Source organism: Onychostruthus taczanowskii, unplaced genomic scaffold, assembly GCF_017590055.1.
Source record: "Onychostruthus taczanowskii isolate IOZ18803 unplaced genomic scaffold, ASM1759005v1 scaffold8, whole genome shotgun sequence".
Lineage (NCBI taxonomy): Eukaryota > Metazoa > Chordata > Aves > Passeriformes > Passeridae > Onychostruthus > Onychostruthus taczanowskii.
This window is the reverse complement of record NW_024505892.1, coordinates 16,436,589-16,557,314: the sequence shown is the minus strand read 5'-3', so window position 1 is coordinate 16,557,314 and position 120,726 is coordinate 16,436,589. Positions and strand designations below refer to the sequence as shown.

The window sequence follows — 120,726 nt, the reverse complement described above, 5'->3', positions numbered from 1 at the left end:
GGGGGGCGCGGGGCCGGGGCTGAGGCGGGACGGGGAGGCTGCGTCCAGTTCCCGCTGCTCCCGGACCGCAGCCCGCGTCCCGAGCCTCCGCGGCAATGAAGCGGCGGTACGCGGCTGCGGCTGCCCGGGCTGCGCGCAGGGGTCTCCTCATCCCGGGAGGTAGCGGCGGGTCCGCGATGGCGCCCGGGGGTCACGTCGCCGTGCCCTCGGCGCCCTCTGCCCCTTCCGAGGTGTAACCGGTGTCCAAGGCGTTTCCCCGACGAGGAGGTGGCGAGGAGCGCCCGGTAACCGCACACGGTGGGCTGTGCGTGCGGGGCTGGGCAGGGCCCGTCGGCAGTGCCGGAGTAATAACAATAGCATAACCAGTAATAGCAATAAAATAAGCAGCAATAATACAATAAGCAATAATAATACAATATGCGAGTCATGGCAGTAACAGCGAGAGCTGTAGCAGTAATAGCAGGTGTAGAACAGCAGTAACAAGAGCTGCGTCACAGCAAGAGCAGCCCGGCATCGGCTGGGCTTCCCCTCAGCGGGGGAGGAGGTTCTGTGGCACGGATGGGTGGCAGCATCCCCGTGCCACAGCACTTGGCGGTGTTGTTCCTGCTGTGGGCCTGAGCAGTCGTGGTGTTTCCGAGGCGTCATCCACGGGACACAATGCTTGAGATCATTTGGAGGTTGGTTGATGGGGGTTTCAAGTCCTGCCCTTTCTGCTCATCAAGCAGGCCGGGCAGGTTCTCCTGAAAACTGGGTTCTCTTGTTCTCAGAAATGAGTGATGCTCATCTCTGAATGAACTACAGGTTTCCTTTCCACAAGCTGTCTTTCCACTTGCTTTTATTGTGAATGGCGGTTTTAATGGATTTTCCCCTCACTTTCTTTTCTTCCCTATGAAGACATTAGTCTAGATGCAGTAAGTTGGAAGAAATGGAAGAAAGGAAGATCAAGAGGAGGAGCCCCAAATCATCTTCCAGTCACTCTGCTCAGGTTGCTAACTCCAAGAAAAGCTCAGTGCCAGTCAGTAAAAGTACAGCCTTTTCCAACCCTGCCCCACAGCCTGCTGTACAAAAACCAAAGTTAAAACGGTAAGCTCGGGGCGTCTACAGACTTAGAGGGAGTGAGAGCTAGAAACTAAGACAGTCTAAGGGATGTTTAGACTGGCTGTGACAGAAGAGTTTCAGACTTGTGAAAAGTTTTGATGATGTGTCTTTTTTAGCAGCATGATTTGTTTAATGCAATATGATGGTTATTTTACAGCAAAGGAAGGTGTTTTACGCTTTTCTTGTAAGCTTAATGAAATGTTACACAGTGCTGTAAACCCATACCAACAATTTAGCTGAATATAACCTGATGTGACTGGTGGAAGACGCAAGTTGGGTGGTCAGATTTGGGCATCATACGGGAGATAGTAGAGCCCCAGATGTACAGCTGTGAGCGACAAATGAATATTGCACGACTGCAAGGTTGGAACTGACAAGTACGGCAGGAAATGAAGGTCATAAATTGAACAGGATGAGCTAGAACTGGAATTTCCAGGTGTTTTGTGACTGGGGACATCTCAGCTGGGGCAGAGTCTTGAGTAAAGAGAGACATTCAGTTCTTCAGAAAGTACCACATCAGAATAGTTTGTGTTTTGTTGATGATATGTTGGTTTCAGTTTGAGAACATTAATTTACCTGCATGTTAGAAAATGTGTTTCTTGGCTGTGGCAGACACAGGAGATAAATAAATGAAGAGGAATTTTAAAGTGAAATGTTAGCTGGAGAGAGGCAGCAGAATTGACTGACCTCTGAGTTTTAGTAGGAGATTAAATCAGAACTGTCAGCATCAGCACAGAGAGTCTGTTTGAAGGATGCAGTATTTGCCTGATGAGTAATGAATTTCTGCAGTGTAAAATCTGTACATTATTTTTCAGGAAAACCGTGTTACTACTTAGAGGGCAATATTAGTAAATACTAATGTGCTGTAAATTGGTGGCTTCTGCAGTTGACTGAGCAGTCTGCTCAACATTCTCCTGGGATTTACTAGAAATTAATTACTTGCAGTCCACAAGATTGTCTAGAGAAGAAAATGTCCTTTTTGCTGTAAGTTCTGGCCATTCTGGCACAATTGTTAAACTTGCCAAGCAAGTTGCTGATACAGACAGTTGTCTGAACTTTCCAAGCAGGAGAGCTAATTGACATGATAATGTGAGGATGAACAGCTCTTGTGATAATGGAGTAAGAGTATTTAATTAATTTTCACTTTATCTGCAAGAATGCAATGAAGTAAGTTTTCCAAGACCAGTAGTATATTTTATTAAACATTAGAATTGAAATGGATGACCTGTCTGCTGTACAAACCATTAAGTCTGAAATTGAAGCAGAACCTAAATTGAGATGCTCTGAGTTGAACTGGGTATGGTGGTTGTTGGACTGCTGGTTGTTTCTATAGCATATAGTCTACATGATGTTTTATAGACTACAGAAGCTCTTGGGCTGGACAAAGAATTACTATTTCCCGTAAGAGAGAATTTGCAGAGCATGGGAAGGGTAGGGCTTACTGTGCTTTAAACCCCATTATCTTCACTAATTAAATCCTCTTTTTTAAGTCTGTGATTTTTTTAAAATATCCCATAGTATTCTAAATTAAAATTTTTAGGCTCAGTTTTTTTCACTGGATCAGGTTCTGAACAATTCGTCATAAGGCTGCAGGACAGCCTCTTACCTAAACTGTATTAGGATGCAGCCTGTCTGTCTGTCTGTCTCTGGGTCAGAGATGGAACATGCTGCTTCTCACTGGTAGCTGTGTGTTTAAATTCCATATTGGTTGTGTGTTTACAGGGATTTAACATGGTTATTATTTTTCATCCATGTAGTTTTTATGGGCACATGGTGCTCTGAATAAGTGCTATGTCTAGAGAGAAGTGCATGGGAGATCCAGGAATTTTCATTATTTTCTTGCAGGAAGGGTTGTAGAGTATTTTTAGCAATTTCATGTTTGGGCATGGACTAGTTTCATTTGGTATATTGGAGTAGCGGGAGAGTGGTTTTGATGGTGAGATTTACAAAATTGGGATGTTATTTGTGGGTTGAAAGAAAGAGCTCTAAGAAAATTTATGTGGAAGCAAGGTCACCTTCCAAAGCTTATAACCAGCTGTTTTCCACATGGGTTGGAGTCTATAGGTGTTTGTGGCAAGAGGAGAGTGTGATTTTTGAGGGGGTTTCTCTCTGGCTTGCAGATGCTTTTTGGGTGATTTTATGTAGATAGTGTCTGCCTGAGGAAGTAGTGGAGTCACCATCCCTGGAAATGTTAAAAAATCGTGAGTGTGGCGCTTGGGGACATGGGTTAGTGGTGAACATGGCTGTGCTGGGTTAATGGTTGGACTCGATGATCTTCTCTGTGCTAATGCCCTGCATGTCACTGCTGGGTAATGGTGGCCCGCTTTAGATTACTAAGATGGCCATCACAGGTGTGGTCCATTGATGGTTCCTGCTATGAGCAGGAAAGCAGATTGTTGGAACCCTTCATTTTGCATTATCAAAATGTTGAGATACTCATGTTCTTTGTTTGTAAGACAAGATGGTGGTCCAGTGTTTATCTTAAAAGCAGTGACTGAATTATGCAGTGTGTATTTCCCATTTAATTTTCAAAGCTCAGATGTACACTTCCTTACATTTCAAATTTACAGTGAAATTGAAAGCAGGAAATAATATTTGTTTTGTGCAATTATTTTTTTTTTTTAGCGTAATCAAAGAGAAAGCCAAACCTCCAGGAGGTGAAGCAAAAGGGGCACAGGCAGCACCAATCCAGCATTCTTTTCTCACAGATGTATCAGATGTCCAGGAAATGGAAAGGGGACTTCTGAGTCTCTTGAATGACTTCCACTCTGGCAAACTTCAGGCATTTGGTAAGTGCATGAATTGTGTGTGTACAATAGTTGTTTTTTGTAGCTGTACAGTGGTAACATTTGCAAACAAGTGTGCTGCTTGGACAGACTGCCAGCTGTTAGTTGGACTATGCCACATGAAATCAAGATAATTAATACATCTTACTGAATTTTTAAATTACAGTCCCACTGTAAAGTTATCTGTGTTGTGAGGTTATTCATATGCCATTTAATTATTCCTTCCACTGGGGAAGCACCTTTCCTTAAGATACCAAGTTTAAAATCAGTTATTTATGTAGGAAGAAGTAACTGTATTTAGTGCCCAGTTTTGTTGCATATGAACATTTAAAACTGTTGGTAACAACTTTTATGAAATTCAGTGCAAGCTGCATTTTACCCAGGTTACTCTTCTGTCTTAGTGTCTTAGTATTTTTACAGCCTCAGAGTTGACCGAGGTTTTAGAAGAAACATTGCACATTTTTGCTTCTTTTCTCCTTTGTACTAAGTAGAAAAATACATGCATACTTTTGCAAGTTTAGTGTTAGGTCAGTGTGTCAATTTCACACTGATTTTACAAAAGAACCTGAGAAGTTTGTATTTTATAAACCATCTGTTCCAAAAAAGCAACCTTTAGATAAATCAGAATTGGAAAGCAGGTTTTTTTGACTAAATTTTAAGTTAAAAACCAGGGCCTTTCTGAATCAGAGAAAAGTTCAAGAGTATAGAAAAACCACATGCATTCTAAAAAACTCAGAGAACATTGGGATAGCCACTGTAAATTAGACACAACACAACATCAAATAGGATGACAGAAACTTCAATAGTGAAACAGTGAGAAATCATCACGAAAGCAAATGTACTTATAAAATTGATGTTTAAATTCTCTGATGTAAAAAGCTGCATCTCTCTTCTCTGATCTAAAAAGCTGCATCTCCACACCTTCATTTTCTCTTTTGGGTTTCTTTATATAAAAAGTTTTTGCCTGTTGTTTTAGGAAATGAATGTTCCATAGAGCAGATGGAGCACGTGCGGAGCATGCAGGAGAAACTTGCTCGCCTCAATCTGGAGCTCTACGGGGAGATGGAAGAACTCCCTGAAGATAAAAGAAAACTAGCCAGTGATTCCAACCTGGATAGACTGCTGTCAGATGTAAGTACTGGGAAGGCAGAAATCACGGAACTTAGCCCACAGCAAAGCTTGGTTCAGGAAAACCCCGCTCCTGTGTGCGCAGTGATTTGCAGTTGAGGAGTACGTAGCTCTTCAATGAACCAAGATGTGGCCTGCCCTCCTTTTGGTTCTGAGAAAACACAGGAGTTGTTTTCATTTGTCACAGCTGCTGGTTGCTTTGGGGCGGGGAGCAGGCTGGCTGCAAGCTGCCCGAGCATGTCAGCCTGCTTAGGGACAGCCCATGTACTAGGGAACTACAACCAGTTTCCCTGCAGTCCATCCTCCTGCATCTGGGGAAGGTGACACATAACAAGGAATATAGATCTGTATATTCTGCACTTTGTCTAATGTATTTCCATAACAAACAGAACTGTTAAAATGTCTTTAAATTTCTTGAGATCAGTAGATTTAAACTTAATTTGGAACTTAGCTCATTGTATAGAATTTAGTGTAGGTTTGATTTGATTTTTGTACGAAATCATACATTTCAGCCCAAACTCTTAGTTATTTCCTTCATTGCTTTAATGTATTTATTTCAGCATAGCAGCATAATTGTTGCATATCTTTGACTAACAAAAGTGCTATTTCTCCTAATATCTACATTTACATTGCAGCTAGAAGAACTAAATTCATCTATGTATCCTTTTTCTAAAATGTTTATTTTGCATTATAATTACTAACTGTAGTCAAATTGCAGTGTGTTTCCCTAGTAACTGACGTCTTTACAATAGTCAGATTCCTTCGATAATGCCTTTGTGTTGTTTTTTAATTTTACACAGAATCAAAGTGCAAATCCAGGTGTTTATTTTGCACATTCCTCTGAGCATTGCACAGCTCAGTACCTAGAGTTGTAGTTAATTGTGATGCTGTGCTTCTAAATTAGTACTATAATACAGCATCAATTTTTAGGTTCTTCCAAATACATAAGTGACTGTATCTTAACACATCTAATTATAGGTTGTTTTTTTTCACCTGGTGATTTATTTAGCTACCATGTACCACTTGTGTACTACAATGTGTTGTCAGTGGCAAAACCCATCAGCAGCAGGGTCTTTCTGCATGCATGTTATTGAGACATTCTGGAAAAAACATCCATAGTAATATTGCTTCAGCAATATTCAGAGGCATCTGTCCCACTGATAAGTAAATTCTATTACCTTTTAGGTTTTTTCTAGAAATGTGTGTGATTGTTTATCACTGCTTGACTGTGGAGAGTGAGCTGACCTAATTTTTTATTTCTAGAGTCAGGTACTTCAGCAGAGCTTAGGTAACTGAACAAATGTGTGCTCTTAGGCCACAGGAAAGATAAAGCTGAATGTCTCAGCTTGTCTTTCACACTGTGCTTTTGATAAGCCAGGATGGCAGTGGAGGAGTGTAGCACTCAGTTTACTCGGCAATCTGGTTATTTCTGTTATTACACACTTTGTATGCACTGTGGAGGCAAGGCTCTAATTTTTGGGGCTTAATATCCTGCACTGGTATCTACATTCCCTGCATATCAGTGGAAAGCTCTTTAAGGCAGACTTCATAAAGAGGACAAGTGGAATGTGATAATAATATGTAATAGTGATAAAAATAATCTGCCATCACCCTTGATCCCCAGGCTAATGCTGGAGATATGTAATGCTCAAGTGTCATTGAGAAATATTAATCTGCTGGTGGAGAACTAGCACAGGACTCACCAGAACAGAGTTTGTCTGGGCTGGTGCATACCCAGAGTAAGCAGAGTTTCATGTAACACTGCTGTCTTGTTTATGCCTTATCTGTATGTGAAAGTGTTATTCCTTAATGATTTGCTTCAGCCAAAAGCTACATTTAGCCGACGCTCAAGATATTCCAAATGGTACTACAGGCTGAGAGAGAACATCTTTGTCAATCTGGATTCTCCAGCTTTGCTTTGTTTTTCTGGACAGTGGAATCAAGAAGAGTTGTGACTTTGTGTTGTTTTTTAATTTTACACAAAAAAGAATCAAAGTGCAAATCCAGGTGTTTATTTTGCACATTCCTCTGAGCACTGCATTATGTCAGGGCTCAATACCTAGAGTTGTAGTTAATTGTGATGCTGTGCTTATTATTGCCTTACTTAACAGAAAAATTGGAGAAACTTGGAAATATATTTCTTCTGCTCAGTGTTCATATGGTTGCAAGTGGTACATGTATATAAGTTCATTGGCATTTCTCCAGTTTTTATGAAGGTAGTGATAATGTTGCCTTTCTGATCGTTATACAGACAATCTGCTCACTATCTCTTTAGTGTTTTGTTGATTGGTGATGCCACAGATTAATTTATTGTTAATAAAGTGAAAAGCTTTAAATATAGGATGTTTCATTTGCAGAAGCTGCTATTGGAAGATGAGTTTTAGCATTGTCCGAATGTCTGCAGAGTTTACATTTTTCCGTACTATGAATAATTATAAAATCTCACCAAATTAAAATTAGCATGCATGCTAGCAGTCTACATAAATTAAGTATTGTGAAATTCCAAAACTGGGTAAATAGTTACTGTTCAATAAATCCAGGATAATCAATTTTGTAGTTACTCTGATGTTGTAAATAGGCTACTGTTGTTACAATCTTTCTGTGCACAACCAGAAGGGGAAAAAAATCTGTATTAGTGTAAAATCAGACTGATTTTAGATCCAAAATTTCTATCTTGGTCCATCAAACCATGCCTTTGGTTCTAGATTGATTTTATATTCAGTTTTTAGGTAATACATTCAGATTCCACACTGATTTTGCAGTTACTGAACAAGGAATGGAATCTTTATCCTTCTACCTGAATGCAAAGCTTTCATCAGCCCAGAGTGGGCACATGGCCAGGGAATAGAAGATTTCTTGTGTTCGGCATCTTTGGAGAAGAGGCTCCTTCAGCCACAAGACGTAGTTTTGGACTGTGCAGCACACTGGGGACAGAAGGATCCTTTAACCACCACTGAGGGCTCTGGCTACAGATTCAGCTGCAAATTCCCTGCCTCACCTATCACGCAAATCTCCATGATTTAGAAACCAGTAGGGATCCCAGTGGTTATCCCCTCAGGTTGTTCTTGTTCTTTCCGCAATTGATCTCCTTCATTGCCAAGATTCTCTAGGAGTTTGCGTGCTGGTAAATGTACCTGGGAGTCCCTGCCTGCAGCTGGGTATGTACCTGTGATGTTGTGAAATCCGAAGTCAGCTTAAGAGAACTAGAATACAACAAGCTTCTCACAGAGTGATGCCAAGGTTGATATTTGTTCTCTGCGTGCACACCTCTGACCAGTAATTGGGCAATTACCATTTCTGCGCAGCACCTTCTCACATCAGCGCTATGCTCTTGTTTCTGGGCAGACTTCTGAACAACGAGCAAAAAAGTAGTATCTTTTAGCCTCGTGCCTCATACCAGGTGTGGCAAATGTCACCAGCAGAGCTGCAGTTATACAAACAAAATTGTATTCTTGCAGCTCACTTGGATGCAGGAGCAGAGCACGTGCTCACTAGCAGCCTCTTGCCAGCAAGTGCAGTGTATTGCAGCATTGTAACGCACTCGTCCCAAACCACACTTTTAATCTCAGAATTTAGATATTGTATATTAGAGGCAGCTCTTTTCCATTTTTGGGCTCTGACATCAAACTGCTTAGGCTTACTATTTCAAACACATTTCAAATCACTTACAAACATGCTGAATGTCCTGATCTTGTTTGTGTAGCAATTTATGCAAGGATAGAGGGTATAATTTGAGATACAGATATAAACAAATGTTTAGAATTATACAAGAATTAGCCCCTTCAATCATTTTAAGCCTGTGGGCAATTACTAGTCACAAAGAATGCATTAACTGCAAATAATGGAGAAATTAAGAAATTCTTTTCCCCTTACCTCCTCCTGGATACAACTTTGTGTCTTTGACACAGTCCTTTAATGGTTGGTGCTTATTAACTTCTGGATTCATACAAGAAAAATTTGTAGCAAGACTTGAGATACTGAACTCTTTTATGTGGTAATGAGCTAATCACATTTTTGGGCTCCTGCAGGAAAAGGAAAAAAATCTACTGTAACATATTTCTGGAAGATCTTTTGTAATTAGAGAAGTATGTAAGTGGCTGCAGAAAATGAGCTCATTTTCTATTATATTGTTTCCTGAAGAGCTGTTTATGGAGATGAAAGTGTATTAACATTAAATGTTTAATATAGTGTGAGTTTAGGTCAGTGCTGTGGTGTAAAAACTCACACTGATAAATGGGTTTGGTGTTTGGAAGAAGGTGGTCTTTGCTGCATCATTGTGGGGAATCTGGGGCACAAGTCTCCTCTGTACTTCCAGTTGAAGGCAACAACACTGGAAGAAACAGATGGGCTGAGTCTCTTAGTGTGTGGCATCACATGGCCTCTTTATGGTGCCACTGCCAAAATTTTGCCATTTTTGACAATGCCATTGCCTGTGCAGCACCAGGCCTGCTGCATCCCCTGATGTGAGGAGAGTGATCATCCTTCTCGGTGACGGAGGAGAGTGTTTGCTCAGGAAGCAGCAGGGCTCACTGGCAGAGCTCTACAATACATGTGGAGGGGGATTGGGACAGTTACCAGGCTTGTTGCTGGCAAGACGTGGGATGAGATGCAGAGGTCAGAGGGACAGGGTGGTGGCAAAGGTCCTCTGCTGCTCTCAGCTGTGCTGGCCCCACGGGAGCACACCTGCAATCCCAGGGACTCATCTGGTAGCAGAAGCCCAGGAAAACACCAAGGAGGAAACATGTCAAAGAAATTAAGGTTCAATCCTTTGGGAAATATTGATTCTGCAATGAGACCAGACATTGCAGATTTCTAAATCAGCGCTGAACTTTGTTGAAATAAAGCTTTACAAAGAGACTTGTGGCACACATCCACAAGAGCTGCACATCTCTCTCTCCTAAGTAAAAACAAAAGAAAAACCTTATATTTTTAGTAGTTGATGTTAGATATAAATTTTGAATCTTAAAAATTAGTCATTGTAATAGATCATAATTTTCCCACTGTTTAGAAATAGTGAGATTAATATGAGACCTCAAATTTACAGCTCTTTAATCATATTAAACCAACAAAAACCAGAACATGAAATAACAACAATTCCCAACAAACTGAGAGGCTGGGACCAGACTGAATGAATGAGTAGTTTGCAAATTATCTGATCACCCTGATCAATGCAATACTGCAGAATCTAGTCAAAATACTAAAACAGACACAGTCTAACAGTGCTAATTCTTGTATTACAAGAAATATTACACAGAACTCTAAAAATTGCAATGCATGTGTGAAGGAAAATAGGTGTATTTTAGAACAAAAATCTATGCCATCTTCATGAAAATTTCAAACCCAAAATCCTACCTTACAATCCAAATTACATCTACTTTCAGTTTTAGACAGTACTCACTTTGGATTAATTTAGATCAAGACAGTTTTGAGCTGTGACAGTTGAAATGCAACCCCCCTTAAACCAATATGTAATAATCTTTTCCACAAGAGAAAAGAAAATCTACATGAAGAGGTATTTGCAAAAAGGAAGTTTTAAAACCTTAAAAAAAAAAAATCAATGTTCTAAAAAGCTGGAGGAAAAAAGGATAAACACTGACAAAATTGGTACTTTTGACATGAAAAGTTCTGATACGTTATAAATTTTAGCACATTTTTTGGTTAGCAAATTCACTGTGGAGGTAATGTCATAAAAACCATAGCATCTGTCAAAATTACCAGCCTCTTAATTTTGAAAAAAATGACATGTGAATAATTACTGTTTTTCCTCAGAACATCTTGCTTTAATGCTACTTTATCCCAAAAGGCTAAATGCAAAGTAAACCAGGGAATATGTGCTTTTTAGGTACCCTTCTACAGCAAAAAGACCTCCTGACTGGTCTATGATCTCTTGGTTCCTCTGGATGAGAAGGCAGGTGACCAAATTCCTTCACAAGGGCAGTGAAAGACAATGGATTGAAGCTCTAGAAGAAAGGCTTGTTATAAACTGAACCACTCTTCTTCCAAAGGCAGGATATGTAACAGAAAAAACGAGTAACATGCTCGAGGCATAGCACTTCTGCATTTTCTGACAGAATATAATGAATTACAACTTCCTACAAAATTCCTTTCATCTGTTTCTTGAAATACACTCTGTATTTCCATACCTTGATTAACTTAAGCTTTCTATCAGCTCAAGCTATGCAAAATAAGGCACAGAAGCACTTACTAGTGCTGAATTTCATAGCATTTTAATGAAATACACACCTAAGTTAACACAGGAATTCCCAAAGTATTTCCTTTGCCTTCTGCAGAGAAATCATATATTGCTGAAGCTCCTTACTACACATAAATTTCTTGCTAAGTCTGACACAGCCAGTCAGGATGCTAGGCCTTCAGAAGCCCTTAGGTGAGTGTTCTCAGCAGCTGTTGTAATGTTTATTCCACTTCCTGCTCCCCCAGCTCTCAGGAAAATAACTGATTCTCAATATGAAATGAATTTATTTTCTCAATATGCAACCAGTCTTTCAAATGCGAGTGTTCCTTACTTGTCTTTGTTTGGACACTAAAAACCACAGGCTCTTTGTAGAAGACAGTCCTGATCCAGAGTGCAGCTTTTTACAGTGAACATGTTCTACCCCATGGACCATCCCCTCTTCTGTCAGTTTAAATGCAGCCTTACTTGAGCTGAAGAAAGAAAAGCAGTCAGACCTCTGAGGTTAAGTGACAGAAAGCAAGAGGCACCACTGCAGATCTAAGGGATACACCAAAGAGCATATGTGCACTGCAGAGCATGATGCATCTCCCACCTCCCACAGACTGGGAAACAATACAGCCACACGTGGTTCAACAGCAGTACTGCCAAAATTTGGGTTTCCATCAACATACTTGAAAGTCAGCTTAAATTACTTTTATTATTTTTGATGTTTTGGTAATTTCATAGGCCACTCAGAAATGAGACCAGTCAAAAGAACAAGAGTAATTTCAGCAGCTTCCAGATTAAACAAATCAATATCTCTGAGAGTGAAAGTGTCAAGAATATATTTTACCAGAGATGAAATAGAATTAATCTAGCTTTCTGTAGCCCAGAATGCTGGTGAAGTGTGATAAACAGTACTAAGAGTCTTCTTAAAGCTTTGCATTTAAGCTGTGAGATCACAAACTTCTTATTTCATAGAGTCACAGTACCCAATTTTTTAGTATTATAATTAAAAAAAGACTGTTTTGGACAAGAATTTAAATGCAAGGCATTGAATACCTATATACCAGTAGGTTAGAAAAAGGTACTGTGAAATCACGTTGAAACACACAGTGTACAACCAGGTACAACTAGTGTACAATCATAATATGATTTAGGTACAAATAATGTACAATCTACCTTTAAAGCAGAAACTGCATCTTTAAAACCCATTTTGCCAATTTAAAGAAATATTACTGAAAGGAAATTACACAGTATTCAACTTCCCCCCTCCATATCCCCAAACAAAGGCAATTAATTCGAAGACTCCTGTGACGTCTATATTTTGCTTGTGTACTATCAGGACAACCCTACCTTGTCTCATTTGGTTATTGGTATGTAGACATTATTAACATCTTTCCTGGACAATACCTAGTTCATTGTTAAGACTATTAAGAGAACATAGCATTTAATTTTTTTTTGTTATTAGATAATGAAGTCCTTGGTTTTCTTCTAGACAGCTGTATGGTAAAAGATTGGTACATCAATATACATGGCAAGACAAGCATGCTGCATAAGCATGCAAATATATTCAAAATAAACAAGTTATTTTTTCATCTTCCTCACAGAGTAAGAACTGCATTGTTATTACTCACTTAGAAGGAATGTGCTTTTGCAACACATTACAATTTCATGAAACTACGTTCCACTAGAAACTAAGATTAGAATGAGCTGGGAGTCAGGACACAATGATTTGCTATTTTTTACCATTTTAGGAAAAAGTGATTAAGGCTAGGCCACCCATAAAGTGACATTTAGAGACAAACTGCACAGCTGAAACCAGAAGAGTAATTCTCAACTCTGCTCTAAATGTAGAGAAAACACAGCACACCCCATCCATAAGGGACAGAGACATGTCACACAAGAAACAATGCTGCAAATTTATTTTCTTTAGTTTTAAGTTTTTATAACCTCAACTTTGTTTATCCCACATAAGACATTTCCAGTAATATGAGATCATCTAGTTCATCACAATTGCAAGAAAAATGAGGTGCATGGGAAGTACAAAAAAATTGAAAATACTCGCTTACATTGGATAGACTTAGAATACTGCTCAAAACAAAGCGGCTTTTCAGCTTTTTACCTTTGCATTTTGGAAATCTTCTCTGCAGTCCAAAGATAGGCAATGAATGGAGAAAAAAGCAACTCCAAAGCAGGTGGAATGAAGAAAGAGGCACATTATTAGGAGACACAAAAGAAACGCAAATCAAACGAGGAGAGACACTCTTCCAATGACAAAGTCCAGAGAAAACCATTCCCCAGGTGTTTCAGAAAGGCCTGCTGCTGTCCATCCATCCCAGCTGGGTGCATGAATCACACTCCATACTATTTAGTAGTCTACATTTATACTTGCAATAGAGAGAGCACCTCTTTTGTACTGTACATAATTCCTTGCCCCAAAGAGCTCACAATCTAAGTTCATACAAAAGAATGCATCAAGTAGCTGGATCGAGATCAAAGAAATGGAAAAGACAGGGAAATAATTCTATAAGGGATTAAAGTTGGGTTACATTACTAAATGAGGTAACTTTTGAACACCATTGGCAGTGATGTTCTTAAGACATTAAGTAGTTTTTCAGTTAGAAGGTCTTCTGATCATGAAAAACTGGTTTAAAATGTACAGAATGATGCATCAAAAGTAATCCACAAAAGTTTCTAAAAACAGACTTGTTGGCAAGACACAAAAAGGTTCAGATTTTCTTCACCTGAGACACTAACTTGTCATTAGGAAGATATGGATGTTAGAGAAATTCATATGTACATGTAACATTTGAATGTAAAAGGCTTTTCACATTTAAGCTTAAAATGTTAAATTCTGATTTAAGAATCCTGTTGCTATAAACACAGGCTTAACACTTAAATATTAATATGAAAATAGTGCTATTTTTAAAATGTATTTTAAACTTTAAAATAAACTATGGACAAGATACAGTTGGTTCAAAAGATCAACATTCTTAAACTGCAGTGACTCACTTTTCCCACTTTTTAAAAAAGGGAAAAACTTCTTCCCACTCTGTCCCTGCTACTTGTCAGTTATAAGAGAAGTGATCGGATCAACGTTAAGGTTTTACTTTACTTCGGGGGGGAGGTGGTCATTTGTTTTGCTGGGTTTTTCTTCACATTTCCCTATTCATATATAGTTTTCTGAAGTCAAAGCCTTGCACTTTAAATAATATTTATATGTCACCTTTGTGACCATTTAGCTATCATTTCTTAATCCCTTTACATGCAAACAGAAACCACCATCTTTCATGCAATTATGACATCCTTTCATATCAGAGAATTTTGCTTTAGATTATATACATAAACCATCTGCAACACTTCCATGATATTTGAAAAAGTTACAGTAGTAAAAATTCACCACAATTATCCAGTCTGTTTATGATAACCAAAACCAGAAATATTTTTCACCGTAACAGCATAACCAGTGGTAAATCTGATTTGACCTATCCTTTTGGAAGGGAAGCAGATGTTAAGAGAATTTCATTTATGCACAAAAGTGAGACAATGATGTTAAGGACCGCTAACAGAGGATGATTTATCTTTAATTTTTAAAGAAATTTTTGAGGAAATCAAACCAGATACTAAGCCTAAAGAACTATAAATATATTTGACCCAAGTCAATACTAACATTTACTTTTTTAGAAATTACATTTGTATTAAATTTGCTTACAGGAGGATACAAAAGGAGTATAGCCACAGATTACCAAGAGAATCACTTCCGATCAACAGCTAAAAATGAGGGAAGGAAATGGTCACAAAATTAAGATCAATCACTTCTTGTACATGCCACAAAATTACAAAAAATCACCTGCAAACCTGTAATAAAGCCCTCCCCCTTATTTGAATGAGTTTCAATTCCCAGGTAAAGATGAATCAACAAAATTAAAATATTGTGCTGTTTTATTGGTGTAAAAATCACACAATTGCTAGTTCTGATTCTGCAGAGATACATCCATGCAGTTAAACATCTATGATCCCACAGCCAGAAGAAGCCATTAAATAGAATATCTGCTGTTAGTCAGCAATTAATGCAAATTTACATATGAGATCAAAATGTGTGTATCGTACAATATACAACAAATCCTAATACAGTACATCAACCTGAAGAGCAAGATACACTCAAGGAACTCTGTTAATAGTGAAACCTGTCTATATGCCAGAGAAGTAAGGCCTGGAAACAAGATGACAGAAGGTACCCCAGAATTCCTAAAAAGAAAAACTGTTCATTTTTTGTTCTATATATTTTTTTTTTGCCAGGAATTCAAAGTTTATAGAGGTATTGACACATTACTTGACAATACAATTTGTTATAGTAAAGACTGGTGGATGTGATCTGCTATTAAAAGGTAACGTGTGAGACATGCAATTACAGGTGGTGCTTAGATAATGTGCAATTAATGTTTGGGACCTACACCCAACTCTTTTCACAAAGGGGAGAACTAAAGAAGACCTGTTTGATAGACTACCAATTGTGCCATAAATGCTTCTACACATGCGGCTGAATCAGGAAGATGAATGGATAAAATGTTAACACCTGGCAATCTGTGGTTACATAGTCTGTAATGTATGCAACAAAAATCACAAAATCCAATCCAGTTGATATGGCAAACAGCCTGCAAGAACTCTCCCAACCTGAGTAAACTGGGGAATTGCAAAGAGGCAGGCTTTCTAGAATCGTGAACAATATTCCAATTGTGAAAGGCAGCTTGGGAAGTAACATTGGCTGATGACAGATTAGTAGTTTGCCTCTTTTCTGGCACAGTAAAATAAATGCCATAGTGAATTAAGAGTTTACGTGCTTAAAATCAACTGATTAGCAACCCTCTTCTGCAAAGATGTTTCAACAGGAAAAAAAAAAAAATCCATGAAAAAATTCCAGTTGGAAATTTTGGCGACAAACTCCGCAAACTCAAGTCCAACAAAGATCATGGATGCCCACAGAGAAAGATGTGAGAGGCAGTGTCACATTCAAGAAAAAAGTAGTTCTTTTTTTTTTTCTCTCTGTACTGAAATTAAAATACTTAAAATACAAAAGTGGACAAATTGACAAAACAGAACCACAACATTTAATGTAGAATAGAGTGCATTGAGCTAGATGCATGGATATTTAAATAGGCCTTGAAACCACTACCCCTTTCAAAATTAGTAAATTCACAGTTAACGGCAGTAGGCTTAGAGGTGAGAGAAGGGTCGAAGTTGTTCCAGTTGGACTTCCAGGGAGATTCTCTCTTCAAGAACATCCTACAAAAGAAAGATTTTCTACTGACAGTCCACAGAGAATAAGCACTGAAAATTTCCTCATGCAATCAAAATCTGCTTCAGTTTGAAAACTAACTTATATTCTGGACTCTCGGTAACTCCTCTCAGAAACTGAATAGAAGACTGTCTGGCTGATGATGACTTATCATTGGAAATCAGTAGTTTGCTCCAAGGTGATGCCAAGTATTTTTTCCTTTCTTTCAAATCACCCAAACCCAGATGTGTAACCAGATGCAAATCCAACTATAATATTTTCAAATGATATCTAAATGTTAAGGGGATAAGCTCTCACCTGAATTAAGTGTATTAGAAAACTCACAGTTTTTGTCCCCAGTTTTTCCTCCTATGTGAATTTTATGCACCTTGACTCTCATGAACAGTAACAAGTGAAATTCAGGCTTGAGTTTTTCAAATGACCTAACTTCCATTCTAGACAGTATCATATTAATTCATATTTTCATTTAAGATATTTTAAAAAATTATCTTCACAGTTAAAATCATATATCTTAGGTAAGAAAGATGGCAGGCAAAAGACACTAAGCTGATGCCTACAGATAGCTCCAAAATAATGATAGCTGACCTAGACAAAAAAATGACTATTGTTGCACTAATTATTAAACTGCAAGTAGTTTTGTATTTCAGATTATTGTATTTGTTTAAAAACATTTATAATTTATAATTTTATTTAAACTTTAAGGCTTTTTTTTTCCTTCAGAAGAACACAAACCACTTCAGCTGCTCTTATCAGTACTGTTTTTAAAGTATGTGTTGAAGACAACAGGTAACCTAGTATTGATAATGTGAGGTAAAATTTTTTTGTAGCTACAAGCAAATCAATACATTGAAAAATAAGCATTGTAGCAGCAAAAGTGTGATTTGTAGTTTCACAAAGCTTGTAACAAATATGTATATTCTATGAGCTACAAAAATAGCTAAATATTTCATATCAATATCCTCAATTACATTTATCAGTGGATTGCAGAGATGCCTGTTACTGTGCATCACTAACATCTTGCTCTCTGAAGCTCTTCTCTTACACAGATAAAGACAAGGAATTACCTTTAGTTGCTGCTGTAGTTCACTGTTCAATCTGGCCAAAACAGTGTTGGTTTCCTTGTTACGTCTGATTGATGCCTGAATTGCCTTCTTGTCTTTTCCCACTGATCTGAGAAGATATTAGAAGTACTGTAATAAGTAATTTTGCCACTTAGCTGAACATCTCACTTATAGTCCCCATTCTTTAAGTGAGCAGAATCCTCTTTTCAAAATTTTTTTACTTGTTATACTGTTAAATTTTCCCACTTCTGTATGGCTTGATTAACCATGTTTGTTTGCATGGAAACACAGATATCTAAGTTTTATATATGCACACATAGTTGGTTTCAAAGATCACACAGCGCATTTTAAAAACTTGTCATTATCAACTTTCTGAAGGCCCATCACAGCGAACCACATTCATTTTCCTCCAAGTGACTACTGCAATAGACTAGTTTCATGTTAGGACACACAGACGGCACATTTTGGACTGTCCATAGCAAGCATTTAAAATTATATGCTACATCTTAATACTTCCACCACTTATTTCCAACATACTTGTGGAAGTTAAAGAGTTCACACTCCAAAATTCAAAATATCTTAAAAGTCTCCCAGCAGTAGCAGCTTTGGGATGACCATATTTAAAAACCAAAAACTTCTAAAATTGTTGAATTAATCTAAATTAAACACACTGAAATTGTTTGTAATTCCTGGAACAGAAAGTGTGTATGTTTAAATGTAAACTTTCCAGTAACAGATGTATTTATATACTTCTTGGGTTACCTAGGAATAGATGGCTGTGAAGCAAGAACAGCAGCTATGACACCTGTTTTCTGTGTATGTTCCTCAGCTTCAGGTCTTAGCTCATCTTCTGATTTTAATCTTCTACGAATAGGCTTCGGTGGTGGAGCAAGTGGGGTAGTGCCTTTACCCTGAAGAGGAAAACACAGCCCATTAATTCTCTGAAACTACATTTTATTTGGATTATAACCTGGTAGCTTGTGTTTCATATTTAGTTACTGAGGCAACTGAATTCACAGCCCATCAGGTATTTTCTGATGGAGATCTAGCTGCATTCTCATTTGGTCTGGAAAAAACCTCAACTACTAAATCCAGCCACATGGTGAAAGGCTAGGAATTTGCTTCACACTGACAAAGAACTGTTTCTGCAAGCAGAAAAACCACAGTACAAGTGAGTACTGTAAACACACAGCAACGCAGAACACGCTTTCCCCCCAGTAATTATATGTCTGTAATCAAATAAAAAGCTACTGTTAATCAAGTTCTGCACTAAACATTTTGATCTGTTTCAAAAATTTGAAAACTTACAAGTATCTTTTCTGCTGTCTCAAGAATAAATCTAATCATCATCATCTGCTGCAAAAATTCACCATACACATGCCTATTTGAAGCACCTACTAGGCTTAGAAAACTGGGTTCAAGTGGACACATATAAAGCTGCTGTTGCAAATCAAAACAAACATTTAATTTCATATACATCAGACAACTGCGCTTTGTTCCAAGGGTACTTTGCCTACCGCACTACTGGGGACATTTGCAGGTGCTTTGTCTTCAACTCTTCCATCTGCTTTGGCAACTCTAAGAGAACTTGCAGAATCAGAGGGCTTTTCAACCTAAAGGAATGTAAACTGTATTTAGAAATCTACTTCTTAACATATACTTCATTTGGCAACAACTGGAATGGAAACAAGTATGCTGTGTTCTGATACATGAATACAGTTAACACCTAAAATTCTAGTTCAATTCTCATTTAGAAACACATGTCATGAGGCACTGTATAGCACAAAAGAGTCTGTGGCCTGACCACAAACTGCTACAGCTGTTTCTGCTACTACAGTACCACCATTATCTATTTGTCAATGCCAAAGGTTAATCCCTCCAATGGAACACAATGTGACTGTTCCACATTGTCCTCAATGCAAAACAATCAGCAAGCTTAACTTAAGCAGTTTGCAGTGACATGTTGAGCTACCATAGCTGGTTTTGCAATGAGGTACATGGAGAGTGCTCAAATGGGGCTACTGACCTTCCTGAACAAGTGAAGCAAGACCATGCTGCTGACAGCTGGGACAACTTTAAAGCACAACAGGGACTTTTGCGAGTGAGGATGCAGAAGTGTCCCAGAGAACTTACAATCTGGATAAAAGCTACAAATTATCAAAGGAGAACATGAAGCAATTTCTGCAATAACTGCTAGCAATGACATTAATACTAATGCTTCCAAACTTTCAATTCCTATGTCTGTAGTAGGAAACAAGTTTTTTTAAAACATCTTTAATGACAGAAGAATGCCAGAGCTCTATTCAGTTTAGTTGTTTGTCCAATGACTTTGAAGAAAAGCAAATTAATGGAATTTTAGCAGATGTTTACAATACATGACAGTCATCTCCTTTATTAAGGCATGTCTTTTTTAAGACATTATTTTAAAATTACCAGCAAGTCATTTGGAAGACTGGCAAGGATTAGCAGAAGAAAGGTTTTTCCCTGTGCTGAGTCTCAAATTATGTGTATTACCAACACAATTATGTTTGTGCCCACGTATGCTAATAAGCATAAAAATCTTTTACATTACAATCAAGACCTGAGACGAAAAGAATTCCTCCTGCCTAGGCGTTTGGCAATTACTAAATAAGTGCAGCAGTGTGCAATGTAATTGCTTTCTAGAAATGGATTGAGACATCATAAAAGCCCAAAACAGAACAAAAAACCCAACAAACAACACACCACTGACAGAGAACAGCAGAAATATGTTTTAACAGTCTCATAACTGTTGGTGGTATTAAAGCAATTGACAAGATATTCCTTTCTACTCACCTGCAAGACTTCTGAGTGTGTTTCAATTTCATCTTCTTCCTCTTTGTTTACACCTGAAACAGCAAATGCCTCAAACTGGCTGAAGTCTGCAAAATTTGGCTGTTCTGGTATTTGCTGAGGTGAGGTACTGGTATGAGCTATTAGGCCATCAGCATCCACTGAGCGATGCACATGAGGACCTGTGCCCTGCAATAAAATAAAATATTAAGGGACAGAATGTTAAGGATTATTTGCCTTTTTAGTGGACAAAAATTGATGTACTATCAGTAGGACAACATGCATCTCATGCAAGACATACATGCAGAAATATTTAAGAGAAAGGAAGTTCAGATATGCTATTATCCAGGAAATAAGACCAAAGAGGGATGTAACGTAGCACTAGCTAGACTCATTCAACAATAAATATTTCTGCTGTGAGAGAGCCATTTGGCCTCTGGGGGCTTGATACAGACTTTTAGTCTAGTTTCACAGGGAAATGTGCTCATGTAATCACTGTGTGGAATATGTATGTCCTTGTACACTTCCTTCATCCCTTTAGAAAATTTCTGAATGCTTGTAGATGATTTCTGCATCAATGACTGACTCCAGTTGCTGGTAACTCAAGATTCTAACAAGTAGCTGCTGGTGAGAAACAACTAAAAAGCAATTTTATCTGTCCCATGTTGGAACTGTACAGCAGGTGAAGGGTTCAGCTGGCTAAGACAAAGAAAAAACCTTTTCAAGATGTGCTTTCTACCAAATCAGCTAACTGATATCACTCAGACTGCAACTGCAAAGATCACCAAGTCTGTGACAAGTGAAGAAGTGGAATCACTCCTTTTGGGGGCAGGTATATTATGTAAAGCTCTACCCTATGCCAGACAAATGGAAGACAAAGCCTTATTTTGCAAAACTTTGGAAAATGGCTCTCGCAGTCTTTGTTACAGCATATGCACTATACAGGAATAGACAATGAAATGTGAAAGGATAATTTTTCTCTCTTTCCCACAATTCAGAGCTCCAGAGCCACTCATTCCTCCTCAATACCTACCTTAATCCCTACCCATAGTTCCACTAGAAGCACTTATTTTATTTAGGAAATACTAACACTTGGCTGTAGTCTAGGTTTTGCCATCATTCACATCCTGGTGCTTTCAAAAATATGTCAAGCAATGATAATCACTTTAGAGATATATTAAAACTCAGTTACACAAAAACAATGCACCAAGTTAGAATATGATTTTTTTCGAAGTGACATCACCTGTGAAGGCTGTGGTCTTGGAGGCACTGCAGGCGGATAGGCAACAACTCCAGCCTGTTGCTGTCCTGTAAAAGACACATCACATTTGGCCACGATTGTTACTTTGTACATTACAGCGCTACTAAATTTTCTTAACTGTCAACACGAAGAAACATTGCATTTTGCCACATATTAACCTGTCATATTCGGGCCCATAATTGTAATTTCACCTCCTTTCAAACTGGCAAACAGACAAAACCAGGATTAATCAGAACAGGGATCTTGTACACACACGGTCATACTCTTCTGGTTTTAGTATCTTAGTCTTTAGGATTTTTTTACCCTCATTACAAGTTCTTAGTTATTTTCTCATAGTTTGTGATCCTGAATTTAAAAGTACTGACAAGTCAGAAGTCCAATAAAACTCCTTAAACAGAGCAGCAGAAGTGACTTTAATAATTTCCTTTTAAGTCAAATACTGAATACCCATCTTTAATACATGTGATTCCAAAGACTCCCCTTGAAAATTTACTGGCACATGCAATTCACTGGATGTGAGTGTACAACCAGAATACTATTTTCTGACTTTGCTTCCCACATTCATCCAAAAAACTACAATACCAGAATTCAGAATTGACTTTTAAATTAGCTACTTAAGTAAAGGGCAGTATAAATTTTAATACAAACAATATAGTAAGGATGACAACATTTGCAATTTTTTTAATTCAGAAGTGGTGCTTTAAAAATCAATATTCTAAATCATTCCTCAGAGAAAAAAGCACTGTCTGCTTCAGGAATACATGTGCTGAAAAATACTGTACATTCAGAACACAGCATATCTACCTGGGGTAACTGAAAAGGATCTGTTCATATCTAAAGATGACGACCGAGAATGAGAAGCGTGAGGCCTTGGAGGGGGTGGTGGTGGTGCAGTGTTATCTGGAGATGTTCCTGAATGTGATCTGCAAAACACATAAGCATCTGTAGTGATTTTAGGTGGCTACAGCAGAACTAAAAATCAAAAGTTCTTCAAAGAATACAATTAACAAAGTTTGACAGAGGTAAAACCCCCTGACTGCCAAATTAGTTTTAAACTTCCACTATTCTTTGATTTTACAACTGCTTTTATATTTCCATTTACTTAAATACCATTTATTCAAATTATTCTTGTATTATTACATGTAATTTATCGTTGGGAAACCAACGGCTTGATGCATATCTGAAACAATGACAGCTCAAGAACAGAGAATGTTAAATATTGTATTTCCATCCAAAAGATCGTCACTATAATTTTAAAGATGTAGTCAACATCCTGTTTAGGTTAAATGGGGTAAGTTTAATTTCATTAAAGTTTCTCTTGGATCTGCCTCCATGTATATTGAGCTCAAGAAGTATCACAATGTATGAGATTGCAATTTAATTCTCTGCCTGAAATTTTCCAAATCTATACACTTGGCACAATCTTCAGAAATTTGGACTCATTCTTAGGTAGGATCACCATCTAGTGGATATCTGTTGCAAATTCATGGAGAACACAAGCACAAAGGATAGAAGGATAAATTACTGCACTAAGTGCCATTTAAGTGTGATTTATTGTATACAGAACTTTTGTACAACTTCCTTTTAAAACCAGTTTGCAGAAGCTTCCTAACTAGTCTAATTTGAACAAGACACATTTATTGAATCACTGACCTGAATATAGCTGCTTCTTTATTCAACTCATGATAAAATCTTTTCTATGACTGACCTCTGCAACATTTTTCTACAACCATTGTAAAAAGTATACTAGGAGAGGTAAAGGGTACCCAAGTTTCACACAAAACCTGGAATTCCTGAATATTTAAGTCCAGGCACAAAGCTGAGTTATCACAATAGAAAAGTTTATTTTTTTAATATATTCTCTACGGCAATGCCTCTGTAATACTGTATAACTCTCCAGCTGATGAAATTAAATCTAATTATACTGACTCCTTGGGTCATCCCTCTAGCTAGTACAGTAAAAAAAAAATCCAAACACAAGCGGAATTAAAAATGGGAGAAAGTGGTTTAAGGAGAATTCCAAAGTATCATTATCTGACACAGCCATGTCAGTTTTTGCTATGTGAATTACAAAAAAAGTAGTCTTGACTAATGGTAAGATTAAGTACAATGTTATTCAGTGGAAGGAAGTAACAGAGTAAGTAGGACAACAAATTTCCTGTGTGCATACTGCCACAACTACCAGGTCAGGACAGAAGCTCCCTGTGCCTTAATGTGGGAACTCATCAGAAAGCTTCACTCATCTACACAAGTTCAGCAAGAGAACCTAACCCAAAGTCAAAGAGTTGAAACCATCATGTTGACAGTACAAAAACACACGTAAAAGCATGACAGAATCACATTTTCCATTAAGTAACAATGCAGGAAAGAATCTTTCAAGTTGCTGTACTGACAGGCAAATGGAAATCTTTCTTTGCTATTGAAGTCACCCTAATTATTTTTGTTTTGAAACTTACCCCTGAAACTGATTGTAAGATGGTTAATGATGTAGCTGGTTTTAATCCTATTCAGGCAGATTTAGTGGGAACAATTAGCATCAGCTAGTACAATACATTCTCTCATGTGAAATGATGCAGTTGTTGGTTTTGTGCTTGCATAGCTTTCTCCAATCCCTTAATTTACACTGGGCCTATGACTGCCCTTTGTAAGTCCATTATTAAAAGAGATGGAGTTACTGCCATGGTATTCCTAATTTGTGCTTAATTCTTCTTTTAGGCTATAGTGTCATAAGCTTCTTCTCCAATAATCCTAAATGGGTATTTTTAAAAATACAAAAAATTGGTTTCAAGTAACAGCATGGTCTCATGTGCTTACATTCCCGTGTGTTTAAGGGGAAAGTATTAAGATTCGGACTGAATGTGGAGCTTCACATGGAGCACTTGACTGGCCAATCTCAAATTTTTAGATAACTTTCCTTTTTTAATTTTCACTTTGCACACTAACAAAAGCAACATACATTGTTAATGCATTAGAAAACAGACTGTTTCCAGATTCCTGAGTGTTAAAGTTAGGAATCTGTTTTGCCACCATTTTATAAGCTAGTTGTCAAATAACCAGGAGCTGAGAACAGGCTTTTTTAAACACCTTTTACTTGGTTTTTTTCAGTTGCTACTCTACTGACCGTTGCCGTGTTACAGCATTTCCAATTTGCTCCGGATCTGAAGTGTAAGAGTCCGAACTGCTGTAACCATCTGCTGGGAAAAGAAACTACAGTTTCATATTTGCTTCGCATCATTAGCATACCCTAACAGACAGAAGTAACAGATAATTTCAAATATCCAATTCCTTTTGTTACAAAAATGTGTATGTCCTTGTATTGCTTCCCTGTAAGGTATCATCTAGTCAGGATTCAAAATCCTCAAGTCTGAATAATTGAAGGACGCAATACAAACCAACTCCACCCACCCAACACTATCAGTTGTTGGTTACTACTGGCATGTACTGAAGAATAAAGAACAATGGTAATGATGTATTTAAAATACAAAACCTAATTTTTAAACACTTGATATTCCATCACTTCAACAATGTAGTGAACAAGAGTAAGGGACATACAAGGAAAAAAAAGCAAGGGGCAGAACATGCCTGATTTTAGAAGTGCTGAAGGACTGTCACCAACCTCAGAAATCAGAAAAAGGAAAGGGTATGTACAGAACACAGATTAATGCAGTTGCTTTGCTACTACTGTAACTTCTGTACCTCCAAGTCTGGTGGTCAACCTTGTTTTGGACTGAATCTTTTTTAAAACATTCAGCTTTTGATTAAGGAAACCTACAGAAATGAAAGATGCTATTAAAGCATCATAGTCAGATTCTCAAGGACACCCTTACCCTTAGAAGCTCTGCAAAGCTTGAGGGTATTTTCCCCAGAAATGAGGAGCCTCACAAAAATCACAAGATGTATATGGAATGAAGGTAGATAGAAAAATTCACCTCGGGATAATTTATCACAAGGGCACCAGGTAAATCAAAGTTCAAGGTGGAAGTCACTGGAGCAAAGGGACTCAGTTGATTTGTTACCAGTGAAGAGGAAAATTCTACTCAAAAACATTAAGACTTTTCTGAATTACCCACTTTGAAAGGATTACTTTAACCTCCTAGGACACACAAGTTTTCAAAAGTGGTAAGACACGTTGAAGAATGTGTCCAGGCCACAGAAATGAGAATCCTGCAGAGAAGACTCTCCTGATCAGCAAGGCACATTCTTACCTGTCACATTTTTGATACCTTTTCTCCATAACACTGCAGGTACATAGTGCTTATATCTTACACTGCAATGTGGTTTGTTTTATTTCACTATGTTCTTCCTCTGAAGGAAAAACACTCTATTAAAGATTAAAAGATTAGACTACACTCAGATAAGGAAAAGGGAGCACCAAAAGGCTCTTGAACTTCGATCCTGCATACAGCACTAGTTCCACATTCAAAGATGTTTGCTCATTCTTTTGCATCAGAAAACTTTTTAGTAAAAATAAAACTGCTTGAAAAGTAAAACTCAGACATGGTCAGGACACTGGTTAGAACAAAGTGTGCCACTGAAACAGAGTTCAAGAGAAAAGCAAAACGTATTGCAAGATGGTATTTTCTGAATTCCTCCTGTATTATAAACGGATGAAAATACTTCTGGTCTTAATAAGGCAAATTATTTAAAAGAACGACTTCTTGAAACTTTATTTTTACTGAAGAAAAGTTCCCAACTTGAAGAAAACAAAAAAAAGAATCTCAGAAAGACTCCAGAGATTCATTCAGGCAACATATAATCCTGGACCTCTCTTAATATTAGACAAGTGGACTAATCAAATCAACATAATGCAACAGGCTTTGGGCACAGAAGATACTGGAAATTGAAAAGGCTATTAGAAGGAAATAAACATTTGAAAAGCTGTACTAAAAATGGAATGTCTGTAGCATTTGCTTAGTAGCTAAACCAGATGAGAATTTCCTGGAAATTGTGGTCAACACATTTTCACTCTTTAGAAAACATGTTACATGGCTCTGAGAAAGAACAATCAAATGCTTCTTAGAGAACTCCACTTTATCTACATTGAATTTTTCATTCTAGGATTGAAAGAGAGAATAGGAAGATGGAAAAGAACTGACAAAAATAATTTTCTTGAGCACATAGGGTAGGAAAACAACTCCAGTGACATCAGTAGAACTTTCATAATTAATACCTCTAATACATACTCTATATCAGAAATTCTTAGGATAAGTTTATCTCATTTTAGAGCTGCTACCACTTTCCTTCACTGAGGGATATATCAGATCTACATTTTGTGTAATGTAAGAAATGAGACCAGAAAGCACTTTGATACTTACTAACTGTATTTCCAGACGTAAATTTTACAGATGAACTAATTTTATTTTCTTCTGGGAGATCTGATGGTTTCACAAGTAGTGGACTAGTAGGGTTAGCATGATCTAGAGGGAAAAAAGAAATCTAGATAAATGAACTTATTCAAACTAGCCTTTATTTCTGGCACGAAAAATTTACACTGGTTTTCTGCCCTTATCTAAAGTGCTGCACTCAAGACTAAAATTGTATTTTAACTCAGAAATAACACTATTACAACGTAAAACACCAATTTCTCAGCATTAAGAGCTGTGAAATTTCAGCTATTTACAAGGCCAAAGAAATTTTAAAAGAAGCGTGTCGTCAATACTATTTATTCACCTATGCTGAAGACTCTGCATGAGTTCATGACTTTGGAAATACTGGCACACAATTGAAAACTAAGACACCCCCCTCTATTCCTTTAAGAAAATTTATCAAACCACCTTGCTTATTATTGACCAGAGTAAAAAAAGGCCTGCCAATATTCCCAAATGCTTTCAAGTTTCAAAATAATAAATGCAGTATTTCTGACCACAGAAGAACAAGCTTTATGAATGCAGGTTATGATCTCCATCTCCAGTTTCCTTCAGTATTTAACAAGGAAACCCAGACATTCACCTGTAGGTCTTATAATGATGCTGAACCACTCTCCAAGAAACATTCTGCTAGAGATGGTAAAATCTCACTGTAGCAAATGGCCAATTCAAGCTCTGCACTTATCTGAACAGCAATTCTTAACTCAGTAATGATGCTCGTTACAACTCCAGATTTATTCATCCTTGGTGAAGGAGAAAAGTAAGTACATTCAAGGAAGTAAGGCCAACTCTAACTGTATGGAACTTTCCAAATTAGCAACAGAAAATGTCCTACCACTTCCAGTTCTTTTAAGCTCCATTTCCTGCATGTGGATTTTGCTTGGAGTCATTCTTATAGGAACTGGGTGCACAATTGCAGTGTCCTGTGGAAGAGATCACAGTTAGGTCAACCTAGCTTAAATCACTCATAAAAGAGTCTCTGACAGCGAGTCTTTGACATGTGCAATGTCAATTCTTAACAAAATTTCACAGATTTAGTTTATTTGCACAGTTCCAGGAAATTGAATATACCCAGGAAATCAAAGCTCTCTAAGCTGTAGACTCTGTAATGTTAACTTAGCTACTTATAAGGGCGCTACAATATGTTTCTACTAACAAGGTAACTGCAAGTAGGACCTGAATTTTACCAGCTTTCCACCATTTCTAGCATATCAGTACTCTAGTATTCTGAGCACTTGTTAAAAAAAAACAAAAACCAAACCCAACAATTTAAATCTTGACTTCTCAGCTTTACTCAGAAAATAATGGCCTCTCTAAATAGTATGAGTAATGCTCAATGAAATAGGTACTTTGTAGTAATTTCAGACATCTTCTGGTGTCTTTAAAATAGCAAAAATCTAAACATCAGTATAATAAGCTCTAAGCTTCTAGAAAAGCATTGGCCTTACACTTAGTCATTCAGACAAGGATTTGTGTTTAAATGAAAAGGATTGTCTATAAAGTGCTTTAGTTTGAACACTGACAGCAGACAGCTTAAAAAAATAACCTCAAAACTCAGAAGCAGACTAAAAATAGGGCCATGGCTGTCTGAGGTTTTTTACTATAATGCATATTCAAAATATATGAATGGGTGGGCCAATGACAGCACAAGAACACCCCCAGATTATATTATATTCTATCCTAGAAATAAGAAGTTTCAAAACTACCTTTGTATCAGAAATTTAATTTGTTCTGACTATTAAAGTAGCTCAATTTCACTAGGTGTAATACATCTACATTGGTATTTTCTGAAATTATTTCAATTCACTACCCTTGCTGCAAGCAAAACCACTTTCTAGTCACATCTCAAACATTTTTGTTGTAGGAAGCTTTTAGGAGTAGTTACTTCTTTAAAATATACTGCTTTTTCTTCCCTCTCTAATGAGATTATCATGCAAAGATCACTTTTACTGTGGCTGCTTCAGACCTCCACTGTACTCTAATGTGCAGCTGTACAGAAGTCACGCCTCAAATAGTTAAATGGATTTTATATAATTTACATCATTAACCTAATTTTACATAAACAACATGTTACCAACTTTGACTTACAAAAGGCATACTGTGCTGCAATACTAAGGGACAGATGCACTGTTTTACTCTTTCCATTTATGTTTTACCTCCAAAGCTAAAACATACCTCCAAAGCAGCTACTTTTCCAACTAAAAAAGACCTGGTCTGTGAATTTACTCTTTAGACAGTTATTAACAACTGCTCAAGAAAGCTGTTTTTCTCTTCTCTGTGGAACCAGTTGTTCCATAAATCATTCCTATGCATCACTGCTGAAACTGCTAAAACAAAGTCTGCCATCAGCTAACTGAAAATTTGTCATCATTTGTTCTTATTTTAGTATTGAAAACAGAGACTTTAACCCCAAAGTCTGTTACCCTAGCAAGTATCAAAGATGCTCACCAGTCTTTTCTAAACTATATAAGCATTTCAAGAAAAGAACTCAAGGATGTGATCAGCCATAAAAAAATTTTGCATTCCCAGTGGATTTATCTATATACATACACACAAACACATATACTCTATATAAGAGTTTTTCATACACCATCACTGCTCTACTTTTTAGATTACCAACATAATGAAAAAATTCAAACCTCAGGTTTCTGCCATCTGCTAATTATGTGTGAAAATAAATTACTGTCTTATTGCAGAAACAAGACAGTGATAGTCAAGCAATTATACATAGCAAGTAACAACTATGAACTAATTTACATCATGTTTATCTCATTAAAACATAAAAATCCAGTATATTTGAAACAAAAACCATCTCAGATGAAAGAGGGCTGGTTTTTGCTTTAAGTAGGACATTTTCACTTGTTTTAAATGTTTATTAAAGGTTAATTCTGAGCATGAGGAACAGTGCAGTTTGAATTCTAGCTTACAGCATCTAGAAACGCTATTTCTAAATGAACATCAGTGTTAACTTTGGGACTGGAGCACTGATGTATTGAAAATTATGTATATTCATGTATTCTATCTATTCAGAAGTGACAGGTTTAATACTAAGAGCAGTTAAATGTGTATTATCTGCACCTATTATATTTTGTTACACAATCAAATGGACACCAACACTGTAATTAATTAAATTAAAATGGACGCTTGGTGCTAATTAAGTCATAAAAAAGCAGGATGAAAGCAGCAGCTAAATACTGCATTTCTAATACATTTCAGAACTGCTTTAATGTCACATGCTGTAAAGCTTAAAACCAGCAGAACTTGAAACACTGTAGTGTATTTCTGGCTCCCAAACTTGGCAAGATATTTAAATACATAATCCTTCAGAGCACTCCTCACTGAGTAAAGCCTTAGAACACCACAGGTTTAGCTGGAGAGATACTGAAAGCCTTATTAATAAGTAACTTGGTAAAAACATTTGGAATATGAAACACCACACCCATAAAAGCCCAGTAGCTTTTTTTTTCACAGCAGTTGGCACTGGTTTTGTGCAAATCAGGCTCTGCAACTCAGAAAACCCCAAAACAACACTGAAGACAAAATCTACAACAGAACTTGTTTATCATAGGGAGTGGCCCTTGCATCAACTTGCACTTTTTTAAAAAAAAACCCATTATGTTTAAATTCTTCGTGTATGACATATTTTGACAGAAGTGTTGCATTAGGTCAAAATCAACAGGAAAAGCATTCTTTGCAATCACAGATTAAACAAGAGCAGTACTAGAAAATTTATATTCCGAAAATAAGCAAACAAGCTATTTGCCACCATTCCCCAAAAGCAGTCCATGGAATCATGCATAACAGGTAAATACAATGAATGGAAATTCAGTGTTAATAAAATTAATTTCAAACAAGCAAGCTAAGTGATTGACTTACAGGATCAGCTGGTGCAATGTTAGAATCAAATTGGGTCAGAGTTTGTGAGCTTGAAGAGCGTTCGCTAAATGTCTCCCACTGCTGAACAGACAGAGGAGAGAAGTCAGCATGATGAGGAAGATGAGAGTAAAAGATCACTGAGGAGATTTAGCATAGTAGTTCAGAGGTTGCACTGGAAAGAACCATATTTGCACAAGAGAATACTCCACTTGGGAAGCACACTAATATATATACATGTATAAAGTAATCCTATTTCTGAGATTGTTGTGGAACCAAGTTTGTTATCAGTCTAATATCAATCTTTATATTCACATTTTGTAATGAAGATACAGGTGCAAAGGCAACCCAGAAGTACCTTCAGAGTTCATGCTTGCCAACGAACATCATACAAGTAAAAGAACTGGCTAAGCAGTTCATATAATTTAGAGATAAAAATCAGAGACACGTTGTGTGCATTTGTACCCATCAAATCCACAGAAAGGTTCCTCAGCTCTGTAGCTGCTAAGTTTCAAACTTATTTAATAAATGCTGATTTTCTTACAAAATCCCAGATAAATGAGCACTCAGGAGAGTACTCCAATCACACCACTTTAGCTTGCCAGTGCAACCCCTGAGGAGTGATTCTACGCCATAAAAGAGCATTTCCACAAGACTAAATCACTGACAAGGCAAAGAATTAAATCCAAACACACTGTTGATTGCTAAAAGCAATTCAATCTCTGAACAATTTTATAAGATATGGGCAATGCTGTATCAATACATGACTGTCAAGAATCCTCATGTAAACCGAGTAAGTTATAGCCACAACTGGATCAACAAAACATTGAAGTACATAAAATTAATCTGTGATCTGGAAACCAGATTAAAAAAGTCACAAAGAGAATGCTAAACCTCTTATATTTTGGTAAAATAACAAGTAAATATTAAGCAAGTTTTAAACACTACAAATACAAGTTTCAAAAATTAAAAATACAAAATTTTTAGCACTCAGAAAATTTGACAAAAAATTATGTTTGTTATAGTTGTGGACATAACTTGGGTGTTGGACTCTATGACCCTTGGGGGTCCTTTCCAACTCAGAATATTCTCTGTGTCATATTCTTGTCCCATGTCTATAGGTAAATCAATCTAAATGATCCCAGAAGACACAAAACAAACTATATGGTGCTAGCCAACCTAATCTCATGTTCTCCTCTGCACCAAACTACATTCAGTGAACAGACTGTATTGGAAGCAAGTCTAAAACAGTTATTTCAGAAATAATTTCTTAAGGAAATTCCTAAATAACTGTTTACAATCAGATTAAATGACATTCAGAAAAATATTAACTAAATTTGTAATTGCTGTCACGTGTGGTAAAGCTTCTTGTAGAGAAAGAGCTTTGTCTCCTCACTTAAAACTTATAAATGAGGGCAAACATTATGGAATTCTATTCATATGAGGGTGGGTTTCTTTTCTGGTTATTTTTTGTTGTGGTTTTCTGTTGGTTTGAGGGTTTTGTTTGTATTTGTTTTTAACACAAAACTACCCTCTTCATGGACAGAACCTAACAAAACCTTTTGAGTAAGGATTCCCAACTGTTCTGTCCCTGTTTAACACTCCCTGTATTAAACAGTTCATCTCTGTGTCACTCCACCCCTTCATGAAGAGGCAGCATTCAAATTGTTTGGAGCTCTACAAACCTGTTAGTGAGCCAGTTTTTACTAAGTCAGAAATTTAACTGCCAAGTTCTGCCAGCCTTTCTCCTGATTTGGCCTCTTGCATTTGCACAGCTCCTCATTTTCATGAAACATATTAATATTTATCTTAGGTCTACCACTACCCTTCTAAACTTGATTTGGCCAGTGGCTTCCCAGTTACTAGTGAGACTGGCAAACATACCATTTCATTGAAGAAATATTGTTAATTGTTCCAAAAATTCCATAGGGCACACAGCACTTATCTTACAGTTAAGATAAATGGTAAAATATTATTTGTTACAGATGGATGCTTAATCTCTTTTACCACCCTGCTCTGAAGCCAAACTACAGGTACCTTTATTACTTGTCCTTGGGCTCCCTAGCTTTGGAGGATCTGAAGTAGCTCTTAAAACATTGGTTTATTCTAAGCATTGGTTTATTCTAAGACACAGACAGATAAATACCAACACCTGCTCTAGGAAATATGCTGTTGTGTTCTGCCCTGAAATTCTACCAGAAGCCAGCTACTGCTAATTCCCCTGTTAACAGAAAGGTAAATATATTGAGAAACTACTGGACTGCATCTCAAACACTGCAACATTTAAAAGCATTGACAGGGTAAAACTCATGCTAGCTAAAGCTGAAGTATTTGTTCTGTCAAACTGCAAAAATGTTTTTAAATTAGTTTCAAAAGGTTAATTACTAGAAACTAAAACTCACAGCAACCTGAACCACTATGAATAGGACACCAAGGCATTTGAAACAAGGTCTAACAGTTGTGAACTTAAAAGCAAATCACCATATCTGTGTTAAAGCTAGTATGAGAGCTGCATGACACTTGACAGTTGTCAACAAAAAAATTGTAGTAGGCTTTTCTGTTATTTTAAGCTTTGAAAACTAAGTGCTCAGCCTTGAGACTTAGATGGAAAAGAAATCTTAAGTAAGAAAGAAGAGATGAGTGAATAGATGAGAATGTGAAGCATGTAGTATATCCAAAGTTAGGCAGATGTTCATGTTGCTCTTTATTCTGAAGTTTTAAACTGATGCCTTGGTCTATACTTGGGAGCCTCCAGTAACTGGGCCTGGCAACTGCATTCTATAAATCAACAGTGAGCTAGAAAGAAGAGAGTAACCAACAGCTTTGAGACTAACAGAACGAGACTGCCTGGAATGACAGCTAATACAAGGATGCAGAGCTTTTACAAGCAATTCATTTGTTGATGATCCTTATAAGAGGTTGAAAGAGGAAACAATTAGACTGGTGCCTGCAGCAATATAGGAAATTTTTTCATGGAATTAAAACCTTGAGGACTTTGACCTGACTCATGCTGAAAAGAAAATGCCAAGAAGAAAGAAACATGCACAACACCACATCTGAAAAATCAGGAATTCCTTTGGGTTAGAACAAAAAACTAAACATTTAGTTCAACTCTTATTTTAGTATAGTTAGTATCCAGTAGTATAGCTACTGTGAGAATTTTCCAAACCTCTTAAGCTATAGTAGACTTTCAAAAAGAAAATGCCACCTTATTTCATGTGAATGGATAGTCAGTTTCATAAGTCAAGATTCTGGCTGACAAAATGGTAATTCACTTTGTTGCACTAATGCAATTACCCTATTCAATGGGTTTGAGTTGCATTAGATACTGAAGGAATCTGTTCAATTATGATGCAGGTACGAAATGATTAGCTTATTAAATCTTTATTGAAAACAGCAGGGAATGTGTCTGGGCAAATTTTAATACAGATGCAGACATTTGCAGTTTTTTAGCAACAACTGAATGAATCTGCTCCACCTCCCTCTTAAAACACAGCTTCCTACTAGCAGTCTGAGTCACTCTGTCAAACAGAACAACTAAGAATCACTAAATATTGTCCAACGCTTTTTAGTTTGGTAAGGATGTGACTATGAGACTAGCTTTGCCTTTACAAGGAACAGCAGACTTTATAAAGTCCTTCCCTGTTGAGAAATCATGGAAGTTTCCTCTGCTCCTAACTTTAATCCTAAAAATGTGCTTATTTTCTGCTTCATGCTAATTTTCCATTGGTTTGTCTAAATCTTTTACTATAAATTTTCTATTCACTTGAAGTCTAATGAAGAAAGAAAAAGAACCACAAAAAACTCTTTTAATAGAAGGCAATACGCAGCTACTGACAGAACTATCTTACACGTTAAAACAAGTTTTCAATTGTTATTGAGTCACAGATAATAAAAGTTTTCAAAAAATAATTTCATTCTTTTTTCCCTTTTTTCCTTTCTCATAAGGAAAAGTAAGCCTACATCATCTTTGTACATGGCTGCAGTCAGAACGGGATCTGAAGTAGCTCTTAAAACACTGGTTTATTCTAAGTCAGAGGCAAAAATGTTAAAAGAGTAACAAGAAAAATCTAGGAATCAATCCTTTACAGGCCTTTTAAGCAAAGGACATTTGTGGGGAAAAAAATAATATAAAAAATACTGCTTGCTAACTTTACTTTCAAATTCTGACAAAATACAGCTCTACTGCAGAAGACTGCTTATATAACATATATGCTCAAGTATGATGAAGCAGAAGTATGTAACAGTAGCAATTAAAGATTTAAATAAATTTAGCCCATGGCTGGCTTCAGATCCTACTAAGTCTCTGCTTCTGAAAGAGGGTCATGACTTCTCTATGTTACTGGTGATATTTCAGCCTCAAATCACCCCCAGAAGTAAGTCTCAATGTCCAGATCTGTCAGAAACTTATGCTGTAGTTTAGCCAAAGTGTCTGCTAAAAGAAGTTCTTCAGAGGTAACAAAAAACTCCAACCAAAAACATGCCCTAAATGCAAAAAATTAGGAATTGATTCAAATTTTCCAAAACATGTTATGAGATACATTTTGTGATTAATATAAAGCTTAACTACCATTAATAACATTTTAAATAGTATTGCACAATGAGATAGTAAAACCAGAATGAAAACTTTTTTTTTTTTTTTTGCATTTTAACACAGAACCTTCTTGTATCTATTGTCATGCTAACTGTTTCATGATTTGTGATCAGCAATTCACTTATGACAAATTATGGACACACACACACAATTTACTTATTGACTGGCAGTGAAACAACTCTTAGATAAAAGTGCTGACCTCACTGCTCTGATTCAATTCTGGCCAGGTCTGGTTTAGGGATGGCATTGATGGAGACTTGCTTGGAGGTGCTTCTGCTGGAGAGCCAGAGTAACCTACCTCACCAGTCTGTTCCCCAACTTCTGAAACGATAGGAATCACTATGAACAAAAATCAAAAATTGCATTCACTTTATTTTTAGAAGAGTTGTTCACACCTCATGGAAAGTACAAAGTACCCTTTAATTTAATATTTTTCAAGTAAATACTTAGCAGCAGACAAAACCCAAAAACTCTCATTAAGTTAAATACTGTAAAAAACTTTTTATCAGGTACTACTCTTATTTTAAGAATGTTTCTTAAAAACAGACTTTGAAGATAACTCTGTACCATCCTATCCTCCCAGTACTCAGCCTTTAAGCAGCTTTTTCAGATTTTGTTTATATATATAATTAAACAGTTTTTCTTACAGCATGAGAAAATAACTTCACACTAGTGTTTATTACATCATATCCTGCACTGAGCATTTCATCTTACAGAATCAAATACTTCCTTATATGAAAGGTCAGAGCAAAACCAGTATCTCAATGCAAATACAAAAAAGTATGACAACAGATTAAGAAAATCATTCCCCCTTAGACTAGTCCCCAAACAAAATTAGTTTCAAGCCTCCTTACTAAAACAGTGGTGTTTCCATTCACATTTTGCAAATTGAGTAAATCTAGTAGCTGTCACATTGCTACTGTCCTTTGGCACTGTTCAGTTTTCTCTTGAAGTAAATCTGAACAGCAGATCAAACATTCTGTCTAACACAGTATAAAATCCTGCTTACAATGTCTCCTATTCTAGATATCACAATGCAAGCTAAAGCATTAAGACCCTCACAAAACCTGAAAGTTCAAATTACAACTGCACAGTGTACAAGCAACAGAAACAATTGAAAAAGTGACTGATAAGTAGTGAGACATATTAGCATGATGTCAGCAGTCACACAGAATTAAACTCCAAACAAGACAAAATACTAAACAAAAAGTTTAATTAAACTACCATTAGAAAAGACTGCTTCATGGGTATGTGATTGAAGATGATTGTCACAAGAGTATGTTGTATCAAAACCTCTTTGAAATGTACAAAATTTACTGGTTTTAGGTTCCTAAAGAGCTGAACTCTGCAGCCTTCTCTTCTGCTAAGACACGACAATTTTCTGCCTGCTAATTTTCATTTAGAATAAGCTAATAACAAATCCAATGTCAAACTGAACTGAAAACACTTGAATAGCCAGTGGTGACCACCTGTACCTCTGAAAAGTAACAACCGATTATTGCCTCCAGAGATCTGCCAGGGACAGCAAAATACACAGCCAAAAACTGAAGATCAAAAAGAAATTAATTGTGCTGAGGTCAGATGTAACTGCCGTGCTACTACCATGCAAAAAACCACACACTGAAACCAGCAACTCTTCAGTTTCAAAGGTTACGTAAACATCCTTTAAATAGCCAGATGTGAGGCTGTTTCCATAACATTTACAAAATGTTTCCAAAATTGTGCCGCACCTAGCATCTTGAATTGTTTCCATTTAGGTAAAGCAATATAAATAGGTTACATTGAGGTGTCAATGTTACCAACTAGTCAAGCTGACATGCAGTGGTCATTGCAAACAAAGTAATAAACTAAGTCCAAAATATAACAGTGGCAATATTTTGGAAATACATATCACATGTTAATTGCTCTGAAGTGTAATAAGAGTAAAAAGTTTCTATTAAGTTAAAAACCTCAAAATTCTTGTTTTTCTTACAGTATTCTATATAACTGAACTAATTTCCAGTGTTAAACACAAAGTCAAAAGATAAGGCTGAAAATTATTATGGACAGACTATGTAGCTACCTGTAAGTCAAAGAGTTCTGCAGATATCTACACGAAACACACCTACAACACTCTATGGAAAAATTTAAAGGTTAAAGTCATTGTGTAAGACATAAGGCATGACAGATTCTTTTTATTTACAAAGAAATGGCATTGTGGCACCAACCCAAACAAAAATTCAGAGAGAAGTAAAACTTGTTTTTCAGCTTTTGTAAAGGTTGATAGCTTTTAATAACTGAGATAAAATTGAGTTTGAAGGAATTACAATTCTGTAGAGATGTACTGCTCTACTAGAAAAAATGACCAACTACACAAATGCTTAATTATACAGTAAGTCTGTGCCATGTGAGAGAAACACATATCTCTAGTTATGAAACCAGATGTAAAGCAAGATCATATCTCAAACAGGTTTGGAACACCTGCAGCTGGTCACATACTGGATTCACAGGGCTGATGAGGGAGAGGCTGTCAGAGGAGCTCAGGAGATGTCTTCCTTTGCTGGCTGAACACAGCCCAGAGGGTGCAAGGAGCCCTCTGCTACTCCTTCTTCTGCTGGCCACTAGCTCAGAAGTCAAAATGGAAAAACGCAGTACTATTCAAGTGCAGAGGATAAGTGAAGAAGAATAATGGGAAACTTTCTAACAAAAGAACAGGATTAATAATGGCACTGTCAATGCTTTTGAAATAAAGTTTGCGATCTTGCACATGGGTTTAAAAGACATTCAAGGAATTAATCTTCAACAGTTTGATAACACATTATTCATACTGAGGCATGCCAGCAGAAGATCATCAGCCATTTCTTTCTTTGAGAAAGAGTTATACCCATGCAAAAAGTGTACTGAAAAAGACACTCTGGTGTCATACTTTAGTTTCTATTTCTAAGACGATTTTGGAAGAAAGCTTTAATGAAACACAACTTTTACAGGAACTGAAATGAAAAATTATTACCAAAATTTAACTGCTTCATCTTTCTAGGCTGATTTACAGTTCTTAAGATGAATTCCTGTAATTCATCATGCCCAGTAGGCAAAGCTATCACTAACTTTTAAATCAGTAAATGTACGCTGTTGTAACTAAACACAAAACTATAGCCACATCAATAACTTCATCTGAAGTACTTTATTCAACATAGACGTTTTGGCAATAAATCATGTTACATGCTAGATAAGATCAGCTATTTCCAATGCTGCTGACCCAAATAAATAAAATAAAATAAAATAAAATAAAATAAAATAAAATAAAATAAAATAAAATAAAATAAAATAAAATAAAGCTAATTGGATAAAAACCCACAAGTTTGCAAGAACTTCAATTTTTCATTGTAGCTTTTAATAACCACAGATTAAAGTATCAGATTTTCCTATTTTTTAAGCTTACATAGCAAGGTAAACTTTTAACATTCACTAGAACAGGCTAACTTCCCTTTAATACCAAAGGGAAAAACTTCTAAAAGCAAGTTGCCTGTAAAATGAGAACAAAAAACATATACACAATATTTCTGGTTTAGTGTCTGATGTATAAAGTTTCCAGACAACTTTAAGTGAAATCTTATACCAATAACAGATCAAGACAAATATAGCTGTTTGGTGTGGAGTTTTGGGGGGTTTTTTAGTGTGTTTTTGGGGTTTTTTTAGAAACAATAGTTTATACAAATAAGTGTTATTTCACTTCCTACCAAGATTTTTTGCTTGATCACCACTTTAACACAAAAATGGAGAGAATGGAATGGTTTTTGACATTTGCTAGGTTTTAGCCCAATTAACTGCAGCTATTTCTCACAAATGTCTTCATCATAGCAAAATGCTTACTCATACTGAAAAGATTTCAGCAGCAGCTCTTTTTAGAGACAACCTACTCCCACAGAAAATAGGTTCATTATTAAGGCAGAGATAGTAAGAAACACAGTATCTAGTTTAAGAACTCATCCACAATTTTGAGATTAAAGTCTCAGCCTACAAACACAGTATGAAAAGAGTTCCCTTGAAGTATTTAGTGAAAATAAATTTCTAGCAAATCATAGTACCCGTGCACTCAGAATATAACCTGACTTTCCAAGCAAAGACTGCTTGTTAAAAAGTAATCCAAAGCAATTTTAGAATACTCAGTTTCCTTTATCTATTTTAAAATAGAAAAAATGAGATGGTCACAGACATCCTCTTTTTAAAATGCCACTTTAACATGGAACGGTAGTTTGTTTTTCAGTTACGGGACTAAGTTTTTGGCACATATTAACAAGGAGATCTCATACATTCAGTGTTTTTTCTGGGAGTACCAAAAGGTAAAAGGCAATGCACAGAACAACTAGGTGCCCAGACAATGAAGGATAAATCTGCTTACAAGTCAGGAGGTGAATTTCAAAAAAAAGGGCCTGTGGTACTGATCCTGCATTTTTAAACACTTATCCGGCCCTTAGCATTGAATCTGGGAATATTTTTAAAGTACCTTTGATACTTAGAAACTCATATCATATTTTCATAAATGAGGGTGAGTAGAAAGCATACTCATTTGAAAATGAGTCTAAAGTATAGGTGGCTTGGGAAATTGAAATACAACAGCTGGTCATGAATAAAAGCCATACTGTGACAATTTTGTTTTCCTTAACCTTTAAAGGACACAGTCAGTATTTCTAAATGGAATAATGTATGTGTACTTCTCCTAAATAACTGCCCTCTACAGAATTATGTATATGGTCAAATTAGCTTTGAGCAGTAAAACTTCTAAAACTTGTACAATGCTTTAGTTCATATTGACAAGTGCTTTCTGTTCATGCAAACATGTGTCTGCTGTAACAATTAGACCATAATTTTAAAATACTGACATTTGTGTTGAACCCGTATCTTACCCGTTGAGTCTTCCAAATCAATCAGTTTGGGCATTAAACTTTCAGGTAACTTTTCTGGCAAATCATACCCATTCTTCCTAGCAACTACCAGATGAAATGCAGCACAGAACTCGTCCAATGTCAGTGCACCATCTTTATCAAAATCTGACAGTTCCCTAAGAAGGAAAACTTCATGTAAATAAAATTTCTACAACTTATTTTATTTCCAAAAGACAGGCTTCCATTTTGCTACTTGGATGAGCAAAGTTTATTGTTCCCTTTATCCTACTAAACACTTCATATTATGGCTACATACTTTACTCCTCAAGATGATGAGCCTTCATTAATAACAGCTTACAGCTCATTTAAAGTCACTTTTATCTCTCCTAGTTTTTAACGCATTTAAGACAGTACTACACAATATTATTGGCCTCAGATTTTTGGCACAGTATACTACTGATATTATAGTGCTGAGGCAACATGATTAAATGGGAAATTACCTGAAATAGAAATCATTACACTGAAAGAAAGATAGCACCTGCCAAGGTAAGTCGTCATTTCATGACAGTATGCAGTGATGCAGTACAAATTCCAGAATACAATGAAACAGATTTGCCCAAACTCAAAGCTGAATTTGTCACCATGTAACACAAATTTACTTAAAAATGTGTATGTGTACATTTCATTTAAATTTACTTACACAAAAATGAATAAATAAATATAGATAAGGAAATAATTATTTAAACACATTTTTAACAATAAAAACCTTGTATAAATTGTTTCTGTCTCTGAAGAGTTTGAAATTTTCTCAAAGTGCCTTGTAAATAGTACCAGCCCAGGCCCATTAAAACCCACTAAAGTAATCCTGACATAAATATGACCAGGACTGAACATACTAGCGTAATTTTACTTAACAGTTTCTAGTAATTAATTATTAGATGTCCATCAGATAGCTGTCAACTTTCTAACAATTTATCATTAATTTATTATTACTATTATTTTAAATAATCACACTTACCAAATATGAGAAAGTTCAAGAATAGGTAGTTTTGACTTAGTGAAAAATTCTTTAGCTGCAGATCCTAAAAAATGACAACAATGATTTTTAATACTTAAGGTAAGTGAAATCATTAGAAGACTCAGACCTACTGTAAAGGTGATGAGTTATTTAGTAAGGGTTCTGGGGAAAATGGCACTAATTACTAGGGTTAAATGAGGGAAAGAGACAAATTAGTTTCTAGTCTTTCTTGACTTACACTGAACTGCAGTAGAATATTATCAGCAAAATGCACAACTTCCTTCAAAATAGTATGCAAGCCTAAGTACAAAACAAAGTATTCGTAACAGAACTGATGCACCCACAATTATATTATGTAAAGAATAACTCACCTGGTATAAATCCATTTAGATCAGGTTGAATGGTTTTAAACTGATTAACATAATACTGCCTTTGTTCATCAGTTATTTTCCAGGGGTCATCATAACTACTTGATTGCCTACGAATTTCATTTGCTGTTGTAGCTGATGCTACAGTTCGTACTGTTGTCTGGTCCTGAAATGAAATATTTTTCCTCAGTATTATCTACCTAAAATGCTTCTACGAATTCTCAACTTCTTGCCTTCAAAATATAAAGCATAGTTAAAACTCACAGTAGTTTAAAAACTGCAGGAAACCATCAGCAGATGGCATCTCCAGGATAATGGCAGGGTATTTTTGCACACTGATACAATATGGAATGACCGCAGGTATGTAAGCAGAAAAAAAAAAGTATGGCACATATGCATAAAAAGCTAAATATAAATGTTTAAAAGTCATAATTGCTGACATTTTAAAAATTAGTAGCTTTCATTTAATCATTCCAAATTAAAGCAAATCAACAGAACAAGTATCTGTTGGGCAAATAGCACTGAACTGACTACAGCACAGATACACAGTAAACAGCTGCAATGGAAATTATGAAGAAAAAAAAAAAAACAAGGATTGCAACATCAATCTGAATGAGGCAAATCAAATACCAATAAGTGTCACACCTGGACAGAAGCAGGATGTATGGCTAAAAGAGCACTGGTTGGTGGGGTATCAGCAAAACTGACCCAATTTTCTTGATGGGGTGGCGGTGAATGGCCAGACCATACGGGATCACTAGAAGTAGATGAGCCTGAAATTAGAAGAAACATTTCCTTTTCAAAAGACAACCTTGAAAACTGTGAAAGAACTGTGGATATGGAAATATCTCCTGTCAGGGAGATATACTATATAATGATGAGAAAAAATGAAAACCAAAGTGCACCAAGGTGACAAAGTTCACTTCCTAACATCTCACTTCTGTAAATTTTTACATTATGTTAGCTTCAATTTGCACTAAAAAGACAGAACTGTGGAATGAGCTTATTGCAACACATGTAAAATGTAAATTGGATTTTATCCATTTTATGGGTTTTGAATGAGTTAATAAAAACTCCACATTTTCATTTAACTGAAATAAGCAACACTTGTATGAACAAATACTATTTAAAAATGGCATATTATATTAGCATTTGACGTCATTATCAATATTAAACTTTTTTCTTTTTTACATTTTAGTTTGCCAATCAAAGAACAAAGTCTTGGAAATTCTTTTTAAGAATCAGGGGTTTTGGCACAGACAATCCTTTTCCTCTACATCATTTCTAGGCTAACTTAACTCAGTTGCTTAAAAGCAGGCCACGAATAACAAAAAGCATCCATATAGAATGCTGATATCTGCTGCTCTCTATTAACTATCTGGAACACAACAGCTGAAATTTACCCAATGTCCTGCTATAATCTACTTCTGAAGAATGTTAATGTTGAATATCTTAATATTAAAATAACAATGAAGCAACTACAGAAAGATAAGGCCATCCACTGCTCTACATACAAAACCATTAAAATTCTTTAAAATTGCAGTTGCAAATTAAAAATTTAAGGAACTTAGATCAGAGAGAAAACAAAACATTTAGATCAAGTCTGGAAGAATCCCAGGACTCCATTCTACTCTTCAATTCCTGAAAGAAATGCTGAACTCCTAAAATCTAAGCAACACTTGCACAACTAACTGCCTTCTCTTGAAATATGCCAAATAAAAGTCATGCTGGGATAAGAATTTTTGCCATCTATGCAGAAACAGGCTTCCTTTTAAAAGACAGGTCAGCTTCTTGTGAGTTTCTGTAAACCCTCCACACAACAAGAAACAGGACACAGATGTCATAAATTTAGTCCTGCTAGTAAGATTTCATTTCAAGCAATAAACACCAAGAATTTCTTGTCATGATGCTGGCTAAAAAACCTGCTATGACAAGTGCATTCATATAGAGGTAATCAAGTTATGAAGCTGACAAACATCAACAGTTTCAGGTTCTTGAAGCCTTTATGACACTGTACTGCAGTAAAAAGAATGAAGGAAATCTGAGAATCTGTGAGGCATGTTGAGGACTAACATATTAAATGACAGTATAATTGTTAGTGTACAATACTACTATCTAATACCTGGCAACATGAAATTACTTTTTCATTCCATAAATGAAAAGTAATAAGAAAAATGCTTAGAACCAGTTTATCTTTGCTCTTTTCCTACATACAGTAGTCATAATTGTGCAGAACACATTTAAGTTTGCATTACATTGAGTAAAAAGTAGCAATTGCATGAGGAGAATTTAATAATTTTTTTTTTTTTTGTGTGGAGGATTTTTTCTTTCTAAGTTAGCTTTAATATGATGAAAGGCACTATTAACTACTTATTTTGTCTGAAATTCATCCTCGGCTTTTGGAAGCTCCTGATGTAGCCTGGATCTTCTGGTGACTTTATCCAAAAATGCTGAGAATAAAGGTAAGCTGTCTGACAATGCTTTACTTGCTTTGAGGTTCTTCTTCAGTAGTTCACCTAATTCTCACACACTAGAAAAAACTCAACAGAAAAGCTCAGTCTCTTTCCACCTTGTCTCTAACAGAGAGTCAAAGGCAGACAAGACCTTCCCATCAGTCCTTTTGATACGCAACACTCAAATTTTATTTTTGATACACTGACTCTCCCCTTCTCTACCTCTCAGACACCGACATTATTACCATTAACCTTTTATATGTTTACTCCTCCTTCACTTCTCTCAACAACTGATCTTGGTACAATTCAATTCACATCTCACTTAGCACAGGATCTGTTCCAAAGCAGAACTTTGACAGCAACGGAAATGCCAGTAGCACCAAACTGTGATACCTTCAGAGTACTTTAAAGGTATTGCAAGAACTGTTTCATTTCTTTCCTGTTCAAATAATACCAGCAAGAACATTCTTACATTACTGTTCTTGTTATTTACTCTCCAGTGCAATGTTTTAGGATACAGGATGGGATGGCTGGAGAACACTGGAGAAGGATTACTAGCAACTATGGAGACCTGGATCTACACCCATACTCGTGAACTGCCACCAGCCAGTAACTCAATTTGACAAAACCCAATTGGAAACAGAAAGGTGGAAGAGAAAATGGAAGAAAACTGGGTCACAGAGAAGACTCAAAGCCATTGGTCTATTTTTATTTTACGATTTGTAACCCAATGTAGAAAACCTTCAGCGGTCTCTGTGCATCTTCATCAGTGGAAACACCTGCAACACCACTTTAAATGCAGAACAGGCCCAAGACCAATTATCAGATTCGAACAAGCTGGTGAAGTCTAATGCTCTATGTTTAGTATGAAGACCTAACAAATTCCTGTAGCTGCTCTCTTCCTCTAGCTTGAATATCTTACCAACATATTGATAACTTATGGAAAGTTATCTCATTTACGGTGGAATAAAAGGTACCCCCTTTACTTTGAGATATAAATGGAAATATTCTATCTAGTAATAAATATTCTATCTAGTTAACATGTACTTTTCAATAACTTTACTAGAACTAAATTTTCAACTAACTCTAAACTAAGAACAGCTTTCCTTATAATCAATCTGTGGTGAAAGAAAACCAGAAGCTGAATACAATTCAGACAATAAGAGAAAATGCTGGAGAGCTCTTATGCCCAGGTAAGAGTATTCTAAAGCTCGAAACAAGGCCAATGATCATCAGTTACTGAAGCATTAACTAGGGGACAAAGGACTATTCAGTCCCCTGCAAGCCCAGTAAATATCTTAGGGCTCTGAAAATGCAAGGGAACTGTTAGCACAGCAGACATATTGGCATTCAACTTCATTATCAATATTGAACTTTTTTCCACTTGTAGACGAGTTCCACTTCTGTCCCTGAAGTGTTCACAAATGGCTATAAAATTCCTCCCAAAGAGGAAAGAAAGAAGTATGGCTTAGGGCTGCAATTTCTCATGCATACTGAGATATCAACACACAGCTCTGATGTCATGCCAAAGAAAGCTAACACATATCCTAGGACAGAACAGAAGATCTCAGATTTTTTTAACTTGTTTTAGATCATTATTTGGATACTACCAACATAAATAGTCTGCTTTCTTCCAGTCCCAAGAGACAACAAGGTAATAAAAAAATATTTTAGCATTCTGACATGCCACTCAACTATCACTTAAAGTAGGGAAGGGTTCTTTCTCCCAAGTTTGTCAACAGCGTGATCTTATCTTAAACTGCTAAATCAAAGGCACCTGAAACACTTGAGAGACTCAGGCTTTAACAGATTTGGCTCTGACATTGCAGGATGAGACCTGAGCTAACTATAAATATTCTACACAGGTAGTCAATGTCTGTCACTGAATTTTAATTCCTGATACTAAAGTAAAATAAATGCATCCTTTGGGGCCCTCTTTACAAAAATTCTTGAAAAGAGACGGTAACAAGCCTTGGCCTCTGATTTCATGTTTGTAAGCACACTGAGCTAGTGTGACAGTGCCTCAGAAACCAGTAATATACATACAAAGCATTAGCACAATCCTAACTGAATTACAGTGACAGGGCAACACAAGTGACAAAAAACTGTGAAATCCAAATTTTTTTTCTCTGTTGAGACAAGAACAGGTTTTTGTCCAGGAAATTGATAACTACTGCTATGAGTTAGATTTCTAACGCAAGACAACGTGTAAGATTTTTTAAACCAACAATTGACTTATTATCTAATAATTATTCTACAGTCCAATTCAATAGAGGAAACACTGTTTAACTTTGTTCATAGTGGGAGTATGAGGACGCAATGGAACATTTACTATGCATAAGTCAGAATCTTCCTGTTTAAATGTATCTTTCTTCAACAAAAAGATTTGATTTTTGCCCTTCTGGTTTAAGCAACTTGCTGTTTATTATCTGACCCATCAGAAACACTTTCACACTTGAGATTCCATTATTACAGTTGACAATCTCATAATGTGAAATGATGTTTGAGAATAAAGTAAAATACAAGCAGAGAGGCCTGGGTTCTCACTTTGCTTGGATCACAAATGAACTGGCACAGCCCTACTGAAACTGCAACACTTCACCTGGTTTCTCAAAAATATCTTGCACTGGAATCAAGATGAGCTTGTAGTACTGATCTAAAGAAAACTAACCAACAGTCTATCTGGTTCTATCTAAATGTCATGAGAACATAATTTTTCTCTAAACACTGTCCTTAAAATGTAGGATCAAGAGAGGGAGGGAAAAGCTGAACTGTCTACAACAGCTGAAATTTAAAGCAATAATTAATTATCTGCAGTGCAATAGGATCATCCACAGTAAATTACACTGACAATTTTTCTTAAAGTAATACATGAAAAATCACTTTATCATTAGCATTGCCAGAAGATACAATCCTTCTATAAAACCATCTTTGAATTACTTTAAATCAACTATGAATGTGTTCCAGTATGGAACATAAAATCAGGGAATACTGAGCTGCTTAAGAAATAAGCTCAGATCACTTCTGAAAAATTTACCCATTAAACATCACAGGGAAACCATTGCCAAATGGAAATATTAACATAGTATCACAACTTTATTTTTAAGATAACAATACTGAACTCTTCAACACTAGGAAGAGTTTGCATACCGTCCTGGAGTCTGTGACTTTTTAAGTTAGAAAAACTTCACAAGTTAGAAATGCAACACACTTGTATTTCAGCTTTAGAGAAACAAAAGTCAACCAAACTACAGGAGAAAAAAGATTGAGAAGTTGAGTGCTGACAGTGCTCAGACTAAACCCTTAGAAGGGATTATATAAGCAATGAGCAGACTAATTTTTTATTTTAAATTGTAAATTGACTGGGACTTAATAGCAAACAACATTCAGGACACTGACATAAACCTCTGCATACAACCCACTTCACTTCTGAAGTTTTATTTTCTTATACAACCAATTTTAATAGAATCCCTGCTCCTCCATGGATGCTTAGAATTACAGAATGACAATAATTGAAAGGTGACAGACCAATTTTGGAATATCATAACTGAAATAAACCAAGCAATCAGAGTTCAGTCTTGAACTACAACCTACAAAATGCAACATTATTTAGCAGTGCCATCAAAATCAAAACCTGAATTACAATTGGTCCCGAATTTATTAAGACTACCAGGTATGAGAAAAGGAAACAGAACTTTTTAAAGTAAGATATTAAGGGGGAAAGCTTTTAAACCTGAATACAGTCATACAGTAACAGGGATGGTTTTCATGTTAAATGAAGAACATTAAAGGATGAAAAGTTTCACTGAAACAAGTGGTTCTACCTTGAGAGACTGGAAATGCAGACGCTTCAGTTGTTTATGTAAACTTTAAAGAAATAAAATTAATTGTTCTGGCAATTCAGCTAATGTACCAGAAATATAATTCAAGCAAACAATATATTATCTGCTGCTTTCCTTTGAGGTCCCCACATTTTCACATATACTGACACCTTCTGCACAATTTCACCAGGATTATCAGGGTTTTTTTAAAAACTTTCCACTGTAAAACTTAAGCACTCTTTCCCTCCCTCCAAACCCTTAGCATTTCCCACGTGAAACTAATAAATGGATCCGCGATATGCAAGACCACAGATTCTACAGTGCTATCAACACAGACACTTGAATCTGCAAGAAAATTTCCAGGACTGGAAAACACAAAGATAAGCTGTCCTAGGCTCATTTATTTAAGAATTCCACAACATTGGGTTACTACCGAAGCATAACAAGACATTTATACCTGGTTGTACTTCGCTAAATGGAGCCCAAAAAGGCCCAGGTCCAGCAAGAGGTCGCTCATTATTCCCTCCGCTGGGATGGCGGTTGTGCTTCCTCCAGGTATGTGGAGAGGTTGGTGGGGATTGCTGTGGTGAAACAACTGGAGAAGTGGACTCCTAATAAAACAGAGGAATCTTTTAAGATTTTTACTACATAACTAAATATATAAAAGCCTATCTAAAACCATTATTTCTAGAAACAACCATCACTACAGTTAAACTCTCATTTTAGAGAGTGAAAATTTTAGTACTTATTAAAATGAGGGAGCAGGACAAGTCAGGTACAGTATAACTAGGACTGAACACATTTACATCAAACAATGTAATTAATATATTTTTAACTTGACATTCTTAAAACAACAGCAATGCTGAGTTAAATTACTTAGCTACAAGGGAAACTAGATTATAAGACTCACTTTCACTTGTGATAGAAGTTACATTTGAAACCAGCTCTCAAAAGAAATACTTACTGTGCAATTTGTTATCCTACCAAATGTTAATCAAATGATTCAGTTATTTACTTTCATTTAAAATAAATGAGAATTATAGATTGGTGAAAAAAAATCACCAAATATGACACTTGATTTTTTAACATGCAAAAACATAGATGCTAACTTTAAAAATTGCTGTACAAGGTAATGTTGCCATGACACTAAGGCTCACACTTCTCTTTAATCCCATCCTGTATTATATTCTTCCTGAACAGGTGGGAAAAAAGAGAATCACATGCAATTTCTACATGGAATCAGTTCTCACAAGACATTCAGATTACCACTTTATTTCATTTCAAATAAAATATAAAGGAAGAATAATTTCTATTGTATGAAGTATTCTGTAGTAGAAAGTACTTTCTTCCCTATATCTTTTATCTTCTGAAATTCTTGTTTTCCAGTTCTCCCAATTTGAACTGAACTGTATTAGTGAAAACAAGTAAAACAAAGAAAATCTTGAGCCCCAAATATCCTGAAAAGTAATAACAAAGCCAAAAACCTCAAAATCTGTTTCATCAGTACATGGAAAGTTTCGTACTCTATGTAAACAGGTGTTAACATATTATCAAGTGCCAACAGACACACTGAACGTAGGCTTCCCTAAAATTACCCAAACTGATTTACTTTGCCTATAATCAAAGACCATTAAGCTTTTCAAACAATATTACACCTATGATAGTCTAAAAGTCTCTTAGAAAGCTAGAAAGTGCCATTAATAAGCTTTTCTCCAAGCAAGTTATATTCTAAAACTACATGCATCCTAACAAAAAAGTTCTAGAGCCACAATGACTGTAAATTTACAACATGTTGATGCAAACTTTTGCCTTTTTTTTGCCCTCTGATTTTCCTATTCCTTGTGAAGTGAAGCCACTTTGGCTGATACTACAGATGAGGTATTTTCTGGAAGTTCTGACTATTGAGTCGGATTTCCTCAACTAAGTTTCTAGGCTACAAGATTTCCAACTTTCTATTCCAAGTATTTAAATCATTCTCCTACATACTGGCAAAGAGTTTTACAAAATGGCTGGGAGCAACACTAATTCACTTCAGCTTTTAACTGAGGGATCAGCTGACTGCACAGTCTCTGTTACTGTTCCTCCACAGTACCTCCATGAACTCAATATAGGTGTTTTTTTGGTGCAGCTACATGCCTTTCTGAAATTTGCCTGAAGATTTCTCCTTGTTGCCAGATTTAGTTACCAGATTTATTTTCAATGGCAGGATGTTCCTATCCTCACTGGTGCATGGGGACAAGAGGGGAAGGAGTCAGGGTTTCCAAAGTGCCACTTGCAGACTGGAAAATGGAACTGAGGTTGAATGGCTACTGTGCCTAGCATTGTGCAACCAGTGATGGGAAAACCATGACACTGGATCACTTAAATCAATGAACAGCTCCCTCTTCCATTAGCTTTTATACAAGCCGTCTTTTATCAAACAAGATTTGAGGGATGCTTGAATTTTTCAGACAAAACATCATGGAGTAAATGTAGAGAAAGCTATGCTTGGACACAGATGTTATTCATTTAATCCAGTATCCTTACAAATCAGATAGTCCAGAAAGAAACAGAAGAAAACCTGAGGCAGACAAATGTATGATAGTCTACCTAGAGGAAACTACTCACTAGTTCTAGTAACTGCATGTGAACACTCAAACTTGATGCACAGTCATCATGAAGCAGCCCTGCCCTAGGCTGAGAACTGTGACTCTTCAGTAAGCCTCTGCCTAACAGCTGGTCTTATGCTGCTGGCACAGGAAAGAATTGTAAATATGATCCTCAATTTTAATTCTTCTAAATCTTTACTATACATGTGGTTTGTGCGATTCTGTAATTCTGGAATTACAAAACTGAGTCCTGAAGTACTCGTAACTTGGATATTTTTGAACTGACAAGAAGTTACTAAAAATAGCAAGTTAATTAAAGAAGGTGATATAATACATGGTTAAAGGAAGAGCCTTAGTGAAGACAAATCAAATAAAGTGGCTTAAGGCAGCACAATAATGTGCTAAAGGGACAATACTGTCCAGAGGGATCTCAGCCTCACAAGGGCACTATAAGCATACATGAGACAAATGAGATTATAAACCTTTTCCTGGGTGGCACACATCAGGCCAGAAAAAAATTGCCTAATGAGAATGCCAGAGGCAATGAAGCCAGACATGATATCTCAAAAATAGTTTTAAAGGTGTTGTGATCCAGGTCCTGATACCACCCAGCCTGCTTATGAGTTAGTCACCAGATCCATCATGACAAAAGATTTATTTGGAGATGGCAATTGCATTGTAAAACCCAGGTATTTTAATCAACTGGCCTTCATACCAAAGAACAAAACACCCCAAGGTTCAATGAGAACTTCTCCACTTGCAGCACTACACATTATTCAAGGCAGGATGTGTAGTTCAGCCAATTGAGGAAAATAATAATTAAACCAGAGCCAAATGAAAAAGGGATCAGTCACAGCATGAGAAATTATACTGGTATTTTTGCTATTTCCTCAGCAAAGGAACTGCACTACATTTAACCTGAAGCTGAACATTACCTCAGCAGGGTGTCATACAAGATAGTTCCAACAATGTGGAGATTATACAAGGATCTAAGGTGTAGAAGAACTGGCTATAGAAGGGGGCAAAGCTGGATTGTATCAGAATGGGAATTACAAGATTGAAGGAAAGTTTCTAATAATACTCTTGAATGACTGATTTGGACAATTTGATACTTTAGGTAACCAATTATGCACACTACATAGCATGCTTACGAACTGTGACAACAAATATAGGGCAGCCGACAGATGGGTCTCTTTCAGGACATAAGGAACAGTCAGCTATCAAATTTTAGAATTTAAAATACAGTTTTTCTTGCATAATGAATGTTACTACCAAAGGCCATAAAGAGAAGACTGGATGCACAGGTCACGTATCAGACCCCTACAGTATGTCAAGTATGAGAGATTTGCTTTATTCACAGCTGCCAAGATATATGAGGCAAGACATATCAAGCAAAAACAGGAAAGAACCCTACAAAACAGTATTAATACTGGTGAAATACCACTTGGAACAAGAAATAGAAATGTAGTAAAATATTTTCAATAAACACGAATTCAAATTGGATCACAACCAGAGAAGGATTAAGGATTACTGGTAACGACTTTATGAAATGAAACTGAGACTATGGATTGTTTTATCAAGCAAAACAGAGCTAAAGTAAAATACAATATTTACCCACTAAATACTGGTAGTGCCCTGCAGTAAATACTAATGACAAAGCTGTTAAATGAACCGGCTGAGTTAAATGGGAATTCCCACCATATTCCCATGAATATGGTGGGAATACTAAGGCCTTGGAATAGTTTTCCTCAACAAAGCCAGTGTGGAATAAAAGGCTTCACAGTTTCATGAGAGAACCCTGATCTTTTTAAAAACCTCTTATAATAATAAAATGACATATGAGATCTTTTCCAGTTCTGTGCTTGTGAACCAGGTATATTTTATCTGAAATTACCTGTTCAATCTACAAAAGAGAAGTGCACAGAAATGAACTACCAGAACTCCTAGCAGAACCTTAAAATAAAATCACACTAGTTTTCATACAGGTGAAAGAATTAAAACGATCAAATTCTGTCTGCTACAGGTACCAAATTTGAGCTTCTCCTCCTAAGGCTGCACTGACATAGCACTAGATCAGTACGATCTGGAGGGCCAGTAATATGCTTAATGCACCCATAGGCAGAGGAGTACCTTCAGCTTTACCTTTTATTTTCACAAGGGCATAGCAAGTTTCAGCCTGTAAGTGTTAGTCAGATACTGAGACTTTAACATCTGAAAAACACGTATCTATTGAAACTACATATCCCCTTTCCTGGAAAAAGAGGAAAAAGTATCCTAAAGCAGTACCTGATCAACATTGGATCATACTTAAAAAAACCCGAAAAAAGTATTTGTTTTTTGGCTTTATCAGCGAAACACAAAATGTCTCCAACACAGAATGCTTAGTCACTCATGAGCTACTTTCAGAAGACAAAATTCTTCCTAATCTCAATATTGCTGCTTCTTCCAAGAAAGTTTTCAGTACACTAACATTTTTATTAACATAGCTGCTACTACCAAGGTATAGATATGTATATACTACCGTGGTAGCATACCCTTGTCACCAACGTGCTTGTATAGGTGTCACACTGTCAGCAGAAGTGCTCAAATCTACTTAGTCTCTATTTTACCGGAATAAGAAATTCTGTCAGAAGGAAAAAAAAATATTTTCCCCCCAGTGTTTTATCTCCATTAGGATGTGCAGTTAACATGTTATCCAGTGAGGGATGGCATCTTTCATTACTCAGCTAGACTTCTAAAATCAGTTCTGCAGCTTCCATGACAGCTGAGCATAACTCCATTCACCTTCTAACAATATTAAAAAGATATAAACTTCTGCCCAGTGCTATATTTATAAATAACAAAAGCTACCACAAAATCATTTATAGCTACTCTTTGGAAACACAACCTAACTGTTATTTCCCAATTCCCTGCCTCCAAGTAAAGTTCATTGAGGGAACTGCTGAAATAATGCATTGAAAAAGAAATAGTTTTACCTAGAACATTTCAGTAAACAACATACTGAGTAAAGTTCTTCTGCATAAACTATTTGTAATTATGAGATATTATACTATGCATGACAAATCTCACCAATAGGGAAAGCTGCATATAAATGAAACAGTTTTTAAAGATGAAGATTAAGATATCTTATGATGCCATACAAATAGTATTTCAGCCATAGTATTTTAAGAAATCAATGTGTTTTCAAGTGCTGGTCTGTCGCCCTGATTTTGTAAGACTTTGTTAAGCCTTCTGATGTTTACATTCTTTCAGCAAACTTTCTCACACCCAGTTCTGTAAATAACCTATGTTTTGCATTCTTTCATGGAGGTGGAGAGAATTGATGGACCCTTGGTCTGTCCAGTGGCATTGGAGAGGTGGCACTGTCACCCTCCAATCCACTGTCACCTTTGGAAAACTATAAATGTTGGAGTCAGAAAATAAAGGTTCTTCTTCTTCTTTTTTGTTCCCCTCGAGAGCAGCAGTGTCTGGGTCATCATTTCGTGCCTTATCACAACACTGGTCACATTCTCAAAGGCACAAACGGTTTAAGAAAAAACAACCCCCCAAATTTGCTAATGGAGAATCTAACAATGATAAGCTCCATGAGTGAAATATCCAAGCTTAACTGATATATTCCTCCAGAAAGAAGAGTGATCCCTAGGAAGATGACACACTGTGATTTACACACTGTGATGAGGGTTCTCTCATGAAACTGTGAAGCCTTTTATTCCACACTGTCAGACTCCATCTCTTCAAACACTTATCGGTCAAAAAGGTGGCACGAGAATTCAGAATCTGAAACTCTTTCTCGATTTTATAAACCTGAATGGTATCTCCAGGTCAAGATGACTAAATCAGCAATTTCCATGAAAACACAGATAAAAGCAGCACCCATCTTTTTTAAAGTAACCTGATTAGAGTATTTTTATGGTTATGTGAGAAACCTGGGCTCAAGCCCCTTTCTTTTTCCCAGTTTCTTTCTAACCTGGTAAGAAATCACTAAGTATTAGATTGGGACAATAAGGCTGCTTGAATGGGTTCATGGTACAGAAACGTAGCATTAGAATATTCCATAATGTAGCCATACAATGTTCAGTTTTGCAACAGAGTGCACAATTATATAACACTTACTCCATGTTCTAGAACGTGAAACTTAGTTATGTGTTGTCTGTTACATTTGTTCCAAGTCTGCTTTCTGGGCCAGATTACTCCAAGGACTTGGATACAGAGTTTCTTTATTCTGATGATCCAGACAGACTTGTGTAAAAAAGAAATACCAAGTTGCTTTTAACAGCCAAGACAGAAATGAAATTGGGATACACATACACTTCTGTGAATATGTGGCTTCTTCATTCTGAACTTGAAGACCTCAAACACCAGATTTATTTTTCTTTTTGTTATTTTAACATTATGCCACAACAGATTCCTGTATCAAATTACAACTGGTCACTAAATAAACTCAACATCATGACGGAAGCATATAAAACACAGTTTCAACCCAACCAAAACCTCATAATCAGACTTAGGAAATCTGCAATGTGCAAAGTGTTTGGTAGCTCTCTCAAACACACCTAACCAAAACTAGACAGCAAAAAGCTATCTGGAGACTTACTGCTAGCTCTTTTTTCATTATATTCCCCATCTTCTCTTTGAAAGAAAGGAAGTGGCAGCCAAACACTGATTATGGATTTCCTCTACTAATTTACTTTTTCTTTGTATTGGATCAGTCTGGGCTATTTCCATAGAGACTAATAAATGTTTCTGAGTGATTCCTTGATTCCCACAGAGACTATGGGACATTTGCAAGTTCCCCAATTCTTTACAAAATAAGCCCAGAAAAAAAGCACACCACTGGGAAGAAAACAGGTCATTCAATACATATACCCAGCAAAATTTAGCATTTGTACTCAGCTCTTGTTTGTAGAAAAGACAATCAGAAAGGATTTCCCTATGGACAAAGAGCACCAAGACTGTAAACCCAAGGAATTGCATATGAGAAGGCAAGAGTTTTAAGTCTTTACAGTTTTCATTACTTCAGACTTCTTGTCACTGAAGATGAAAGAACCAGTGAACAAAAAATAATCAGTTTTCTCATTATTAAAATATAAGAAAAAGCTATTTGAAAACTTTGGTCTGTTCTTCTGGTTCTCATTGTCTCTCCTTAGCAGTTAAACCACAGAACAACAAAATGTGAGGCAGAGAAAAGCAACAGTTTAAAAAATTTAGAGAATTTTTTTCTAAATACTGTTCCAAGGACCAGGAAACTGATAGGAACAATTTAATAAATGAGTTATTAATACCACAATGACTACAACTATATATTTGCCATCCTAAATTACACACTGAATTTCTTTTCTGTCTCAATTCTTTGTCCATTACTGCCAATATTTTAAACACTGATTTTAAGACTTCATAAAAAATGTCTCCTTACATGCAAGCATTTCAGAGGCAGATATGGTCTTCGTGTATAATATATAAAATTTTTTTAAAGAAAATATATTGAAAGTAACTTAGCTTAGAAGCCCTATCAAACTGACATCTACACAGCAAAATAGTGATTTAATCTTTTAAGTTAATTTACCTGTTGATCAGTTGATGTACGCTGCTGAACTGCATCATGGCTCACAGAGCCTTTTTTGACTTGTATCCTGCCAGGTGGAGGAGGAGGAATCACACCTGAATATGAAGCTGGATTATCAGCATCTGAAGAATACAAGGCTGTGTGTCTTGACTCTTGTTCATTCTTTGACACAACAAATCTGGGAAGAGGGAGGTCCTTTACTGTTAAAAAAAACACAAAGCAGGACATTCACTATCCATAAATATGATGATTAAAAATAAAAACACTGTTCTATTTTGAAGTTAAAATTTCACATGTGACTCAATTCCTTACACACTGAGACTGCTGCTATAGTCAAGCCAACACCTGGCAGCTGGAAAAAGCAAATACCTATTCTGCATTAGACTTCATGATTCTGTTACCCAAGTTCCGACTTTGGTACACAAAGATGACTTCACATTGCTCCACTACAGCTTTGCACTACAACTGTGCATTAAATGCAGCAGCAACCAGATAACCTGGATTTAGCTCATATTTTTTTAGATTTGTCAACATTTCATTACTGAAGCATGATTTTCAAAATTTTCCTACCATTTCTAGCACATACCAATAACTAGGGTCTTCATATAGAATGGTTCATCAGCAAAACAAATGCTAAAATACTGCACTATATTCAGTATCGTCTTTTGGTGATCTAATGTCATGTTCATATTTACAGAAGATAATATAATCTAGTTGTACCACAGAGTGTGACTATTGCTTAAACACATCTATGCATACTTTTCTACAATGAAAGCTAAATTAGCTCATTTGGAATACTGGAAATACAACTGGAAATATTCCAATGTCACCTCATTTGATATGAACAACTAAAATACAAAGTTTCTACAAAATGCTAGGAAGCCCATTAGTTTAATGTACCATGGTTCAGAGTAGCCCAACATAGAAATGAGACTATGTAAACCTTCAATTTTCCACTGCAAGATCTCTACCATTTTTCTCCCAACTGCAATCTTCTTAGTGCTCCACTTTGAATAAACATAAATTGTGAATTTGCTGTACAGCTTATTTGAAAATTATGTCTCCAACACAAAACAAAATTACAAGCATGGCTCAAATTTAATTTCTCTTGCTGACTGCCCACGTAAACTACTTCTGGTGCTGAGAATGAGTCAGTGGCACTACATCTATATTAAAATATAAGATGAAATTGCATACTGTTTATTACATGAGCATTGTACCCCATGCTGCAGCAGGGAAGTAACATAACTAATCAGCAAACCACAGCCAGCCAAAAAGTGAAAAAGCCATTGCATACAAGTGAAAATGTCTATGTCTGCAAAACCAGGAAAATACAGACACCAGATGATCCAACTGACACAGGGGAAGTCTGTGCAATCAGCTGTGCCAGCACAAGTCACAAAAATAATAGAGAACTCAAAAGAAACACAAAACACTGTTTCTTCTTTAAAAGCAAGACTAGATAAATATAGGTTTGTTTAGCTGTACTAAGTTCCTACATGACTAACCTGCTATTTTTACCTCTCTCCTCTAACTTTTTCCAGTAACAGCGAAAAATCTCATTTCAACACTACAACATTTGTTACCATTCAGAAATCCCTCAATTATAAATGTGAGAGCTGTCATGAATGGAACTAACCCTTGATATTGAGTATATTAAAGAGTTCTCTGTACTTTTCATGCCCACATCCTTCCTAATATTTTTTTCCACCAAAACCTGCAAAAAATAAATATTGCTTTGAAATAGACACTGCTCATTCATGTCTCAAGTTTTAGCTTCCTGGAAAGAAAACTTGTTGGGACAAAGGAACAACAGCTTTGGAGGCTTGTAGCATAATAACTAATGCCAGTATTCTTACTCTACTGCCCGTCTGAGTAATCAAAAGAGTACTTAAGAATCAGTTGGACCACACTTATGTTAGACTTAGTATTTAAAATTTGACTGAGTTTCCACCCAGGAATTCAGATAAAGCAAATTCATTGTCTACTGACAAGACACACAAAAAACCAAAAGGAAAAAGTAGGAAGGTGAAGGAAATTCCCATGTTAAAAGAACGAAGAAAATTCAGAAAATCAATGAAACACGCATAAAATTGAGAGCTAAAAAGTAGACGTGCAAAAATATAAGCTTTAACTAATTTTAAATGTCTGAAGAGACAAAGAGTATACAGCTTAGTTTGGGATGGCTCTAACACTTCATCTTCAAGACATCTTGGAAATGGAATGTGCAGAACTAAGCTAGCAAAGCTCAGAATCATTTTATCAGCCTGCTGCATTTTAGTTGTTGAGTTAGCTGTTACAACAACACTTGAATCATTCTAGAAGCAGGAAATTCATAGATAGGACTGGAACCACTGCAACCAAGGCAACAGACCATAGCTAAAAACAGTTAGGGTAAAAATAAATGTTCTCTCTATTGTACTTGGTGTATTTTGTAGCCTTGGAACCAGTTACAGAAGATGATTTCTGAACTTCTAGGAATAATTACAAGCATTTCTAATATTGTCATGATATCAATGTGAAATAAAACTTCCAATCACTGTTAACTTTTTAGCAAGATATTTTATATTTTGGAATGAATTCTGTACCTTCATTTCATTCTTTCCTTCAAAATTCTTGTAATTTCTTTTTTTTTTTTTTTTTAATAGAGAAGCTCCTTCTGGTTAAGGTACCTTGCATTAAAATAAAACCAAGACTATAAAATCCCTGCAAAAAGCCCACATACAGATTTGTCTTTCCCTTCTCCAACAGGCATTTTATGAGAAATTCCACAATCGTTTGATCAAGTTCCAGTTTTATCAGTATTAAGAGTTGAAGGTTCTTTTTCCAGCTTTCCGTTTACAGGGCATTCTGCTACAACTTGCTAAGGCTTTTGATTAGGGAACACATCAGGAAAACTGTGTTTATAAATACACAGTGGCTTATAAACAGAAAGGGACTTGAATACTAGCAAAATGTTGACTAAAACAATGCACTTTTCCAAAAAACTACAAAACTCCATGAAACCAGTATAAACAGTTTGTATGAGCCTAGAATAAACATAACTGTGAAAGTATACACAGTGATTCATTTCTTTTTTATAGCTTTGTCAAATACTTCTGTCATATCAGATTGTTTTCAACAGTCTCCTTAATTGCTTCATCTATATCCTTTAGACATAGTCTCCTAAGACTTCTTTTATTTACTAGCATATGAAAATCATAACATTATTCCACAGACATGAAATCTATTAGGAAAGTCACTCTAAGGCAAAACTGTGGTCCAAAGATATTTTTAGCTTGTGAGCTGTGTACTATAATGCAAGGGCTATAGTGCCTTAAAACTCATTACTTCATCTTCCTAAGTCTCTTTTCATCTTACAAAACAACAAGGACACGGATCCACTTATCTCATTCAGAAGGCTACAGGAGAGCCTCACATCAAAGCTCTTCCTGCAGCTCTAAACCGTCTTTCTAGAGTAAGCCTTCCTCCTGTTTCACCTATTTCACCACCCATACCACAGCTGACCTTTGAAAAGTAGGGTAACAGGTGATTTGGCTGACAACAGACTTCAAAGATCTTTTTACAGGTCACTTTTTTCACTAGGAAAAAATCTTAAGCTAATCTTCATATCTGCTCCTTGAAGGGAAAAAACTGTCAAACCAAGTGCAAAGAGATGTAATGTTAGAAAAGATAACCTTCTGTTTGCCACAATCAAGGCTTTGGAAACCCAGCAGCTACAAAAGCTTGCAAATGCTGTACTCTTCTCTCCTTCCTGTTTACATCACTCCTCTTAGTACTTCACTCAGAGGACACAGCACACACTTTCTCACATCACTAATCTACAGAATTAATTTGCTCCTACATAGCAAGGTACAAGTTGTTCATTCGTCCCATGGCAAATGCAATACTTATTCAACGAGTAAGGTATTTCAACTTGTATTTACTGCACAGTAAGAAAACACTCTATCAGTTTCTCCACATTTTTAAATAGCAACACAGATAAAGACATATCCCACTAATTTACAAGGTTACTCCGTAAGAATATGTAAGCCAACTACCAATACCTGCACTCAGCAACTCAATCCCCACTCTCCCCACCCTGTGATTTACCTGTATTTAAGCTTTCCACTCTTAGAGGGAGACCAGATTGGGCCACAGCAACAAGTTTCAAAGCAATGTAAAACTGACTTCTTCCAAAATAGCCAAGTCTTGTTGCACCACAGAGCTCCATAATCTGAAATGAAACACAGTTACTTACAGAAAGAAATTTTAAACACAATAGCTATACAGATTTCATACATTTCAGAGTAGCGTGCCATGTTTTCAAACATATTGACTGCATCTCACTCCACAGTGATGACCTGCAATTTTATTGAAGGGCATTCCAGCTTGTGCCAGGTCACTGATAAGATACTAAGCACGACACATTCTAAATCAGACTCTCAGAGCTAAATGATCCAGACTACCTTTTTATCTATTGAGCAGTCTCATCTAGACTGCAATGTTCCAAATGGGAAACAAAGATGCTCTTGGAATACTACAGCGAAACACTTGTTGAAGTCAATGTAGATGGCATCACTGCTTCTCTTTCGTCAACCACAGCTCCAGACAATCTGGTGGGCAAGTACTCTTGGCAATCCTAATTACTGTTTTCACCTTCATATGCCTAGAAACGCCTTCTAAACAGACTGGCTCTACAATTCCTCAGGGGCCAAACTGCAGCTGACCAGCATGCAGTTCCCCAAATCTTCCTTTACTTTCCTGAAGATGACTGCAACATCTTTCTCCAGTCACTGAGACGCAACACTGATCTCCACAACTATTCAAAGAGAAAGATGGCTTGCAACAACGTTAGCTAGCCCTCTCAACATGCTCAGAAGGATCCCATCTAATCCCATGGATTTGATACTTCTCTAGTATCTTTGTGCAATATTACTAGTTTCTCTCCTTCAATCTCACCTCAGGCACAGAAGTCTACAAGACTTTGCCTGTGACCATCAGTGCAGAGAATATCAGACTAATTTACAACCATGGACATTCATTTCTGTCCTCACCCTTTCCACGTGAGCTCAGTCATGTTCCCTTGTTGGCAAACCTGGCCTCTTGTCTGATCTGATCATTTTCCTAACTACTGGGATGTACTATTACTGGACTTAGAGCAAGCTGTCCTGAAAGGTTTCCCAGCTGTCAGAAGACACAGTTCTGACTGCAGAGGAGCCCTAGCTGCAGGCAAGCTCCAGCTGAAGAATTGAACTTTCACACAGTAGTAACTGAGCCACCCAATGCACCAAGCTGTTAGCCTGTGTGCTTCAGCACCAGTGGATCTGAAAACAGACTTCAGTAACTCTACCCAATGAATCAGATGAGTTTATTAACTACAACTGAGCCAGATGCAGTTCAACAAAAAACTACTTGGTTATCTCCTTGCCATGCACCAGGATTCTGGAACCCCATGAAAATAAGCTGCTGTAAAACCCATCACAGGAAGGTGCAGGAAGTTGACAAACACTTAGTTCCAAAAAAGTCACAAGAGGATCAGCAGGTTTAGGGTTGTACACGCAACTCAAATCCTGCTGGACAAAAAATACTGCATTAAATCAATTGTCTGTGTCTGCATCACACTTCACACATTGTCCCACAGCTCCTCTGTTATATGTATTTTCCCACTGTAGTATTTCTGCAGCATGATGTCTGGAGAGAAGTCAGGGGATCACACATTAATTTCAACAGGTTGGTTGGTGTAGCCATGATATTATGGAAAATCCTTGCTGGGATTTTTCCTCTCCTGAGAAGCTGAGGAGCCTCAGGAGAGAAAGGTAAACAATTCCTATCTGCTGCTGTGGAATGCAACAGGTGCATCTGTGATTGGTGCATGTGGATTGTTTTCCATTGATGACCAACCACAGCCACCTGTGCCAAGGCTGTGAGCAGTCACAGGATTTTTGTTATTCTATTCTGTTCTGTTCCGTTCTTGTAGCCTTCTGATCTCTCTGTTCTTTTAGTATAGTCTTAATGTAGCATTTTAATATAATATCTAACATAATAAATCAGCCTTCTGAAATGGAGTCAAGCCTCGTGTCTCCACACACGGAGAGGAATCATCAACAGGTTGGACTACAGAAAGTTCCACCAGGAAAGAAGTCACAGTGTAACTGTCAGTGACAGATGACAATTCAAATAAAAGCTGAGCCATCAACATCTAAACCTTTACTCAACCTAATGCCAAAAATAATTTCCGGAGTTTAAATAACTAGCAGAGCTAAAGCAGTGGAGATTCAAGAGACAGCTAGGAATCAAAACCAGTGTGACAGCAAAAGCAATTCTTTTTTAAAGCACTGTATGCTGGAAGACTGATGGAACATCCACATACTTGACTACAAGCAAAATAGAAAAAGCTGGTTGATTCAGTGGCCTAGCACCAACAGATGGGCTAACCAGACTCTCATGAGTTTTATGAAAAGAAGCAATGATAGAGGAATTTTAGCTTATGGAATCATCAGGCAGTGATGGCTTTGTGCAATTTCAAAGTCATGGCTGAACCAGAAACTACCTTTTGTTGGAGCTTGTCAGTACTGCCAGATAGGAAAAAAAAAAAAAAAAAACCTTCAGTTAAAAACTGAATTAATAACTAAGCTACTCTGACAGGTAAGTATGAGAAAGGAAAGGCAGACATGGATTCAAAGTAAATATATATAAATACACAGGAAGTGCAAAAAGCTAATGATACCAAAAAAAAACCCAAAACATAAACCACCCAGTCCTCCTCACCCACCCCGCCTCCAAAAAGAATGCTCTTCTGCTGCTGAACAAGAGGTGTCAAATCCACTCATAGCTAGCTAAAGGAGTCCTCTATTTCAAATACAGAATATAACCTAATTAGAAACATGACTGAAGGTTGAGTAAAATCATTAGATGCAAGCATCTAGTGGAAACTCCTCTGCTGAGTGACATCATGCCCAAACATACTCCAAACACTATACCTGGAAATTCCCTGAAGCAGGATTTAAACATGAAACAGGTATTAAGCTATACTGAATGGGGGAATAATAATAAAAAAAATATCAAATAATTGCTTCTCTGAGATTTAGTACTTTCATCTACTTAAGAAGAGAGAGGATAAGGAATTTCCCTAAACTCCTCAAGGAATGCAGAGCCATCTTCAAGACAAAATGCTTCACAACTGTTCTAATCTCCTTAGATATGAAGAACCTGAGGTCACACTGCTGCAATTTAGTGGAGTCAGGTAAACAACTCAGTAAAGCTCCAGAATTGTTGAAAACCCTCGATACAAAAAATACCAAAAAAACCCAAACAAACAAAAAAACCCACAAAAATCACACCTCTGTGCAGTAGCTGTGAATTATTAAATTGTATGCTGAGTCATCATACCACAAAGACATAACAGCATCAGAAATACCAGGAGCTGGCAGAAACCAGACATGGCTGGGCAGCAGTGTGTTGTCAAAGGGCACTGTTTCAAGCAGATACCTTCTAGAACCCTTACAGGTTTCAAATACGAGGCCCTTGAACTTTGAGAGGTTTGTGAACCTTTACAAATTCCACGTGAAGTGGAACAAATAATTTCTCTATCAAATGCCCTGAAACACATTTCCCAGAACTCAGGAAATCTCTCCGGGAGTGTCTTCCAGAACATCAGTCTCCCTGCCCCCAGGTTCTTCTACAAGGCAAATACAGCCCATTATCTGTAAATATTATTCATGCAAAAGTAAAACAGTATTTAAACAGGGATGACTTCAATGCTAAAACAATAAATGAAGCAACATGAATGCCACCTACACAGTAAAGATAAAAATATTTCATCTGCTTGGAGAGAGTTACTTAAGCTCCTAGTGTTCCATACCAGAGGGTGGTAAGAGGCAAGACCTGAAGACAACTTTAGCAGGCTGGAAGCTAAAACAGACATGCTGTGTGCTGACGGGAGGAGGAGTGAACAAACTTAGAGGAGGACCCTTTGTATCATCTCATCCAAACTAGGACATTGTTGATTAAAAAAGAAGTCTTATACCAAGAACAGAAACATGAAAACTGTTAAACACAAAGAAACCCTACACGGAATCACACAATAGTTGAACTTGCAAAGGTCTTTCGGAGATCATTTGCTCCACTCCCCCTGCTCAAAGCAAGCTCAGCAGGTTGCTTTGGACTGTTTCCAGTTGGAATTTTGAGAATATATCCAAGTAGGGAAACTCTACAACCTCTCTAGACAACACCTGTGAGTGATCACCTTTACAGTAACAAAGTTTTCTCTCATGTTTAAATTTAACAAAGACCATGAACAATTCCATGTAAACCAAGTACCAGAAATAAAAAACAAGTTCTCACGTTCATTATATAACATATATTTGATACAAACTTGAGTTAAACCAAACCATATGAATATACTTGTGCCTCAATATTTAGAAAATGAATTTGAGTTTTACTGTACGTATTAACAATAACCTTCAAATGAAAAACAAGCATTACATTAAAAAAAGTTGTTTACTTACGATATAAAAAAGATTAAAAAATAAATATAATAACTTGCTTCAGTTTTGTTAGTTAATAAAAATGTAATTGATTATGGACTGATTTTATATCACAGTTTACAATTTAGAAATGTATCATATCAACACTGTTATTTCTGCATCTCATACACAGTAGTTCATTAATGAGTTTTGAAACCGAAAATATATGACAGTGTTTTCCAACTTAAAAGTTTACTAGAATACAACCTCAAATTGGTTTCTAGTACACAATGTCCTATGGCAATGCTGTCCTGAAGTCATGTACTCCACTCACCTCAGCTACAACAAAATTTAGCCACATCTTTAATGTAATTCAGGGATGTGTGATGTAAGCTGAAAAAATGTTTCCTAATCATTGCTATAGTAGTGGAAAAAAACCCCTGACCATCCCTACACACTAAAGAACGATGAAAATCTCCTTCACTAATTTTCTCCTAGTTTGAGCACATTTCTGTCCTCCCAATTCTTATCTTCTAATCACATTACTCTGCAACTGCTGTTAGATCGATTGCTGTAATTTCATTTATCTCAATCTACCGCACTAATTGCTGACCACAGCCTGGCACGGTTTTCCAACTACAATCTTTCACCTATTGTCAACTGGACAAAGCAATACTGATTAGTCTGCTAATATTAGTTAGAATTTTTAACTTCTCTTCAAAGATATCCCTTGACAGATAGTTTCACAAATGCAACAACTGTTGCACCATGCAACAGGAACAAGACAGAGAAATGACAAAGATCTTTCTTTTAATGAGTTATTTTTAACCAAGTCAAGTCTCTGACCCAGTTCTTCACAGGGCTCCACAAAGCTTGGCACAAGGTGGGACAAAAATAAAAAAACAATTGTAGACAGATAACAAAAGAATGCCACTAAAAGAAACAGTCCAAGTATTGCTCTGAATTCTGTGTTTCAACACACTGCAAACATTTCAGTCTTACACCTATCCAAAGATCATTTGCAAAACGCATCTATGAAGGATAATGAATACTGCTATATTTAATATTCAGTCAGTGTGAAGCAGAAAATGTTCATGTGCTGCTGAACAGCAAGTGTAAAATTACCTCTAACACATACATTTATCTTATTAGGTATTTAGGCATTGTAGTAAATATAGTTAATCAGTTGATACTAAGAATTCTAAGGCACAGAGTATATTTAGGGCATTGCTGTTCTCTGTTGCATAACAAATAGTAAGGTTTTACTGATTGTTCACAGAAGATAAATCTCAGTCAATTCCACAAACCTGGCTTCAGAACACATGCTTTGAAAGAACTAAAACCAATAGTGCTGGAGGACTTCCAAGACAACACACGCTCTCTGGCACTAAACTATTTAGTCTCTTACTGTCTGAGCTTCTCCTAATACTTCTCTGCCCTTGATTTTCACACTGCACAGATCCACAGTGGAAGCAGACTGCTAAAGTGCCATCAGGAAGAAAAAGCTACTCATCTGCTTGGACAATTAATTCTCTGTATATACGCAGAACTACGATTTCCCATTCTACAGGTCATTTCAGGGTCAAACATACATCTGTTTCAGTTAAATGAAATTTCAGAATTAATCACATCAGAAATAATTAGCTGTTCAAAAAATGACCCAGTATTTTAAGGCTCAGAGGAATTATTCTGCCCTGTACTTTGGGATCTGTTCTACAAGCATGCCCACTCCCTGAGTACAGATTGTCAGATTTGGAGTCATGCTTTCACTTTGCTAATAGAAAAGTAGCAAAAATCACCAGAAGTTTAAAATTTTGATTTATGACAGAAAAATACTTAACAAGTGAATATGCTGAACACCACACACACGCACAAACCTCACAGAGCTTTTATTACTGATGGTGCTTTTTGAAACAGTTATATTTAGGTAATTGCTGAACTTGACATATTCCAAAAGCTGTCTGCAACACCTCTTGTTGTTCCTGGTACCCTGTGGATTCCCAGCGCATTAGTCTCATTTACCTAGTGCAGTAGTAGCTTTTCTGATTTTCCTATTTGCAATCAAAATTTGTGGTCTTACTAACAGCTTCTGCAAAAGCTGTTACAAGCTCTACACATGAATCTGACCTGCAGAGCCTCTCATGCAGAGCTCCATGGCTCTCTAGAGGTCAGCAAGTCCCTTCTGATTTGGTAGTACAAGGTAACCACCACCCACCAATCCACAAAGACGAGGCAGATGCACCCTACATGCAACTACAAGACCCTGTCTTAGAGGGACCACTTTTCCAAATATCTAAGTAATAGACTGCCCTACTTGTCTACAACTCAAAGAAAATGTTGTAATATACCCTCAAAAACAGGGCAGAATAAAGAATTGTACACCCTTCTGATATGTTCAGTAGTACCAATAAAGGAAAATACAGACAGCCAGATGAAGACTCAAAAAGCAACTACCATCCTCCCAAGTAAAAAGTCTCACCTGGAAGTGGAAGACTTCAAGGCAGAGTTGCTCTTTGCTTGTATTAAAACTTTCTCTACTGCTTTTTCTATGGCACAGTAGGTGCACATGAGAAAGACACTTTACAAGCAGAAATGGTAATAAAGCACCCAGAAGAACTGGAAATTTTAAAAAAATCTGAAACAGCAAAAGACAGCCAAGGGAACTACTACATTTCTCATTTTTGATGCATAAAGAAAGGCTCTTTTAAAGTAAGATATTCCACATACCTGTGTTTTCTTACTATGTAATTCTACATAACTGCTTAACCTAAACAGCTCCTCCCTCCTCTGCTCTCAGCTGCAGTTCCCCATTCCTGAGCAATAACTGCTGCTTATCTGTCTGGTCACACAACGCGATTACTCCACTCAGTAAGCCAACAAAAAGTTACTGTGTTAGTTATTTTCTCTTTTATTAAACTGAATCTGTCTACTCTACAACCAACAAACACCTCAGCAGAGCTTCTGAAGTTATTTACTAACAGGCTTTGTTTACAATAGAAAATGTAGAAGTTTTTATGAACAAACTGCAATGAAGTATATATTATATCTTACAGCATATATCTCTCACTGGTCAACATCAGATAGCTGGAACTTGGTTTTTAGGTTTGCAGCTTATGTTTTTGACAAGCAAAGCCTGAAGCAGAAATGGCAAACAAGCCCCAGCTGGCACACACAGAAGGACATTCTTCATCTGTAATCTTTTGAGGCATTTGGTCTTATTCTTGCAATAACTGAAAGTCCATCTGAATACTTATGAAGACTAACCAAGTTTGCCCTGACTTTATGTGAAGTTTGCTTGTTCTTATGGTTGAAGTTTATATGAGTAAATAACTTCTGAAGCACTACCAATCTTCAAAATGTAATTTATCTTCCTTAGCATAAACAAATGAATGGTATTACTTACATATAATTATCAAGTAAGCATCTAGCTTCAGCAGGCACTGGAGAGATACTTCACATATATTCTAATTGTGGGTACTACTACCATGCAGCATTAAGTTGAATATTTTTCCCATAATACTAAAAGCTGAAGAAAGGAGCATTTACACAGACATTTTCATTCTTTTCAGACCTTCTCTATAATTGAAGCACTCCAGTGATTGATATTCTTTGCTAATATTTCTCTTCTTTCTTTTTCGGTTTTAACATTTTCCCCACACATTACCTTCCATTATTATGCCAGAAGAATACTAACAAGAAAAACTCCAAATGAGCACAAGTTTCTGGTTCTTTTGCTAATGTAAAATAAAGACTACGGCATTCTCTGATCCCAGATTTAGTGGTGATGCTGTGGCCTGGACAAATAGTACTGTCTTGGTCTGTTTCTGCTGAGTACATCCACGTAAGTTTATCTGAAGATACTGTGTCCTTACTTTATGCTCCTTTCACATCCCAGTCTTTTTTTCTCTGAGTATCAATCTGAGCACTGTTAATTAGTTACTTAGCTTTGCACTGCTCACCTTCTCCCACTGAGGCCAAGAATCCTTAACGATGTGTCTATCAAAGTTAAAACAAGCCCTGGTTAAAGTTCTAAAAACTGCACAATTACAGAGCTACTCTGTAATTGAGACTCCACTGTTAACATTAGGTCTTAAATTTTTTTAAGATGCTTCAAATCAGAAAAACCAAGTAATTCACACTATTGTAACAATAACAACAGACTTTTCTACAAAGTTCCCAACTACTAGTCTGCAGCAGGAGCACATAAGCACCTAATGCTAAATTTTACACAGCTCAGTCCTGGTCATCCTTTTCTGGGCTTACTGAAGTTGAAAGATATGTTCAAAACTGAGTCTACTTCATTGCTCTGTTACCATACTTCAGAAGCATTTTAGAAGTCATTTCAGATGTCAGAAGTCAATCATTCCAGAAATTCAGGTCAGACTGTCATCTTTTCCAAGTCTTTTAACCTCTCAAAACACTGTTCCTATACATAGCCAGACATGCCTAAGTTATGCTGTATTTTTTGTGTAACGAGTGTAGGGATAATTTAACTCTTCAGACACTAACCCCAGGTAGAAAAACAGGCAAGTCATGAACATGATCACCAGCTTGGTACATGAATTTAGAAACAATGACATTGCTGGCTTAAGAATGGTCAACAGAAATGCTAAAGAAAAGAGAGTAAGAGGGAAATACTCTTAAATTAATCATTACTGGAACTCCAGTGAGAAATATGATAGTCAACATATTTCTCCCACACTCATTTCTGACTTCAAACTAATTTAAAAGAACAGCAGAACTCCAATCTGACATCTAGGAATTCTACAAGAAGGACTAACCTAAACCAACAAACATTTACAACTAAATAGGTAGGAAACTTGTCTGCAAGGACTAATATTTTGAGAGCTAGTAAACACAATTGAAAAGTCACAGAGACTGCCAGCAAAGTCCTGTAATTTCACAGTATCTGCAGTAACATTTACTGAAGATTAGACTAAGATGAAGGCATGTTTGCCATTTTTCACAGTCAGTCAAGTACTTAAAACTTCTAACACAAAAGAACTGCTTTTACCGGTAAAAGATCAAATTTACAATCCATAATTTTGTACAGCCAAGTTGATTCTAAGACAGCTACATTTGCCAAAGGCCCTGATATTTCCAATTCTAGAATTCTATCCAGTTATGTCAGAAAGGATATTAATCACCCCTGCTGTCATCTGACAGCATGTTTAAAAAGAAAAGAATAAACTGTTTTCAAACTAAGCTGAGCTGTGATACTTGAAATTATCTGAGTGCTGTGTTGGCATATGGAATTATGAAGGAATTATTTACTATGTAAGTGATTGTACAGTATGAATATCGATTTCAAAGTCTCAAAACCAATTACACTAAGAAATCCACTAAAAACAAATGTAAGTCTAATAGACTTAATCTAAAGTCCCACAGTTTTGCCATAACTTCCTGCCTTTTGTTTCAAAAAATAACGACTGTTCTTTTCCTAAATGCTGCTGACATATGAGACCACTCCAACTAATTAACTGTAAAAATAAATTAATTTTCAGCCTACTATAGTCTCTGTGAAAGTAACATCACTTAAATAAACATTTTAACCAGAATTCTGCAGAAACTCAAAGCATAATTCACAGGATAGACAGCAGATTAAAAGCCATTCATGGCGATAACAGAAAGTACTCTCGTGTTTATCTCATCAATCAATACAGGGAATCAAAGCTAACCTACTGCGCAGCTGAAAGGAGAATACTCTATTACAGTGACATTTGAAGGGAAAAAATAGGTGATTCACAAATCAGGTATTTTTAACTGCAGATCCAGGCACTTATAAAAGGTTTTTAATAACTCTTGTTTACTAAATGAGGACTGGGATATAGCATAATATATGCATGCAAACATATCTGAAAATATACGAATATGTAAAATTATATGTAAATTAGGTAACATTATAATCATGAGTCTAAAGATTCATCAATTTTATTGTACTCAGGCTAAAAAAATACTACAGATTACTAAGAAAATTGTATCTAGAGGTATCTATGCTGGAGGAGTAACTTGACAATGACCTGTCGTGAATATTGCCTCAGAAGAAATCTAAACTAATTTTAAATCTTTTCTAAGTGATATTTAAATATAAGACTTAAAATAATAAAACAAACAAAATATATGAGTTGGAGTAAATAAAGTGTTTTTTTTTTTTTAATTTGGGCTTGTTACAGACTAGTTACAGGTTGGTATCAGAGAAGAAAGCTTTTTACACAGCATACATTTTTTAAAAATCTAAAATTGCTATTATTTTAAATAAACTCCAAATTCCTATGACTGAAAGGAAGGCATGAAATTTGCCATGTATAAGGAATTGTGATTTCTTACCCCATCAGTTCAGAAAGAATAATAAATTCAGCAAATTAACCAGAATGAGTTTGAGTCTTCTGCATGTCTCCACCAAACAGTCAATCCTAAGCATGCCCTGACTCAGCTTCCATTCCAAGTTGGCATTTAGTAGATTCTACTGATTTGACAAACAGGTAGTCTTTCTGTACGAAAATTCACTGAAACAGTAACTGCAACAACACAATAATTGTGAACAAGCTGTTATTTTCTTAGATCCCCTTCTCGCTATAGCCATTTTCCAACAAAGAAGCCACATTTTAAATCGAGAACCTGAAATTTCATTCTGTCATGGATTGTAATTCCATTTATAATTGTGCTGCCTGTCAGCAAATGAGCTCTGGCATTTGAGAAAACCACCACAGCATCTTCTGTTCCCTCTGTCAGTCAAAAACTACCATCCCAAGAACAAGAGAAGGCAGCACATGCCTGCATCTCAGAGTATGGACTTCTCAATGAAGCAGCTGCATCATGGGTACACACTTTCTTACAACTTCTGATGTGAGGGCAGCAAACCCAGAGTTGAGGTAGACAAACAGAGTGAAATTTTTTCTATCTATGAAATAAGAAGCAAAACTAATCTGTCTGTGAAGCCTCCTTAAAAAAATAAACAAAAAGCTTGAAAGTGGCTAACAAGAGCCAAAAAATAGCTTTACACTAGGTTTTTACTGGACTAATGGAAGCTTATTGTAATTGAAGCAACTGGGCATAATTGTGTGATTCATCTGTCAAAGACTTTCTAATACTAAATTAGAAGTTAGGTAACATTGCTGTACAATGCCAGCACTGAAAATGACAGTTCATTCATTTTAGAGAAGATACATGCCAATACTCACACATTTGTAGTTATATAGTAATGTTGTATTTTAAAGCAAAATGCTCTGACTCATTAATTTCAGATGAGTATCATATGCACCACTGACTTGCTTCTTGTCTGGTGAAGTTTCTGTGATTCATAACCAAGAGTAGAAATTCAGAAAGCATTCTATGATTAACTCACCTAAGTAAGAATTCTACAAATCAAATGGAACAGCTACTATATTCACTCCATACACAAGTAATGAGTTTCACAATAAATTTTTTGGCTAACTGTAGCTTTTACAAGCAATTTCCCCACCACTGCAGAGACACCAAAAACTGACTTTATTAGCACACATACATGAGTGTTTTAGGTCAGATGTGAAACATTCCCTTGAAGCCAATTTCCCTGAGCACACTCCTCTGTGCAGCCACTCCAGAACAGGCAACTACGTTTCTCTTGTATCAAGGCACATAATGAACCCCAGCTAACATCCAGTGAACAGGGCCCGGCTGGAACTCCAGCAAAGGGAAGCTCCTGAAGTGCATAAATATGGCGGATGACAGCTCGTCAGGATGCCTCGTGTTGTGTCATGCTGCTTGCACACACAAACACCAATGCACATGCAACTGAGACATAAGATGAGGCAAATGAAAACTACATTTGACAAAACCTTCTAACTTTTGGCTGAACAAACTCCCTGGACCAGCTCACAGTCTGTTCAAAGGAAAGCCAGAGCCAGCTCCAACTTCCAGTGGTTTAAGCTAACAAACCTCAGGCCAGGTCACAACTAAAATATCCAACTGCTCTAGAACAAAGAAAGTTCTCTGCTTTCCCTCTGTTAAAGAGTTTTCCTACCTCCTTTCTTGTGCTAGCACTGACATTCATTCAACCCCAGTGCCACCTGATACAGAGCTATAACCAACAAAAGGCTGTGATTAATTTTCTGCCCACAACAGGGTTGGACAGGCACAAGTGTCTTAGCAAGAAGGAACACAAGGCTGAGGGAAGACAGGAGCACCTTCTTCAGTGCCAGCTCACTATTAGATTTTTGTCAGCTGCATGTGAAACCACACCCTGAGAGTGATCTGAAGACTCATAACTGTTGTGAAGTAGCTGGATTTCTTACCCCAACACACTATTATTCTATTTTTAGTACTATAGAATAGAAGTACTATTATTCGCTCTTTTATGTAAGTCTTCTACCTTAATGCTCATTTCAGGGATGTGCATAAAAAAGAAGAAATGTGGGTTAATAGAGACTGGTGTTCTGACACATGCATCTTTGATGTGGCATTTTATCCTGATAATAAAGCTGTCCTTTTGTAGATGGTACAAAACAGACATCTAGCTTTTCTTTTCCGGGACACTATAGCTTGGTATTCAACACCTGTAACTGTTTCAGTCTTCTATATGTTCATTTATCCCCACTAAACAGGCAGCTGACAGTGTCCCTCAGAGGGAGAAATGAAATTGATTAGGAACAATGAGACACACATTTGCTCCTATGAGACAGATCTCTCACATGGACGTAACTCTGCAAAAAAGGCTGCACATATATCCAGCCTTTAGACAGCAGATTTGTAAGTAAAACAAGTTATGAGTCTAAAAATGCAACTGGCAGACATTTTCATTTCCAATGGAATCAGTTCTGAACTAGTCAAAGGTTCCTACCTACCTACCAACCTGTAGTACTGAAAAGGAAAAACTACAAAGTAGTTCCTCAGGACTACTTGGTCCCCTTGAGCTTGAAGAGCGACCATTTTACGCTATGTTTTGCACACCTACAAAAGTACTTAGCAGTCATGTGACCAGTACTGCACTTGCATTCCAGGATTATGTAAGGATTGGGCAACTCAATCAAGCTCATTTCCCCACAAGCATCAGGTGCTTCAAAGGAACAGGTAAAAACACAGCACTTACATGGCCAAAAGACAATTCCACCTCCTTCACAGGGTTTCTTTATTTCTTAAGCTATCTCATCTTGAGGTTTAAGTTACATAGTCTCAGCTTTCAAAGCATCAAATGCAATTTTCTTTTGAAGAACCCCAATACAATATATTCATGCCTGTGTTAACCTGGTGTAGAGCCATACCTTAAGAAGAATGCAAAATAACTAGACAACTAAATTATTTTCAAAGTACGAGGTACTTTTCAGGTGACCAACTGTGACTGCACAAGATACTCATAATGGGTCAAACTGCTAAGGGCATTTCAACTTTCTTTGTACTATTTACAGTCTCATTCCTCAGGCAATCTAATATCTTGTTTGCCATTTTAACTGCAAGGTTCTCCTTGAGATCACTAGAGTGATAAGCCAGGTCTGCTTCTTGAGTTAATTTATTTAGGACCCATGGAATGGGTCCGAGTAGTCTCTCTTCTTCACATGCAGTCTACTTTGCAAGAAAATAGCTGACCTTCTCTGCAAAAGATAAGGATATAATCTGTGGACACTTGTTTTCAGAATTCCAGATCTTTCCAAGATCTTGCACTAAATTCCTGCAAAAAATAGTCTCTAGTACTAGCTTACTATACACTGATTCAGACAAGTTTTATGTAAAAGAAATTTCTAAATACAGCAAAGATGTAAACATTCACTTTCCTGGGATGATTTTTCTGAAACTAGCTGGCCACACACAAAAAGCAGCCATGGGTGGCCCTTAAGAAACCTTACTCATAATACTGAGCATGCAGACTCTCCTACCATTAAGTCCAGTCTAGCAAGTCATCAAATAAGAGATTACTGGTTTTACCAGGAAGAACCATTTCTTATTCAGCCCTCTTCCACTTCATTGTGTCTTAAACTCATTTCAACTAACCAAGCTGGGAGGCCCAAAACACACCAACAGCAACCCAAGTCAGTAAGTGTTCTCCTGGCACTGAATTTCAGTATCCTGCAATTTGTGTTTCTAGCAACAGCAAGTTTAATACTTTGTTAAAAGGGCTGCTTATCTCACTAGGCTGAGGATGAAACCACATAAAAGGCGGCATGGCTTTCTGAATGCAGCTTTACCCACAGCAGCTTAAAAGACTACATAAACTTTAAAGCACTGAACAATGACAGAGGGAACTGCAAGAGCAGCAAATCATTACAAATAGCTGTTCATAAGAATGGTTCATTGGGAATACATTCCTCAAATAATCACATACACACAACACCAAAGCAGACTTTCCCTTTCCTATGCAGGTAGCTCTGCAATACTGCTACACGTCTTAACATAACCTGGCCAAGGAAGTGCTAAAACTGTGCACATACGTACTGCAAGTATGGGCCCGCATCTGTCTTAACACCACATTTTTTGTTATTAGAAACATTTGGCTGACTACAGGTAAGTTAATACCTGCCGGCAAGTGATGTCCAAAAAAGACTGCATGGCTTAAGGTGAAGTGGACCAGTGTCAGTAGCTCCCAGTGACACAAAACCAGATTTCCCTCTGTGCTGCTCTTCATCAGCAGATCATGGGGACAATCTCGCCCATCCTCAGTTTTACACTCTACAGTTCTGACGCTGTGGATGGCTTCTGTCAGCATGGAATATTTTCCTACCAGTTGCTGGACGCTGGCAGTAGAGACATCACCAGCCCCTTCCCAGCCCTGCAGTTGGAGGCACATAAGGGGAGGGGGGCCTGGCACAGGGTGCACTACTCGCTGCGTCCCCTGCCCTTCCCTTGCAGCCGGAGGGGCTCAGGTGGCCTGTCAGACAACAGCTCCGTCCTTCTGTGTCCAGTCCTGGGCTCCTCTGTACAAGAATGACAAGGAGCTAACAGAGAGAGTCCAGCGGAGGGACACAAAGGTGATCAGGGTCTGGAGCTCTCTGGTCAGGACAGACTGATGGAGCTGGGCCTGTCTAGTCTAGACAAGACTGAGAGAGGATCTCATTAATGCACATAAATATCTCAAAGGGGATGGTGCCAGGCTCTTTCCAGTGGTGCCCAGTGACAGGATGAGTAGCAATGGCCATAAACTAAATCACAGTAAGTTTCACCTCAGCACGAGGCAGAGCCTCCTCACACCGAGGGCGGCAGAGCACTGCACAGGCTGCCCAGGGAGGCAGCGGAGAGACTCTCTGGACACACTCAAACCCCACCTGGACGCGTTCCTGTGTCAGCTGCTCGAGGTGACCCTGCCTCGGCAGGGGGTCGGACTGGATGATCTCCACAGGTCCCTTCCAACCCCAAAGATTCTGTGATCCCCGAGTCCCCGCGGGCAGGACGACCCCCGCCCAAGGGCTGCGGGGTGGGACGCGGGCCGGACGGAGGGGAAGGGCAGGGCCGGGCCGGGGCCATCTCGGCACGATGGGGCGGTGCCCAGGCCCGCCGACCCCCGGGGTCCCCGCGGCGGCGGCCGTACCTGCATGACCACGTCGTTGGGCAGCTGCGCGGCGCGGAAGAGCTCCAGGACGCGCCCGTTGGACGCCACCTTCTTGGTACTCTCGGTGTCGCAGTAGGAGAAGAGGTCGCAGTAGTAGCGCTGCTCCGCCTCGCTCAGCGTCATCCCCTCCATCTTTTAGCGCCGCGGATCATCCGCATCCGGCGGCTCCGCGGTCCGGCCGTGCGGCGCAGCGCCCCCTGTGGGAGTGGCGGCGCGGGGCAGGCCCCCGGTGCGGGGGCGTGTCGCTCTCCGGCTCGGCCGGGACTGCCCTGGCCCCCCGGGAAGCTGCCCAGTAAATCTGGGGATGCTCAGCTGCGCGGCCGTCCCGGCTTACTGAGTCGTGTGAGAGGCTGAGGCAGTGCCGAGCGGCTTCCCGAGCCTGCCTTCACAGAATCACAGACACAATTAGGTTGGAAAAAAAGACTCGAAATCATCGAGTGCAACCTATGACTGAACACCACCACGGTCAACTAGACCGTGGCACTCTGTGCCACGTCCAGGCTTTCCTTACATACCTCCAGGTCCTTTCCTTACATACCACCACCTCCACAGGCAGCCCATTCCAACGTCTTGTTACCCCTTCTGTAAAGAAATTCCTCCACCTGTCGCTGGTACAGCTTGAAACAATGTCCTCTTGTCCTGTCGCTGGTTGCCTGGGAGAAGAGACGACCCACAGCTGCCTACACCCTTCTTTCAGGGAGTTGAAGAGAGTGATAAGGTCTCCCCTGAGCCTTCTCCAGGCTAAATACCCGCAGCTCCCTCAGGTGTTCCTCGTGCCCATCTCTGGACTTGCTCCAGCACCTCAATGTCTGTCCTGAATTGAAGGAGCCAGAACCTGGACACAGGACTCGAAGTATAGCATCGCCAGTGCTGAGTACAGGAGAATAATCACTTCTGTGGGGCTTGGGGCGCTGGCATCATCCCCAGTGCAGGTTCTACTGATAACTGGTGAAGGGCAGCCTATTATGCCATACAGGCCCAGTTATAAGTGCTTGCCCTCCTCTGTATGCTTCCTCTTTCCACCATCACGACAGTATTCCTCAACACCACATAGCACACAATAAGTGGCCTGGATAATAGCTCCATACATCAGCCTTGCAAGGAAGAATAAGCAAGAGCTCACCTATCTCCGCATCAAGAGATAGGTGTGCTCCGTGTGTCTCTCTTGGTGTTTTCCGAGCTTCTGTGTATTTCCTTGGGTAGAATTGATTTGTGTTGGAAGGAACATAAAAGATCATGTAGTTCTACCCTTCCTGCTATGAACAGAGACATTTTCCACTAAACCAGGTTGCTCAAAGCCCCATCCAACCTGGCCGTGACCATTTCCATGGATGGGACATCTGCAGCATTTCTGGGCGATCTTTTCCAGTGCCTCACCACCCCTGCAGTAAAGAATTTCTTGCTTACATCTTGTCTAAACCTACTCTCTATCAGCTTGAAGCCATTCCCCCTGTTGCTGTCACTGTATGCCCTTGTAAATAGTCACTCTCCATCTTTCTCATAGGCTCCCTTCCAGATACTGGAAGGATGAAATTAGGTCCCCCTGGTAGATCTATGCTTTTTCTGCAGTGCACTCACAAAATTGCCTCCAAGCTACTTCAGCTTCTGGAGGGGCATGTAACAAATGCCGTAGTCTCCTGCCTGACCTTTTGACTACCTGGTCTGATTTAAATCCTGCTGAGTTGGCAATTCACTACTTCATATATTTCTGTCATTCTTAATTAATGTTTCTTTTCTTTTTCCACTTCACCTTCCTTCACAACTCTTGCCATATTTCTCTTTCTAGATGGCTGTTGCTGACTGCTCTATTTTTCTTAAGCACCTCATCCTTTCTGCCTCTTAAGATAGTTACATTTTGAACTTAAAGTAGACATTCATTTTTCTTGCTATTTGAAATACACAGATAACTAAAGTTTTCTGCTAACTAAAGTTTCTGAAAATCACGGATATGTTAGCTTATAGTTACAAAAGGTTCTCCCCAGAAATGTACCATTATCAAACTTTTGGATTTTGTCAACTCCAATGACATTAATAATGAAACCAAACAGATTGATCATGTTCTCAGTTAAAATTCCTCAAAATAGCCTATATTAAAGAAACAACTTTTTTAAAAAAATATTATATCTAATTATTATCATTATATAGACTTAAGGCCAATTTAGCATGATTGGTCACTTACTTGGAGCTATTGTTCCATCAGTATCTCTGCAAGTAAAATGATTGCGACCACCTTCCACAGTTAAATTGCATATTGTGATTCTATTAGCTACACAGAGGCATGCGTAGAAGAGGTTTTTAAATCACTTATCAGTAAGTGGGTTCCAAGTGCCTTTGCTTCTTACAGTGATTGTGTGCTAGTTCAGGCATTGGAGTTTGAAACATTAATATATGCATATATCTTTACCTATAAGTTAGTGTAAGGACCCCAAAATACTTTTATTGTCAAAATAATTTTGAGATTTATTTGTAACAGTAATCTGGACATCTTATTGAGTGAGTAATCTGGACATTTTATTGTTTTAATTGAATTACTATTTTATTATTTGCATCTTTGCAGCAAGAACTCTCTTTATACATTAAAGGGGATCACTTGGCTGCAGCAGTTTGTACAAGACACAAAGACTAATACAAGGAGGAAGTTCCCCAGCATGGACTAATCCCACATATCCAAGTGTCAAACAGTTCTGAAGTGTGTTCAATAACTGTACATTTCACTAAATGCATTACATGTTGTGAAAATGTCATGTCATTGCTTACTGGAGAGATTAATGCTTTTCCCTGTGGTACAGCATCTCTCTGAAGGTAGATAGTTTGGGAATCAGGTTGTTGGGTCTCATTTCCAACTCCTGTACCATAAACCTACCTACTTGCTTTGTGCCAATTCAAAGACTGAGCAGAAATAATAAAAATTACATGATGTGTAGCAAATTAATTTCTACTTCCAAAGATCTACATGTGGACAAAGCATTTTTGCCTCAGACAGTCCCACTACAAATTTTCTGTGTTTGACTGTGGGATCATCCTTCCCTCTCCTGATCAGCCCCTGAAAATCTCCAGCCCAAGGAGGGATTTTCTGTTCAGAAAATTTACTGGTGCCCTTCGTGCCAGACTTAGCATCTGTTGAGATAAATAAGTAAATCTTTTGAGTGACTTCTCAAAGGCAATTCATTTTGTTTGTCTGGAGAATATGCTGTTTGCTACAGGATGGACTGAGGAAAATAGTATTCAGAGTTCTGACTAGCAAAGAGTTAAACCATTCTCCCTATGGTGCCTAATTTTACTGTATTTTATTGTCTGTGAAGAAACTGCTAGATTACATATATTGATATCAAAGGATTCATCCTTTAAGAGATCAGAATTAGAGAAAATCATCATTGTCACAGGAAGGCCAAGTCCAGTCACCCAAGGGGATTGAAGTGCAAAGTTGTTTTGCTGCCCATAACTCTTAGAATCAGACCTAAATTATACATCAATAATACATTATTCTTAGAAAAGACATACTTCTAAAATTTGGTAGGTGACCAGAAGTATGTATGTTCATTAGTACTAAAAACTAAAAGGAAATTTATTTGTTTAAGGGCAGTACCACTTAAAACTGGTTTCAGTGTCTTTTATCAGCTGTGAACTTACTATTGGTTTCTGAAAACTAGCTGTTACACATGTTGAGACTAATTTCTAAAAATAAATGCAACTCATAAACAGATGCAGGGCCTGGCACACATCAGGTGATAGGGGTGTGCCATGTCTACAGTCTGCCTGCTTTTGATGTTCTTATTACAGTTAGTGGGTCTCACGTAACACCAGATTTGCACTGAAGTAAGATACATGCTCAGATTTTTTTTTTATTAAAATGCCTTCAAATAACTATCAGCCTTATAAAGTATGTATTCAGGTCCAGTTTCCATTTTGTATCTGGTTCTCCAAGTTTAGAAAAATTGCCCTGAGGTTATTTGTCATTGCCTTTCTAAATTCTTCCGCATACATAATGCTGTGGAGCAGGTTTTACAATCTCTGTCAATATAGTCCTTTTACTTGCAGCTCATCAGGAGTTCTGGGAACTTGTTCTATCCTGATTCTTTAGTGTAAAGACAAGTAGATTAGGTCTAGAAATGAATGGGAGATGTTTAAAAATATTTGCTGTTTCAGACTTTAGAACTGGTTTGTTGTTACTGCCTGATTTTTTTCAAGAAAAGAAGATACCTTTGGACATAAGGTACTTTATTCCAGACAGAAGAAGACTTTGAGAACAGTATTAACAATTACAAATGAAAGAAGTTCCTTTTCTGCTTTTCTAAAAGCATATGTATTTCCTTTTTATAGAAGCAACATTTTAGTAGGAATATAGACATTTTACAGACATTGTACCCATACTTTAGTAAATTTCTGCACGTATGTTGTGTTACACTTTCCAACTGTATGTTTTTGCAATTTTGAAAAATATCAGTTTTGTCGTGTGCTGTTTTTACCTTCTATGAAATGGCATCCATATTTGAAATAACCTACCAGTTCTAGTAGTCCTGTTGGGATTGTTTCTCCATCAAAAGGGCAACCTATATTTAAGGCTATGAGAATTCATCCACAGTGAATGTAAAAATCCTTTCCACACAGAGCCAGGTAGCAGACAGTAACAACAATGGGGGTTTTGTTCTTTTCCTTCTATACAAGGAGAGCACCTTTGCAAGGAGCATTCATCATGTGAACACTGGATCTAAAGCAATGTGGTTACTCACCAAAGTGAGTGTGCAGGCACATCCTAGAAGGGAAAATAACTTCTTTCTCAGCAGCCTCCCTAGAGTGTTGTGTCAGCACTGAAATATGCATGGGATCCTGGCTGAACACATCTACTGTCTCTAAACCTCCTCAGTGCAGAATGAATAGTGTCCTTTCCATATCATTCACTATTGCACCAGTTTTCCCCAGTCTCTCCCTTAAACATTTAACTTGTATGTGTCTATCAGGGTCCCTGTAAAAATTGGCTGTGTTTAAAAAATCAAATTCTTTTCTCTTTCACCCAAATACTTCATGTGATTGAAAAGAGAAAGCAGTCAAAAGAAAGCCTTTAAAGGAAAGGGTTGCAGTTACAGCAGTCAAATGAAAGATACTGGAAAAGAGCAACTTTTACTCCTTACGATTTTGGCAGATTTCTACATGCGATTTCCCCTCTGCATGTCAAGAGGTGGTGAGCCCCCTACCCTTACCCTGCCAGACCTACATGTGTTTGGTAGTTTTCAGAGAGGCATTCCTTTACAGAATATACTGAAAGCAGTGATTTTTTTTTTATATTTATCTGCCTGAGCAGCTGATTGAATACCACCTCTCTTTAGATTTTAAAAGTATTGTTTCTTCCAAAAGAAAAGAATGTCTCTTGCTTGCATGATACAATGAAATAAGTCTCTTACTGAAATTAAAACTCCTTGTAGTTTCTTACAGTGTTTAACTGTAAATTCATCTGGTCTTGCTGCCATATTTATTTAGAGTTTATTCATAAAAATGTCTACATCCTCTTTTATAAATATATTCTCTATAGTTTTCTGGAGTCAAGAGGGATGAGATTAAATTTTCTTTGGACTTTTTGACACATACATATTTATTAATAGAATTATTTATAAATTGATAGCTAGCAACTGCCTTGAGATATTATAAGGCTATATTCAAATTACTCTTTAATATTATAAATAAAATAAATTATAAATATTATTTGGAATGCCTTTGTAATCCCTCAATTTCTTTTTTTCTTTTGAAGCTCTAGAATTTTCATTACTGAAGTCCCAGCTAGTCTGAAAACAGTCTTAACCTCCATTACCTTTATTTACTCAGCTTCCATCACCCTGGATTCTTGAGCCATTCTCATTGTTCTCCTACCTTTCACTCTTTCCTCTTGCTCCCTGAATGTGGAAGTGCAGTGTAACTTGATGATGAAACAGGATGTTATCCCTTCCTGATGGGATTATTCCTTGTTATTCCTTCCTGATTATTCCTCATTATTCCACTGAATAATGATCTCCATCTGGGAGGGTTGTTAACAGCTACTTCAGGAAACTTCTGGCACATTACTGAATTTGTCAGAAATTGGTTACAAGGTGGGAAGAAGTGCTGAAAGCAAAATTTCACATCTCTCCCATATTGTACACATACTCAACCCTCCCTTCTTTTTATATTCCCTGCTTTTAGCTGTATATATAAATGCATATATCCTTTCCTTACATCACTTACATTTTCATTTCCATCTTACTATTTTTTACCTAAAGAATTTTCAGTTATAATCAGTTATGCAAGACTTTTAATTTCCCCCTTTAACCTTTCTTTCTGCATATTTTTTCCTCGCAGACAGCAATAGAATCCTGCACAATATTGATAGTAATGGGGTTTGTATTCCATCTTGCCTGTTCATTGTGCTCCCTGCACCTTCTCTATTCTGGATTCATGGGTTTGCTATTTCACAGAGTGATTCTCCCTCAGAATTTGACACAGACTGTTCTTTTAGCTATATTCCACTAATATCAGTTTCACAAGGATTTTAATTAATTCCTTTTTTTTTGTCCACAGTGATGTTCTTTGTATGTTAAGATAAATAAAATATATAACCCTCTCTGTGTCTTTTTTTTTTAAGATAGCTATAATCTAGTTTATTTCTTAAATTCCTCTAGAGCAAAAATACCCCCATGTGATTTCAAATATGCGTAATTTGTTAAAAAAACACTGTTGTGACATTTCTCTGATGTTTCAGTCAGGTATAGGAGGGATATTAAGATGCCGTGTGCTCCATCTGTGGTGGCTCTAGGAAGGAGTCTGATAATTAAAGGTCTTCCTCTCTATATATAGCTTTGCTTTAATATGCTTTACAGACTCTCATACCTTCACACTTTCTAGTTTTTATGCTATTTTTTTCTGTCCCCTGTCTTATGTTTTTCTCTTTTTTTCTTTCTCAAAATCTTGACTTATTTTGAAGATCTATTTCCAACTGCATCTCTTTATCCACATTTACTGTGAGGGATTAGCAAGGGAAGCTGGGATCCGTGCATGATCACAAGACAGGCAGTGGCCACCTTTGCTGGCAAAAGCCCCACACTGCCGCCCCGGCCTGGGACAGTCCGGCCCCACAGTGGGCAGGACTGTGCGGTCTGCAGCCCACAGGCAGGGCAGCAATGCAGAGGGACTGCAGCTCTGGCCAGGCCCTGCAGCAGAGCCTGGAATGAAGGCAGCTCCCTTGGGACAAGGCTGGCCCTGCCTGTGGCTGCCCTTCCAGCAGCTGACCCAGACCCCCACAGCCAAATCCCCACCCCTTTGATCATTGACCTCACCTACACATCCTGAGCTCATGTGTGTTCTTATAAAATCGAGGATAATTCCATCACATTGAGGAGCATAACTTTGCACTTACCTCGCTGTACTTGACAGCAGAACTTGATTTCAAAATACACTAGCATTTTCATTGTACTACCATTATAATTTACAGAAACCATTCACAGACCCCATTTTTTGAATTTGACAGTAAGATACATAAAATATACAAAGAACTGAAACAACTTCTGTTTGCATTGAGACTCTCAAGATGTCAGAGAAGGATGTAGTTTTCCTGTCAGGGTATAAATAATTCCTGAAGAAAAGCTATTACCATCGAAACTTGACTCAGTTAGCAAATGCTAATGACAGTCCTGTAATGTAAAATCAATGAAAGTTATTTGAAGTAAACCCATGATTTGAGCAGAGTGGAAATACGCTTAATTAACACACATTCCAGCGTTCTAAATAAATGCAATCTCTTTATTTTTGAAACATCATGTTCTGTTCCAGTCATTTTAGCAGGGCTATATTTGGTACAATTTGGCCTAAGCCTACATAGTGCTACAACTTTCTAAGCAGAACCATTGCCAAGCACTTTATTTCTCCCTGTTCCTTTAGGAAAAAAAAAAAAAAAAGTTCAGACCTTACAGTTCTTTAAATTAATCATAAAATGAGTGTGTTATAGACTAGCAGGATGGAATGGATATATGTGCATAAATTCAGAGAGATTATTGCATCTTTTGCTATCCACGCATTTTTTCACTGAACTGCCAACTTGTGTGTACTTTCCAGCAAAGTAATTTTCCAGAATTTGTGTCTTTGACAGAGGAGAGATAATACTCTTGAGTGCATGAAGCACATATCTCTCTTATACTGGAATATGAAATAAAAGGTGAAGAAAATCAGCACTTTGCATCATTACTCTTCCTATGTGCCTTTTCTTTTAGGCTAAGAGCAGTTTTGACTCTCTTATAGAAAATTATTTAATCAGGAAGCTATTAGAATGTACAGTCACCTCTCTGACTGAAGGGCTGTGTCCTGAATTCTTATCTCTTCTGTACTCCCCAGCAGATCAAAAACCAGTTGTGATATAAGGCGATGCTGATTATTTGGAAGAACGTAAGCACTGTTGCTACCTGGCTAAGGTAGCAGTCTAGATCTCTTGGCCTGAACAGGAACCAAAAGATTGCAGACTATCTCAGCCTCCTTGTCCTCTCCTGACCCATGGACTGATGTACTAGGAGGTTTCTTCATGGGAAATGTCTGGGTAGTGCTTCTTTTTATAGGTGTCTTCCAAATGGCTGAGAGACAGTGAGGGCAAGCCTCAGGCACGATCCCTGCAATTCATTTGTAGAGGATGTCATAGAGATAAGAGGAATAGCACTGGAGAGCAAAGCAGGGCTTGCCAGGGGCACACAGTGGGCTCATCCTTGCTTCCCCACATCTCCATCTAAAACTCATCTACAGAGTGAGAACAGAAACTACTTGTTCCACTCCCCAGTCCATTTCAATAAGAGTTGTTGCAGCCCTGGTAAAAAGCCTGGGACTAGGGTGGCCAAGAGTGCACCAAATGTGTTTTGCAATAATGGACTTGATGAACTTAGAGGTCTTTTTCAACCTAAATGCTTCTATGATTCTATATTCTATATTCAAATGCTTCTATATTCAAAACCTTTCTCTTGTTTAAATTTGATCATAATACTCTTGCTCCTCAATTGACTGAAGACTTAGGAAAAATAGCTGAGAAAAGGAAACCCAAAAATAGTTTATTGAGATTTTTGGTCAGATTATTTATTTGTGTAGTTTGATCTTATTAACTTGAAAGAAAGAGAACACTTTTAATGCGGAGCTACAATACTTTACATGGAACCACCTCCCACAAACTCAGAAGCCACCTTTCACATACAACCTTTTTATCAATAAAGGCTTTTCTCATATTGTCAATGTACTGGAAAAGCCATATATATATATATATATATATATATATATATAAAATTAGATATCCAAATACACTAAATCGAGATGATGCACTTAAAGTGGCAAACCATTGCTTTTTTTGAATGAGGCATAGTGGAAAAGGATGCAGGAAACTGTAAGAACAATAGGTCTGGTCCCCTTTTCCTCTTCTCTTTATATAGAGATTATGAAGGAAGTGAAATAGTTCTGTTTCCTCACATCTGACCTGTGAGAAAAATAGCCTGTGCAGTCAGTTTTAACTTGGGAACACATACAAGCTCTACTTCCCAGTAATGAAATAAAGGATATGTATTCCTCAGAAAGGGAGTAAACAAAACAACGCCTTCATTTCTCCTGGTGTGAGATACTAGTCTCAAGCCTTCTGCTTGCGTCTGTGATGGAAACAGTTTGATCTGTAGTAACCAGTTCACCAACATAACAAGTTTTTATTGATGACTATTTGCTAAATGCAAAGCGGTTAACACTGAGCCTTTTTATTTTTTAACACTGCTAACTAATTATTAGTTAACACTGACTTACTTTGCTTGCTCTGTGATACAACTGATTGTTTGAAGGGGAAAAAAAAACCCTACCCCTCCAATTTCTGTTTCCTGTTAGCACTGTAATTACAGTTATTTCTGGATTTTAGAGCAGCAATAGATACACAAATTCTGGAATCATCAGCCCCCTCCTCACCCTCATAATTTCTGCCAAATTTGCAGATCAACAGAAGCCTACTTTCATGTCATCTAATATTGTTTTAGAAGATTCCATTAAAACTGAAATGGAGATTAACTGTTTACAATGCAGTAATAAGCTGGTTCCCAATACACTACACAGCGATGATGCACTCAAAGTGGCAAACCCTTGCTTTTTTGAATAATGCATTGTGAAAAACTGAGGCAGGAAACTGTAAGAACAAGTTGGTGTAAACCTACTTAAGGAAGGCTTGGACTCAGAGGAAGTGCATTGAGAAGTTTCTGTAGCTGTTCACAGAGAAACACTTGCCTGCGTGCAAGACAGTTTTTGTGCTTCCTTCAGTAAACATAAAGGAAGTGGGATCCATCTGTGTTATTTGTGTGACAGAGAACAAATAATATTAGCTTCAAAATATGACATCACAATACATTCAGAGGCAAATATTATTCATGTATGTGTAACACAATCACATAGGATAACTACATACCAAACAAAAGGATAGTCATATACTTTACTTAACTGTATTTTTAAATCTAAGCTTCTGCTATGTGTCAGAGATCCTTGGACATAATTTCCTCAAGGAAAATATGTCCAAGGAAAATAAGAAAGGGTAAGACTTATCCCAGAAGCTTGGGATATACAATTGCAATTCACTTTGCAGATGAAAAATTCATAAAATTAGGTGTTAGATGCAGGAGAAAATCCTCCCATTTGTAATCACACCATGCGGCATAGATAAAAGCACAAATTAATTTGATATTCTCATAGTACTTCCGTGGTAGATATTTATCTCCTCTCTGAGATCAACACACAGTTTAACCTTCTTCACCATCAAAGAAATCCTCCTAGGCTATTAGGTCAATATGCAAGACCACTGCCAGTGCTCCATGGGAAGCTCTGCTGGGAGTCTGATTGTTGTTCCCTCTTGCAGTTTCACACAGCAGGAAATCAAATCATTTAAGATCAAATGACTTGTGGCTGCAGTGCCAGTGAAATTAATAATATTTGATGACACTTGAATTTGAACCTCATTTGGATTTCAGTGCTGCCATTGTATCTTGAAGCCAGAAAAGAATTCCTAAAAGTCAGTTTGTATGCAGATCTTATCTGAAAAAATACACTTCCCCATATGCAGGAAACAATAAAGTGTTTCTGTATGTGACTTAAAAATAGAATATAAATTCAGTGCAATTGCAAATATTATCAGATTCAAATGGTGTGATTTGCATCAAAAGCACTATTCTTCAGCTAAGAACCTGGAATGCAGATAAGCAAAATTACAGACAAAATTGATCCTTAAAAATGCTTATGAACAGGAATCTTGAATTAAGTGATCATTACCTGTAATGAATCCAGCAGTGAAAGTTTTCTTCCCTGTTTTTAGCCAACTGTAAACTTCTGTGAACCATGACTGCATGGTCAGCAGGTCTTGACATTTCACCAATTAAAAAAACCTACTGTGATGACTTTTGCCATGACACAATTTCACATGCTAAGTAAATGCATTCTGACAAATGCAAATCCACAGTTCCATTTCAATAAGATTTCCTTCAGGAAAAGATGTTATATACTTCTGTCATGACTCATGGTAAATGCCTGAGCTTTAGGAAGGAAATTTATATGAAACCAATAAATAAAGATATTACATCTACAACTGTATTTGATATGAATATGAATAGTAATTCCATATTAATGTAACTGTCATCTCTGCTGCCATTATTTGACATATTTTATGGAAAGCCTGTATTTTTGATTTTCTGAAAAACTCCCCAAAATATCAGTATGCACATGTATATATGTAGAGGGAAAGGAGAAAGGGAGGTGATTTTTTTTTCATGATGCACACCAAACAAGAGGACAGAGGGTCTGAATGATTCAGCTGTTCCCATGCTGTCTGGAGATCAGGAGATGTGCTGCTGTTTCCTTGCCACACAAGGTTTTTTGACACCAGGAATATGAGAAAGTATTTAGCCATCATGTGGCTGTCTCTCAAATATCCAGCTCTTATAACAAAGAACAATCTAAAACACATTATATAAAATCAGCTATTTATAATTTTTTTCTCTTTGTAAACTGTCTCCAAACACTGTTTGATGCACTGCTCTCTCTGAATCCTCTTTACTTCACATCCTTTTGTGCAAAAAAGCATCACTCCCTGACTAATTTTGACTTTGTGCCTGTTGAGAAAGGCTTTGGGTTCAACCTCACAGTTTTCAAATAACTGCTCTCAGACACGTGGTTTGCTGTATAACTAATGTTATGGGCCCTGTCTTTTAGCTTATATTGATACAGCATCTTTCTGTCATTTCATGCAGAGGTTTACTCTTGGCTTAGGGATGGAGCAAGTAATTTCAGTGATTTACTTCAACATTTCCTCTTTTCCACTGTAGTAAAGGCTTACATGCTAAATTTAGGAAGCAGAAGCATTATATTGTTCGAAGCACCTAGTGAATAATAAGAAGGCTGTGATGCACTGAGGCCATTCCTGAAATAACTCCTCTCTCCTGGACAGACTTCAGTGAGCTTAAGTGAATCATTCCATCTGCCTCAACTGAAGTGCTCAGTCAAGAACCAACACTGTCAGCAGTCACTGTGTATTTGTAGTGTCTCTTGTTCTGAGGCTGGTCTGGCTTATTTGCTTTTACATTAAAAGAAGTATTTATGTTTTTGCTAAGTTATTTTTTTAACTCACAGAGAGTAAAAAAGAGAAAGTGTTGGGGTTTTCTCTATTGTTCTCTTTTGGTTTGGTCTTTTTCGGTCATTATAGGAAAAGTAAAGCTAAGAGCCTGTACAATTAAAAATTTTAAATATGGCTCTACATGCAAATTCATGGAAAGTTTTCCAGAATATCCCTATGCTTTTCATTTTTGTTAAATTATTTTCTCCCTTGAAACAACTGCTGACTTAAGACAGAGAGAGTGGTCAAGGAAGACAATGATTGGATCAAAAACTATGAAGATGCTTTGGATATGGAGTGCTGTTTTCCTCATTGATTGGCTTGTCTCAAAAAATACAGCCATTCTTCTGACTGCCCCTAATATCCATATTACTTATTTCCCTCAGTTTTCTATAACAGCATTGACTTGAATTATAATTTCTCATTGTACCAAAAGGCCCTGTCATGTTCTAGAAACAGATATCTTACATTTTCTGTGGAGTTACAAAGTCCACAGGAAGAAGGAACGTAGTAGATCCTCAATCACTTGAAATCTTTAAATCATATGAAGACTTTTAAGACCTGTTTTAGCCTGGGCTGATGTGGCTTTTGAGTCAAAACCTTACAGCACACCCGTGCAATACACCCATGGTGAGAAGAGACTCAGGGCAGGTTGATGGCACAGATACCTGATGGAGCTGGGCTAAGACAAGACACATCCACACACTCCCGTTTGAATCACAGCACCACAGTTCCATCCACCTTTGGAGACAGAAGGAGAATCTGGCACTTGGAACGGGTACAAGTTACTGGTGTTAAAGCAAGGGGATGGGACACAGGCACTTGCAGAAGGAATTGATGTTTCTACTAAATCAACATGTCAAACAAAAATGTGTTGTAAGACAACAGTAAGACCTGGATTATGTAAGAAGGCTGTTAAGATTATCTCATCTAACAGTGAAATCTGCAATCACGGTGTCAGTTCTAACGGTTTTTAGCTGGGGAGGATCTCAACAGAAAATACCGTGTGTGCACATGTGATGGATATGCGTAGATACGCATAAGCACATATAGTGCAACAAAAATTAAAAAGAACATTATTATACAAAACCAGAACAGCATGGGTTATGAACATATACTAGTAAAGTGAGACTGTCTAGTTAATACATGCTGGAAAACAATATAAATGGCCATTACCTAGCAAATGCCATTGTAACTTCCCCCTAAATTTTTCAGGCTTGGCCCCAGTGGTGTTACACACCTGTCTCTGGAGAAACCTGTAACAACAAATACGTTTACCACGTGTTTACTGTAGACACTAAGTACTTTTATAAAGCTAATTTCTCATGGGGTGAGAAGCTATTCAGATTCCATTCAGAACAGCTGAAAGGTAGGAGACAAAGAGGTAAAGCTGGTTGTCAACCAATAGTCGTGACTGAGAGAGGTTACTAATTATTAGTGTGCTCTTAGTACCATTTCTGTTTGGACCTTCTGTGCTGTTCAAAGCTGTCATTGAAAACATGGGGAAAGAGGTGATAAAGTTTGTGTGATCCTATTTTAAATTACACAGTAAAATACCTGATGGTACTGAAAAATGCAAAGTAGTGTACTGGGGGAGAGTAATCCTAATTATCTGTAACAGAACAATTAATTACTACCACTTTGGAAATAGCTTTTGAAATCATTGTGCATAGTGCTTAGGACTTTTCAATAAGTCAACTAAAGTGTTGGGAATTTTTACTGTTGGGAGTGAGCACAAAACAGAAAACATCCTTATGTCTTTTATATATACCATACCCACAAGCTGAGTAACACTGACAATTCTGCTTCTTCAGTCCCAGAAACTAACACAGAATTATTTGAAAAATTATAAAGAGAAACAAGAAGGATCAGCAACATGGAGACACATTCATCTTATATGAGATTAAATTAGGGAGTGTGATGGAGAAAGGAGAAGATAGAATAATTACTTGCTCCAGTAACTACCAGGAGCCAGGAGAAAAACCGATAGTTTTCATTGATTGCACTGTTTTCCAAATGCCTTCTCTTGGTTCCTGCTGGAGGCAAAATGTCCAGTTAAATTGATGGGTTGATCATATGCAGTATGTCTACTGTGTTGTTCTCAAGCGGTGTTTTTTACATCGTGCATAATTCCTCCGTTTGTCTGCCTTCATGGGCATCTGGGGGGACAGCAACAATGAAGTGAGATGCCCAGGAAGGTCAAATCAGAATAGTCTGTTTTAAGGCACAACCTCTTGAGTTTTAGGGAGCAGTGTTACACAGCTAAAATGCATAATGAATTATGAGTCTGCTGATGACCTTCACCAGTTATATGAAATATGTATGAGCAATATTTCCATGTCCGTCCTGTGAACTTGTAAAGGACAATTTTACACTTCTTTCATCTTTAAAACAGCATCAATTTGTGGAAACACAATGATGGGAAATCACCATCTCCATAATTATCATGTTTCCTGCTCACTGCTGCTGCCCCTATAATGACATAATCAGTCATTCATTTCTGATGCTGCCCAGCTAATTTTTGTACTTTGGCAGTATCTGTTACCTTAATTGTCATGGTAACAGACGGTTTTGATTTCTTATTAACCTATTTTAATATTACATGACTAGGAAGGGTCATGAAAGAAATAGTAACAAAAGTGTTTCAATAATCTCCCGATGCCTGGAGACAAATACTTGGGTACAACACTTCCTTTTCAAAAGACAGAATAAAAAAAAAAAATTGAGTAAGCCTAAACATGTGTCAAAAGAAAATAAGATGAGGAATTACAGTTTTGTTCATCTTTCTCAGATATACAGTTGATGCTTCTTATAAATTAGGGTCTATGAATCAAAACTGAAAAGGATTTTTAATGTAGATTTCATCATCAGTATAATAATATTACCTTTAGCCTGAAAAGTCACAAACTATTACTTGATCAAACAAATTATCCGTAATAACAATCACATTATGCAAAGGCCTACATTATTTGTGCAAAAGTAATGAGGTTTTTAGATGATTATGAAATCTAGATTATGTGCAACTGAAAGCATGTTGTTAACAATAAAACCAGAAGATAAGCACTTTTATTCTATACTGCTAAATAACTGGAATCTTCAACGTATTTGGTAACATACTAATCAGATTAACTTTTAAAAGCTTAATCTCAGATCTACCTTAAAAGACTACCTTTTTTTACTGTAGCATTTAGCATTTTGTCAGCCAATATAACAAAGACCTTAGAAAAGCAGTATGCACATATGGCATCATATGCACAGAGCATCAGTGCTCTTCAGATACTACATTCTCCTGGGAATTTTCAATGTCTTTTGATTCAATTCAGATAGATTTAAATTTCATTTATTTCCTTAGCAACTTAGGAATGTATTCCTTTTAATGTTGTTTTCGTAACTATCAAGGTTTGTTTTTCACAAAGAGCACCCCTTACTGATGTAAAATTATCATAATATCTAATCTGTTCCAGAAAATATTTTGGTAGCATATCAAAACCAGAAAGCAGTATGGTTTTGGTTTTTTTTTTTTAACAACCAAAGATTCTGTAACTGATCAACAGTGATTATTCAATGGAAAAGTTAATATTTTCATGAAAATACCATCCAAAAAAATCCCTTGGAAAAGCAATGGGCTTGGACTACAATCCCTGGAGTGATAAAAATGTGATCTTGGCATCATTTCCACTGTGCAAATCAATTTATCCAGCTGCAGGTTTGAGCCCTAGCAGAGCTTGCTGCAGTAGTTTGAGGTGCCATCACCTATTTATTCCTCCAAACACCTGGGATGGGAGAATGTAATAAGGGACCAACCCCACATGGCACAGCTCACAGTCTGAGAGGGAATCTGAGCCTCACCTTCAGAAACTAGTGCATGAAACCTGTGAATTGCAAGGGCTGGAAATAGTTTCTTTTATCGACTCTGCTTTAGGGCAGTCATGAGGAGGTGGGAGAGACAGCCGGCGACGGCAATGCCTTCAGCTGTGGCAGTGAGAATTTTTGGGAGAGCCTTGGTACGAGCCTTGGCGGCAGCTTCATTGCTTTGTAGGAGTTGATGCAGCTCTCAGCTTAAATGCCTGAATCCTTGAGAGAGGACGTAAATGTTGTGAGGTGAAGAGGAAGAGAGACAAGAGTAGTAGTGAACGCCATGGTACAAGACAGAAAAAATTAAGTTGCATTCTTTCTGCGGCGTAGGGTGCGAGGATATGGGTGCTGAAGGGAAACACAGATACACTGCAACACAACTTTATCGACGGTAAATGGTGTTAACTTAGCCTATTCACTTTCTTGGAAGGAGAACTAGTTTTCTAGGAGAAAATAAATGTGGGGGGCCTAAGGAATGTGGCATGATGTCACCCGGGGAAGCCAGCGGAGATGGGGCATAGAGGGCATGGGACGGTGACGGACAATGACTGAAGCAACACGGTAAGTTACAGAAAGCTGACCCACAGGAAGAGGGGGACCTGCTGAAGGACTGGCTTTGGAAGGCGTTTTACCTAGCAAACTCACCAACGCCCGTGCCGCGGGAAGAACTTAACCCCGGCAGGGGAGAGGAGTCCCGGCAGGGCAGGGCAGCAGCAGACCGCGGCCACAGCACCCGGCCCGGACACAGCCAAGATGGCCGGGAGCGCCGCCACGCGGCGGCGGGAGCTCAGCGCGGGAGGCGGCGCGGCCTCGGCGGGCGCTGCCCCGCGGCTCCGCCGGCTCCGAGCGGCCACAGCAGCGGCAGCGGGTGAGTGCCGCCGGGCGGCAGCGGGCCGGGGACAGCCGTCCGTCCGTCCGTCCGTCCGTCCCTCCGACCAGGGAGCCGCCTTCCCTCCCTCCGCGCCGGGGGCAGAGGCGCTGCCCGGGCAGCGGGTGCGGCTGCCGCTCGCCCGGGCGGGGCCCGCTTCCCGGTGCTCCCTGCGCCGGCGGCGGCGGGAGCCGGATCCCGCCGGGCTGTGGCAAGCGAGCCGCGCTCTGCTTCCCAGCGCGGGCCGGCCCAGAGGCCATCGGTGCCTGCCAGGGGACGGGCGGCGCGGGGAGTGACAGATGCTCGTGTCTGTCTGTGTCTGTGGGTGGGTGGGTGGGTGTGTGTGTGTCCGTGTCCTCGCAGCGGTTCGGCGCGCTTCTGCCAAATAAGGAGAAGTGTTTAATTTCCACACCAGCAATATACTGCCTTGCAGCAGCGTATCAGGAGTATGAGAGTCTAATAGCTGGCGTGCACTTTTGATAGTTGCTGTGTTGAGCATCTGCAGTATAAAGTGTTTTAAGTTTTGAAATACCGAGCATCCCCACTCCTTGCTCAGCCACGCTTCTCTGATCTCAAAAGTCTGCCTAATAACGTAGAATTTAACTTTTTAAATTCTAAATAATGCTGTTTATCTTGATGATGTACATGTATGAAAATAATTAGAAATCAACGTGAATTTAAAGAGCTGAAAGTAAAAAAGAGCCTTTAAAGTGAGAAGAACATCTTTAAAGAGAAGATAATTATGTCATTGTGGTGACCAATATCACAACTGGCAGTCTGACAAAGAATGGGAATGTAAGCTCTCTAAGAGATGGGCCATATTTTCCTTGCTGACTTCATCTGTTTAGTGCGGAGTCCAACAGCATCCGGAAGTTTTGGGAGTTCCCCTTAGGCATTTGCAGCTGTGCAGCCTTGCTGCCCTGCCCTTTGCCGCGGTGGTCCCACGGCGGCACGTCCAGTTTCAATGTCACCTGTCGGTCGGCTGATATCCGCTGCAGTGCTGCTGGTGCCGTGCACTAAGGATGAACCTGTGGTTCGCTTGGGGCTTTGCCCGAAACCCATGCTGATAATTAATCTTGCTCAGTTTTGCATGTTAAAAAGAAGCATTTTTTGGCATGTGAATTTTGGATCTAAAAATCAGACTCTGCTGCAAACGTTTTTTTGCCGCTTGGGTAAATCATAAGGGATCAGGAAGTGGAACGATGTCACTCTTGCCTATTTTAACTCAATAAAAAAAGTAAGGAGGGGAAGCTTTTCTCTTAGGAAGAGTTTGTGATGCATTCAGATGTCTGTTTTTAAACTCCACTTTCGTACCAGTGCAGAAGTCCTGGTTTCTTGAACAAAAGAGTGGGTCTCTGTGCTCACTGAGCCCTTTTTTTAGCTAGTTCTCATCTCCACAAGCTCTCAGCGGCTTTTGTTCCAACTGCATTGTTGGCACCCATGGAAGCTGCATTTGATACTTTGCTTTGTCTGTGATGCCCAGTTTCTCATGCTTACCTCAATGCCAGTTTTTGCTTAAGGAGTTCAACATCTAAAGCTTTCATTGTGTTGATGCTGCTTTGCGCAGGATAGGCCATAAAACACCATTCAGGGTCTGCAGCTGTTAACCTGGGGCGCTTTGTAGCGGTGGTGTTGTGTGTGGCTGTAGTGCTGCCATATGCTGTGCCACGTATGGCTGAACTGTTGCAAGGCTCTGGTACACATTGGTGCAGATTGCTGTGTTTCATGGCAATGAGGTGCCCCGGATAGGTTCGGCGGCTTAGTAGATTCTCAGGATGATTTTGAATGGCAAAAATGTTGACTGCTTTAGGTCACTTGCGTAGTTTGGATCAGTTCTGCTTTCATAGCAGGTATGCAGGAGCTGCTGTCCTTTCAGACACCATGTGTGTCCGTAACCAGCAATACGTGTCTGCAGTATCTTCCCAGCATATGTAGAAAGCTGTGGTGTGGTTTAAGAGACCAAATCTACCACATATCCCAGAGAGAAATTTAAAGGCAGATGTTCCATTTTGATTGAAGCCATTGATGGAAAGTTGCAAAGCCCCTGAAGATGTGATGTTAGTGAGTTGCTCTGATTCTGTGCCAGCTTAAGCTCATTCCTTAAAACAAATGACCCTCCTCTTCTCTGACCTTCCCACATCTGTCATTTTTTGAGATTGGCTCCTTATATTTGTGTATAGAATGTAACAAGATTGTAACTTCTTTTCCCTTCAAATGCAGAGGTGCAGAGACTCTTTATCTGTTCAAGACTAAAATCCTAGATTATCCTGTAGTCATGCATCTCCAGGCTACTGAGATTTATGAGGTGTTCTGACATGTCTAAAGAACTGAGAACATGCCAGAAAGGTGCAAAGGATTTACAAGATTCCTAATAACTTTGTAAAATTTTTTTTCCTTTTAGACCACAATGAATGTGGAACATGAAATTAGCCTCTTAGTTGAGGAGATTCGGCGGCTGGGAACCAAAAGTAAGTACTGTAGTATCTCTGTATGGATGTGATCACATTACAGATGTGTGTGTGTACATACATGTCACCATGCATGCATGTCATACACTTGTAGTCATGTTACATCAAACTAAGAACTTGGCAAATTCAAATAAGCAGGTAACCTGAAAACCTGCATAGGCACTTCATGTTGGACTGTATGGTACTGCCTGTGTTCCGTCCTTTAAAATAGTTCTGTTATAAAGTTAAACATTTAAGCCTCTGCAGCAGAGAGGATGTAGGCCTGAAATCCTGCTCCCTGAATCCTTAATCAGCTGCAGGAGTCACCTTTTCTTTAGGCTTTCAGTACTTGCTACAGTCACCACGGAAGAAAGTTGCACCTTCTCCTTCCACCTCCTTCCTTGGTAACTTCTTCAGAATTCATGCATTTCCATTCTGTTCATGATCTTATTATTTGGAAGAGATTGGTCTGTATGCCTAAAACTAATCCAGGAGTTTTATGTGTAGTTCCAAACTTCCTTAAATTTGCTTAGAAGGTGCCATTTTCTCTTAAGATTGTTTTTCATTGCTGAAACTCCTATTTCTTTACAAATGTTTATGCAGTTCGTGGATATGCTACCTGTTCCTATATGTCAGTTCTGGTGCCATTTGTTCAGTTCCACTTGTTTTTCAAAGCCTAAATGCTTACGCTTATCTTGCATTTTGTATGCTGCATTTGCTTTTTAGGAATAACATTAACAAATATTTTTTAATTTTTGCTTTGTGTGAAAATTCACATTGCAGACTTTTCAACGTGACCCTCAAAGATTAATGAACAAAAAAAAAAAGTGAAAAAAATATTTTAATGTATGATTTTGATTTAGGTTGGAGGAGCAAGGTGTTGGACTTGATCCTTGTGGGTCTTCCTCAATTTGAGATATTCTAGGATTTCAGTTATTTAAAACTAATTTCCTCCAAACACTGTGAAGAGGTTCAATAGCCTGTGCTTGTCATAGGTTTCATAAAGTCATCAATAAAAGTAAACAGAGCAGATATATGGTCCTTGATACAAGTCTCTGAAAGGAAAGGCAAAGTTAGATTAGGCAGGAGTTCTGCCTAGTGTTTATCATCAGCATTCATAATATGATCCCAAATAAACTGGGAAACACAGTGGGGTTTGCTCTCAATGTTCTCTGTGTCACCTTATCTTCGCAGTAATCTCCTAACTTGAAAGAAATCTATATTATGTCTTTTATTTAGATGCTGACGGACAAGTGAGCGTGAAATTTGGCGTGCTGTTTGCTGATGAGAAGTGTGCCAACCTCTTTGAAGCCCTGGTGGGAACGCTTAAGGCGGCAAAGCGGCGCAAGATCATCACTTACCAAGGAGAGCTACTTTTGCAAGGTGTTCATGACAACGTGGATATCATGCTGCTGCAGGACTGATGCAGTGCTTCAGCTATGTGTTAATGGAATTGCTTGAAACAGGTTGATCAATCAAACAATTGTTTGATTTGCCACATGCTCTTAATAAGGCTGATCATTCCAAGGCGTTTTGATGTATTTTCTATATCTTTATAGTCAAAAGAAAACTGTCCTATTTTGGAAAACTTTCCCTTTTGTAAGTCTTCCTAAAATGGTACTGTATGTGAGTAATGTTAAAGATGCCAGACCTTTTTCTCTCTCCTCTCTTTTTTTTTTTTTTTTTTTTAATCTCAGGTAATTCTCTCAAATGTCTGGTGGTTATTTTCAACATATGAAGAAGAGGACTTTTAATTCAATGTTTACAAATGAAAATGTGCCATGAAAGTATAAAATAAAAACACATACTTAAATTTGTGTTATTCTTACTGCTTTAGTTTCTCTTTTTATTTGCAATCTGAAATGAAAGCAAGCTGAATTCCTGCAAGGGGCATATTTAGGCAACTGTTCAGAAAGCATGACAATGAGATAGAAATAATTTTGCAGTGTGATTCAGTAGAAGAATGACTGCCCTTAGGATTGGCCAGATTGTGCACAAAAAGCCATGAATGTTAAATGTACCTCATTCATCTGTGGCAGGGTCATATGCTTTTGTTTTCTTGTCCTCTAGACTTGTGAAGGAAGTGGGTGAGGAGCTCCCTGAATGCTTTCATGCGGTGTTAACCGGAAGTTAGTACAGCAGCTTCAGGCTGTGATTCTTTTCCTCATAGCAGTCCTACTTTCTCTAAATCTCTCCAGGCAGAAGGTGGCAGGGGAGGGGAAGAAAAAAGCCCTTTTGATTGTTTTCTAGCTTACTGCCAATTCTTTTTATCAGGTAGAAGTGTACCCTCCAGTAGGGAGAAAGAGTTGATGCATGAAGAAAGCAGCTGTGGGTAAGCAAACTGCTTACTGCTCTGTGATTACCCTCCACAGCTGCAGCTCTTAAAGTTGCAGGATAGGTGAATTTCCCTTACCAGCCTTTTACAAGTGCAAAAAGTTTGAAAAGTGTCTCCTCATTTACAGATCCAGCAAATGCTTGCATTGTTATGGAATCTCTACAAAGTTGTGTAGCTGCTACCCCTTTTGTCTTGTTTTGCTCTGCTTTTTGCAACAGGAAAACAACTTAGATCCTGTGTCCAAACAGATCTGGGCTGCCTCTGCTTGTGCTGGCCCCAGAATCTGGAGAGCAGGGAAGTGATACACAAAGAAACTTGAGCTGTCTGGGTCCAAGCCAGCTGGAGTGGAGGAGCAGAGCAGGAGCTCAGCACAGCTTGCTGGCTCCAGGGCTCTGCCTCTCTGGTGCAGCTCTTCTGCTTCCAGGCCTGAGCTGGCAAATGTCTGCATCCCTGTGCTCTGCAGGTAGAAGGAAGGGGGACAGAGACCCATACCTTCTGGCAGAGGGGTGAGACCAGACAGCTGTGAGTTGCCAGATAACTACAGCAGTTTTTTCTTCTGCTTCTATTTTGCTGCAAGAGTCTGGATTGTCTGGATTCACAGAATAGCCTGAGTATGCTGGCAGATATCAAGTGCTTTGTGATTATCTGAGGTGCCAGTTTTGGTACAGGGAGTACCAACCTATCCCAGTCAGGAAGTAGCTCTCTGTGCAAGCTCTTGACAGCTCTTTAAGCACTGTAGGGCTCAGCCTTGAAAACCTAGTAAAAACCAAACCAGTGAACATAAGGCTCAGTGCTGAGTTGGAGCCTAGACAGAGTTGGGCTATGAAGAGACCTTCATGTCTCTCTTGCTTTAGGTTTATCGTAACAATACTAATAAAAATGCTCAGGGCTTCTGGGAACACCATGTAGAAAGAGACAGAGAAACTTGGAATTAAAATAAATCTGTAACAATCAGAGGAGAATGTGGCTTGTGTACTGCCTGGGGCAATTGAGTTTCATTTTCTCTCTGATTCTGAGAGCAGGAGAGGAACAACAGGAACAAGGATGTATGTCTAAGAATTTGCCTCCAGTGCAAAGTTTAATCCAGTATTTACTGGCCTCAAAATTGTGTAGGGTTTTCACTTCAGGTTATATACAAGCACTGTTGACTTTCTAATTTATTTTTTTTCCCCAGAGAAAATCAAATACTAACATTTCTTCCCATGCATGGGACAACACATCTATTAAGGAAATAATTTCCACAGCAAATGGCCTGGACATGAGACGTAGTTCCTGGAGCATTTGATGCAATAATAGAAAGCTGGGGGGAGGAATTACCTATTTCTATAAACAGTAGAACAATCAGCACTCCTCTGTGATGGGTTTGTGATCATGCCAGCTATGGCTGTGAAGGAAGTTTGCAGGGCAGCCAGGAGCACCAGTAATTCCAAAAAAGAAAGTACTTCTGACGGTGGGGAAGTAGAAAGAATCAGAGATTTCTGACAGCAGCATAGGAGCTAAAATATATCAGTAGCTGTCACCTGCCTGCGATGATGCTGGGAAATAAGTGGAAGCATAGCTTGGCTAATTCAGTCTCCATAAGATCTCAGAGCATGGTGGAAACTTGAAGAGAGGTTGGATGAGCTCCAGGCAAAGCTGATACAATTTAAGATGTCACTTGTGCATGTCTTCAGCTGGGATTGTTAGAGTAGATGATGGAGTGGAGTGTGTGCACTCACACTCACTCATCTCAGCTGTTTCTGTACAAAATCCAGTGACTGGAGATAAATGTGCTTTTTCAAAGGAGTTTTAACTAAGCTGTGAAGGTGCTGAGGTGCAGGTCTGCATAACCTCTTGTGGGAGGTGGTGACATCTGAAACTTTTTTTTTTTTTTTTTTTTTTTTTTTTTTTTTTGCTAGGAACATGAGCAAAGCAAGAATTGAAATATATGCAACACTACATTTTATGTGCCTCTCTTGTTGGAATGAATTTTGAAAATGCATGTTGTTTTTTGCTTGTTTCTCATGTTCCTTCCAAAGCTCTGCTGGAGGTATTCTTTCTGCTCCAAGGAATTTCACTTGATGAGAGCAATGTCACTTTCACCATTCATTCCTGTGTAAAGATTTGCCACAAAAAAAACACTTGAAGGAAAGAACAAGAGGAAGAGAAGCAGGAAGATCTTACATACTGAAAACTTAGTATATTGCCACTGATACTTAGTGTTTTTATTTTAAATTAGTTTTATAAATAGGCTGAGATCCCCCTCTAGTCTGGCAGCACAAAATATTAAGCATTTTAAACAGTTGCAGAGCCTTTGCTAAAATGACACCACATAATTGTCACAGGACTGACCTTAGGGCTCCATACCAAAACACTAACCCTTAATGATATCTTTGTATCATCTGCATCTAGTATGTAAAAGAGTCCTAAATGTTTGTTCCATGGTCTCCAGCAGAAGTTATGTTCCACATTACATGAAAATCCTTTGTCTGATAACATGATAGGAATCATGCTTTCAAGGACTTATAAAAAGCACAATGTGTACCTTTTGGAAACTGGAAAAGTCAGTAATTTTGCAAAAGTCATGTGATCTGCCTTTTCTCTCAGCAGCAAAACCCATACCGGTTTAGAGCTCCTCATGATTTGATTTCCAATGCAAGATATCTTCAGCATTTTGATCTGAAATGGCATTCTCAAAGAAAGTCAAGAGCAAGCTGAAGAGTTGCTCCAGTGCAATGATTTCCAGGATTCTGTATGGTCACTATTTCCAGGTACCTCTGGTTTAAAAATAAGTTGAATGGGTTATTTGAGGATAAGAGTTTGACAGCGTTTCTGGAAAGCAGTGTTTTTAACATCTAGTTACATAAACTGCCTAATGTGAAATTATTCTAATAAAGTTTTCCTGAGGGTGGCAGTTCAGTTTAGTTCTGCCACTCTGAGTACAGCTTTAGCCACAAATGCACTGCAGTGTGTATTTAAGCAGCCAAAGCCAGTCTGATGGCACAAGTTTTGAATAATACACCAGAAGCAGCATTATCTTCTGGTGTAGCCTAGATGTCATTGCAGATTATGCTTATCTGTGCCAGAGCACCTGAGTGACTCAAATATCAGCCTGGTAACCTAGAGAGGGAGTCGTTCGACCTACAAATGCTCTCCTGAGTCTTGTCAGATCAGATTCAGATCAAAACTCCTTTCAGAGAAATGCTTAGAGTCAGACCTGAGCATTTTCTAGTACAGCATTTTCACAAATATAGCAGCATTGTATTCATGACCTTGTTCCTTTTTGGAGCTTCTTCTTGCACAACCACTGAAAGCTGTGACACTAAGGGTTTTTGCTTCCACCTTGCCATGCTTAAAGCTCTTCTCCAGAGAGGATAATGGTATGTACCATGCAATTGTATATGCATACTATGCATACTTATTGGTACAATATGTACTCAAAACCTGACTATTTTTTCCCAGTGGGGAAACAAGCAGTAAAATGGCAATTATGTTTGAATAAGAATATAGTGATCTGCATTTCCTGGTCTTTTCTAAGTCTGCTAAATGGCACAGAAGATCATGTTAGTAAAATTGATAGTCTGTATCTTCCAGAATTAGGTATTTTGCAAAGTTTTGGTAATAAAAGACATATTACTGCCAGGTCTTTACTAGTCAGGAGGCCTTGGTCCCTCTGCAGCTGATGTTCTAAAAAGCTTCCTTTATAAAATCCTATTTTGGAGCACATACGTTTTTCTTGGAAATCTGCTTTCAGTTTTCTTAGGGGAAAAAAAGAAAGTTAAGTTGTTCAAGACACCACTATTCATCAGGACTTCAGCACCATGAAGCAGTTCACACAGACGTCAAGATACACACATGGAAATAACTGTGTTGCAGGTAACTTCAGTGGCACAGGAATATTTAAATCCAAGTATGTGACATCTGTAAGGTACTCTGGTAGCTCCAAGTCCACAGGCACCAAAGGTTTCACTGGAAAACTTTGCTGGGAACCTAAAATCATGCAAACCTTCCCATACCCTGAGGCATTGCCACCTTGTCTCCACTAAACACCAATGTGCCTGTGTCAGACGTGACCACAGGGAATCAAGACACACACATGCCTAAAGTCAATCAAGGATGTGTGTTGGGAAGCAGGGACACTGAATAGTCCTTAGCTTTATACAAAAATATCTGTAATTTTCTCCTTAAGCACCCACTCAGACATCTTCCATTATCCTGACATATTGGTTCTGACCTGAAGGGGGTGGAGGCATCAGCAGCAAGTGGGTGCAGGTTGCTGCCAGCCCCCTGCATGGCACATGGTGTGCCAAAAAACGTCAGCAGGCAGAGAGAAATTGCTGTGTGAAAAGTTGTGCCTCAGGCTCCTTGGGAAGCTGGTCTGTGCTTCTGTGTCAAGCAACACTGAGGTGAAACAGTTCGCTCAGTGCCAAGAGCGGGATTCCCTAACCTGTGTCTTTGTGTCTGGAAAACAAGGCCTCTCTGTGTGCTTACATTTGCATTGTGTTCCACTCGAGCATGTCCAGCCAGCTGGCCCCATAGCAGGGAGCTGCTGTAGTGGGACTTGTCAGAGTTGTTTTCTTCTCTATGAACACTTTTGACAGTTTGTAAAGTCACAGAATGTTTCAAGTTGGAAAGCACCCATACGCTTGTAGCACACATCGCTTGGTTCTCTCTCAGACACCTTGCGTAGTGAGAAAAAGAGCTCCCAATCATGCTTGGGACCCCATTCATAGATGTATGTTGGAATGCTGGGGGACACAAGACAGATGACGGACTTTGGACCTGGTTAACATAAGAGATTTGATAACAGGATGCCTTGGCAAAAGCAAATGGAACTTTGAAAATTAGACCTAGATTGCAAGAAGATTAAATCAAATGGGTTTACCAAAAAAAGAAAATCCCATTAAACTCTGCAAGCAAGAGATGTTGTTATATGCATAACTTCGTGTATGTGATTTCAACCTAATCATTGTTGTACATGTTACTAGTCTCCCTAAAATAGTATATAAGCATTTGTATCCCACAATAATAAATAAATAAAATAATAAATAAAATAATAAATTAATAAATAAAATAATAAATAAAATCGGGTTCTGATCACTGAGTCAGTCTCCCTGTCTCTCTCCATCATCAACACATGTGCACCCTAGTATGGATCTTGAAATCTTTTTTGAGATTGCTGAACAATCTTGTCTTAAAAGTATAACAGTATGTGGCCCAGAGAATGAAGGGTTAAAACATGGCAATACCACAGTCCCACTGCCTTTGCTAAGTTTGGGCCTGTACACAACGTGCTTCCCCTACATTTTGAAAGCAGCCAAAGACAGCAGGATTTGCATTTGGATGTTGAAGTCAAACCTTCCTCTCTGCGGTCTGCAGCCCGAGTGCCAGCAGGATGTTGTGGTGGGTGACAGCCAGGGGTGAAACCCTTCTGCAGAAAAGAAAACAAAACCAGTTTGTGTCAGCAGAAGCAAGACGGAGTAAATGGGATAAACACAGCAAACTAAATGATACTGCAAATTTTTGCTTTATGGCAATCCAGACTACTCGTGATCATGCAAGCACATATTTTAAATTGTTATGTTTTGAACAAAAAAAGAAACATCACTAAAACTGTCTAGACAACTCCTGACTTGAGCTGTTCCTTGCAAGTTGAATGTGTAGCTGTCAAGTCTCATGACAGTCTCCTTTAAATTTAAGAAACCAAACTAATCATCTTTGCATTGTTAGTTACAGACAATGGCAATAATCTTGGCCAGTTAATGATGTCTTTAGGGTAAAATGCAGACAGTTGGCATTTTATCAATTTATAATTATTTTTTAAATGGCAGCGCCATCCCTTCTCTACCCCTCTGCCTCTCCCACACACACGCAGCATTTTATGAGTCAGGCTGCAAGAATATCAAGAGGCTGATGCAAAAATTAGATTTTGGAAAGTTCTGTTTCAAAGAATGCATGAGGTGCTTTTTCTTTGCCTTCCTTACTTTTCTGGTCATATTTCCAAGCTGCTGTCTGCAGTACAAGAGTAATGTTTTCATTAAATCTGAAATCTTGAGGGTATTGTATGGCTAAGGTGAGGCCACAAAAGAAATAAATTTTCTTTGCATCAAATTTCTAAGAATGCTTCTGTATCTTATAAAATATTTTTGCAGACATCTAGAAGTCAGTGGGGCAGTTCACATGAGATCAAACCACGTATTAGGCTGTGGCTATAGAAGAAAAGAAGTAATCAGTGTGAAAATCACGAGTTTTATTACTGCACTCCTATCTAAGCACATTCCCTTCCCCAGCACAGGTAGTGTGTGAGCCACCCATGTGTTACATCACGATCCTGTGGCTTCACAACCACAGTGGTTGGGGCTACCATACCACTAAACCAGATGGTACCAAGGTCACAGCTTGGACATAAAATCACACTCTAGACACATCTGTCTCGTGAGAATAGTTTATATTACCAGCTTAACCCATTACCATTAGCATTTAAAAAATCTACCTGGCATGAGCTGTGTTTCAGGTTCAAAGGTTCACTGGGGCGGTTCAGCTGTGAAGGCTGCTGGGTGATCTGGTCACCTGGCTGCTGGAAGGCAGCAAGCCTGGGGGAGAAGCCCGGGCTGAAACTTCTGAGAAAGTCTGAGGTTCTAGTGGGTGCTCTGCCCAGTCTTGCCCATGGTTATGAGAACAGGCTCTCTCCAGAGACACTGTTGTCTCTACCATGGATACAGCCATGTAGCTCCTCCTCACCTGGAGATCCAAAGCCTGAGGGGTGAGCATGGTACTTCCACCTCCCAACCCTGAGGTGTGCTCAGGATGACAGGTTTTGGGGTGACTATCCAATAGAGTGACTATCTCTGCCCTTGTTGAAGAAGGTAAAATGTGAGTTTGTGCCTCTATAACACCATCAGTCCATTTTACAGGTACCTATTCTCTTTTGTTTTAGTTTGTATCTCTAGGGTATGCCCAAGCAACATAACCGTACCTGTTATACTACAAAATATCTCCAGCTTTGCATAATGGGTAGACAAAGCAACCTTTTGAATTCTTAGGCCATAAATCCCAGATGTTCTCATTAAGGCATCTGATCACAGGTCCTATCCCTATGGCTTTTCTGGTGGCACCAGGACATTTTGGTGGAAAATCTCCAGAGTAAGCATTGTTCCTTTGAATTTGTCCAATTACACACCACAAATCCTCTCCTGACTGGAGACATCTGTTTTACAGATGTAATGGTGCAAATGACAGTATCATCTAGACTTTCATTTAGTTGCTTTCCAAATATTTTCCTTTTCAGACTTTTTTCCACTATTAGAGAAAAAAGAATTTTAAGGTAAGACACTATTTTGCACTGGGTTGGTGGTAAGGTGTGAGAGAGAGATGGAGAGAAATACAGCGCAGGGCTCTTTCTGGATTTCAGAAAGAATGGCTGACAACAAGTAGATTCATAAAATAGCCATTTGAATAAGAGAATAAAGAGATAAACATAGTAAGTAATTCTTAAGTCCCCACAGCATTAGACAGGCCCCATATGTGCTTTCTCAGAGCAGAACCTTCTAAGGAAAGGTTCTTCCTTTATGGTCCTTTGACCTAGTAAATAATTTCCGTATAAAAAACGCAACTCTTTTCCTGAAGGATGATTTCATGAGAGCTTCTCACAGCACTTTCAGATGAGGCCAAGGCCAAATGGGATGGTGTAATTGCTGGTACCTGGTACCAAGAGCAAGCTGCCCACAGGCTCCTCTACATAATGGAGTGGCCAAGTCTGTCCCATCGTTGAGGGGTCAATCTGTGCAGCACAGCTGAGGCTGAAGGCCATGCTGGATGTGCAACATGGCACAGCACAGGCCTGGGACTGCTCAGGTTTGTTGTGGAGGGTGATTGATTCCTTGATGTAGTGTCCTCCTGGTCAGGATCACTACATAGATGAATTTTTGTAGATTCCTTCTAACACTCCTCCTTGTCTCACTTCTGAAATGGAGTCATTTAATGTACCAGTGAAAATGGGAAGAAAAATTGGGGGAGTATATTCTGATGCTGTTTTCAAGTAGAGTAACTGGTCTTCATGAGAGCTTGAGTGTTTCATGTGTTGGAGCGGACACTAAAAATTGTCCCAATGGGAATTTGCCAAATACACATTTTCTATAATGTAAGAACTGCATTGTATCACATAGAGTTAGGATATTAAAATGTACCTAATGCTGCTTGTTGTCATGTGCTGTTTCTGGGCCTTCCTCTTGAAAAATTTTGGTCTTTTCTGATTTCCAGAGCTGCTAGGTACTCTAATGTTGGCCCATTTTATACAGATCCAGACACTCCTTCTCCACCCTGTCATGTCTAAATGATCAATTCACCACCCATGGACCAGACTGAGGTAGCTGTGGTTACTGTCAGGGAGGAAGTGTGCAGCAGTGGCAGGGTTTCATTTTGTAATATTCACTTGCTTTATTCTAAAAGACATGCTCTCTCCTTTAGTCTCCTGCCTTTGTTTTTCACAGAAATTTCATTTCCTACATGGTGGAACAAGTGAAGCAAGGAGCCTCATTAATTCCCAAATGGGTTATCTTACATTGTACATACACTAGGATCCAAATTAAGGCTCTATGGGAGATGTCTTTTATAATTCGAGAGTGTTTAACATCATTCTAAAGCATATAATGTAAGTGCTGTGTGATGAATCTGTATACTCATTGATAAGTATTATCTCCACGTTGATAAGCATTTCTACATACAAATCCTTCACGAGGAAGGTGGAAAGCAGGGTCTCACTCTGGATCGGTGTGAGTTGTTGGTAGCACAATCTGTTCCACCCCCTCACAAAGGCTTGTGCTCCAGTATTTTGGCAGGATACTGATGGGGCAAATACAGACGGCCAAAGGACTGCAGCAACCTGAAAAATGCTTGTCATCCAAGCTGGAATGGAGCTCTTTGGAAGCAAGGCAGCGCCCACGTCACCACTCCTTGCTCCAGACTTGCAAAGGCCTGCCACGAGGCAGAGGTGGCAACTGAGCTCCTCCAGAAAAGGTCAGATATCTTTTGCAATAGCAAAAACTAATCAAGCTAAATATGTAACTCCTCACAACCTGCACGTACAAGTTCAGTTTGCTCTCTCATGTCACTGTTATTGTTAAACAAAGTCATGGTAAAAGGCAGGGAAACTTCTCCCGAAGAATGATTTTGGTGTGCTTATAATTTGGTAAACTTATAAATGTGGTTTATTCCTTCTATTCTGTGGATACACAATGGCTTTTAGAAGCAAGTGTAATCTTCAAACACACCCTGTCTGATCCCATGTCACTAATGACATCTTACTGAGCATCACCAATCAACTGTTTGTTCTAAATCCTTTTTTAGAGATTGCCTTTCTTAGCATTTCATATTAGCACAGTACAAGATCTCAGAGAGTGCAAGACTTTTATAAATAATGCGTAAACTGGATGTAAGATGTGCTTTCCCTCTAGTCCTCAAGACTGCCTATGAGCAAGGTCAGAGAATGAGATGCTAAAAATTAGTTTTCCTACACTCTGGGTGATGTTGCTTTTAGGAATGTGCTCCCACTTTTTTCCACTTCCGTTTTATGTAACTTACACAATTTTGTAAGTGTCCTTCATATTTTCCATATTTTTTTCTGCTTATTACAGCAGGGCAGTCTTGTGGAAGCAAGAATATTGTCTCTGCAGCTTCTTTCCCCTTGCAGAACAAAGCACTCCTCCATTGTGGCTTTGCATTTCCCACAGATGGCAAAATTATGTACAATATTACTAGATCAGAAAAGGTGTTTGAGCTCAGTTTGCACAACAGCAGGTGATTACATCAAGTGGAAACTGCTGTATGATCAAACCCAGTATTTCTAAACATATGCTGAGCTAGAAAGGGTAAGTTTTATTGGAAGTTTTCCAGTAGAAAATATTTGATTTTGCAGCTTGTATTTTGATGTTTATTGAAAATGTCTCAATCAGAGTTGTAAGATTGGGCTCAATATATTCAAAGTGGTTTGAATCTTTCAAGATCACATCTTTTTAGCATTTCCAAACCCAATGTCTTCAAATCATCACATTCCACCACAGCTGAAGTGATTTATATGACTCAGCAGTGCTGCAAACTGCAGTCTTCTATCCTGGAACTCTCTCCACAAAGTATTAATGTTCCCCAAAGATTTCAAATCACTTCACACACCATAAAAAGGGCTAGGTGATTAACACTCTTAAAAACTCCTTATGCTTGGCAGAGATTTACATTTATACCCTAGGCATGTAGAAACCAGGTTGATACTAACCAAAAGATGTATTATTTCGTACCTTTGAATATAAAAGGTATTTCCTAAGCTTTTTTGCTCTGCTAGTCAGCTAAAGGTGTCAGAGTCTGTAAAATTACACTCTGCCTCTCAGTTTCAGCAAGTTCTCATAAAAAAAGCCGAGAAAACTGGTGGGTTTTTTTTGGCATAAAATGCAAACTCTGCCACTATTAAATTATATTTCCCTAGGCTAAATACTGTTTATCACTACCCTTTCTTCTCTCCTTTTTCTTCTCCAAGAGCTGTAGAGAATCTCCTCTTCACCATGGGATATTGTTTATATAGACAAGGGGGTGGCTCTGGCACCATAAAAAGCAGATCCAAAGCTGCATTCAAGGATTAGAGCAAATCCACTGGATTTCTCCCTCCTCCTCCCTTTCTTTGGCCTGGTAAAATGAGGGGACACAGAGTAAGTGCATGTGAGATGAGATCAGCGGGTGTTGATGTGTTGGCTAGAAGCAGATGGACCTTCCAGATTTGTTGCCAATGGATACAAAAGTATTTGCACAGATGGAGTAAGAACAGACCACTGTGGCAATTTCCTTCTCCTCTTTTTGTTGGGGTTTTATTATTTCCTTTTTTTTTTTTTTTTTTTTTTTTTTTTTTTTTTTTTGGTTTGGTTTGGTTTGGTTTGGTTTTTAAATGCAGAACAAGTTATCCTTTCACTTTCTGGAAGGAAAGGGCAGACCTTATTCCCTTCCCTAACCAGCTCTGAGCACAAACAAAATCTGTCCCCTCTATCCTTGTGCACATAATTTCAACCCTCATTTGCCCTGGTTCTGTCTTGGAGATGAACTCCTCCAGTTGGTTCAAATTATTTTCTCTTCCTTATATTCCTTTTGCTCTACCACATTTTTGGTGTTAGCTTTTGCTATCAGCCCTCCTGAATGGAAGTGCCAAAATCTGTGAGTTTGCCTTATCTCATCAGACTGGAGCTAAATTCAGTTGCCAGCACATTGCTGCCTCTATGGTCAGTCCCATCCAAGGCTATAATGAAGGGCAGTATCAGGCACCTACAATACTCGTGGTGCAAAGTGCAAAGCCTCTTGATGAAAGGATTCCTTCCTGAGTATGTGGCATGGGGATTTCAGGCTACCAACAACCCTGAGAGCAAACAAGCTGAGCCACATAGTTCTCTTGTAGCACAGAGAATCACTGATGTGTTAGTAGGGAAAATCAAATGTCAGCTCCTCCAGAGCACTAGGTTTGTCCAAGCATCTTATTTTCTTTGCTAAGTTTGAAGGTTTATTTATTTATTTATTTATTTATTTATTATATTGCCTTTCTTTGTCCTGTAGGGAGATGAAAAGTCTGCAAACTGAACCATATCTGCATGTGTATACCAAGACAGGCAATCTCATGATCCTACAAACAGAGAGTCTGTAGGATGAACTGAGCTATAAAAACAGGAGCAAGAAGTCTGTGTTGGCCTGCCTTTGAAAAAAATAGTCAGCTATGGGATCTGTGAAAATCTCACTGTGATGCCTCTGAGATTAAGCAAAGTCCAGGCGGTTGGTTTTATTTTTTAATGCAAAGCTTTTAATCTTCAACTGTGTTTTGGATGCACACACAGGAAATTTGGAAAATTAGATGGAAATGAAAGATTAGCTGGTCTTCAAAGCCTGTCACTGTTATTTTTTGTGCCTGCTATTTTGCCACTGTAGAAGCAACCAGCACCCCCTAGAAGTACTGCATGGGGCTCCTCATTTCCTCTCAGCAAAGAGCAGGTTACAAGTATCCAAAAGTTAGGAAGTGTAATCTGTTCCTCCCAGCGAGGGTCTAAGGGATACTATAACAGGTGGGCTGCCACTTTCCCCTGTTCCAGGGGAGCTAGCTTGGGTTTAACTCTGATGGAGATCAGTTGTTTTGCCTGAGGGAAGCAGGATGAGAGCTAGTGCACTGGAGAGTTTGGATAGCTATTTCCTGGTCCTGGCACCAGCCCCAGCTCTTTCTGTGACAGCTTGATGACTCGTTTTTCCTATATGCAAGATGAATGTTTCAGTATTTACTTATTTGGCAAAGAGAAATGATGATTAATTTGTCTTGGTTTTTGCAGTCTGATGTACAGAGTGTGGTTAGCTGCAATGTGTGCACACATCACACCCAGCAGCATGAGCATGAACCTCAGCAGGAGCAGCTGCTTTCAACTCCTCCTCAGCCATGGAGGGAGGTGCCTGGACTTTCCCTTCCTTGGTTCCACACAAAGGTGGTTGTTTGTCTTTTATCTGAAGGTTTAGTGGAGGTATGGGTGTTTTGAAATCCCGTGGTTAGCCATTTCCCAACTTCTAGGCTGGCCCTATGTGTGGTGATGAAGATCCAGCGAATGTCATCTGGCAGTCTTAAGGGGCCAATTGTATTACAGATCATCCTCATCCTTCTGTCAGGGCAATATTTCCCATGAAGACAAATTTCAATCTAATTGTAACAATATTCTTCTAGTACAATGAGAAATGATACAAGAAGTTTGTGATGACAACAATATAAATCAGCACAGCAGTCAGTGGGAACACCCCACCGGCCATTCATCCGTACACTTCCATGAACTAGTGTTCATTCTGTGAATTCATTATTTTTCCCTGCTTTACTGCAAAGGATTTATAGGTCTGGACATTAAATCTACCTGATTTCTGTAACAGAGTAGTAAACAACACTGTAATCTAAATTTAAACTGAATACCTGAGAGACCTACTCTTTCAGATTGGAGATAAGGGAATTTAGGAAAAAAAAAAAAAAAAAGCTCAGCTCTTCCAAGACTCTTCATCTCTTCTCAGCGTTTCCAAAGACTAAATATCACCTTCACATTTTCCGCCCTTTTCTTCATGTGCCTGGAGCTTTACTCCATAAATTTCATATGGATCCACTAGAATTGCTTGAGCTTGTGGTTCCAATACCAGCTTTTCCCTTCTGTAATGCAGAGGCCTATATTGCAGAAGAGAAACAAGAAGCCCAAATGATCTGTTCCAGAGCCCTCAGTCTTACTCAGAGATATCAAGGGATGATGGCAAATTAGAGAATAAAAAAAGACATCTCAATTTTTTTCTAAGGTCTACTTTCTGGTTGCTAGCAGATTTTTTTTCTGCTGGAAATTACGTATATACTACAATTTCATTATTATTATTTACAGTGATTTCATGCATGTTCCCTGGTGTGAAATTCTGTGATATCCAACACACTTTTCTTTTGGAAGTTGAAAAAGACTTCTTACAGAAAGAGAGACCTTTCAGCTTGTGACAGGAACAGCGATGGCTGTGCCAAGTGGAGATGCTGATGACATTTGTGTACCACCTTTTTGTTATTTATGACTTTTACCCATCCTCATCCTGCCCAAGTCATCCCAAATACTTCTTGTGGCAGAAGGTACTGAATTGTTTCCTAATGGTGTCTGCTCCTGAAAAATCACAAAACGCAGATGTTCAAAGCAGCAGCCAGGCCCAGAGTAATGAACATCCTCCTATTAAGGGTATGTTTCTGTGGCAAAGCAAGTACATTGGGCGTCCTCCCATCTTCTCCTTTTTGAGTTTTCAGGTTGTCATGCAGGGTTTTTTTCAACTTTTCACCAAAATTATCTGCAGTGGCCTCTTTCAGCTTAATGCTGTGCCCAGCAGCAGGGATTTTGAGAGGGGCCTCAGTTTGCAACACCCACTGCCTGGATTGCGTCTCCATGCAAACAGCCCAGGGGCACCCGGGAGGGAGCGGGACAAGCCAAACATAAGCTACAGTGTGAATAAGCACAGGGAAGATGGTGCTGGGAAAGTCTCCTGGGATCTTGTTGTTCCAAGTGGCCATGCCAGACCCCCTTCTGAGAAGCTGTCTCCAGCTTGCTGGTTTTGCCTTGTTCAAGGAAGTAAAGTTTTGTACGTTGTTTGTAAACAAGCGGAGCTGTGTCAAAACCACCCCCTTCTCCTATCATTACTCTTACCAGAAAATTACTACAGAACCTTGGATTTTGGCTAGGCATGGAGGTAAAAACACAAGAAGAAGATAAATACTAATTTAAATACACAAGGCTTGCTTGGTTCTCTTCAGGCGTCCTGCAAAACTAATTTTCTTTTCCTCCTTACCCACTGCCTGAGGCACCCACTGTCTATAATTCAGGATTCACTTGGGAATGTAATTTGTCTTGGATGCCATCCTTCCTTGTTATTTCTGATTATTTTTTTTCCCCTGGAACTTGCCATTTGTGGGAAATACTAATGATTTCTGAGTTTGATATAATTTGGGCCAAAGCTGAAAAAGAAAAAGAAAAAAAAGGTCCTTGAACTGGGAATATGGCCTTTTCAGAGAGCTTCATTTTGCTAGAACACTCCTGAATTACTGTATACATTTTTGTGTAATTTCAGGATAGCATTCTGAGAAGTTCCTCTCTAAATGCATGATGCCATTGATTTTTCAGTGTAAGGCTTGATTTTAGCCATGGATTTCAAGGAATTTTACAAAGAACATCCATATAATGACCCTCATTCTAAGGAATGTGAGATTTTAAACTCATGAGAGAGGATGATTTGCTCAACATCATACCATACATGTGTGGAATTGTTGGGAAGAGAAGGCAGACTTCCTGTAATTCACAGAACATATGCAGCAGACCCCATCCCTGTATCTCAGCATGAACTGATGGTTTAATTGGCTATGTACACAATTTTGAGTCACTAATACAGAGTCTATTGGAATGAAAGCTATTTTTGAATGACCTCTCTCAAAGCTTGCAGTTCCATTTATTCATTAATTTTAGTTCTGTTTAGATGTTTAGATGTTTACAGCATCCCATTTGTCTTGTTCTGTTGGCCTGTAAAAGAACAAAATGTACTATTTATCAGACCTCAGTCTATATAAAGAATGACACCCTATTGGCATATAAAACTGGAAAAATATGAAATAATTAAGCTGCCTTTGGCATCTACCAATTCAAGTTGGATTAGTAGAAAGAGAAAGGTCAAAGTACTGGCAAATTCCCTCTCTCATCTGGAGGCAAGTGAGCAGAAATCTCAAAGGCAGAAAGTACATTCTTCAATGTGGGATTTTGACTGATAATATAACAGACTGAGCAGAGAATGTGGGGGAGGAAAATCCAATTGATTTAAGTAAAATGTAACAGACACAGCTATGAGTAGGTTTTGTCTCTATTTAATAATAATGAAAAAAGGTTTTAAAGTAAAGCAATTAATTGAAAATTATTAATTTAAAGGTAATTAGTTGGAAGACATCTGTGAATGACATCATCAAGCTAATAAAATGTTTCTGAGTTTATTTTCTCTTTTTTTTTACATTGCTTTCATACAGCTGCAAATTATATCTCTTCCTTTGCTACAACACATCTTGTTCAAAGCCATTTTTAAAAACCTCACAGTTAATGTTTTGGTGAACAGTAGGACTTGAAACCAGAACCAGAATTTCCCTGAAAACCCAGATGGTCTTTTTCACTTTTTAAATGGGAAATGATGCATTTCATGCTTCTGAAAGCAAATGACTAGGACCTGGATCCTCAGTTCAGGCTGCAGAGGCCTCACGACATTTAGTATGCAATTTTTCTCTTCTTTCCTATGCCATCAGTTCATTATGAACATCTCCTCTCCCTCTCCTCTCCTCTCCACTCCTCGCCTCTCCTCTCCTCTCCACTCCTCGCCTCTCCTCTCCTCTCCACTCCTCGCCTCTCCTCTCCTCTCCACTCCTCGCCTCTCCTCTCCTCTCCACTCCTCGCCTCTCCTCTCCTCTCCACTCCTCGCCTCTCCTCTCCTCTCCACTCCTCGCCTCTCCTCTCCTCTCCTCTCCTCTTTTATCCATGTAGTACAAACCCAGAATCAGCATTGTCCTGAGCCCTCTAAGCTGCCGGGTGCAGACTAGTTCCTGTGGTCACAAGCAGACCCAATGGAATGGGCTCCCTGCTGGCTCCAGGATCTTTGTAGGGCTGAAATATATACTGTGGGCTCCTTTTTGGCATCCATACATTTTTTATCAGGCACTGGCTATTGCTGGTGCAGTCAGTCACAATTTGACCTATATGCTGGAACAGATTTGGTGGATGCTGATGGCAGGGGAGTGATTCACTACCTGGCATTATCTGATTGCACCAGTCAGCAACTCCCATGAGTCTGGGGGGAAAAACCCTAAAAGCTCTCACTGAGCTATTTTGTGACAGATTTAAAGCCTGGAACGTGTCTTTCCACAAAATACACTTACCCCTCACTATACTTAGGCATGTTCTCAGAACAATCACTCGGGATTAGCTCTCGAAATAAAATTGAAGTTGCAGCAGCAGGCATACCAGGGCTGTTACCAGCAGGACCCAGACGGGGTGTGTGCTGAGGGTAACAGCTGGTGCACAGAAATGAACAGCCAGCCATTGTCCCTGCACCTGGCCGGTACTGCTCCCACAGCTGGAGACGATAAACAGGGCAGCCACGGAGACGATTGGTGTATTTTTCTGGAGAGATATGAATTAAATGGTAATTGTGGCAGAAGTGTATGATGTGTAGGAATTATGTATAAATGAGATGTGATGAACAAGATCTTCCACTTTCCCCCATCAAAGAAAGCTTTTTAGCTCTCTTGTCTTAAGAACAGAACAGAAAGACCTTGGGGAGAGTGTCCTTTCACAAAATAGAAAAGAGGGAAATCACCAGACCAGGAATGCAAATGAGCTTTCCAGCACTCTGGATAAGACTGTAATCCTCATTATTCCTTGTGGGTGCAGTGGAGATTTGGATTGTTGCTTTTGTTAGCTAAATGCAAACGAGCCATGACTTGTACAGGAGGCCCATCTGTTTATAAGGATGAGGATGGTGGGAGAACGGCAAGTGCTGAGCTCAGCCTGCCCTGCTGCTCGCAGAGGCAGGCATACACAACTGCTACAAACCTTGGTGATGTTTTCAGACGTGGAATGTGGAATAGCTGACTGGTATCATCACAAAGGCCTGGTGACTGGGAAGGGACAGGTAAGCCTGCTGCACTGGCTGCGTTTAGGAGGCTGGAGGAAGAAACCTTGTCCCTGTGCTGCAGCTGCCATGGTCCCATCACCAGGAAATAAGGTCTGGGTCAGTGGGACTGAGTTTCAGCACAAGGAGAACATCATGCTCATGCTTTGCTTTGGAGTTAAGACCTTCTTCACCTTTAATCACAAGTGCTCAAATTCCTTTGATTTCAAGGAACTACATGCAGCATCACTTTCCTGAATTTCACATACAGCCCTGCAGCTTTACAGCATCCCTACCACAGATATCTAAACGAATCTTCCCATTCAATTGAGTAGTAGCAATTAGTAATAGCAGAACCCATCTCCTGAGATCTCATTATAAATCCCCAAACCCGTGCGTTTACACACAATTAGTGATAGCAGGAGAGACTTATCCCCTGCCTGTTGCTCATCCCAGGGATGGCAAATGTTTCCCTACTGGATTTTTGGAAACTCAATTGAGTTTTTCAAAAGTAAACACCACAAAAGTGAAATAAAGACTTTCCCATCCCTTCTCCTTCAACAACTGTTTCTATATCACCTTCTTACTGTTGCAGAGAAAACTTGCCCATGCGTGTCTTGGAGCTTTTGCACAAAATAGCATCCATTATTCAAAGAATGAGTAACAGCTGACACATTATATGCTGTGTTTCCTTTTCCTTTTCTTAAGAAATGGAAGGAAGAGGTGCTAACTAGCAACTTCTTTGTAGTAAACACTCATGGAGATCTGGGAAAATTTCCAGGTTATGAATAATTTTGTGTTTTGCAGCTTCCCAAAAATTGGGTGTTTTTCACAGACACATGATATTCCCACGGAAAATCTGTGCCCTTCCTGTAATCTCAGCAATAACTACATGAAATTGATATATTTTTCTTCAGCTTCATCACCTACCAACTTCTGAACAGCAGCAGTGAAGGTGAGAAATGCCACCAATTTTCCCTCAGTAGTTGCAAAATCTATGAATGTGATTGGGAAGCAAAGCTCCCAAGACTTGAAAAATACTTGGGGCTTCACAAGAGTCTGCATTCAGTCAGTTGTCACAAATTATTTCTGAGCTGAGAAGCTCACATTTTCCCTGACAACCTTCACTGGCCAACTGCAACGAGCCTGTCTGCCACTATTGCACACTAGGGACAGAGAAAGATGCTTCAGGAAACTCAGCTTTTATTGTCTTTAAAGTTGGAAGGCTTCACATAACACTACTTAGGAAAAATGGTAAGTGACTTCTAGGACCAAAACTACTTACTGAGACTGGGTTGAAGAACCAAAGTCACTTCATCTCTTGATTTTGGAGTTTGGGTCAAAGCCATTGAGGAGAGGGGAGCTGCAGCACAGATATGTCCAGGCACTGAGTGAGTGGCTTCATTAACAGGGGATGGGAAGAAATCACCAATGGAGGTGACAGAGTGAGAGGTTGAGGGACTCATTTCTCCTCAGAACAGCTATTTGTGAATGGCAACTAACTAGAGCCCAGATGTGAGTTTTTAGTCATCTCAAGCAGCTGGGTGAGCAGTAATCTTTTATCTGTAAAGGTGACAGTAATAGCTAGCAATAAATCAACCAAAGTACTCCATTTTATCTCCCACAAAGGATGTTTTACTTTTATTTCTTTGTTATGGGTAGTTGTATTTGATCAGCTTGAGCCTGGACGTGAATGAACATTTGTTGTTCAATTCATTGTTTGGAGAACTGCAGAGGTCTGAGTTTGAGTCTTCACTATTTTAATCTAATTATTTCTTTTTAAACTTATCCTTATATAAAAGCACCTACATAGAAAGTTTAGAATACAGATTTTTGCACTGAATATTTCTGAGAGGAAGATTCCAAAATGATTCACAACCTCTTCCCATTAGCTCTCTCTCACACTTTTTGACAGCCATGGAGTGGAATATGTCTCTCTGTCAGCAATTTAAGTAGAATGGCACTATTTTATCTTCTCCCATTTCTTGTTGATTGACCCTGATTTCAAGTGTCTAGTCTTTATCTATTGAGAAAGTCTTGTTTGTTCCTATACCATCATACTGATTAGGTGCAATAATTTATTTCTGTTATTGATGTTTTCAAGCTCATTTTTTAACCTCAAAGGAGATTACACCAAGGATGAAATACCGGCTGATACCTGCAAACCTAAAATATATTGCTTTGGGGAATTTTTCTTCTCAGTAGAAAGCAGACTTTTTACATTTTCTCTGCCTCTTGATTCTTTCTATGTGCAGCTCTTTTGAAGTATACAAATGTGATGCTGTTTACGCTGCTGCAGCTGTGTCTTAAGGTGTCTTCTATGTTCTAAATCAAAATTCAGTGAGATTTAACAATTTGTGAACGGCTGCAAATTAAGTATGCTAAGGTCAGCTTTCTGGGAGTGTTGCTAGGTCTTTGTATAGAGAAAGAAATAAAATATTAAAAATTACAAACAAGAATAAAATGCAGTGAAAGGTGGGATGTTTTGCTAACATCTTACTTGTTTACTTACTAAAGAGATCATATGTATTTCGATGAAAGAACTTCTGAGGAAGTGTGGTAAATGGAAAAGATCTAAGTGTGAACAGAAACCAGAAATCTGGTTAAGTTTTCCAAAATTTGTGTGAATGATATAATGAATTACCTGATTTTTAAAATACCTAATTTTGGAGTGAACTGGTCACAACTACTCTTTTTCTACTCTACAGAAAGAAAAAGATATACTGATATTTGAGTAATGAAAAACAAGGCTTCTGCAAAGGATTGGATTGTGGAGATATAATTTGCTGATAATTTGCAGCACAGGTTGGTGTAGACCTGCTGCACTTGTCAGAAAGATGCATCTCCAGGACAAGTCCTGGCTGATGATGTGCAGTAAGGACTTGCACACCCAAGAAAAGCCACCTCACTTCCATGGGACAGAGAAGGGGAAGGCCTCTGTGGAGAGGCTGGTAGAGACCCCTTATGTGTAGGGATCCTCATTACCCCACAGCCACCATGGGTGTAAGCAGGACAAGTTCCAGGGGGACCATGCCAATCTTGTTCCCCTGCCGGAGCAGGCAGGGAAATCAGGCAGTGTACATGGTAGCACCAGTACTTCCCAGCTGGTGGAAGAATTTCTTCAGCCTCAGAACATTAGAGCAGGTCTCTGCTGAAACTGCCAGGAACAACTCAATCTCTTCACTTGATGTCTGTGATCTCACTCTGAGAAGGTCTTCCCTATACATGGCATGACCCTTGCAAGGGTGGAAAGGCTGACTGGACAGCACCAAGACTTGACCTTTCGAACCAGGAAGCTTAAATTATGCAAAACTGATGCTTGAGATATTACACTCCTGTACCCAGCCATAGAAGTTACTGCTCCAGCTCTTCTGATTCACAGTAAGGAGCTGCTGTCTTGGCTCAAGTGGAACCATTTAGTCTGGCATTCCACAACTACTCTGGACACGTGAATCAGGTCCCTATTTCACATCCATGGAGTTTTCACCATTTTATAGGAACTTGAAGGCTTGAAAAGCTTTTCTTGGAGGTCTGACCCCCTGTTACAGAAGTCAAGCACCTTTACGTGCCTGTGAAATAATGGAAAGGTTCTCTTTTTTTTATTATTATTTTTTTTTCTTTTCCCATTGTAAACCTACAGAACTAGGGGTAAAATTTGCTCTAGCCAAAACTGATTGATGTCCTGCAACTCAGGTGGCTGGAATCAGGATTTGTCCAGACTTGTGGCTTCAGAAACTGGCCACAATTTCTCCATTTCTCTGGTTGCTAGATAGAAATACAATTTAGAAACTTCAAAACTGTGAACTCAGGTAGGCAGGACATTTAACTACGGGAATGCAAGACACTGGAAAGCACATAATTTCAGAACATTTCCACCAACACAAAGAACTTTTTAAAAATATCTCTGAAATGCTGACATCTGCAGGCAAAGAAACCAGGCTATTTGACTCGAAATTTCTTGTAATAGTTGCTTCAAGAGTATTTTAAAATACAGCTGCTAATTTTCTTGGGAAACTAAGGCCTTGGCTACAGGTACAAGATGATACAGAATGTATGCCATTTTAAAAGGAAAATATTTGGGAACTGCTCCAGTCAGTTTGCCCAGTTACTTCAGATAAAATTGTGATTTACAAAACGTGGCACATTCCCATCAGAGAGATCTCACTTATTTTTACCCATCCACTTTGATTTGATCTCTTAGAGCCGAAACAGCTCAGGCATGGTTTTGTCTTCCCAGCCACAGACCAGTAACAAAGCTGCTCAATTTCTTGCATGCCTGTCTACTTCTTCCATAAGGAAGTCATGGATGCTTTCCAGGATCTGGATGAGAAGGAAGAAAAGTTAATTTATGTGCAAGGAAAAGCTTGCCAAGCTCAGAATAACGGCTCATCCTGGGAGCTGGTATAATGTTCTTAGGATAGGCTGCAGTTTTTTATTCCCAAATTGGATAAGCTGGTAGGTGAGCATACGGGCAGGTGATACCTAAGAGCAGTGAGCTGCTGCTCGTCAGCCAGGAAAAAGCATGTCACGAGTGCTGCTGTTTTGCAGCTGACGGGCAGCATCTCGTGTCCCTGGGTGCAGGGATCCCGCGATTATCAGTTACCCATTTTCCGCAGTGCCTCCCACCGAGCCCGGACTCCTGGAATGAGGCTGCTGCCCCTCCACAACGCCTCTGTCGAGGCACGGTGCCTGCAGCTCTGCTCCAGAGGAGCGCAGCACTTTGAATCTTCCTGTAACTCACATCCTAAAGGTTCGCCCCCGCTGTCGGTCACCCACGGAGCTACCCCCATCAGGAACCACAGGAGCTGAGAAATCTAAAGTCAGGGCTGTGCTGCTCTAAGGCTTTCTGCTCCCTAACCCGCCCCCCCGAGACCGCATTGTTTTGGTTTCCTTCCATCTCCTTTTTATTCCTGCACGTTCAGGTGATATTTTCCAAGTGTTCCCCGCTGTTTGGACATTCACAGCGCCCGGGACTCCGCGGCGGGAGCGCGGTCCTAGGCGCACGGCCGAGCCCGGGGCTGCGGCGAGGGGCGCGCACGGCGACCGCGGGGGGGACCGGTACCGGCACCGGTACCGGTACCGGCTCCCGGCGTCAGAGCGCTCCCTCCCTTTCCCGGGACGCGCGACTGCCCCAGCCCGTGCCGGCGCGAGCGGGGCTTTCCTTCTCCCGATAAGCCCCTCCCGCTGCCCGCGCCTGGCTCGGCCCCTCCTCGCAGCTCACGCCGCTTCCCGCTGCCGCCCGCGCCTGCTCCGGGAGGCAGAGGGGCGGCGGTAGCGGGCGGCCGAGAGGGACACGCCTTTCTCCCTCCCCGGCCCGGCCCCCCGGGCCCCGCCGCCCACCGCGGG

At 38.5% G+C, this 120,726-nt stretch overlaps 3 protein-coding genes across 17 annotated transcripts in view; 2 read left to right on the top strand and 1 right to left on the bottom strand.

Moving 5' to 3' along the window:
* Positions 1–7,561, top strand: part of CCDC28A (coiled-coil domain containing 28A) — a 7,677-nt gene extending 116 nt beyond the window's left edge. Inside the window, exons 1-6 of one of the 6 annotated variants that reach the window (XM_041423637.1) lie at positions 545–677; positions 895–1,083; positions 3,724–3,887; positions 4,861–5,015; positions 5,648–5,670; positions 6,836–7,561. In XM_041423637.1, coding sequence (XP_041279571.1) covers positions 926–1,083; positions 3,724–3,887; positions 4,861–5,015; positions 5,648–5,670; positions 6,836–6,890 — 555 coding nt within the window. In that variant the 5' untranslated portion in view covers positions 545–677; positions 895–925 and the 3' untranslated portion in view covers positions 6,891–7,561. Of the gene's footprint in view, positions 1–18; positions 107–149; positions 285–544; positions 678–894; positions 1,084–3,723; positions 3,888–4,860; positions 5,618–5,647; positions 5,671–6,835 lie in introns of those variants that run through there. The other 5 variants (XM_041423639.1, XM_041423636.1, XM_041423635.1 and 2 more) reach the window with 5 other exon arrangements.
* Positions 7,562–15,111: 7,550 nt separating this feature from the next.
* REPS1 (RALBP1 associated Eps domain containing 1) lies at positions 15,112–76,256 on the bottom strand. Of its 10 annotated transcripts, none has more exons than XM_041423621.1 (20): positions 76,064–76,256; positions 60,215–60,338; positions 56,123–56,322; positions 48,429–48,582; positions 42,343–42,470; positions 41,701–41,863; positions 41,330–41,393; positions 40,333–40,487; positions 35,649–35,788; positions 30,859–30,939; positions 27,818–27,905; positions 26,932–27,033; positions 24,738–24,810; positions 22,421–22,539; positions 21,599–21,663; positions 20,359–20,544; positions 19,062–19,157; positions 18,307–18,455; positions 17,548–17,653; positions 15,112–16,470 (listed from the first exon to the last, which is right to left on the bottom strand). In XM_041423621.1, exons 1-20 carry the CDS (start codon positions 76,214–76,216, stop codon positions 16,402–16,404), a joined length of 2,415 nt encoding a protein of 804 aa, XP_041279555.1. In that variant the 5' UTR covers positions 76,217–76,256; the 3' UTR covers positions 15,112–16,401. The 10 variants fall into 10 exon arrangements, with proteins under 10 accessions (XP_041279555.1, XP_041279566.1, XP_041279556.1 ...); XM_041423632.1 differs by having other exon boundaries at positions 18,350–18,455; XM_041423622.1 differs by having other exon boundaries at positions 24,738–24,807.
* A 17,110-nt stretch (positions 76,257–93,366) lies between these two features.
* Positions 93,367–97,687, top strand: ABRACL (ABRA C-terminal like). Its single transcript, XM_041423858.1, has 3 exons — positions 93,367–93,423; positions 95,825–95,891; positions 97,110–97,687. Exons 2-3 carry the CDS (start codon positions 95,831–95,833, stop codon positions 97,292–97,294), a joined length of 246 nt encoding a protein of 81 aa, XP_041279792.1. The 5' UTR covers positions 93,367–93,423; positions 95,825–95,830; the 3' UTR covers positions 97,295–97,687.
* Positions 97,688–120,726: the final 23,039 nt, after the last annotated feature.

Bases quoted from the DNA above. Each gene is read 5' to 3' on its own strand.
- REPS1 (XM_041423621.1), bottom strand. From the start codon at position 76,216: ATGGAGGGGATGACGCTGAGCGAGGCGGAGCAGCGCTACTACTGCGAC. The intron at 41,394-41,700 runs GTGAGTTATTCT...GTCATTTTTTAG, and splicing joins TCTAAATGGATTTATACCAG to GATCTGCAGCTAAAGAATTT. The intron at 27,034-27,817 runs GTAGGACATTTT...TTTTCCCTCTAG, and splicing joins GCTTAAAAGAACTGGAAGTG to ATCATGCTAACCCTACTAGT.
- ABRACL (XM_041423858.1), top strand. From the start codon at position 95,831: ATGAATGTGGAACATGAAATTAGCCTCTTAGTTGAGGAGATTCGGCGG. The intron at 95,892-97,109 runs GTAAGTACTGTA...TCTTTTATTTAG, and splicing joins TCGGCGGCTGGGAACCAAAA to ATGCTGACGGACAAGTGAGC.